Source organism: Diospyros lotus, chromosome 10, assembly GCF_014633365.1.
Source record: "Diospyros lotus cultivar Yz01 chromosome 10, ASM1463336v1, whole genome shotgun sequence".
Classification (NCBI taxonomy): domain Eukaryota; kingdom Viridiplantae; phylum Streptophyta; class Magnoliopsida; order Ericales; family Ebenaceae; genus Diospyros; species Diospyros lotus.
Genome location: NC_068347.1, coordinates 4,818,448 through 4,962,626, shown reverse-complemented (window position 1 = coordinate 4,962,626; position 144,179 = coordinate 4,818,448). Strand labels below are relative to the sequence as shown.

At 38.6% G+C, this 144,179-nt stretch overlaps 1 protein-coding gene across 3 annotated transcripts; it reads right to left on the bottom strand.

Annotated features, from left to right (window-relative positions):
- Positions 1-53,352: 53,352 nt before the first annotated feature.
- On the bottom strand, positions 53,353-136,069 carry LOC127811881 (diacylglycerol kinase 5-like). Of its 3 annotated transcripts, none has more exons than XM_052352076.1 (13): positions 135,877-136,069; positions 115,867-116,079; positions 115,649-115,786; positions 115,395-115,523; positions 114,545-114,630; positions 110,680-110,803; positions 98,017-98,065; positions 81,164-81,246; positions 78,488-78,555; positions 57,721-57,795; positions 55,407-55,494; positions 55,136-55,252; positions 53,353-53,936 (listed from the first exon to the last, which is right to left on the bottom strand). In XM_052352076.1, the coding sequence occupies exons 2-13, from the start codon at positions 116,065-116,067 to the stop codon at positions 53,649-53,651; spliced, it is 1,446 nt and encodes a 481-aa protein (XP_052208036.1). In that variant the 5' UTR covers positions 116,068-116,079; positions 135,877-136,069; the 3' UTR covers positions 53,353-53,648. The 3 variants fall into 3 exon arrangements, with proteins under 3 accessions (XP_052208036.1, XP_052208034.1, XP_052208037.1); XM_052352074.1 differs by lacking the exon at positions 135,877-136,069 and adding an exon at positions 134,386-134,574; XM_052352077.1 differs by lacking the exon at positions 135,877-136,069 and adding an exon at positions 134,008-134,108.
- Between the last annotated feature and the right edge of the window lie 8,110 nt (positions 136,070-144,179).

Here is a 144,179-nt window from a genome sequence, read left to right as displayed (position 1 = left end):
CCTATCAATTTTGTATGTATGTATATAGCATGCTTTTGTTGTGCTAGTGTATTATTCCTTTTGCATGTTGGTTTGCCAAGGATTTTTGGTGTCTTATCTTTCTCTTTTGAGACTCCTATTTGGAACTCACGGGCTTCTGGGATCTCCGGGTAGGGGTCCTTACAAAAACAAACCAAAAGATGTGTGTCAAAATAAGTAATCAAGAACGCAACAACATAATCGATCCTCAAATCAGAAGTAATTAAGCTAACAAAATTGTGAAAAAAATTATTTTGAGACACGATAAACAACTTGTGTAAGCTAATTTGAGCCAAGATTTTAAGCAAATAGGTGCAAATAAGAGCGAACCACTTCATGTCAATACTTTTGACAAATGGCATGGAATAGAACATGTCAATACTTTCGATAATTTTTTCCACAGATTGTGAGATCTCAAATCCAAAAATTTATGAAAGACAAAAAAGAAAAAGTTAAAAGAGTTGATGGATGATGAGAAAATAACTTAGCTAATTGATAAAAGTGATTAGGAAATGACTGGTGATGTAAGATTGTGACTAAGTGGTGACAAAGGTGTGAAATAGTCATTGGTGATAACAGATGTGACTAATAACTGACTAGATGTAGGGTTGCCAAAGTTTGCTTATAAATATGCTGATTTCCTTTAATTTTGAGGCCACAAGCAAAAGAAAAGGAAATTAAAAAGAAAAAAAGAGAGAAAAATCGAGGGTTTTGGGTTGTTAGAGAACAAGTTTGAGGACTTGGATATATTGCTAGAGAATATGAAAAGGCAATGTTGCTTCAACAATTAATTTTTAAAGTTTTCCAATGGTAAAGAGCGACAAATGATAGTTGGTGATAACATGGGAGTAGTTAGTAGAGGGTTTCAACGATGAATGTAGTAGTAGGGGGTGATTAGAGGCTCTCCAGTAGTGAAGAGGTTGATTAAGAAGAAAAGAGGAGGCACAAACAATTTCTTCAAAGTTTTGAAATTTTTCATGTGACACTTATACCCCAAAAGTTTTGGGTTATTGCACATGGATCTACCATTTTCAGTTTTTTTTTATATGACCTTTAATTTTGTTCAAATTGCACCAAAACCTTACAATTTACAATTTATTACTCATGAGACTATTTAATTGGCATAAATTGTAGTATATCATTAAATTTATGCATGAAGAAGGTTTACTATTATTGCATTACAACTCAATTTTTTGATAAACATGCATATACTGCCATGTCATTCCTATTATGATTTGGCAAATAAACATGAAGGATACATTTTCATCAAGGGGTAATTGGCGTTTCATCCCAAACCAAACGTTTAGGTTCGCTCGATAAATAATAAATAATAAATAATAAATAATCATTATTATCTTATTAATTTGTCATAATTGGGTGTAGGAAGTTTATGCATATCATATGTGATTATATGCATGAAAAACTATTTTTGAGGTGTCACTAGATGTTTCATCACCTAATTCAACATATTTAAATATGTTAACATGTGAATTTAGCACATCAAAAGGAAAAGAAAAGGTGGCTAAATAAAAGATTTTTTTGTATTATTTTTTATACCTTAATTTTTCTATGATTGTGGCAATCATGACCAACTTGGATATGTAATAATTTTATTTCAACATTTAAATTTCATTTATTACAAGTCGATTAGGTTCAATCTAAATCGCTTTTTTCGTGTATAGCTTTAATTAGTCTTTTTAATTATAGTTAAAAGGGCTAAAGGAAAATTCATGAAATAATATGAGGCATTATAGTTGGTATTAGAGTGAACTTAGAAAATGAAGAATTATCGTGGGGTGAAACCTTAGAGGTTGTATCATATAGGACACAAACAAATCCGATATTGAGAAATTTCATGTTGTTTAAGGAAACTTATTAAGTTAGGAACCTATGCTTAAAGGGATTGGTTGAGAAATGACGCAATTGAGTTGAACTCAAAAGAATTGGGAGAATCAAATTGAGGTATTTGAGAAATGACTTAATAAATAAAAAGTGAATCTCTTTGCATCTTTCAAAAATATTCTTCCCAATTTTTTATTGTCACAGACTGATGCTCTTGATCTCCAGTGTCCTCGTACAGAAAAAGCCAAATAAATTAATTGTAAGTTTTCATATGTATTTTCACAAATCAATCATTTAGGATTTTAGAAATAATTTTTCTTTTTGAAAAAAAAGGACAAAATGTCAAATTACGATTGAAAATTAAAATGAGTCAAATAAGTTATTAAACTTTTATTGATAGGCTATGTTAGCCAACCATTAATTGTGTATTGGGCTAGTTCTATTAGGCTATGCCTAACGATAGGCCCATAGCTTGATACTGGGTTCGGTCTCTAGGGTTTGTCCCATTAATATTAGCTCAGCAACATTCTTCATCTCATTAACATCAAGTTAACAACATCCTACATCCTAACAGCGCTATACCCAGATCACTCGTGCACACGGCAAACTTCAACTACCCCGAGATCCTCGACTCCTTACTCACCTTAGCCTTATCATCTTCCTTCCTATATAAGTTTGTCGGTCACTAGTTAAGGTATGTTCTCCAGTTTACAAAAACTCTGTTATTTTGAATTCTTACTTACTTAAGCGTCGGAGTGCTTGCAGGTGCCAACCACCCCCTACCGTATGAATCGTCGTTGCCTCGAGCACTTCGTCTAATCATCTTTTGGGCTGAAAGGAACATGTATAATGATATTAAAACGAAAAGATGATGATTGGTTAATGCAACCTTATTTGTAAAAGTTTAGTAATTTATTTATCTTATTGTAAAATTGAGTGACTAGTTTGACACTTTCAATCTACATAAAATATATACGTTAACCTCCTATACTATACTATTGTATAAAAAATCATTGACAATAGAGAAAATTTCAACAACTATTTTTAAGGTTTATTTTAATTATACATAATACCTCTTGTGTTTTGAAAATGACACTAACCTTCTATATTATTTAGAAATAAATAAAATGACCAAAATAAAATATTGAATAAGATTTTTTTTTTAAAAAAAAAACTTTATTTGATAGCGATTGGAAGTCGTAGGTTATTTGGTTTTGTAGACAAAATTTAATTAAAGATGAGGCATTGAGTATAATGGTAAAATAGGTTTATTTTGGGTTAGAGATCATGATCCCAAACTTGTTAATAAATTATTTTTTACTTTTAGTAATATTGAACCGTATTATTAGAATCTAAAAAACTTTGATAGGGCTTCAATATCTAGTAACATCAAATGTGGTATTTGCTTATATAATATAATATAATATAATATAATAGATATTTCTTATTTTCGTATTATATAATTAAATTTTTATTTGCAATTCAAGATAAAAATTGAAAAACTATCCATTTTTTTAATTCAAATTGAATATGTACGAGTGTTAAATGGATATTCATTACTTAGCATGCATAAGGATGGAAGAGTATAGATATTACCCTACAAGTATAGTGTAAACACAAACAATGGAATAAGAGTAAGGGAAAAAAGCATTGTTTTAAAAATTGGACTGGATAAGTCGGTCGGACTGGTTTAATCGGGAATTGGTGGCCTATTCGGTCCGGTTTGACTCAAAAAATTAAATTTCCTTCAACCCGATTAAAATCCGGTTGGACTGGTGAATCGAGAACCGGGTTGACCCCGATTTTTTTCACCCTCTCACTTATTTTTAAAATTTTAATTATTAATTAATTCTTTAATAATATATATAACAATTATATATAAAATATTAGTCGTATATTAGTTAATAATCGCATTTCTCATAATAATATATAGAATATTAGTATTTTAAATATTTATTAATATATATTTAATATATATTATTTAATTATAAAAAATATATATATGACATCATCTGGTCGGATCACTCCGGTCTAACCGGTCGGACCAAGTGACCCGTGACCCAATTAATAGACTAGTTGGTTCTCCGATCTGATTTTTAAAATATTAGAAAAAAGTATATCCAATTCTTTGTCATTCCTTCTTTCTTATATTTTGAATGAGAAACATGAAATCTTTATGCACTTTAAAAGTTAGACACACAAACGCCTTATACTTTAGATTAAAGTGTAAAAATGGTTAAAAACTTATTTTGAACTTGTTTCGATGGTAACAAAATGACCAAACTAATTTTAAAAAATCTAGACGGGTACAAATGTTTATAAGCATTCCCTCATATATATATATATATATGAAGGATGCTAGAATGTCTTAAATAGGGATTTGATTATTAAGAGAGAGGACGTAAGTTCGAAAGAGTTCGACCTCTATAAACTCTTTCCGTTTTTAATGTAGAAGAAAGTGGTCCAGACAAGAGTCCATAGAAGATGTTGTGTTGGTAGAGGTAGTTCTTGTGTTGGTAAATGATTTGAATTAGTTTCTAACTCTATTAAAAGTTAAGGGCTTTTATTTAGTAAAATCTCTAGGGTTTTTCTTGAAAAGAGAAGACTTAAACACGAAAGAGTCTGACTTCTATAAACCCTTTCCGTTTTTAATGAAGAAGAAAGTGGTCTAGACAAGAGTCCATAGAAGATGTTGTGTTGGTAGAGGTAGTTCTTGTGTTGGTAAATGATTTAAATTAGTTTCTAACTCTATTAAAAGTTAGGGGGCTTTTATTTAGTTAAATTTCTAATGTTTTTTTTGAAAAAGCTAGAGGACCTAAACTTGAAAGAGTCCGACCTCTATAAACTCTTTCCATTTCTAATTGTGCTTGCACTTCATTTTCATTTTTGAAAATCATAACAAAACCTTAAAATCTTTCTAATTTACAAGTTAAATCAAATTTTCCTAAAATCAAAAGGCGTCAATTTAACCCCTTCTTGACTTATCATTTGTGCAAAAAAAAAAATAATAATCATGAACAAGTTTGTTGTAACTATTTGCTGTCCTCTTTTCATGTGGGACGATATCCCTAATTGCTCTCACTAAATTTTATATATATTAATCTTACAAAAACATACTTCAACTTCTTTAACTTAACAGAAACTTACCTAACGTCTAAATTTTCATGAAGAAAAATTCCATGAAAATAGTCAATAGTGTTTCCAATGGTTAATGAATGTGTTGATAAAGTCAAAAGTTTAAAAAAAAAAAATCATCTAAAAGGTTTTAGGTACCTGAAATTCCTCAATTCAATTTTTGTCAACTTGTAATTTCACGAATATTTTTATCTACCTTTGAAAAGTGTATTAACTATTCTTTCAAAATTTTCTCGTAAAGATTTAGATCTTAGGTATGTTTCTCTTATATTAAAGTGGCTCGGGATAGTTTGTTTATTTATTTTGCTCCTACGAACATGGCTCAGTGTAAAGCATGTGCAGTTTTATGGGGAGTATCAAGAATTAAATTCTTGTGGTAGTATTTGTCCAATGTAAATATGTGAACTGAATGTTCTACTCTCTCTATGTATATATAGGCAATGATTGCGTTCAAGTTTACTCGATGGCCAAACTATGAGGGAAGACCACCCATTCTTAAGACTAGTAAGACAAAACTCGAAATCTGGATTATTAAAAAAAAATAAAAAAATAGTTCAGAGTATGAAACTATAAAGTTAAGAAGAAGTATAGTGAGAAGTGCGTATTGTACCGTTCTTAAGATTAGTCAAACAAAATTCGAAATTTGGGTTATTAAAAAAAAAAAAATGGTTCAAAGTATGAAACTATAAAGTTAAGAAGAAGTATAGTGAGAAGTGCATATTATACCAAATCTCAGGGATGTTTATGTAATTATACTTTAAATTTTTAATAAATTTGGTAAAATAATCAGACAAATTGATGCGGAAATTCCTCGTCTAGTTTAAATATGTTATGAGTTAAATTGATGCATGAAACATAAATAAGTGTAAATTTATCAGATTATTTCATGTTTTATTTTAAAATTAATTAAAAAATTATATGTCAACTTGTAAATACAAAAGGGCTTTTTATAAAAGTATGGAAAAATATTATTTCTATAGTCTTTTTTATTTAAACATAGCTACCCAACTTTAAAATATTCTCTCTTTTTTCTTAAAAACAAAATATTTAATGTAATCGTTAGTACTTGAATTTTGTATTTCATAATAAATAAGTTAATTTTTTTAATTTTTATTGACACAATCATTAAATTTTGATTTTTTTGATAAATTTTGTTAAAGAAATCTAATATAATATATATTAATATAAATTCTGAAAACTAACATAGCATATATTCATTTTTTATTAAATTATATTGACGAAAATTAATGTAATATATATTAATATAAACTTAAAATTAATTAATTATGTGGTTTATGTACATTTTAACATTAAATGATTTTTTATTTATATTAACACATCTCACGTTAGTTTTAATCAATAAATTTTTTTGATAAAAATAAAAAGAACTAAATTATAACAAAAATTAAAATCTAATGGTTGTGGTGACAAAATTAAAGTACATTGACCAATTTATTATAGTGTAAAGTTCATGAACTAATAATATAACTTATTCGATAAAACATATGATTAATACAACATCAACAAAATGATATGCACTATTATATTGAATATTTTCTTATCATTAGAGTTGTAGCCAGCATATCGTTAACTGGTAATGTCAGTTGGTGAGGGTTTTAGGGTTGATCATGACCCAATCCATGATAAAACTATGCCTTTTTTGGGTTTTTTTTTTTTTTTTTTCAGATTTTGAAGTTATTCAAATAATTCTTGAGCCGAACTCATTTGAAAAAGATCAGGTCTAATCTCTCGATAGATTCTCTAATGTTTAAGTTAATTATTATAATAAAAAATAATACAGTAGTAATGTGATAAATATATAATAAATATTATACATAGATCTTGAGATATTGTACATTTACATAGACAGACTAAAAAGATAGTATGGGTCGTAATGAGATCATTGGATGATCGTATTTGATTCTCTGAATGAACTAGACGAGCCAACTATATGTATAGGCTTTGACCTAGCTCTGCCTTGGTACCTATTTAAGTTGTCTTCGATCAACCTTTCAAGTAAGCCCAATCCTTCAAGTCTTCTTGAAAGTCAATCTTAAATTTGTGTTGCTTTAGATTTTTTTTCAAGAATTGGAAGACGTATTATCACTAATCTAATTTATTTATTAGTAAGGTAAGAAATTACACTTTAATTTACTTATTACTAAGGTAATATATAATCTTTTTTTACCATAAAAATCGTAAATGTTACTTTATTGTAGCTTTAGTCTTGTGACCGCAAAGGGATTGCACCCAGTACAATTTGATCTCTCGTTTGCTTTTGATTTTGATTGGATCCACAATATTGAATCCTTCGTTGTCCACCCTTCTTGATCCTTTGGTGAAATAATTTTCTTTTATATATTCTTTATTTTTTTATGACACAATAAGAGTTTCGTTCGCCTAATTTTGAAAAAAATCGGTCTTTCCCCTTAATTCGACTTATAGATAAATCGGATGCGATTGCAAACTTATATACTTTCAAACAAATATACAGTTAGTCCCCATTAAATATGATATTTTTTTTTGTACTAAGAGTTGATCCTCTATTATTCTTAAAAAAAACTTAGGAGTTTTATTACTTATATCATGTTCTGAAGACAATATTCTTTTATTATTTTGCTAAAGACTTATTCTATTCTATGCAATTTTCTTTTTTTTTTCTTTTTGATAAATAAAATTATACCATCCATTTTATCCTTTTTTATTTACAAGAATCTTTGTTAATTTTCTTCTCATCAAACTATTTCAATCGAGTATTTCGGATCTTATATTTAGTTAAATTGTTAACTCCATATTATGTATATATTTATTTATAATGACTATTAATTTTGCTTTTAATTCATAATATTTTAATCCTAATGATTGATATCACCCATGGGTGGGACCACTTTTTGTAATTTATAAGTAAAAAAGGGGACACTTTTCTCGTTTCTCAATGCATCAAAACAACATAACATGATTAAAAGGGATATATAATCATACTTTAATCTTATCTTAATTCTTAATTCTTTTGGGGTAAAAGCATTTCCATGATTGAAAGAGAAGTTGACTTAAAAAGATTAAGTACATGGAATTTAAGGAGAAACTATATGTAAATGCTAAATTTATTATTGTTTTGAATATGTAGTTCTAATATTGTTACTGTTGTGGGTAATTTTTGAATCATTTCTAATGGACTGAATTTGATGGAATAGGTAGTTTCTTGAAACCCAACGAGCCTAAGGTCGAAAACACATCAGCAATGTCACATGTCATTGAAGCCCGAGCTCAGACCACAGGAGTGAACAAGCTCTTAATAATGCCTTTAGCTCGTTGGATAAAAATGTCATGTAATAATCGGAGGCGGTGCCCACCTGCCTTATCAAAAGCAAACCCAATCTCTGATAATATAGAATTTATTCTCGATTTTATGGAATTGATAAAGACACTTTGTCTCTCACAACGTTACCCTACTACTTTGGACTTTATGTAAATGTAAATACCCCACACTATAAATATGGGTCACAAAGTCTTTGTAAAAAGGATGATCAATTACATACTGTTGTATGAAATATTTTCATCCTACTAAGAGAGATATAAGTAGAAAGATACCATAACTGATTTATTGTCTTTAAGTATGTGAAATATTAAATGATATGGCGCATTTTGGGCACCACATGAAATGATAAATGGTTATGATTTGTGCATTGAGTAGGGTATCATTTGCATTACTATTAGAGGACTATCTAGTAGATTCCCTAGTGACTCACAGTAGGAAAAAATCATGGTACTGTGAGGCTTGGCTTGCCAAGGTCATGAGAGACACGGATAGTATGTTTCAGCACTGCTATCACGTGGGCTATTATGGTATTATAATGTGATGATGATGTATGTGCCAGTATATGTAAGTACTTGTGTGCATGTGTGTATAGGCGTTAGGCCTATTTCTACTAGTGTGTCATCAGACTCGATGCATGCATCACATATAAAAATATAGGAGACTTAGATGGTTAGGTGAACAACTTATGGGGGTTGTCTTTAGGCACCTATTTTTCCTACACTATATTTTCCTTTAAACCTCAAATTATTTAAACTTATGGTACATATTCTCATTGTTCATATTACTATTATATTATTGTATCCATAATGTTCATCCTAACATTTTTATTACATACTCTCCTAGTGGGTTTGACATACCTTATACTCGCGAGTCCACAAGACTTACTTTTTTTTTAAAAAAAATATTTTCAAGAGATTCTTATTTTGAATATTGATCCAACAGATCTTCTGTTATGATGTCAGACCTCTTTTGATTCTTGATGTGATATAGGATGCTCTGTGGAGACGTACATGTACTGTTGAGTCTGTTCTTTTGTATTTTATTTTTGTGGTACATAATTGTGCCAAAGACCCGAGATATGGGACTGTATATGTAATTATGATAGTAAGATGATGGATATTCATATTTTTGTATAGCTGCTGTATATGAGATATTGAGATTTTTTGTGGAAGGTTGATATAGAGTTTTATTCCATGTCTTTATATTTTGTCAGTAGTATTAATGTTTTTAGCAAATCAAGCTAGAGAAGAGGCTTACTAATCCACGGTGGGGCCGCTGGCCCTAGGGATTAGTGTTGGTTATGACTTATTAGAAATTGGGTCGTGACAAATAGTAATGTGATAAATGCATAATAAATGTTGTACATAGATCTTGAGATATTATGCCTTTACATAGACAGACTGAAGAGATAGTATGTGTAATACCCCAAAAGCCCAGAGAATGGTAGTATATATCCTGGATAAGTAAGGAATGCAACAACACCAGCTGGATACCTTTTGGAATGAATGTAAACAAAGAACTCTCGGGTTAAGAGTGTTTGAGCTGGGGAAACTCAGGGATGGGTGACCCCCTAGGGAGTTCACATAGGCTCATTAGGATAAGTTGTTCTGATTCTTCCTATCGCTCAATACAGGATGTTATAGGTGATATCAGAGCTGACTCCCGAGCCTCTGAGTGCGATGGTGGGGAAAACCTCAGTGAGGACGTTGAGTCCCTAAGGGGGGTACGTGTAGGCAGCTTAGGCGAATCTTACATCGGCCATGCAAAGGGGGGAGATCTGGGACCGGTTGTAAGGCTGCATTACGAGGACGTCATGTGCTCAAGGGGGGAAAAATGTAATACCCCAAGAGCCCAAAGAATGGTAGTATATATCGAGGATATGTAAGGAATGAAACAATATCAGCTGGATACCTTTTGGGTTGAATGTAGGTAAAGAACTCTCGGGTTAAGCGTGTTTGATCTGGGGAAGCTCAGGGATAGGTGACCTCCTGAGAAGTTCGCGTAGACTCATCATGATAAGTTGTTCTGATCCTTCCTATCGCTCAATGTGGAATGTTACAGTATGGGTCATAATGAGATCACTGGATGATCATATTTGATTCTATGGATGAACTAGGCGAGCCAGCTATATGTATAAGTTTGGGCCTATGACTACCTTGGTACCTATTTAGGTTATCTTCAACCAACCTTTTAGATAAGCCCAACCCTTCAAGCCTTCTTGAACATCAATCTTAAATTTGTGTTGATTTGGGCTTTTCTTCAGGAATTGGAAGTCCTATTATCACTAATCTAATCTACTTATTAGTAAGGTAGGAAACTACACTTTAATTTACTTATTAGTAAGGTAATATAATCTTTTTTTACCATAAATGTAATGACTCGTTTATTATTGAATTAATGTAAACTTGTGTGCAAGGAATTAATTAGAAAAAAAATTGAAATTAATATATCTTTAGATCAGGGGAATTTAGCAATTATTCAAAAATATTGGAGTTTAATTGCAATTTTGGAAACTAGGGTTGAATCACCTTAAATATAAGTTATGCATAATATTAATTGAGGGAGCATAAAGGCCGGATGACACGTGTGCAAGAGAAGACCAGGGGTGGTCGCATGTTCGAATCGTAGGGTAGGCGCACGGTTGGGAAGAAAATGCTAATTTTTCAGCAAAGAATAGCCCTAAAACGATGTCATTTCGGGGTTGGGTCCACGCGTGTGACATGTGTGCGGCCTTGTAGCTCTATGCGGATGCCAGCCGCTGCCACTTGTCGCTTTCTGCCTGCCACATGTCCAAGCTATTTTTTTCACCAAAAATGATAACCTCTTACTGCTATAATGCTCTTACGATATTCTTGGCCTATAAATATGTGATGGGGAGGTTTGAGGAAATGGGAGAATTTTGGAGATAAATTAGGGAAAATTTTGGTGGCGTGGGCTTAAGTTGTGATGTTAGCAACCCTGGTACATTGCAAGGGTTAAAAAAAAATATCTAAGGCAAGTTTTCTTCCCAGTTTTGAAAGTTCTTTCATTTTCTCGCGAGTTCATGCTTCGTAACTTTTTATTTTGCAAGTTATCTTCATTTTCTAGTACATTATTGCAAGGTCTTAAATACTTTATTACCCTTGCTTCTATGATGCCTTGATTACTTAAGTTTGGAATAAGTAAACCCTCGATTGTGGAAAGAATGACTTGCAAATGGTCCGTGTGGTTATTCCGGTAACTTTTCATGGCTCTCATTTATAGCTATTGAATCTCAAATAGTATTTTGTATCACCCTATCTTTCTTTGAGAATGATACTTTTTTGAAGACATGCAAATGTTTGATGTTGCTTTGCATGAGTTGTGTTCTCTCATGTATGTTGCCTTGGGTAATCGTATGTTAGTTATATATGATAAGTTATTATAATATGTATAGTGTGATGATGCATAAAGCATGTATATAAAAATAGTTTTAAAATGTGCAAAGGCTTCATGATGTGCGCAACGAACGGGTTCTGCAAGATATATTCACAAAGAAAGCTTTGGATCAGAGATGGATTTCGATCCCATGGTTATGATATGGACTTCGATCCCATAGTTATGATATGGACTTCGGTCCCATGATAATGGTTTTGTAAATATTGCATAAAAGCATGAATGCATGTTTCATCATGTTATCATGAAAAATGGTGAAAAGATATGTGTGGTGTGAGTACCTTAAATATCATTCATGATTTAATTTGCCTTTCGATAACCATGATTCTTATGCCCATCTTCTTTCAATTATACTTTGTGGGCCTTGTGGCTCATATTTGCTTGCATCATTCTAAGTAAGAGTAAGGCTAAAGAGGTGGGCGAGTCAAGTGAAATTGGAGCTATGGTGTAGAAGTGTATACAAAGTTATCTCAATCGGAAGGTCTCAGGAGTGTGACGAGATGTGTAATACTAAGTTGCGTTTTGTTTATGTTCTAGGTTGTACTCTTAAGGGGATATGGTGGGTACGTTGACCCTAATATGTATATGTTTATGAGTAATAATGTATGAGTATAACCTCCATTGTTAATAGCAAGAAATATGCGTGACGCTTTTAATTTGGGTTTTGCATATACGCCATCTTTTCTGACGGATCCTTCTCGAATTCCTCAAGTGTAGGGTCTTCGATGATGGGACTCTATAATTATCAGAATTTGTCTATGATGTTCTATCCTTGTGTTTAGTTTCGATGATGAAAAACAATACCCTGTTTTATCCCTAAGTCATGAGTCAAGTATATGGTTTTCAACAAAAATCAATTTCAAGTGCTTTGTTAAAATGAAAACCAAAAAGATTTATGATTTTCTATATTAGTTGGAGATTTGCAAAGTCAAGTATTTAGTCTTAAAATAATCTCCTAAAATGATTTTCAAATTAGCTTTGAAGTCATTGGTCAACATAGAGCTAAAATTGTTCTAAGACAAAAGACCAACTTGAACATAAATGTGTTTGATGAAAATCCAATCTTAAGTATGAAAAATCATTTATGTTAATCTCATTCTTCAAAATAAGCTTTCATATTTTGAAGCATGCACGAAAGGTTTTGGTTTGAAACTTAATCGTATGAAAAATCCTTTAGTTCATGCATAATGTCTTGAAACTCGTTTTGATAACATTTTAATATTTTTTCTAAGTCTGAAAGACTAGCACCTTATAAGGAGACATATATGAAAATGTTTTCTTTTTAGAAAACTAACTCCCGGTAATTCAATAGCTAACATTCATTAGTGATAAAATGATTTTTATCGAATTTTTCAAGAAATAGAAAGTGTATATCTTGGAGGAGGTAAAATCGCAAAATCTTAAGTTCCTACTAAAATCCAAATTCTACTTTTTTATTGTAACACCCCAAATTCCTTGAGCGTGTTATAACTTAGGATTTTAGGAATATAAAATTTTTTCATATAACAATAGCTGTCATACATCACACAATATCCAAAAAATCCAAATTTACACCTTCTCAGCCTAACAAACCCAATAATCGAATAGCTAAGACAGGCATTAAAATCTTGAATGCGGAAGCTAGATCGAACCTGATATGGTTCACAACCATAATACTTTATTTATCATAAAATTGTTCAAGACGTTTACAAAATGAATTACATGGACATCATCTCTCGCAAGATATAACTGAACGTCTTAAACATATCCAAGACATACATAGGTTCGCATATAAATAAAAATATTCTAAACATGCTATAGACAGCAAATTAAACTTATTCTTCAGCTACCTCCTTTCCCTTAGAGCCGCTCGTCGAACTTGGAACGTTTGAATATTCCAGGGACATAGTCCAATTAGAAGATGAATCTTCTAGTGAGAAACTCCAAAAACAGTTTATATCGATGCATGATCAGGTATAAAATATATGAGAAAACAACGAGAACTACTCCGAAGTGCCTCGTGAACACGTTAGCCTTCTCCAACGAGAGCTTTCTCAATGGCGCACGCATAGCGCCTCTCGGGAGGTCCCTAACCATGTCACTTTGGCCCGACTTCATAGCACTCATGCAGGCACCACATCCGTTGTTCCTTAAGCTCACGGTCTTCCCCACGAGAGCTTTCTCGATGGCGCACGCATAGCGCCTCTCGGGGGATATCCGACTTTTACCCTCGGCCAACAATAGATAGGTACAACAGTATGGCCACATGAATTTTATAAATGCAACAGTTAAAAAGCCAATAGCATATAATTTTCAGAAAAATACATTTCGTATATGCATCATGATTTCACGTAAAAGAATAACAAGCGTTTATGTGTAAGAACTTCACGAAACACATCTCATGCAATAGAAGTCTCCCATAAGAGAATAAAAAATAGGATTTGGAGTATAGGAATATCACGGAGTCTCACCTTGTTGAGTTATCTCTTCGACGATATAATTTACAGCAAACGGCCTAGGTTTCTGCAGAAAATATGTGTTTTGGTAAATCTAACCTCAAATATTTTTACACAGAGTTGAAGGGTATTAAATTAGAGGCATAACTGGAAAATTTCATGTAAAAATGACCTCTCACGCGCCCTCACGTGCCCAAAGAAGGCTGGACACGCGCCCCCACGCGCAGCCATTATCCGGCGCGTGTAACTCACGCGCAGGCACCAGATTCCGAACAACAACGTGTCGGTTTGGTATTTCGGCCATATCTCCCTCGTTTTAACTCCGATTCGACCCCCGTTTGAACCTACGCGACCCTCTCTTCCCTCTCTACAAGATTATCAAAAAAAGGGCTTACCTCGCTTTTTTGCTGACTGATTTTGGCGAATTTCGGCGAAGACCCGCAACTCCGACGAGGCTCGTTCTCCGCCGCTTCTTCGCCGCTTTCTTCCCGCCTTCTTGCCGAACCTCATTCTCTCTCTCTAGAGTAAGCTCCTCCTCTTAGAGTGCTTCACTCTTCAAATTTGTTTGGAATGGTTTGAGAGCAACTCAAGGTGCCTATTTATAGAATCCTTCAACCAATGGTGTTATGCCACTTGTCACAATCTTAGCCATGGACTCCAAAGACTCAAAGCCATAATTGAGTGGCTTTTGAAATCCAAAACTAGAATTAATCCATCTTTTGAAATCCAAGCTAAAATCCTAAACTTCTTTCAAATAACACTTTGGCCCATATTTCAAGTTTTCAACTTTAACATTTCACCACCTAAGCTCATAATTTCATCATTCTTTCATTTGGATAATTTCTCTAATTAGAATTATACCCTCAAACATCAAATTTATCGAGATATTTAAAATCTCAGAATTATTAACTCAAAATTACTCAATATATACGATTTTTCGGAAGCCCCTTACCATCATTTGGTATTTTTAGGTTATAACTTAGCTTAACCGAAGACCATTTCTGATTTGATTTCTTTCAGTGCAATAAGTCTCACATCGAGACACTCGTTAAAATTATACATTTGTCCTTAGGTATCTAAGCTCTAGGGCACTCCCTGCGATTGATTCGGTCACTTGTTGCCATTTCAAACATATTTTTTGATATTTTAACTCACTTAAAATACGTGACAATTTCACGAAAATATAGGGTGTTATATTTATTCTTATGGATTTTGATTTTTTAGATATTTTTATTGAATCTAAATTAGGGGTACTTTCTTATTTACATTTATGTATTAAAGTAAATGGAAGGTAAAATATAAATTAAACAAAATGGGGACATTTACTTAAACTAAAGAAATGTAAATATGTGGTGATGTTTTGTATTAATCAAGTGTGCTTCTACATGTTATAGGTTAAGTTTCCAGATTTTCCAAGAAGATAGTCGACTATGTTGTTTAGTGTTGTCGACTATTGTGAAAGGATAGTCGACTATGCTATTTCATCTGTCGACTATGTTTGTTCATGAATTTCAAAATTTTCTTTGTAAATTTTGATCTGTTGACTATGTAAAAGGATCTGTCGACTATGGGATTTTTTGTGTTATAAGATAGTCGACTATGCTTTTTTGTCTGTCGATTATGGCTAGTTTTATTTGATAAAATAGTTGACTAACCTATTTTCTCTGTCGACTATGTGTTTCGCAGAAAGCTTCCAACGGCTATTTTTTCAAATCCCAACGGCTCCAAACAGCTATATTTCTCTTCAACTTTGTGGGACACTTATATATACATGTCATGGATGATCAAGAGAAGGCTAATGGACGGAAACGAGATGATCTAAATATTACAAATCATTTTATTTGTGCTTACAGTGTTCTCTGTGCTTTCATTGTTATATTTTTCTATGCAAGGCTTTGTTCTATCATTGTAAATCTATTCTTAAGCCTAGTTTTCATTGTAAGAGAACCTGTAATTAAGAGTGTTAACTCTTAGCTTCTCTCTTTCATTTGTATCGTTGTTATTTTCCTAACTTGTGTAGCTAGAGAGCCCATTTGAGTGGGAGGTTGTAATTCCTAGTCTCGGACTAGAGGACCTACTCGGGTTGGGTAGGGGCTTGATAGTGGATGGTTTGAAAAATCCTTAGTGAGGAGCTAAGGTAGTGGATTAGGCTTGGGTTAAGCCGAACTACTATAAATCTTTGTGTTCTCTCTTGCTTATGTTTCTTTTTATTTGTTTATCACTGCTAGCATTTCATTATCCTCACGTGCATTGAGTTATTTATTTTCAATCAAAAGAATTTCAAAATTCTATCAATTAATTTTTTTTTTAAAATAACTAATTCACCTCCTCTTGGTGTGTGTCATAGAACCTACTGTTCTAACAGTCTAAACTAGAAATTGAGAGAAATTAAGGCATCACAATAAACATTGTAAATGCTACTTTATTGTAGCTTTAGTTATGTGACATCAAATGGATTGCAACCAGTACAATTTGATGTCTCGTTTGCTTTTGATTTTGATTGGATCCACAATATTGAATCCCTCGTTGTTTGCCTACTTGATCCTATGGTGAAACAATTTTCTTTTATATTCTTTTATTTTGTTTTTACTAAAGACTTATTCCATTCTATATGTAGTTTTCACTCTTTTTCTTTTCCATGAGTAAAATTATACCATCCATTTTATTCTTTTTTTTTATTTACAAGAATCTTTGTTAGTTTTCTTCTCATCAAACTATTTTAATCAAGTATTTCGGATCTTATATTTAGTTAAATTGTTAACTCCATATTATCTATATATTTATTTATAATGACTATTAATTTTGCTTTCAATTCATAATATTTTAGTCCTAATGATTGATATCACCCATGGGTGGGACACTTTTCTAGTTTCTTAATGCATCAAAACAAAATAACATGATTAAAAGGGACATATAATCATACTTTAATTTTATCTTAATTCTTTTGGGGGTAAAAGCATTTCCATGAATCAAAGATCTTTAGGATGAGAGAAGTTGACTTAAAAAGGATTAAGTATATGGAATTCAAGGAGAAACTATATGTAAATGCTAAATTTATTAGTGTTTAATTAGAATATGTAGTTCTAATATTGTTACACTATCCTAAAATCCTTAATATTTAATCTCTTAATATTTATTAAACAAAAAAATATAGAAAAGAATTAAATTTATTTATTAATTAAATTTAATTTGATTGTTAATTTCTCTTGAGATTTGACCTAGGTTGAGTTACACTTATAAATAATAAAGGTAAATAACATTATTAGTCTTTTAATTTTTTATTTTCTAACAAATTAGTTCTTGTACTTTGATTTGTCTCATAATAATTATTAAATTTTTAATTTTAATATAATTTAGTCCCTCTTTAAAAATTTTGTTGATTCTGCCAAAAATTTATGATGTTATAATTATATAAAATAAAATACAAAGAAACTAGAGTTGTCAATGGCCTTTGTGTAACACTTTGAAACTGACCCTAGAAATATCTAAAAAGAAAGACACTGACCTAGAAATATCTAAGTATGATCATTAATATATTTGGTTGGAGAGCATGGTGACAGAATTGCACAATTGATAGAATTTCAAGTTAATGAACCTACAAAACAAGGATCGTGAGGGCTACTTCGGGGCTTGCGGGGGAAGCCATTTCAATGTCTAAGTGAGATGTGGAGCAATAGCAAAGAATTTTAGTCATATTAGGATTAATATTAATGACTAGATTTTAGGAAGTAATCCAAAATTATAATTGAGCTTATCCTTGATTCTAGTTAAGAATTTTAGTCATATTAAATAGTTCAAACATGAGTAAACTTGGTTTATTGTTGGGTCTTTGAAAGATCCCTTGTTGGACTAAGCCAGACCAAAGTAAAACATTGAGGCTAACAGTGGCCTAATTAATCGAATCGAGGCTGAATATAATGCATATGTCAATTAAGCTAAATCTTAAGTATCATCAAATAACTAAAATAAAGACACCACCCTAGAAATGTCTATGTAAGACCATACTCGTGGTGAATTTTAATTTTTGTTTTTTTTTTTTTTTTTGGGGGGGGGGGGGGGTAAGTTCATTTTAATAATCTTTATAAGTTTTTTTTGATGTGGCTAAAGGTGAAACTTAAGTTTAAACTTATGAATATTTTTGAAAAATTTGTTTATAAATTTTGGCAAGAGTGTTTGATATAATAATATTAAAAGTTATTTATTAAAGAGTTTTTGACTTTTGGAGAAGGCAAATGTTTATTTTCAAGTGTTGCGAGCTTTCAATAATAGAAACAAATAAAAGCTCATACCTAATATACCTTTTGTAATATCTCAAAATTTTGAGAGATGAATAATAATTATTAATTTTGATATTTGAAATGATTATTGAATAATTATGTATTTAAGAAAAAATATTAATTTATATTATTTTGAGGAAGTGGATAAATACTCGATAAAATCAAGGTATAAGTGCAATTATTAAGCATGGGTGTATGTGCTAGATTATAAAAATTTTGGGGTCTAGGTAAGAATTTCAAAAAGGGTTGAAAATCACCTTAAAATTAATTATGCGTGCTATTTGGTTGAGGAAGGCAGCTAGCGCAGGTGGCACGCAAGTGAAGGAGCTGGGGGGAATTTTGCTGATTTTTTTCAACAGGAGGGCGCCCAAAATGACGCCTTTTCAAAGGGGTCGTGCGGCAACCACTGGAGGCGCCACGTGGCACACGCTGGGCCGCCTATTTGCCTTAACTTTCAAGCTGCTCGGTTTTGCTTCATTTTTAAGCCAATTTTGGCTATTCTAGTGGTCGAATTTTCCCCCAAATAGCCCACAAAATTAGTGAATGATGTGGAAGGAAGAAGAAGGAGTTGGGCGTGGGTGGTAGCTCAAGAAGAGAGAATTGGAGGGGAAATTGGAAAGAAAATATATAATGGGAGATTAAAATAGCCAAGTAAGTAAGAAAAAATTATTAGAAATTCGGTATAGTTAAATTACAAATTTTACACAGTTAAATTAAATTATTTTGGGTCGTAGTTTCATTATTTTCTATAAAATGTATTACTTTGAAGCAGGAATGTGGAAAAGACGAGAATCAACTGTTTAAAGGCAAATTTCTAACCCTCTCTTCATTCTTTTTGATCTTTATGCAAGTCCCTATCGTTTTACATATTTTATTCTCTTTCTTACCATAATTCAATTCCACACATTAACTATGTAAATACGCGTGACAACTATTTTATGACTTGTGTGTTATTGATGTGTCTATTAATGGTCGTTTAGGTTAAATAAATGACCCTCCATGATATTTCTTGCTAACCAACATAGGGCTTTGTTTCGCCTCATTTTCTTGGGAATTATGCCGTACCTAGTTGGGTTAGATTCCATATGGGTGAGCGTGTAACAGTTGTGGGTCTTGGATCTCTTGAATGCAAATTTAATATTTATTTAATTACAATCTGATGTTGACAGTGTGTGTCGGGATTTGGGGAATTGCATCAATTGGGAGGCCATATCCTATGAGTTTTTGAGCACGAGTATCCTAGGGTGTGTCTCACACAAGCATTGCACTGAATGTGTATTACTATGTGGGTGAAGCATGGCCTGATGCCTGGCTTATGGGGGCCTTGTATCACGTTTATGCTAACTATGCCATCGCATTCCTATTTGTGCATTGCATGGTCCTAATGCGCGTGGTTATAATTATCACTATTACCACTTTCATGTCGGGCGAGAGTACCATGCGTGGCCTGGTGACGGAAGTATCAACTCGAGGGAGCTTCGGCTTAGTTTTTAGACTAGCTCGAAGAAGCTTGATGGAAGACTTGACTTTAGATTAGCTCAGGAAGGGCTTGAGGGAAGACTTGTTTGGATCTAAGGATCTATGTACATGATTCATAGGCGAAGGGACCGACCTAGGGAGGCTTTGGATTTGACGCTAGAGCACAGAGTGTTTGTGCTCGCCAGTTCATGGCAGCAACAGGTTTGTTAGGGACTTAGGTGTCGGTGTCTTCTATATGGACCCCAAGTATCATTATGTGCATGTTTATTTATGCGATTTTTCTTTGTCTTATGGTTTATGTTGTCGATGTGTGTGTCTTGGGTGCGTGGTGTCCGAGTTGTACTAGGATCTTCTTTCTAAGCCTTACCAGCCTTTGTTTTTGTTTATATTTGTTGAATTTTGTAACTCACCCTTGCTTTTTATCATTCCAAGTAAGAGAGATGCTTGAGTTGGAAGGTTCGTTCGGTGGCGTTGGGATCAGTCTTTTGAGTCATAGTATCATGTGCAAAGCTCTCCAAAAGATAGGGTCCTGGGTGTAGTTTTGTTTTTGTCAGGTTAATACACTTTTGTTTTGGGATTGATGCATGTTATGTAGTCTCGGACTGTTATATGTTGTGTGTGGTTACGTAAGACCCCGATTTGAGTAGTCATGTGGCTAGCTATGTAAGGGTGGTTATGAAATGTCATGTGATGTAGTTTATCTTGCTAGATGCTTGGTGAGAATTGTTCTATATCATCCAAATAATGACCCTATCACATATCATTTATGTTAGCGGGGGCTTCGGGAAGCCGGTTGTTACACCTTTAATACTCTTTTAGGGACCATCATTGGCAACATTATTAATTCCACTTAACTTCTGTATATAATCAATACAAAAATAAAAATCATATGAAGAATATTGAATGAGTTTGAGTCATTCATGACTCGGTATTCTTTGTTACAAAAGACAACCATACATCTAGGATGCTTTCCATATTCCTTTTCGTATGTTGATATATATATATTTTTGTGAGTGTAACTATGTATTGCTATTGAGATGTGTTTATTTGTGCAGCTTATCGCTAGCCACGTGAAAGATATGGCTACCTCTACCCTTAGCTTCTATGGCGTAAGGCATTCCACAAGATAAAAAACTAGGGTCGTGACAAGAAGTATCAAAGAAGTGCTCCGTGATAGCATGATGGGCATAGACTAGTCTTGGGCTCAAGCGTGGACAACTTGTTTTCAAGCAATTAAGACTAAATATAGATATGAAGCTAAAAATTCATAATCTTAAGTTACTTAACAAAGTAAATTACACTTGACACCTTTAAGGTTTAGCAAAACACGCAACACTCCATATTAGAAAGAAAAAATTACATGTGATACCCCTGAGATATAATTACAAAAACTACCCTCAACGTTTAAGAAAATACAAGTACCCCTAAGGTTTGATACTATGTTACAATTTTTCCTACTCTTAGTTAACTCTAGTTAAATATTCATAAATAAACAAAATGCCTTTATATTTAAAATGTTTTTTCCTTTCTCACTCTCTTTCTCCCCCTACTTATTTTTTAATGAATGAATCATTGTCACCATCAACCTCTGCTCTATTTTAGCTTTCTTCTTCACTTTCTTATTTTGTGCAAATCCATCTCTGTGCAATTGTTTCATCCATGAAGGTCATGGTTGACTACCTCTACTTTATTCTAGTGTTTTTCTTTTTCTTTTGTGCCAATCGTCCTTACGTAATGCAACATCCATAATGGTAGTCACAAACTAACTCTACTTTATTTTAGCATTATTCTTCTTTAGTGTGTGAATTATTTTTGTGCAACTATTGCATCCATGAAGACTGGACCACATTTTTGCAACGACCAACACTATGTTCATCACCATCAATCACTTGTGCTTTCATCTCGCATTAGGTAACTCATTCTCTTTCTCTCTCACTTTCTCTTTCTCTTTCTTACCCTAAATCAAACCCTACTAGTGTTCAATCAACCCTTTCTTACCTTGGGAACCTAAACGAAAGGGTTTGAATTGAACCCCCTACATTTGGATTCAAACCCAAATGAAACCCTTATTTATTTATCTATCTATCTCTCTTTCCCTTTTTTTTTTTTTTTCCTTATCAATAGATCTACGATAAACCTTTACTACAAAACACTAATATGCAATGAATTACATATGCAAATTTACGATGAAGGTTTATTGTAATATCCCGTTTGAGCTATAGAAAGGACTAGAATAACATACCCTGATGGGCCTACGCGAACTTCCCAGGGGGGTCACCCATCCTTGGATTACCCCAGGTTAAGCACGCTTAACTTGGGAGTTCTTTGCCAACATTCAGCCCAAAAGGTATCTAACTGGTGTTGTTTCCTTTCTTACACTATCCTCGATATATACTAACTTCTCTAAGCTCTCAGGGTATTACATTCTCCCCCCTTAAGCACATGACGTCCTCATCATGCGACCTTACAACAGATCCCAGATCTCTCCCCTCGCATAGCCGATGTGGGATTCGCCTAAGGTGCCTACACGCACCCCCTTTAGGGGCCTACACATACCCCCATCGGGACTTAGCCTCCTCGCTGAGGTTTGCCCCACCATCACTTTCAGAGGCTCGGGGGTTGGCTTTGATACCACCTGTAACATCTCGTTCGAGCGATAGAAAGGACCGGAACAACATACCCTGATGGGCTTACGCGAACTTTCCAGGGGGGTCACTCATCCTTGGATTACCCCAGGTTAAACACGCTTAACTTGGGAGTTCTTTACCAACATTCAGCTCAAAAGGTATCCAGCTAGTGTTGTTTCATTTCTTATACTATCCTCGATATATACTAACTTCTCTGGGCTCTCGGGGTATTACATTTATCGCAACAATAAACCTCATCTGGGGTTCATTCCCCCATTCAATGGTGGCTGCTAGCAATTACTAGTTTTTTGTTTTTTTGTTTGTTTTAATTAGGAGAGAAAGAAGAAAGAATGAAGGGTAAACTAGTTTTTTTTGTCATTTTATTTAACAATAGGTGATTTTTGTAATTTTATGAAATTTTAGAGGTGTTCTTTGTAATTACCCTATTAAAAATGATATAAACCTTCTTTGAGGTTAACGTGCATCATTTGCCCCTATTGTGAAAAAATGATTGTTAATTTTTTATAAAACCATAAAATGCCCTTTTATTTTTTTGTAATTTTGTTTTTTACGGGGATTAGGAAATTTTGAGATTCCTATATCATTTAGGGATAAGAAATTTTGGGGTGTTAAATTTTAGGGTTAGTTGGATGTGTTGTTTATGAGAAGCACCAAAAGTAGGATGTGGCCAAAGTTTGAACCCATTAGTGGGTTTAAAGGTCATTGTTAACCACCTAGCTGCTAAACCTAGGTGGTCGATGATGGCCATCAATAACTAGTGAAGATGTACCCTAATGACGAAGTTAGAGATAGAGAAAGAGAGAGAATTGTCTTTTGTGATAAGTATTATCATGAACTCTATGATTGATAAAAATGAGATATAAAGAAAGATAGGTTCATATGTATCCAATGGCTGAATGAGAAAGAAATAGAGTAAAGAAAATTTGAAACGAAAAAAGAAGAGAGAAAAAAGAGTTTAAAAATAGAGAAAAATAGTTAATTCGTCTACCTAAGGCAGGGGAGGCCTTGTCGTTTTCAATAAGTTAGGGGTGTTTGTTTAATTTTGTTAAAAATTAAGGGTGTCGTTTTCATTAATCTATTTTTTTTATTTTATATATTACTTCCCTCTAACTTTCCTTCCCTGTAACTTTCCAACGTCTGCCAAAGGGGAACTCGGGGCTTGCAGTGTCGTATAAGAGAAGATAAAAGAAAAGTACAAAGATAAAGAATTGTCTTGAATAGGAGCATCCTTGTCCTAATAGTGGATGAAATTAATGTTTATAAAGTATATATTGACTTTTTAAAATTATATTTTTATATCAATTTAATTCAAAAAAACTTATAAAGAGCTAGAATTTTAATTACTTTTTGTAATATTTTAATGAGTGGGTCAATTATAAATTTTCATTTTTAAAAATTGATTTTTCCAAATCTCTAAATTTATATATAAATAAAACTTAAAAAAAATCATTTTAAAAGTTCAAACCCACATTTTCTAATTCTCCATTTTTTATTTGAATTTTTTTTGTATTCAAATAAATTTTCTAGTTTTTCAAATTTATATAAAGTAATTTTCTAACAAACGATAGTTATTTTCTACAACTAAACAATTCTTAAATTTTCGCTTATACTTCACAATAAAAAGAAAACTTTTAATGTTAATAAAAACACTTTTTAATCAAATAGAGATAAACGTGACAATAAACTCATAAAAACCCTTTTATTAAAAGAAATATTTTCCTAACTTCTTATGGCACGACCAAATATGTTATTGATGTGGTTAATAAAGTAGGTCCAAACCCAAGACAAGTAGAGAGGAAGAAGTTCAAAGAAGGAGATCTACTCCACAAAGCAATTCTTGAGAGATCCTACTCGGCCTCTCTCGAGTATTTTTTGACAAACTTTCTTGGGAGGCTCTCTTAAGTCCTAGAAATACAATTTATAGAGGACCTTTTAGATTATGGCCGATCAAGAATACATCAACTTTCCTTTAAGATTTCTATTTAGAGGTAAGGAACAAAAAACTTAGAAAGGCCCATATGCTCTTTCACGTGCCAATCTAACTTCTATAAATAGAAAATCATCTATTTGATCAAGGTACACAAGAACTCCTATATAAATTATTTAAATACTTCTCTATTTTTTGGTAGAAACTAATTTAAGTATCAGAGGACTTGCACGAAGATACCTCGTTCCCTTAACTGTTTTCTATTTAAGAGTTTATAATTCTTAGATAAGTCTAAGAGTACACCAAAATTATTATATCTATTCATTTATATTTATACTATTATATAAGTAAATATTATATTATATTTTGGTTATATAAAATATTGTCGATAAAATATTTTTTCAAAATATCTTTTATGTATCTTGGTTAAGAAATAAAAATTAGATATATTAATGAGATTTAAATTCATAATCTTTAAATAATAATTAATTTCTCAAACAACCTTACCAACTCTAAGACTCATTTTGTTTAGATTTTACCTTTTTATTTATTTATTTTTTTATATTTTCACCCTCTAAGTACATATAATCATCACAAAATTCACAACATTTTTTATTAAACATAATTTTTATTTTTTATTTTTAAAATTTAAAAAAATAAAATATTGTCAAAGACAAGTTTAAATTTTAGTTTTTAATGAAAACTAAAAAAGATATAAAATAAATAAATAAATACAAATACTGAAAATAAACACATTAAAATTAATATTAAAATCAAAGAACCCATCCTAACATATAATAACATTAAGCTGACTATGGCTCTCAGAGTGCAGGTCAAGTGATTTGGTTACGATAAGTTGAGATTCGCATCATTAGATCGTGAGTTCGATTCCTTATTTGCATAGTGAGAAAAAATTTTCATCTGCGATTTATCTTTTTTGAAAAAATTGAAAACACAAACGACAAAAGATTGCGCAAGAACAATAATTTTAACATTATACCCACTATGATAATATTAATATTATTAAAGCATCATAAAGGTGTGTCCATAGCCAGTACAAGATCGTGGTTAAATAGATGAATTTAGAAAGGGAGAACAATGATCACATGAAGTGCTCCTTATAATTTCCAATTTTTAGAGGTCTGAAAGTACAAGTCATCCTATAGTTTTTATTATAATTTTTGTTATTGAATGGTTGGATCATCTTCATGATGGCAGGGGCAGGTTAAAGCAAGTCTATGCCATGCATAATCATTTCATCCTTCATGCCTACACTATTCTCCCTTATTTTAATTTTTGTCATCCTAGTTTCTAAATTTTAATTTTTTTATTGATAAAAATTAATTTTCATTAATACAAAAATAAAAATTATTTAATATTAAAAAGAACAAATATCCCATAATCGATGATTTTAAATCCTAGAAAATGGGTTGAATATGAAAATAAGCTCAATAGGAAAAAACCCAAGTATGGGAGCTTGAGAGACCTCAACAGAATAGTTCTCGAAATACTCTTTTGGAGGCCACTCTCAGGTATCCCTGAGAGACTTTCTCGGGGGTCTCTCTCAAATCGAAGAATATGTCAACACACATTCGATGTCTCTTTTTAAAAATTCAAAATAAATAATTTTAAAAGATGTTGATACTCTTTTATCTGTTAATTTTAATCTCTATAAATAAGGAGTGATTCCTTAGATCATAGTATGAGTAGAACACTACTCAAACTATATTTTTTTGGATCTCAAATACTTTTATGTAAATACTAACTTAAACATCAAATGTCATGCGCAAGAGACACTTAGTGCCCCTAATTATCTCATGTTTGACGGGTCTTCTGAATATTAGAGGTTGAAGATGAACACTCTTCTACAATTATAAATTTATTGTTGTATGTTAATAATAACAATATACAACAATATTAATATACACTTTGTTAGTTTTTATTAATAGAATTTGATAAAAAATACTAATTATAATAAAAATTAAAAGTTAATAACTATGATAACAAAATTAAAATATAATATTTACTTTATTATAAAGTATAAACTTCAAAAAGTAATAATATAATTTACGTTATATATATATTATTATAAATTAAAAACAATAAATTCATAACATATAAATAATTTTTAATTTGACACATTGAATATCCAAAATATATAAAAAAAATCTCCCCGTGTGAGCGAGCCATCATCATCATCATCATTATTATTATTTTCTAAATTCATAATTATTTTTACTTTAATTCAATCATAATTTAATTTTCGTGCATTTAATTTCGATTCCATAAGTATAAAGGTGGACAGCCTTCATCATTTGAAACCAACTTGACACCTAAGCTTTAATCTTTAGAATCAATAAAAAAAATTAATTAAAGCATGCTTTATTGCTTGGTGTCGACCTCATCGCTTACTTAGAATTGAAGGAATTATATATATGTCTATTTTAATCTCAATTACATCATCACTCGTGATTATAATCATTAAAGTATATAATATTATTATTAAATTCTAATTTAAATATAATTTAATTAAAGGTAACAGTACTCTTAGAAAAAGCAACAATAAGTTGAAACAAAAAATTCAAAAAAGAATTAATAAAAATCAAACCCCAAACATCTAAATTTTTACTTTTACCATTAGACCAAAGTTTTATTAGTGTTAGCAAGCATGCTTATTTGGTGGCAACATGCATAATAAGCTCCTAAAAGTGCAAGATCTATCTTCCAAACAATCTCATTTTGGTGTTTTCAAAATATTTCTTAATTTGAAATGATAAGAAATATATATCAAAAACAATTTTTGGGCCATTTTCATAATTTTTGAAATATTTCAGGATCGTTGTGCAGTATTAGAAACATATTTCTTATTTTGACGATCACGTTAGAGATAAAAATAATTTTATATATGATTAAAAAAATTTAATCCTAATATGTTCTTTCTTCTTTTTTCTTCATTTTGTGAAAAGATGAAAATTCCTGAGTTCTTTTTATTGCTTCTGTCATCATTGTCTTTCCATTTTCTTAATCTTGTTATGGTTCCGCCATTCTATCATTTTGTTTGTCATCGCCGTCCTTCCATATTCTTGGTCTCATCTTGGTTCCACTAATCCATCCGTTGCCATCATCCTCCCATCTTTCGATCTCATCGTGATTCTGTTGTTCCATCCATTTTTTATCAACGACCACAACTCTAAGCTCTTCAACTAGTGATCGTCCATCTTCTCATTTGTATGTATGTCTATATATTGTTGTTACTAACTTTTTCTCAAGTAGAATGTGAATGTATTATGCATATATACTGTGAATGTATAAAAGTATATATATAACTTTGATTCTGTGAATATCTCTGTATATATATATATATATATATGCAGAGAAAAAGAACGATGATAAAATGGAGGAATTTTCATAAATTGTATTAAGTTTGATTATTTTTTTGAATTTATTGTTTGTTTTTAATTATTATGTCATAGAACATGAATAATAGAACTTGTATTTATCTTAATTTGAATGGATGATAGAATTTATGTTTATATTTGATTGAATAACTTTTTTTATTAAAAATTATATTTACGAAAAACTCTATCTTTTTGTATTTAAATGTTTCTCCTATTTCGTTTTCTATTTTTTTTAAAAGTGTCGTTTTCTCGTTTTTATATCATATCATATTTGTTTTTTTATTTATATTTTGTGCAACTTAAAAATGCATCATACCCTTTGATATGAATATGCTTGACCACAGTTTTGAAATTGGCGATTTCGGTTCCGCTTGTTGGAAAGTAGAATTGAAATTGAATTATCTATAGATGGCTCCGCTTTAGATTTCTTGACAGTTCAATTTCAATTCAGTTTCAAATTGATTTAATAAAAAGAAAAAAAAGAGTGTTAAATTTAATTTATATAAATCAAGTTGACTATTTATTTTTTTTTGAGTTTAAAGGAATCAAAACCTATTTAGTTCACTTACCATTTAAATTTATAATCCCCTTATCTTAATCGAAATTATTTTTAGAAGTATCAATTATTATGCATTGTATTATATATTTTATATTTATTTAATTTATTTTTTAATGGTCACACATGAAACATTTAAAATTTTTCTAATAAAAATAATTATATTTTAAAAGGACGACATTACCAAAGAGGCCCTTCAGCCCACTTTAAGCCCTTAATCATTTTAAGCCCAACAAATTTCAACCAAAAAAGCACTCGATTCAGGCACCTAAATGGGGGTAGATTCAGCCCAATATTAACCTCTACATTACAGCTTAATTTGTAGGAATATTAAAGCATACTTTACACTTCAAATAAACTCTATAGCCACAATTCTTAAAAAAAAAAAAAAAGACTTATTATTATTAATTAATTTCTTAGACCCAATCAATTAATTCAAATTTCTTGAATTAATTAATAACCACATACAATTGTTCCCTATGACTTGATATTATTATTAAGATCTTATTTTTGATTCATATAGTAATTGCTTTAGTCATATGTTAATGCTTAATTATTTTGAGCTATACAATGACTCGAGTGGACTACATAAATCACACATGGAGATTATTAATATCCAATAGGGTATACATCACTTCTATACTAAGTGATAATATTTGAGAGTAACGGGAGACCGCGCAAGGATGGTAATCTCAAGAGGCAATATTTGACCAAATATTTGAGAAATTATTTTTCAATTATATTATATATTATTATTTTATTTTATTTATTTTGATAATTGTTTAATAATCCAATACGAGACACACATGTACAACTGAGCAATGCAATATTATTCGAACACTACTAATTTAATAAAATTCCTACAAGCTCTTCATTTGTCGGATTTATCTTAGAAAAAAATTTATAAATTTTTGTGGAGATTTCGTGAAGGCATTTCGTGTGAAACTTAGGAGGGTCTTGCATTTATGAGACCTATGAGGTTGCCACACTTTATAACCTCTTAGGATAGCACAGACAATTTGTCACACGCATTCGAGAGCTTGAGATGCTGTGAGATTGCGTGTTTAATTCTGTCTCCATGTTGATCTGTGTAATTGCGTATTCAGACTTTGGCTTGTAACAAATTTATCCATACACCTTAGTTGAGTTTAGATAAATTATAAATTTTAAAAAGAATGGAATAATCCGGAACAAAAACTATTTATATACGAAAGACTCTTATATGAAAAGCCACAAGAAACTAACCATTATGCTAGGCGAATTTTCTTTTCTTAATTCCAAGCCATCATGTTTTATCAGCATGATGTGAAAGCATAATTAGATGTCCTATGGGTTCACATTCTTTTAGTTAATTGATACTCTATTTGTCATTAAACATCCCTTCAAATAGGAGCATATCATTGGGAGTAAAATTAAAGCAATGCATAAGATGACATCCACATATATATCCTTATGCACATAACATACATCTCTTTACACATCCAAGCCTTGCTACTATATCTACATGCAAGGGGATATTACAAAGAGGTTTTAACCCTGATTATCATACATGCATGCCATATATGTATGAGTTAAGCACATATATATATATACAAACATGATGTGCATCAAAGTCCTGCAAAAGAAAAGTCTACATCTTTGTTGCTTTCTTCAAAACAAGTCATCAATTGGTGTCAATTTCATTCTTCGGTCACCTACTTTTGAATACACAATAAGTCTGTTAGCTTAGTGAGAAATCATTTAATGCAAATACACACACAATGTGAGAAATCAATATAGAATTGGGGGAACTTAGAACGTAGTTTTATTTATCATGGTTAATGCAAGTAAATCGAGAGTAATAATTAACAAACAAATATAACAAAATAATTGGCACCACTCATAGTAGGTGTACATAGGAGACAGTTGTTAGCTGTAAATACTTCACAGTATATATATTGAATGCACATATCAAATAAAACACTGATATCAATAAAGAAGAAGAATATCTCTATGCTCCATAACAGCAATAAAAAATCTTGATCGCAATGGTGAGCACAAATGCACTGCACCAAACCAGATCTTCCTCTTCTTCTTTACTGTAATGCCTTAACCTTTTCTAAATGGGAAGAAAATTGTGTAACAGGTTGATTAGAGAGAAGAGGGGACCTAGCCTTATATATATAGAGTCAATAGGGTTTTACCATCATAAAACCCTATTGGGCCTACACTTATTCCACAAATCATATATATATATATATATATATATATATACAAATAGGCCCAAGCCCATTAAGGTGCACCAAGCCCAATGTCTAATTATGATCACATATAATCCATTTGGGCCTCCAGGCATTGTTAAGCTATAGCCCAACTAGCTTTTTTTCTTAAAACAAGATCCAATTAATATTGCACACATAATGGAAAAATTTTAACATTCTCCCACTTGTGCAATATTAGTTGATGTCAATTTTTTTTTTTTTTTTTTTTGAAATTGACTCTCCAGTTGGACAACAAGTATTTGAAAACTTGAGTGGCCACTATTTTGAAAGTATAGCTTAACAGATGTATTTATTCCGTTCGACCTAATTACCAAAATTAGATCATAGTCGTCAAAATGTATTTATTTCCATAAATTCGCACTATGGTCATAACTTTGGCAATTAAATTAACATGAACACAATATGATTTGAAAGTGTAGTACAGACAATAGTATATACCTTATATGATCTTCATGCCAAGTCTATATCAGTCCTTTAACTATCACTATCCATGAAAGCTGAATCTGAATGCCTTCAATAGTGATAAAAGAAACAAGCATAACAGCTCCAAAACATACAGTGATATCACCAATCTAATATCATGAAAAGATACATCAGCATGCATATGACTTTAAAATTTAACATGGATCCATGGAACAAAATAATTGAGCTCATTACATAATAGTGATTGGGAGTAACAATTCAATAAAATAACAACTCCCGCTAATCAAGCACATCAAAAGACTCTAAAATCCCCATATTAACAACGTGCCTTTTAAAATCAATAGGTCGAAGTCCTTTGGTTAATGGATCAGCAACCATAACTTGAGTATTTATGTGTTCTACAATAATATCACCTTTCTTGACCATGTCTCTGACTGAAAGATACTTGATCTCTATATGTTTAGAACCATTAGAACTTTTATTGTTTTTAGTGAAGAAAACTGCAGCACTATTGTCACAATAAATTTTGATTGGCCTTGAGATGGAATCAACAATCAAAAGCCCAGAAATGAAGTTCTTCAACCACATAGCCTGTGATGCCCCTCCATAACATGCTACAAACTCTGCTTGCATAGTAGATGAAGCTACAAGTGTTTGTTTTGCACTTTTCCATGAAATTGCCCCACCAGCTAACATGAAAACATATCCAGAAATGGATTTTCTTTCATCAGGACACCCTGCAAAATTTGCATCTGTGTACCCAACCACTTTAAGGTGATCAACTTTTCTATACACTAGCATAAAATCCTTTGTTCTTTGCAGGTATCTCATAACTTTCTTTGCCAACACCCAATGCTTAGGCCCAGGATTAGAAGAAAATCTCCCCAACACACTAACTGCAAAAGCAATATCGGGCCTAGTACAAACTTGAGCATACATCAAACTTCCAACAGCACTAGCATAAGGCACATTTTCCATCTATTGTTGCTCTATTATATTTTTGGGATAATTTTTCTTACTAGGCAATTCTCCCTTAGCTATAGGCACTTCCCCAACTCTACAGTTTTGCATATTAAAGCGATTGAGAACACGATCTATATATGATCTCTGAGAGAGTCCCAACAAACCCCGAATCCTGTCCCTGTTAATTTGAATACAAAGAACAAATGATGCTTCACTAAGATCTTTCATGTCAAAAGTCTTGGAAAGCATTTGCTTAGTATCATGAAGTAGGTTCAAATCATTACTCGCAAGGAGAATATCATCAACATATAGCATAAGAAGAACAAATCTGCTCCCACTAATCTTGAGATATATGCATTGGTCTATCTTATTTTCAGCAAATCCAAAGGAAGTAATTATGTAACAGCCCGCCTTCTTGGGCATGTTATGCCTTAGGAAATTTGATTTGAATTTTTTTTTTTAAACGTTATTTTAAAATTCCCTAAGACCATATCTAATGCCAGATGAGATATCTAGACTAGAAATAAATGTAAAGCGGAAGCTGAATCGAACCTGCTCATGCATAATTTAATAATCGTACATGGCATTTAATACAAGTTAATACATAAAGCGTTTGATGATGGAACAATATACATAAATCTTAAACTAATCATGGTACATTCACTTGCATTTTGATGTCTCGCGTCACTACACATCACCACTCTCTGAATCATCTCTGCAAGTCCCGGCTGGAACGTTGAATGTTCCAGGGGCGAACCCAAGTTAGATGATGAATCATCTAAGTGAGAATACCAAATGCAATGCTATGAGTGTATGCAATGTCTTTCATCGTAGGTGTCAACTACACCCCTCATGCTGCCTATCATTTTAGCGGCCACTTCTTCGAAGCCGGGGTGTATGGGTGCACCCTTGATAGGCCAGCGGTGTCAGTTCGTACTCCCTACGGCCTCATATGCATGTGACCAACAGTATCATTGTGCATGTATGCATTTCATAGTCATATCATTGATGCAATCTACATGATGATTTCATATCATAGCATGCCAATATGTTAAAAGCTTTTACGTTTATAACTGTATTAAACTCAGGCAGTATACTTACAGTTAATTTGTCTCGATCTACGTGCCAAGCGGCTACCCCTTAATTTCCTTGCTCACGAGGGCCCCTACATAATAGATTATTTTTAGAATACCAATTGCTAATTTTTCATAATTTCTTCCTTTTTATTTTATTCCTAAGCTTTATTTCTTCCAAAATTACATAATAATTATCTAGGCTTCATAAAAATTTACTTTCTTTTTACCAATGTTCCTTAAATAATATTCTTAGTATTCTGGAATTTTTCTTGAAATTTTTTTGAATTAAATTCCTATTTTCCCTTATATCCATAATAGAAAAACTATTTAAATAAATAGTTAAATTAACATTTTCCAGAAATATTTCTCACCAAATATGCCATAAATAAAATTTCCGATTTACTAAAATTTTTACAAAATTTTATTTCTCCTATTTCTATTTTTTTTCTTCATTTCTTTCCTTTTCTTTTCTTTTTCTTTTCTTTTCTTTTCTTTTTCTTTTCTTATTTTTTCTTTGGCGAGCACTTGGACCGCACGTGCCTCTGCCTCAATCCCGGGCGCGTGCCCCCACGCGCCCGACCCCTCCCCCTCGCGGTCATCTTCTCCGGCGGCTCTAACGCCGCCGGCGATGCTACCAGAGCCCGGAGCTTCGAAAGAAGCCTCATCCCCCCTTAAACTCGACCCCCAGAACTCGATTATGGCATTAAATTTTTGAAAAAATGACCGGACATACCTCGATTTTGCGATTGAAAGCTCGGCTCCGGCGAATCGCGATTTTCCGGCGAAGGCTTGAATCTTCTCCCCCACTGCTCCGTTGGTCACCAAAAGCTCCAGAAATGTCGCCCACACCTCGAGGACCAGTACCCCACTCACGAAAACTCTCAAACACTGCCCAAGTGCCCGATTAAGGCCTCGAAATTTTTGGATGAATGGGGCATGCGCGATCTCGGCTATTTATAGCCAAAGCTCCGCCGCGAACGTCCCATCGAGACACCCACGTGGCCGGGAGGCCACTCCGACGTCACCTCGGCCATTAATGCCCCCCCCACTCCCTGAGCGCCGATTGCAGGCGCGGCCGTGCGCCTGCTCCAGATTTCCTGCGATTTTTTTTTTTTTTTTTAGATATACGGATATATATATATTATGTATATATACAAATTTTCATACATATTTATACAGCAAGCTATTATACATATACATACATACATATCAAATTATGCACGGCAAACTATATACATTCTTATTTTCATTTTTCTACTTATATATCTACCTATATATTTTACATACTTACACATGTTTACACACTAAGCATACTTTAATAATTGAATTTCATATCATATTAAACTAAGCAATTATACTATAATTTAATTAAATAAAAGCATAACTAATATTAAATTTATTCATAATGACTTAGGGCATTACAAATTACCTCATAAAACTTCAAATACCATTGTCGAGAGGCTTGTCTTAAATCATAAAGGGATTTCTTTAATCTGCATACCAAATGTTCTTTGCCATTTTCTTTGAAGCCTTCAAGCTACTGCATATACACTTCTTCATGCAAGTGTCCATTTAAAAATGCTGTTTTAACATCAATCTGATGAAGTTCAAGATCAAAGTGTGCCACTAGTGCCATAATAATTCTAAAGGAATCCTTTGAGGAAACAGGGGAAAACATTTCATTATAATCAACTCCTTCTTTCTGAGTAAAGCCCTTAGCCACTAATCTCGCCTTGTACCTTTCAATATTGCCTTTTGAATCTTTATTAGTTTTGAACACCCATTTGCAACTTATAGGCTTAACTCGTTTAGGCTGTTCAACTAGTTCCTACACATCGTTGTGTGCCATAGATTTCATTTCATCCTCCATTGCTTCCAACCATTTATCAGAATAATTACTTGAAACAGCCTGGTTATATGAGATCGGATCTATAACATGTCTAACATCGTAGTCATTTTCACCAAGGTATACCACATAATCATCTGATATAGCAGATCTTCTTTCTCTCTGAGGGCGCCTATCATGAATTTCAGGATGTGAAATATGTACTAGAACATCTTCCTGGTGGGATACTTCTTCTGTTTGATTTGGTTGAAACACCATCCTTTCATGTACAACCGGTACTGGCATTATCATAATTTCCTCTTCCACATTAACATCCCTTACACGAGAATAAGAGCATTCACTTGTATCATTCTCCAAAAATTTTGCAGTGATAGAATCCACAATCTTTGTGCCTCGACTAGGGCAATAAAATCTGTATCCCTTAGAATTGTCAGGATAACCAACAAAGAAACAACGTGTAGTCTTAGGATCCAATTTACTCTTATAAGGATTGTAGATTCTTACCTCAGCAGGACAACCCTAAACTCGAAAATGATTTAGGCTCGGCTTACGACCAACCCAAAGTTCAAAAGGAGTCAGAGGCACTGATTTACTGGGAACTCTATTCAAGATGTACATTGCAGTCTTTATGGCTTCACCCCAAAGAGACATGGGTAGATTACATCTACTCATCATCGTCCTCATCATATCTTTTAGTGTGTGATTTCTCCTTTCAGCTACTCCATTTTGATTTGGTGTGCCAGGCATGGTATATTGAGCAACTATCCCACAATCTTGTAGATACATGGCAAACGGACCCATACATTGTCCGCTAGGCCCATGCCTGCCATAGTATTCTCCACCTCTATCAGATCTCACAACCTTTATACTTTTCTCTCGCTGCTTCTCAACCTTAGTTTTGAATATCTTAAACTTTTCGAGTGCTTGAGATTTATCCGCAATAAGATATACATATCCATAGCGAGAAAAGTCATCAATAAATATGAGAAAATATTTGTTCCCACATAATGTAGAGACATAAGGTCCACTTATATCAGTGTGGATAATTTCCAGAAGCTCATTACTACGAGTTGCACCCCTTTTCTTGGTTTTGGTGAGCTTTCCCTTTATGCAATCAACACAAGTCCCAAAATCATTGAAGTCAACAGCAGGCAAAATACCACTTTTAACAAGTCTTTCCATCATTTCCTTGAAAATATGACCCAACCGTTTATGCCATAAGGTTGAAAAGTTTTCTTTAATCAAGGTTCTTTTAACACCAACATTCTCAACGTTCAAGGAAGTAGTCATGGAAGAAAAATTTAACTTATATAACCCATCACACAAGAGTGCAGTGCCAACAATAACTGAATTAAAAATCAAATTTAAAATTCCATTACCAATACCAAAATGATATCCCTCACAATCCATCTTAGAAATGGAGATCAAATTCCGCCTAAAAGACGGTACAAAAGCAACATCATTCAAAACAAGGGTATATCCAGTTTCTAATCTAAACTCTACTACTCCCATATCTTCAACTTGTACTCGAATGCCATTTCCAACCACCAGCGTTCTCTCATGATCATTTGGCTTTCGCTTGCTCTTGAACCCCTGCAAGGTATTGGCCACATGAATGGTTGCCTCGGAATCAAACCACCAAGTATTCAATGGAACATCTATTAAATTGGATTCAAAACAAACAAAAGCAAGTGGTTTACCTCCACTTTTGTTCTTTGCCAACCAGTTCTTATACTTGTGACCCTTTTTCTTACAGAACCAGCAACTGATCTCTTTCTTGATAGCAGGTTTGGGGCCATTGCTCTTCTGATTTTTGATCTTGTTGCCACCTTTGTTATTTTTGCGATAATTGTGGCTTGAGGAATGCCCTTTCACGTTTGGTTGACTCACAAAACTCACACTATCACCAGAACCTCTAAGGATCCTCTTTTCTTCTTGGTCACATATAGAGATTAGCTCATTGATATTTCACTTATTCTTCTGAGTGTTATAAGAAGTCTTCAATTGGTCAAATTGTGAAGGCAAAGAATTAAGAGCATGATGAACAAGGAATGACTCAGTAATGGGGATCTCAAGCTCGGTCAGTCTAGTAGTTATATCAACCATCTTCATAATATATTCTCTAACACTACTCACCCCATCATACTTCATTCCTGTCAACCTATCCATAAGTTCTCTAGCATTTGCTTTTTCAAACGATTTGTATTTTTCAACTATATCATCAAAGAATTTCTTAGCATTTTTTGTCTTAGATATGGCACCAATGAGAGTATGGGAAATAGACCTTTTCATTATCATCAAACTTAAACGATTTGCCCTTCCCTATTTTTCAGACCTAGCTTTCTCTTCAATGGAACTCCTCGCAGTTGGCTTAGGAGGCTCATTCTCATGTAAGGTCATGTCAAGATCCATCAAACCCAGTTGAATTTCAATAGAGAAGAAGAGGAAGATCTGGTTTGGTATAGTGCATTTGTGCTCACCATTGCGATCAAGATTTTTTATTGTTGTTATGGAGCATAGAGGTATTCTTCTTCTTTATTGATATCCGTGTTTTATATGATATGTGCATTCAATATATATACTATGAAGTATTTACAGCTAACATGTGGTATCAGAGCCAACACATATTCATATAGAATCTGATTGCACGTACTATTGAGTTTTCAATACATATATTTTAAATTTTTTTGTGTAATCTCCACATGTCGTAAACTCCATGAATGCTTATTTATATATGTAAGTACATATATACATACAAGATATATATTATATATCTGCCATTCCCTTTCTTCTCTAAGCTCTCTACAACTAAACAAAACATATATATATATATAGAAGATATATATCTTCCATTGCCCTGTCTTTTCTATTGGAGTTGGCGAATACTTCGGGGACCCTTGTTTCTCACACCGGGTACGCCCACGTGAGCTTAGGGGGACTGAAGTGTTACCCAACTAAATGTGACCCCTACGCGCGGGATACGAGGGTTCGGGGGCAGAAGAAGGCGAGGCGGCCGGTGAAGCAAAGAGAAAGAAGAGGCGGCGGCAGTGGGGCACAGTGAGGAAGGGAGAGGCTGTGGAGGCGGTGGGTTTGAGAAGAAACCCTAGGAAGAAGATGGGGTTTATGAGAAGTTGGGCCAGATTTTGAGTCGGATCTGGGTGTTTGACCCGATTTGTTAAGATCCATTAATGGATCTGTTCCAGTAGATCCAAAGTTTATTTTTATTGGGCCTGGGCTTGGGCAATCCTTTTAGCAAGTGGGCTAATTTTAATTATTGGGCCTGTTTTGTTATGGGTTTTAATTTGATTATTTGAGCCTGTTTTATTAACTTAGCCCATATGTTTATTGGTATATATATATATATATATTTGTTATGGACTTTATTCATTTAATTATTTAAACTATATTTTTGGGTCTGAAATTAAAATTTTATTTTGAGCCCAAAAATTAATAATTAAATGATAAATCCATTACTCAAAAAAAAAAAAAAAAAGGGAAGGAAATTTAAGTTGATTGTTTTCACTTAATTATTTTGGGATATTTGTTGTTTGAATTGAAGTGCATAATTTTCTGCCCAAAGGTGTTAATTGTGTATTTTAATTTAGATAGCATGATGTAAATGTGAAAACACATTGTGACTTGAAACTTTTATCCCAAAGGAGATTGTTTCCGAGTTATTTGTTTTTCATATTTGAGAATTTAACTTGTATATTATATTTTCTGCCCAAATGTGATTTTATAATATGCACTTTAAATTCTTGAGAGAATAATGCCATAAAGGTTTAAGGCTTATTCTTGTTTATCATTTGCCCTTAATTTCTTAGTTGAGAATTTAACTTATATATTATATTTTCTGCCCAAAGGTAATTTTATAATATGCACTTTAAATTCTTGTGAGAATAATGCCATAAAAGTTTCAGGCTTATTCTTGTTTATCTTTTGCCTATATTCACTTGCGATATTTTTTTTTATATACAGCCGCTTGTGCTTTCAATGTCGATAATTAGACTTCAACCATTGAGACTCTGATTGGAACCAATTTTAAGAGATGGAAAGAAGAATACCTCTATGCTCCATAACAGCAATAAAAAATCTTGATCGCAATGGTGAGCACAAATGCACTGCACCAAACCAGATCTTCCTCTTCTTCTCTACTATAATGCCTTAACCTTTTCTTAATGGGAAGAAAATTGTGTAACAAGTTAATTAGAGAGAAGGGGAGACCTAGCCTTATATATATAGAGCCAATAGGGTTTTACCCATCATAAAATCCTATTGGGCCTACACTTATTCCACAAATCATATATATATACAAATAGGCCTAAGCCCATTAAGGTGCACCAAGCCCAATGTCTAATTATGATCACATATAATCCATTTGGGCCTCCAGGCATTATTAAGCTATAGCCCAACTGGATTTTTTTTAAAACAAGATCCAATTAATATTGCACACATAATGAAAAAATTCTAACAACAGTTTCCACACATCAAAATGTATCAAATCAAATCAAATGGAGCAGCTGTAGTAGAACTACTTTTATCGAAAGACAAGAAATATTGTTTGGTTAATTGACATGCATGGAACATATAGTTAAAAAGGGCCATACTCAAAGAAGAAGACTTTCAATTCTAGTTGAAACGTGAATTAATGCCACAAATGCATAGAAGTAGTAGTGGAGGCAACAGGGTGTTGGTTAAAATTAAGACAATGAGGAGAAATATGCTTATTTTTTTTTTATTTTTTTTATGGCCTGGGTGTTTGAGTTTCGTTCGAATAATTCTAGAGAGAGTGACCTCCCCCCCTAGTTTGCTCTTCGGATAAATTGAGATGCGGTCATAGTCTATTCACACCCAAAGTGGACTTTCAAGAAACGACTATCCTTTATGTGGACCCCACATTTACATTGTGCAAACGGGACCCTCGGATGAGCGACGGAGCGCGCCATGACCCTGCTTCCACGTGGATGACTTGCCTTCCAGTCTTATTGTTGCCTTCCAACAATAATTCTGCCTTCTAAGATGCCACAAGAATTCGAACTTCCAATGTCTGAAAGTAAAGCAAGATTGCTATGAGGTAAACAGCGTAGTTCAAAATTTTGAACTTACCCCGATCCCAGCGATTGGATCAACGTCGAAATTAAATCATTCACAAACAAATAAATAAATCTAACCTTTAGATTATCGAGTCGTTCGCGGATTCGAGCCGTCCAAGCGTTCGGCCTCTAACTCGTGATACGCGGCACGTGTCCGTTAGCAAGGAGAGCGGAATAGGAGTGCTAGCTCCTTCTCCTTTACGCGGCTTGTGTATGGACGGTAAAAGAACGCCGTCGTTTCGTATTGATGCCAAAAGAAACGGGGAAGAGTGAACGGCAATATGTTTTTCAACTCTTGAAAAACGACACCAAAAACTCCTTAATTTTGGGCAACCCATAAAGGGATATTTATAAGGAAATATCCTAGGGTTTCTAAAACCCTAATGGATTGGGCTAGCCCATTAATTTTAATTTAATTAGAATCTTAAGTGGGCTTATTCTAGTCCAACTAGAAATATAATTAAATGGCCCAATCCTTTTATAAGTTAAATAAAATATTATGGCCCAAATCTAATTCAAGCCCAAATATATTTTATTTAATATTTGGCCCAAATCTAATTTGGTCCAAATAAAATATTTAATATTTGGCCCAAATCTAATTTAGTCCAAATATAATATTTATTTTAATATTTGGCCCAAATCTAATTTAGTTCAAATATAATATTTAATTTAATATTTGGCCCAAATCTAATTTAGTCCAAATATAATATTTATTTTAATATTTGGCCCAAATCTAATTTAGTCCAAATATAATATTTAATTTAATATTTGGCCCAAATCTAATTTAGTCCAAATATTAACTTAAGCCCAAAAATATTTTATTTCCTATTTGCCACCCCAACAAATAGAAAATTATTAAATTAGAAACTCTTTCCTAATTTAATCAATTGCCATTTTTAGGAAACTCTTTCCATTATGACGACTCCTCGTCATATCGACGTCATTACGTCTATTTGTTCTTTTTCCGTGAGAACCTACGATGGCAAAACTTCTTGCCGAAGTGTCCCACTTAACCATGCGTCCACTTTCCTGATTTAAACCAGGGACCGTGCCTATTGCGTATGACTCATTAGGCTTCCGAATATGCTGGCAATGTGTCGATACGAACACATAAGACAAGATTGGCCTCTAGCAAGGCATCATGCCTACCCAATTATTCAGAAGGATTCATAATCCGCAAATAACCTTTCACGAGCATGGTTACCGTGTAATTCAATCCTCTCGTCAATGTATCTTGTGTGATCTCAAGTATGGCGATGTGTTGCTTGATAATGATCACATGAGTTTTCTTCGGTCTTCTGGATATCTTCACTTAATAGAAAGTAAATCAATAACTCCTTATTGATCTCTTTTACCATGGCCATGGATTTAAAGTGAATATCCACCGAAGGCGCCTTAGATACATCATCCTCTATCAAGGGATAGACGAGTCCCATCTTGGTTATGCACCCATGTAATATCCCAAAATTTGAAAATAAATAATAATTATTCAAACCGGTGTTTGAGGATATTATTGAATATTTGAGGAATTAAGAAAAATGATGAATTATGTAATTTTGAGGAAATAGGAAATTTATGTTTAATTAATTTAATTGGTGTTAATAGTAATTATTAGTAATTTGGAAGTATTTATGGAAATAAGAAAATAAATTAAATTAGTGAAATTTCTGGGATGTTTGGAGTATAAGTGTAATAAGGGAAAATAGGTATTAGGGTGTGTGTGTAATTAAATGAACTTGTGGGTGTTAAAATGTAATTTCCGGAGCTGCCGTGGGATCACTTTAAAACTAATTTAGTGTGCATATAGGTTGAAGAGTGCAAGCAGCGCGGGCGGTCGCGCGCGCGTATGGCCAGGCAAGGGACGCGGGATCGAGCTGGGCTGGGAGCATGCGCGCGCTGGAAGAATTTTGTTGGATTTTATTAAGCCTCAAGCGCCCAAAACGGCGTCGTTTTGAGGCTAGGCGGTGGCACCAGCTGGCTGCCACGCGGCAGCGTCTGGTGACTCTTCTTTTGCCTTTTTAAAGGCCAATTTCAGCAAAGTTTCGTCCCAATTTTGAACCAGCAAACAGAAAGGGAAAGAGGAAGAAGAAGAAGCAGCGCGCAGGGTTATTTTTGTGGGAGAAATCTCAGATTAAAAGAAGTTTAATCGCAGTTTAATTATTTCGGTAAGTAAATAAATGTGTATAAATCATTTTGTACGGTTGGAATTTAATTTTGGGCTCAATTTTGTTAATTTTGGGAGTTTAATCTAATTTACAGCGTGTATTAATCTGGTGATGTTTAAGCGTGGAAACGCTGTAATTAACTGAACGAGGCAAGTTCTCCTCTACCCTTGCGATCTATTTCCATTTGGTGAACCCCTTGTCTTCTCTTAATTCGGTTTGGTTTTACGTATTAATTATACGAATTAGGGATGTTTTGGACATGATTTAATTTAAAAGAAATATGAGATTTATTGGGATTTTATTTACGAGGTGCCTATGTAGAATTTAGATGGCTAAATTAATTATATTATACGGTTAGATTTAATTAATGTGAGTCACGAGTTTTATTAATAGTTATTAAACGTTTTACTTCGCAGCGGGAGTGCAAGAAAGGGAAGAAACGGCCGTGTAAAGGCAAGTTCTTAACCCTCTCTTCTTGATCTTTAATTCCCATGAAACACCCCGTGATTTCCTGTACTTTATTCTCTCCCTTACTTTAATTCGGCTCCTAACCTTATTTGTTAAATTATTATTCATTTGTTCTAATTTAAATTAAATTCGAGGCTTCTATAATTTTATCCGTTGTGAGCCTACGGGGGTTTGTACCGCCCCCACTCCTTTCGGGAATGATGCTGAACCAGTTTGGGGACTAGGTTCCTAGACATGAGGGTTTATTTACGATTTTATTGGGTTTACTTACAGTTTTTCTCAGATTTATTTATGGTTCGGTTAGAGCTATCGAGCAGTGGGGCAGGGGTCGGTTGTTGGTGACGTTGGGGTAGACTATGGTACGGCCCTGATGTGGACCGTCGGGTGGACACCCCTAGTCACTGGCCGTTGACCGGTGCCGGGCACTGTTGACTAGCTCTGCCGGTATGTGATTTACTGCATGATTAGATACATTGTATTACTGTTCATGATTTGATATGCACATGGGTACGGGATGCATGTTGGGATATTCATTTATTGAGTATGCTTGGACACGGACATTCTAGTTTGGTTAGGTTGCATCCACCGCGAGCATATGCATGGCGTGTGGTTTACTATGTGGGCGGAGCATGGCCTGATGCCTGGATGTATGGGCGCCTTGTATCACGTTGATGCTCACTACGCCATTGCATTTCTATGTGCATTGCATGGATACTGGTAGTTTTTAGTTCTCGGACGGGAGTACCGTTCCGAGGGAGCCTTCGGCTCGGTTGTCGGGAGTACCGACGGATACAGGTGACGGGAGTACCGGCCTGGGACAGCGCGCGCAGGTTTGTGGAGACATTTGTTGCCTTTCAGGGCAGCGACAGGTTGGTATGGGACTTGGGTGCCAAGTGTCTTATGTGGGCCCCAAGGACCGGTATGTGCTTTTATTTTGTTATGCTATTGAGCTGTTGTGTTGTAGCGTCTCATGGCTTGTGTGTACCTGGGGGTTTATTTTGGGAAGAGTTTTTTGGTTATACTCATCCTACAGCCTTTCTTTTCCTTATGCTTGCTGAGTCTCTCGACTCACCTTGCTTTCCATCATTCCAGGTAGTGGCGGCGTGGGCCATAGCAAGGGAGTCAGCTTTAACGGCAGAGTCGGTGTGGTGTACAGGCAGTCTCGTCAATCCCTGCCAACTCTGATGATTGTGTAGGGTCTACTCTATTATTTTCTACTGTGCCAGGTGTTTTCTCGAGTCTTGTGTATTTCGGCACAGGAGTTTGTGTTTGTTTATTTATCTTGTGACCGCTGTGTTAGCGGGGTACCCATAGTGCATGCATGTGTTTTTCTTCGCTTCCGTTGCTCTCATCTTTGAGTATGCATGCTGGGGTGGTTTTTGTCTGGTGTCTCATTCTTTTCTCCTCCTGTAGGCGCTCCCGTTCGGGTAGTCCGGGTGCTTGGGATATCCGGGCGGGGGTGCTTACATTGTTGGTATCAGAGCGTAGTTTGAGTCAGTTTTCGGAGACGAGTTCCTGTACACCAAGGTTGTCGGTTAGAGTTAGGGAGGTCTAGCAAGGTGAATCGAGGAGGGTCAGGCTGCGTCAAGTTGAGTTTTGTTGATTCGTGTGAGAGATTGTGTCCCAATTTATATTCGTGCAGGGGTGATAAGTGCACGTAGGGATGGGACCATGAGATCTCATAAATGGGATTTATTTAGGACACGTGCCTGCCCCTAGGTGTTTGGGTAAGATGGTGGTTTCGCCTTAATATAGCTGCCTGATGTTTGGTGATGTATACAGATTTTGAGTTTTCCCAATAGGACCCGAAGGCCTAGATTCCCAATATACCCTTACCCAATTCGGATGCCTTCCCAGCATTGGATTGTTAATGGTGTCAGTGGCAACAGGAGTTTGCTTCTGGATGGGGAGGCGGGCAAGACGAAGAGGAGTACCTAGTGAGTTATGTGTATCGGCTTGACGAGTTGTCTCAAGAGATGATCCACGAGATCTTTTTGGGGACTGTCAGAGAGACAAGTCATGTTCGCCCGCGAGCACATGAAGGACATGTGGAGGCGACTGACTAAAGTAGTGATGAATGATGGGAGCCTTACTAGGGATTGATACAGAGTGTGCCCAGGATTGGAACACTACCTGACACTCAGTCAGTCTGAGCCACTGTGAGGGTGTCGTCATAACCACCGGAGGGACTTGTTGGACTTAGCTTACTTGGTAGATGATTTGCCGGGCTAACTCTGAGGTGTTTTCTAAAGAGGTCTGGAGTTCCTTGGTCTCACCAGGTGTTGTCGACGCCCTATTAAGGCTTGCGTCAATTTTATGAGAGATGAGGTCGTGGTAGAAGGTGAACTAGAGGCCCATGATTGGATTTTGCGAGGAATGGCACGGAAAGGTCCCATTATGTGGGAATGTGCTATGGGAGTCCGATGGTAAACAGTAGATCCGTAGGCACCGAGATGTGTGCCTGGTGTGAATGTATTTACGATAAGCCTAGGGTCGATCTTATCCCAAGAGAGATCTGTGATGGGAATTCACTGGAGGGATTATTATGGACTTATGAACTTGGAGTTTACAGTGGTTATGTTATTTGGAGATTTAGCATCACGACCTAAATAGGGTATAGGTGTTTAGTTCTCACAGGTGAAGCGGAGTTCAGGTGACGCCGCGATTGGCGTGGCAAATGACTAAGGTTGTGAGGTTCTATAATAAATATGATTAAGCAAATGTGGTAATAGACGTTTTGCACTGCCGTAGAACATTGGTGATAAAGTGAATTAGGAATAAGAAAATTCCCTCTAAGATTATTGTTGTGAGAGATACCCAGGTGTATGGCCAAGGCCGAAATTGGATACAGGTCTAAGTAACTGTTGGGTTCTACTGCAAGGATAGTAGTTGCTAAGAGTACGCGCGGTGCTAATCACGGACCACATGCCCTAGGGTCGGTTATTGACAGAGTGAGGAGATGAGACTTCTCGGAGTGCTGGTCAAGTGGTACATCGGCAGAAACATGAGATGGCTTGTTATGCCAGTCAGAGGAATGCTTAACCCACATCTTTAAGTCACTTCTCCCCAAAAGCGAGACCTATGAGATGTTGTGGGGGTTTGAACAGTTGCGGATATGGTGAGGTGCTTTTAGTCGAGCCGACTACCAAGCAGATAACACCGGTACTAAAGATCGAGTCCTAGCTACCGTATAAAGTCTTGAGGAGGTCACGGTTAATAATTAATAATCAAGACGAGGTACGACCCAATTAGCTATTGGGAGTTAAGATCAGTAGCAAGGACACGATTAAGGGTTGGTGATCACCGAATGAGTTATAATACGAAGCCTTAATTGGATGTGCCGATTCCTTTAAGGAGGGGAGATTATCGGGTGACATCTTAGACCTCGAGATGTATTGAGTGGAGAACATCTATTTTTGATAGTCCTGATTAAATGGATACCCCTATTTATTGACAGGACCCCGAGCATTTGCGGTAAATTGTGGGAGAAAGTACTGCCGAGAAAATGATGTGTATCTGGTTAAGAATCAGTTGGCAAAAGTCAGACTAAAGGATATTGCTGCTGAATCCTTGATTGAGGATGTCGTATCGTTTCCGTGTTCCAGTGCGTCGTAAGTACGTGGTAGGTTTAGGTCACGTTACTGAGTATTAGCATTTCGTCCTATTTGAGGATGGTTCCACTCCAATCACTACCGGTTGCACTTGATGTAGGTGTATTTGCATTGAGCCTTGGGTTGTGGATCGGTTTATTATTAGGATTGAATGTCGTTGAATTTTGAGTTGCCTTTAGGTTGATATGTGGTCGAGATAGCTTTGGGGAACGGCTGAGTTATGATGTGGTAATAGGAGAACATTGTGGTTGTATGTAATATATGATTGATGACGTTCCTTAAGCTAGTTAAGGTATTGGCGATTATATCGTGGCCCTATTGAGGTGATGGATTGTGAAGTTGTGCTAGTGTGTTAAGTCAATGGGAACTGGAAAATGATGATATGGAATGTTCAAGAAATGTTGATGAGTAATATCATGAGAATTGCGAACGTGTTTTGAGCAGATGGATTGAGCGCGAATTTCGAGGACGAAATTCTAATAAGGAGGGGAGAATTGTAATATCCCAAAATTTGAAAATAAATAATGATTATTCAAACCGGTGTTTGAGGATATTATTGAATATTTGAGGAATTAAGAAAAATGATGAATTATGTAATTTTGAGGAAATAGGAAATTTATGTTTAATTAATTTAATTGGTGTTAATAGTAATTATTAGTAATTTGGAAGTATTTATGGAAATAAGAAAATAAATTAAATTAGTGAAATTTCTGGGATGTTTGGAGTATAAGTGTAATAAGGGAAAATAGGTATTAGGGTGTGTGTGTAATTAAATGAACTTGTGGGTGTTAAAATGTAATTTCCGGAGCTGCCGTGGGATCACTTTAAAACTAATTTAGTGTGCATATAGGTTGAAGAGTGCAAGCAGCGCGGGCGGTCGCGCGCGCGTATGGCCAGGCAAGGGACGCGGGATCGAGCTGGGCTGGGAGCATGCGCGCGCTGGAAGAATTTTGTTGGATTTTATTAAGCCTCAAGCGCCCAAAACGGCGTCGTTTTGAGGCTAGGCGGTGGCACCAGCTGGCTGCCACGCGGCAGCGTCTGGTGACTCTTCTTTTGCCTTTTTAAAGGCCAATTTCAGCAAAGTTTCGTCCCAATTTTGAACCAGCAAACAGAAAGGGAAAGAGGAAGAAGAAGAAGCAGCGCGCAGGGTTATTTTTGTGGGAGAAATCTCAGATTAAAAGAAGTTTAATCGCAGTTTAATTATTTCGGTAAGTAAATAAATGTGTATAAATCATTTTGTACGGTTGGAATTTAATTTTGGGCTCAATTTTGTTAATTTTGGGAGTTTAATCTAATTTACAGCGTGTATTAATCTGGTGATGTTTAAGCGTGGAAACGCTGTAATTAACTGAACGAGGCAAGTTCTCCTCTACCCTTGCGATCTATTTCCATTTGGTGAACCCCTTGTCTTCTCTTAATTCGGTTTGGTTTTACGTATTAATTATACGAATTGGGGATGTTTTGGACATGATTTAATTTAAAAGAAATATGAGATTTATTGGGATTTTATTTACGAGGTGCCTATGTAGAATTTAGATGGCTAAATTAATTATATTATACGGTTAGATTTAATTAATGTGAGTCACGAGTTTTATTAATAGTTATTAAACGTTTTACTTCGCAGCGGGAGTGCAAGAAAGGGAAGAAACGGCCGTGTAAAGGCAAGTTCTTAACCCTCTCTTCTTGATCTTTAATTCCCATGAAACACCCCGTGATTTCCTGTACTTTATTCTCTCCCTTACTTTAATTCGGCTCCTAACCTTATTTGTTAAATTATTATTCATTTGTTCTAATTTAAATTAAATTCGAGGCTTCTATAATTTTATCCGTTGTGAGCCTACGGGGGTTTGTACCGCCCCCACTCCTTTCGGGAATGATGCTGAACCAGTTTGGGGACTAGGTTCCTAGACATGAGGGTTTATTTACGATTTTATTGGGTTTACTTACAGTTTTTCTCAGATTTATTTATGGTTCGGTTAGAGCTATCGAGCAGTGGGGCAGGGGTCGGTTGTTGGTGACGTTGGGGTAGACTATGGTACGGCCCTGATGTGGACCGTCGGGTGGACACCCCTAGTCACTGGCCGTTGACCGGTGCCGGGCACTGTTGACTAGCTCTGCCGGTATGTGATTTACTGCATGATTAGATACATTGTATTACTGTTCATGATTTGATATGCACATGGGTACGGGATGCATGTTGGGATATTCATTTATTGAGTATGCTTGGACACGGACATTCTAGTTTGGTTAGGTTGCATCCACCGCGAGCATATGCATGGCGTGTGGTTTACTATGTGGGCGGAGCATGGCCTGATGCCTGGATGTATGGGCGCCTTGTATCACGTTGATGCTCACTACGCCATTGCATTTCTATGTGCATTGCATGGATACTGGTAGTTTTTAGTTCTCGGACGGGAGTACCGTTCCGAGGGAGCCTTCGGCTCGGTTGTCGGGAGTACCGACGGATACAGGTGACGGGAGTACCGGCCTGGGACAGCGCGCGCAGGTTTGTGGAGACATTTGTTGCCTTTCAGGGCAGCGACAGGTTGGTATGGGACTTGGGTGCCAAGTGTCTTATGTGGGCCCCAAGGACCGGTATGTGCTTTTATTTTGTTATGCTATTGAGCTGTTGTGTTGTAGCGTCTCATGGCTTGTGTGTACCTGGGGGTTTATTTTGGGAAGAGTTTTTTGGTTATACTCATCCTACAGCCTTTCTTTTCCTTATGCTTGCTGAGTCTCTCGACTCACCTTGCTTTCCATCATTCCAGGTAGTGGCGGCGTGGGCCATAGCAAGGGAGTCAGCTTTAACGGCAGAGTCGGTGTGGTGTACAGGCAGTCTCGTCAATCCCTGCCAACTCTGATGATTGTGTAGGGTCTACTCTATTATTTTCTACTGTGCCAGGTGTTTTCTCGAGTCTTGTGTATTTCGGCACAGGAGTTTGTGTTTGTTTATTTATCTTGTGACCGCTGTGTTAGCGGGGTACCCATAGTGCATGCATGTGTTTTTCTTCGCTTCCGTTGCTCTCATCTTTGAGTATGCATGCTGGGGTGGTTTTTGTCTGGTGTCTCATTCTTTTCTCCTCCTGTAGTCGCTCCCGTTCGGGTAGTCCGGGTGCTTGGGATATCCGGGCGGGGGTGCTTACAACCCATCTCCATAAGCCTCACGATATACCCAACGATCGCCCACGTGCAGCCTTTGTCTAGACCCATCGAAACGATGTCAAAGCATATCGGTCTTCTTATGAGATGACCGTGACAACCTCAGGTCCAAGGATTAGTTACACCGATCTCGTATGAGAATTCCATCAACATACAACCAAAATGGATTCTCATGGCGAGTCATGTCCAGTGACACGTTCTCCAACATTGGTCACCTATGTACTTGTCTAGGCATCCCCATGCCTATGGGTGTGAGACCCCCATTGCTATCACATAGCAAAAACATAGCACATACAAGTCTTACCGCAATTGTCAATGTCTATTCTTGACATTGCTACGACTTGGGACGTTTAATGTGTCTAGAAACTGTGATGCATCATCTCACATCTTAATAGATTAATCATAGTATACATCATATGGACTTCTATCTAGTTTCATTCGGTTATTACAATAATAACAAGAAACTAATAGAATGACTTCTTGTGAATTTGAATAACTCCTTATTCAAACAATAAACATGATTATAATTGTCAGTGTACAACAAGCCCAATCTGATTGGGTCTAGAGCACCTACACTAACAGTTCTTGCTATCCTCCCTGTGCTTTACTGCCGCGCCATGCTCGTGGGGGCTAAAATATGCCATTTTTATTTACAAGTAAAGTAGGCATACTAGCAATCAATGTGTCACCATATTTATGACGAAAAATGCTACTTGTACATAATAGATTATCGAAAGATGCCAAAATAACAAAAATGCCCTTACTTGCAATTGCTTTCCATTCTCTTCCCATGGCTACCTCATTTCTCCTCTCTTATTTCTTTTCCCTTCCCATGGGCACCTCAAGCAACTGCCGACAGTCGCTGCCTTACGCCGACTGTCACACCGTCGTCACCCCTACCACTGTCAACCACCTTTGCATTCTTTCGTCGCCTCACCGAGAGGATCGCATCAACCGTCGTACCACTGTTGCCCCCGCCACTGCCGACAGTCGTTCCATCCTTTCGTTGCCTCGCCTTGCACTGACAACCGCATCACCCCTGCCACTAAGCCATCGATTATATTTGCTGCCAAGTTCGCATACATACTCTCCCCCGATGAAGTCCGATCTCGGGCTTCATCCATGGTCGCAAAAATTGTTTGATCCACAATCGAGAAGTGCCCAGAAATGTCAGTGGCGGTGGTGGGTGGGGGTGACAGTAGGTGCAATTGGCTGCTGTGGCCGGTGGGTGGAGGTGATAGCGGTGTGAGTTGGGGTGTGGATAGGGGTGATGGTTGTGCAAGCTGGGGTGTGGGTAGGGGCGACGGCGATGGTGGGTTTCTCAAGACTGGAGAGTTTCATGGAAGTGATTTGAGAGAGGGGTATTTTCGTTATTTTATCATGTGCGTGTAAGATTATGTAAATCTCTATGTACAAGTAACATTCTCCATTTATGACATTGAGGAACAAATTTCTGGAAAGACTTGGACCGAGAAGAGTTGGTTGTGAAGAGTGAGAACTTCAGTACTTTGTGGGGGTTGGTTTGGGCAAATCCAAGATGAGTTTATTCAGATAATATCTCAAAAACAACATGCTCAAACTATAGTTAGTGGATTTCATTGAAGAAGATATATAGGCTTGAACTGCAGATTCAAAGTCATGAGAGCTAATTAAAGACAACAAAATAAAATTGAATGAGACGCATGAATTTGATCATGATGGAGCAAGCAATATATATAATTCACATCGTAATTGTAATTGTTGCACTTTCCAACTAGGATATATAGGAAAGAGCAATTTGATCCCAAATATAATGCATTTGGATAAGATATATAGGCTTACTTTCTTCTTGTTAGCCTATGGAGCTTACCCCGAAGTTGATATTAGTGTGCAAGATCGATAGTGGTGCAACGACTGGGTGGTAAATACCCATCCTCTTTAGTAGTATCAAAGTTATAGATGATAGAGAGAACATAGGTATTTTTGAATCAAGTTATGATTTGATGTCTTTACAATTAGGATTCAGCCAAAGGAAACAACAAATACAGCGACCAACGCATGATCCGTTGCAACTAATGCAATTTTTGCAATGGAATTCAGAAGCCACAATTTGCAACGAATTTTAGGATGGAAAATGTTGTTGTAAAAATTTGTGACCAATTTTGTGACTGAAAATCAAATTTTAGATTTTACGACATATTTGCTAACAAGCAGATAGTCAATCGTAATTGGTGACGATTACGACAAGCAACTTTTTGTCACAAATTTGTGACTCACTGCTTTAACCACCCTAAGCGAAAGTCCCAACAATGGAATGGGAGTGCCCGCCCTAGATCTTTGAACAGGGCCAACCCATGGCCTAGCCTATGCTAGGGCCCCCAAAAATTTGGAGCCCCCAAAAAATACAGCCCCCTCTCAAAGAAAAATATAGTAGCCACTTGAGAGAACAAAGCACTCCTTCCCACCCCTCCCAAAAAATTTGGCCCCAACCTCCCCCCTCAAAAAAAAAAAAAAAAAAAAAAAAAATTAGGGGCCTCCAAAAAATACAGCACCCCACCCTCCTCTCAAAAAATTTATTATCGCTTAGGGCTCGCTGAGCCTCGGGCCGACCTTGTCTTTGAATAACACCAAGCCACCACATAGAGTTCCTAGCTTTCGTCGCAAAGTATTGACCACCTTTGGAAAGGAAGCTAACTATCACAATTTTTTTTTTAATTATTTAATCAAACTTGTGATGGATTTTATTACAAGCTCCTTTCCATAGCAAATTTCTCACTGTTTTTGTGATGGAAGCAACTGTTTAAAAATAGCAAAATTATTAATTATTTAATCAAATTTACAACGGAAGAATTGTAAATTTGCGAAAGATTTTTGAAGAGACACCTTTCTATTGTAAATTTGCAACTGAATTTGTGATAGAAGCCGATACAAGATAAAAAGAAAAAAAAAAAGAAGAGAAAATTGCAATAGTCGCCCTAGAGATTTGGCTTAATTGTAAGAATTACCCATATTTCAAAAATAGTAATAACCTCCCATTTTGTTAAACAAAGGAATAAAATGACTATTTTACGCTTCATTCTCTCTCATATTTTCTCTTCTCTCTCATTTGATTTTGAAAAATAAAAAATATCTATTGAAGCTAATTCTAAATTTGGGTTTGACAACCTAGGTTCATCTAGGGTTGCAATCGAACTGAGCTGAGATTCGCTCGAGCCAATTTTTAGGCTTGAGCTCGAGTTTGAACTTTAAACCTCAGCTCAAACTGACTCCTCAAAAGGTTGACAAGTTGAGCTTGAGCGGCTGTTTGCGAGCCTTGGGCGGTGGCATCGGTAGAGGCAAGATAGAGGGGGGGTGTGGTGGCGGTGAGCCATAGTAGGGAGGAAAGTGTGCAACGATGAACGTTAATAATGGATAGTGTTTCAGAGAGGCGATGACGAGTAGTAGTAGGCGAAGATAGAGGGTGTGTGGCAGAAAACGACGACAATGGTAGGGGGTGACAACGAGCGACAACAACACAGCAAGGGTGTGTGTGGCGGTGATGGCAGACGAAGATAACACACAATGGGCAATGATAAATCAGCAGAAGACAGTGTGTGATGGGGAGCGATGGTGGCAGAAGACGACAATTGGTGGTCGGGTTCAGCTTCAGATAGAGGCTTGCAATGGCAGTGAGAGGTGTTGACCATGGGCGATGTTTGTGCTTGGCTCAACCTCAACTCGTTTACCTTAATGAATGAACTCAAATGAGCTTTTGTTGAGCTGAACACCGAATTACTTGCGAATGGTTTAGCTTATTTGTGACCTTAGATTTCGTCAAACCTAGGACACTATAAACATAAACTCTCCAGAATATTCAAAGTCTCAGGGGTACCCCAGTATTTATCCAAACAACAATAATAGTTTTTACAATTATTATAAACCATGAGCAAACTCATACCTAGATTATCCACATTGAGCTGAAACCATGCATGCAGGGTGAAATACAATTAGGAACAACGATGATTGGATGTGTTGCACCAGCAATAATAAGTATTAATATTCCAACATTCAGCCCACAGATGAAGACTGGTTCCCTGTTCATGGCCACAGAAATAACATTGAAGATTGATTTACCAATTGAAACGTTTTAACAATCTTAAACCCCCTTTCCTTTATGTTAGCAATGCATTGACTCTGCTGCCCCAAACTTCCAATATTCTGGATCAACAGGGTCGGTCCCAGTGCTATCTTCTTCATCAGCACTATAACTGGCATGTGTTGAACCTTTCACACTCTTGGATCTGCAGTCATTGGTGACAAGCATCTTCACTGGGCCATAGTGTGAGATTTCAACCACGACAGTCTCATCAACACATGGAAGGGGTTGCTTCCAAGGTTCCCCATCCATCCTCATATATGTGTAACGAGATGCACCCTTGTGAAATTCAAACCGGATCCTGTGTGCCTAAATGAAAAAAAAGAAGAGCCGAAAATCATAAGAAAATCACATGTAAGAAACTGTTTGCGGGGCATTAATAAAAAGCTCATAATATCACTGCCAAATCTGCTACATTTTTTCTCCTGAACTTTTGTGTAGTATGCACCATAGTTACTAGGAGCGTGGTATTTTCCAGGCTGTGGTACGGGAACAAGTACAGGGTACGTTAGTATACTAATTTTGTGGTATGGGAAGTGTAGGCTTATTGGTTCGTTATTTCAAGTTGTGGTACGTTATATAGTTGTACTCGAGTCGGAATTAATAAGATTGGTATTTTACTATTGGTTTGGTTTGGTTTGAGTTCTTTTCTAGTTCTTGCACAACTTACGGAGGTGAAGAATCTTATGCAAACGAAGTTAGGCTTGAATAAAAATGCAATAGAATATGCAAGAAAGTGAGAAAGGCAAGCATTCTTTTCTCTAATTTTCTTTGAAAATTTTTCCAAGATAGGGATCCAAATTGTGTTCCTTGCAATCCCAAGACACAAAAAAACCATGATCTAGAACGTGTGATCCAGATTATGGTTCCAGGAGGTAGGAGAGAACCCGATAACTATGGTATGCACCCAGAGATGCATTGCAGTCTCTTCGATCCTTCTTTTCCAAATAAAAACAGTCCATAATAAAACAAAACTACTTGATAGTTACAAGATTGTAGAAGTCAATGACACCACTCAAACCACGTAATATTTGCTTCTGCTTAAAGTAATTAACATAACCATCTGACAAATTACTAAGAGGAAATAAGTCATTTCTGGAGGTAAGCCAAATGATTAAGCTATAGTCAAAATGATTTATTAATCCTGACACGTGCTGAAAGAAAAGTCTAACAAATGAAGCCTCAGACTGGAAACAGCACACATTTTCCAGTCCAAATCATTGACAAGTTCAGATGCAGTTAATAGGCATGTTTCCGTTAAGTGTGTGCATTCTCTGCCATAGTTCTTTGATAGGTCAATGAGCATATTTTACCTCATCATGCCTTGAATAGTTGCTTATAATGGGAATGCCAAGGTTTTGCAGTGAATTAAACAAACTATTATGTACCAAAAAAGAAAAAAACTATTCATTGGAAATTATATGATCTCTCAATCATGTGCTCTTGTGCATTTCCGCTCAAGACATCCCTAAATTTTCTGGTTCATTAATAGGTATTTGATCTCTAACCTGAGCAAGGCGAATACCATGTCCATTTGGAGTAAGCAAAGCAAGTCCATGCCAAGCATCTTTAAAACCAACAATCTCAAGAAGGCCATCATCTACAAATGGTGGAGTCAGATCTCTCTGCATACCATGTTCCAGCAAGGTACATTCATCAGAGATGTGGAAAGGAAAATAAAGTTTTGGTATTAATTGCGGGTATAAAACAACAGAGTAAAAAAAAAAAAAAAAAAAGGGAAAGAGAAAGATGAAAAAAATGAGAAAGAAAAGTACTAACATTATGCATTTTCTTTGCATTAGGGGTTCCCCAAGGATCTAGTCCACCAGAGAAGCTAGGCAAGTTAAGGCATAGAATTGACCTGATACTGAACATGTTAAAGAAACAAATATTCAGCAAAATAAATCACACGGTATCTCATCCATCTATAGATCAGATTCAAGAACTATAAAATGAAATGGAAAAATCATTCTCTCAATTTATAACGAGTTAACAAAAGCAATAGTTGATCAAACAAAATTGGAAGAAGAGCAATAACATTGAAAAAGCTGGAGGCAATGGAAGAGATAAGGAATGAGATTTTGATATTCCCAATGACTATGCAAGACCTCAAAAAAGAAATTGACAGTTTCTAATCAAGAAAAGAAACCCCCCCCCCAAAAAAAAAAAGGAAGGAAAGTAATGCTTTTAGTGGAAAATGCCTGGAATTTGCAAAAGAACTTAAGAGTTATGGTTTTGTTAGAAAAATAACTCCAAGCTTTGCTATTCACCTCTTTGGCCAGTTGAATACTGATAAGATACAGAACTTCTTTCCTTCATTCTTCTTTTAACAAAAACATTATGGAATTTTTGCAAACAACATAATGCTGAAATTTGTATAATTTAAGATTTTTAACTCTGTTGAAAGGTGAATAATTCAACCACATTCAAAGTTTTTACTATTTTTTCACTTTGAAAGAGATTTTTTTTAGTGGAGCACACTGGAATCCCTTGGGGATAACCCTCAATATTTATAGTGTTGAAAGTATTACTCCTAATGCAGTTGCATTCAATCTCAAGCCTCAATACAATATTATTTCATTGGGGTATAAAACTCATAGCAACGTGTGAAGTGGGTAAGGGTTAGGGTTGCTGCATTCGATGCTCAGATGTAGTGCTAAATTTGTGAGGCCTGGAGATAGGATTATCAACATTAATGTTGTCATAAACTAAGAGAGTGAATGTTGTTGGCAGATACGCACCAAAAGTGGATTGCAAGAAGAGACAGGCAAAAATTTCAAAAAGATATAGATGGGTTCTGGAAATGAATTCCTAAAGCAGAGAAGAGAGGAAGGAGAGGAGAAGAAAATACTAAGTTCAAGATCAGCAGCAAAGAGTGGAGTGTTGCTGCAGCAGCAGGAGCAGAGGAGAGCTTGAGGCTTTAAAGGTTAGGGAGATTGCTTCAAGATGAAAGGTAATTGAAAGGGATATGTCCTATTTTTAATTGTTTCCTATTTTGATTTAGAAATTAGCTTCAGGTTAGGATTTATCTTATTATTTTGTTATGTTTTCATTTTTATTAGATAATTATAGTAATAATAGTATTTGGATTCCCAGTTATCATTAGACTTGGATTCATAATTCTATTATAGTTAGGATTAGATTTGGCCTATAAAAAAGGTTCATGACGTAATTTTTCAGTCAGCTTGATTGATTGAATAATATGATTTCATCTTCGCTGTGTTTTTCTCCCTGGCCTTTTCTCTTTTCTTCTCCCTAGGCTTTTCTCTTCTCCTTCCTTCTCAAGCTTCTTGTTCTTCTTCCTAATATCTTCTCTTTCTTCTCAACTTTCTGCAATCTTATTGCTGTCCCGCATCAGCAATAAGAGAGGAGTGTCAAAACACTAGGATTCAGCCAAAGAAAGATGTTTTAAGAGGAAGATATGTATGGTTTCCACTTTCCATGTTAATATATATGCACAGTCAAGTTGTTATTATTGTTTTTTTTTTCTTTTCTTTTTCTCAAATAAATAATTTGTAGGTCTAGTTGTAAATTTCATGTCTTCTGGTGCTGTGATCTGTTATTTGACAAGAAAATATGTTTATGTTGGTCCACACCAAGTATGCTAAGGCACAATAGTGCTAACAAGGCAGACTAGGTAGTGTTGAGATATAAGACCTGTGGCCCTTAGTGTCAGATTTGATGTAAATCCTTGGTTCCAGACATGGTAAAGCCCTGGTACCTGACATGGGGCAAATCCTTGGTACTGGACATGAGAGAGTAGGTCTTGGACATGGGGGGACCTAGGTCCTACAACAACAATTTTGTTCATCTGAGCCATAATATATTGATATGCTGCATATCTTCAAAACAATTACCAACCAACTCTTCCCCAGTTATTACTGCCACCAGAGTTCCAATATTCCTCATAACAACGGGAAACCATATGATTTCCTAAAAGCAATTAAGTAGATGCAGAAAATGAAGGAGTTAACTGGTTAAATGTCAAGTGCAATCAAGGGGAAAGAAAATGAAGTTTGAGTACTGAGCTGCATTAAATATCCTACAGTGAAGTTCAACTGCAGAACAACAAAAAGACAACCAAATAATGTACCTATGAGATATGTGGAGATCCTTCCATTCATCATGTTTTTTCATGATCTTAACCTTTGCCAGTTGAGCTATATTCCTGCATAGAATATGAAATAACTTTATTTGGTGAAAGAAAGTAAACTAATTTGATAAAATGATCTCAATAACTTCCACTGACAGTAATAACCAGCTTATTGTTTTCAAGAACAATACTCAACAGAAAGTATTCCCAACCATTAGATAACAAGGCCGCTTGGCCAACTCTACTCTTTTTAAACATCCATTCCATCATACTAAACAAAGCAAAGAAGTAACTTGTTGGAGACAACACATTGGCGTACATATAGATTTATACAAGGGTGTAACAATCTGACGGCACTTTTTCATCATTTATAATTATTCATGCTAAGCATATAATTGTTTATAATTATTATGTCCTCAACTTTCTGAAGGAACATTTTTCAGTCCTCAACCTGCATTGCTAGCCATTTACGTATACAAGTTCTGTAGGGATCCCCATTTCGGCAACCCTTAAGCCAGGGAAGCCGAGGTGAGGTCCCTAGAGAAGAGAAAAAGACATACAAAAACACTGCGGAAGCATAACATCCGTAGACAAGCTATCAAGTACGGAGAAGATTATACACAACAAGAACCACTAGCCACTCACTAGGGTACTACCATACATAACAACAAAAGAACAAAACGACATCCTCCCCCATCCAAGAACAACAACCACTCTCTCAAAGGTCTTCGGCTAGGAATTCCCTGTACACACCCTATCTTGTTGGATCAGACACTACCATCGATCTTCGCTTTTCCCCTACCTAGAATGATGGAGAGTAAGAATGAGTCACAAGACTAGAAACTCCCTTACCCGCATTCCGCACACAAACCATGCCATGAACCACAACTCAAGCTACACAATTACACAAGTGTTGTGCCACAAAAATGGAAAAAAAGGAAAAAGAAGAATCTTTTTTTCTGAAAAGGAAGGCTGGCTGCAAGGGCCAGCCCCACCAGGCAAATGCTCGCGGCACTCTGCCGCGAGGTGCATGCAACAAGATGGCCGCGAGGTTGGCTGGCCGCGAGAGCCAACCTCGTGGCCAGCAGGCGCTCGCAACAAGCTGGCCGCAAGGGCCAGCCTCGCGGCACCTTGCTGCGAGGCGGTCGCGGCCAGCAACTGCTTGCGGCAAGCTAGCCGCAAGGGCTAGCCTGACGACACCCTGCCGCAAGGTGCATGAAGCAAGCTGGCTGCGAGAGCCAACCTTGCGGCCAGTAGCCGCGAGCTAAGGCCGCGGTCAGCCTTGCGGCCAAGATGGCTGCAAGGGCAGGCTTGCGGCAGCCTGCCGCAAGCCAAGGTTGGCCGCGAGGGCCAGCCTCGTGGCCACCTCCCCCCATTCTTTTTTGGCTTGGCTTTGACCCATTCAACAACTGCCACGTGTCGACACCAGCCACCCTTGAGAATCGTGCCCTATAAATACCTAGCTACAGGACATTAATGAGGACTTCCAAGTTTGGTAAAATCTGGACACTTTGAATATACTTTTTTCGTAAATAGTCATTGGGATTCGGGACTGACTTTGGCATCGGAGGGTCTTCGCGGGGGAAGATTCTCGTGAGCCTTCTAACCCATTTTCTCAGCATTAACAGGGTCGAATCCTTGCGACGAACCTAACGGTGAAGGTAAAGTCTTGTGGCGAACCTAGCGGCGAAGGTAAAGTCTTGCGGCGAACCTAACGGCGAAGGCCAAGTCTTGTGGTGAACCTAGCGGCGAAGCTCGTGGCGAAACCTTGTGGCAAGAGCTAGTGGCGAGAGCTTGTGGCAAGAGCTAATGGAAAGAACTAGTGGCAAGAGCTTGTGGCAAATCTAGTGGCAAGAGCTAGTGGCAAAAGCTAATGGCGAATCCTTGCAGCGAGCATTGTAACGGCAATCTCCCTCAATGCGACATCTCCTACGGCAACCTAACTTCACCCGACACCAAGCTCGAGTGGACCCCACATCACAAATTTTAATTGTTGTATTTTGGCAACAACAATTTGGCGCCGTCTGTGGGAAACATAACAAAAAGCCAATCTTAGCACAAGATGCCGAGAGGGACAAGATCAGCCGGTTGGGCGAGCCCGCCTGACCCCACTCGAAGGAGCGCTCATAACAGGGCAGGAGTCACGAAAGGCCCCCACTCAGTGTACTCTACAGTACCAGGATTTTCGGTAGATCACCCTAGCAACGAAGTACGTTCTGAGAATTTTCCTGTGCTCGAATGCAACCATACCACCGGACTGGGGGGCATGGAGCATTCGGAGCAAGAAGAAGCACATGTAGTTGGATTGAGGAGATACGCGATAGGGCGGGGGGAACAAGTCCCACATGCAGCGCCCGCTAACCAGGAACAACATTCATCTGGACAGTCTTCAATTCCAAATAGAAACCTCGTGGGAACTTCAAGAATAGCTCCACTCACAGTCTTACTCTCGGATTATGAACTATTGCGGAAGAACTTTGAAGAGCTGAAACAACAGAATAATGAACTCAAGGTGAACAATGAGGAGAATATGAGAAGACTACAGGAAGTCATTGCTTTGTTATGTGAACTAAGGCCGGACATTCACATTCCCTACATGGGACAAATTGATACAAGGGTAGAACATCGGAGATCCCAAGACAACCCTTCCAGAACCCCTCGACAGGGGACAAGAATCAGAACTCCAGGGTTGAATGGTCAAGTCCCAAAAGTAACGGACTCAAGAAGGAAAATAGAAGAAGGGCAAGAAAAGCTCCCACGTATAGAGAGACAGCAGAAAACACCTATTCGGGAGTGCCTTACGACCCATCTCTTTGCCAAAATGAAAGGAAGCAGGAAACACTCAGTGTGTCTGACATTAAACGCCTCATAGAAGAGGTGCTAGAACAGAAGCAGGTAATGATGATACCAAAGGTAACTCCCTCGAAAGGGTTCCCTCTATCTGAGGAACTCCAAAGGCGACCAGTGCAACCAGAGTTCGAACTGCCGCACCTTTCGATATACTCGGGAAGGGAAGACCTCGAGAAGCATTTACAACATTTTGTCGCAGTAGCTGTGCTATATGGATGGAATGAGGTCACGAGGTGCAGGGCTTTCCCAGCCACTCTCCCTGACAGGACAAGATCAACAATGGTTCACCGAATTACCAACAGGACATATACGATCATTCGAACAGTTGAAGAAAGAATTCCTAAATACGTTCTCCGTCTATCTCCCGGAGAAGGAGAATGTAATATATCTAATGAGCTTACAGCAGAAGCCGAATGAATCCCTGAAGCAATACATCGAGCGATTCAGAGCCACGGCGCAGGAAGTAAGGGATCTCCCAGTCGGGTTAGCGGTGTCAGCCCTACTAAACGGAACTACATACGCCCCGCTTAAAAGATCATTAGCTTTCTCCGAGCCAAATTCTGTGACTGATTTGTTTGACCGAGCAGAACAGTTTGTCACCCAAATAGAAATTTTGGACGCAGGGGAAGGTAATAGAAGGGGAAGGGAAATCCAGCCCGAAGTGCGAAGGATCTTACAAAATTCATAAGATGATAGACCCCAACAGGTGCACACTACCGACACCACAAAGTGAGGCGATAGGAAAAGCTTGGAACACTGTGCACCTCAAGAGGTACTTTCCGGCTTTAGCCCCAAGGGAAGGGACGAAGCACAAGACGTAGAGTCAAGCCTGTCATCAGAAGCGTTACTCGACCCGGTTAGAGGCCGGAATTGTCTTTAAATTTTCCATTGTAATAACATCCCCCAATAAATAAAAGAATATATCCCATGTATTCCCGTGGAATAGGCAAAACTATAAGCCGAACCACGTAAAATCTGCATGAGCCCAGATTATTTGTATGTGTCATGCAGGTATGACGGCTCAAGCATAGCTCGCTTCCAATAGGTCAAGTCGCACCAGATTGCCACTAGGCGACTTGACCTATTGGGTGCCGATGACTACGAGCTGGCCTGGGATCACCAGAGGATCCGATGCTTATGCCCGTAGACTCACCCGGATCCCTAGTTTGAGTTCGGTGCTATGCCTTTTTGGCTAGACCCGACTCCTTGATTGATCTGGCACCTAGATCTCCTGGCAAACTCGGATGCCTGGTAGGAATACCGCGCCGGACCACTGGCCAAACCCAGATCCCCTGAGGTAGTCTGGCCCAAGGAAGGCATGAAAAGACAACAACCCTATGACAACTCTGCCATGACCCCCCTTATCGGAGTTGAGTCATCCAGTTGCAATCTGGTGCCTATGACCACGAGTTGGCCCGGGATTACCAGAACATCCGATGCCTATGCCCACAGACTCACCCGAATCCTTCGTTTGAGTTCGGTGCTATGCCTTTTTGGCTAGACTCGACTCCTTGGTTGATCCGGTGCCTAGGTCTCCCGGCAAACTCGGATATCTGGTAGGAATCCCGTGTTGGACCACTGGCCAAACCCAGATTCCCTGAGATAGGCTAACCCCGAAAGACGGACATGGAGAACATAATAGCCAGAGCATTATAATCCATCATAGGATCACCGGATGCTCCGGAGTCTGTGCCCGTAGGCTCGTCGGGATCCATTGACTGAGTCCGGTGCTATGCTCCCGAGCTAGACCCGACTCCTTAGCTGATCCGGCGCCTAGACCTCCCGACAAGTTTGAACAGCCGGCAAGAATTCCGCAGTGAAGTCTATCTATCAAGGGTATGGTTGCCCAGAGATAGTTTGGTACTCCAGCCCCTGGTCGAAGTAAGATCTTTTTGGGCATTCTGAAACACTTGGTTGAGTCAAGGTGCTAGACCTGGCTCTTTGGCTGATATTCTACTCTTCCATTTCGTCTAAAGACAAAATAGAAGAGTGGGGGGCAATTGTTGTGCCACAAAAATGAAAAAAAAGGAAAAAGAAAAATCTTTTTTTCTGAAAAGGAAGGCTGATCGCAAGGGCCAGCCCCACCAGGAAAATGCCCGCGGCAAGCTAGTCGCAAAGGCTAACCTCGCGGCACTCTACCGCGAGGTGCATGCAACAAGCTGGCCGCGAGAGCCAGCCTCGCGGCCAGCAGGCACTCGCCGCAAGGGCCAGCCTCGCGGCACCTTGCCGCGAGGCGGTCGCGGCTAGCAACTGCCCGCGGCAAGCTAGCCGCAAGGGTTAGCCTCGCGACACCCTGCCGCGAGGTGCACGCGACAAGCTGGCCGTGAGAGCCAGCCTTGCGGCCAGCAGCCGCGAGCTAAGGCCGCAGTCAGCCTTGCAACCAAGATGGCCGCAAGGGCAGGCTTGCAGAAGGCTACCAAGGCTGTCCACGAGGGCCAGCCTTGTGGCCACCTCCCCCCATTCTTTTTTGGCTTGGCTTTGACTCATTCAACAACCGCCACGTGTCGACACCAGCCGCCCTTGAGAATCGTGCCCTATAAATACCCAACTACAGGACATTAATGAGGACTTCCAATTTTGGTAAAATTTGGACACTTTGAATACACTTTTTTCGTGAATAGTCATTGGGATTCGGGACTGACTTTGGCATCGGAGGGTCTTCGTGGGGGAAGATTCCCGCCAGCCTTCTAACCCATTTTCTCAGAATTAACAGGGTCGAATCCTTGCGGCGAACCGAACGGCGAAGGTAAAGTCTTGCGGCGAACCTAGCGGCGAAGGTAAAGTCTTGTGGCGAACCTAGCGGCAAAGGTAAAGTCTTGCGGCGAACCTAGCGGCGAAGGCCAAGTCTTGTGGCGAACCTAGCGGCGAAGCTCGTGACGAAACCTTGTGGCAAGAGCTAGTGGCGAGAGCTTGTGGCAAGAGCTAGTGGCGAGAGCTTGTGGCAAGAGCTAATGGCAAGAGCTAGTGGTAAGAGCTTGTGGCGAATCTAGTGGCAAGAGCTAGTGGCAAAAGCTAGTGGCGAATCCTTGCAGCGAGCATCCTAACGGCAATCTCCCTCAAGGCGACATCTCCTACGGCAACCTAACTTCACCAGACACCAAGCTCGAGTGGACCCCACATCACAAATTTTAATTGTTGTATTTTGGCAACAACAACAAGCAACAATGCTCAAATAATGAACTAAGGGCCCACAGATAAGACATAGACCGATACCCAAGGTTCCTATTGAAGAAATAAAATAAGACCAGGCCGGCCTTGAAGATTCCAAGAGACTCATCTATTATCATCTTTCTATTTATTTTGTTATTTTGCTTTGTATTATTTTTAGATATTTCTTAAATTATCTTTGTATTATCTTGTAGTGTTGTAATCTAGTAGAATAACATCTAATCCTAGATAATAGGGTTGTAATGTAGTCTTAAATCTTAGGAGAATTCTTAGGAAGATTATTAGGAAACTTCTTGTATAAATATTTCTAATTCACATCAATAAAGTGTGTGGGAATACCGCTTCCCTTTCTCCCTTTCTACATGGTATTAGAGTCTTGTTAATAGGCTGGTACAGTAAACCCTAGTGCCTTCATTGCACTATCGCTTCAATCTGTTCAAGTGCCTTTATTGCACCATCACTATCGAAGTCGGAACTCCACTGTCTGGCCACTGCCTACCAGCACCGCCACCACCGTTGGGTTCGTCGTCATCAGATCGGTTGGCCACTGGAGTCTTCACACGCCCCACGCACTGCCACCAGTTTGCCTCTGACCCCACGTGATTGCGCGTGAAGGCGTGTTCGCTGACCTTTCACCTCCAGTTGCTCCAGATTGGCCCTCTAACGTCTATTTAGCCCACTCCTGGTGTCAAAATCCTTCGTGTTCGTGCCTTCCAGTCATGTTCGTGTTCGATTATCAGCCAGTCCTCTTTGCTTTCCCTTCGGCTTTAGTTGCCATCATTATGCTCCCTCACGTGAATATACTAGAGGCTTCAGTGTGACTACTGATGTGACTGCCAGTGTAAGTACTAGCATTGGATCAGTAGGAAGCGAGTTACCGGGGATACTACTTTCCTACTGATTGGACGGTAGGAACTATCTTCAATGGGCACAGGTAGTCTAGACCTTTCTCGAGGGGCGAGGAAAGCTCAACCACCTTGCTTCCTTTCCACTGGCAACAACAAATCCTACTTTTTAGATACGGGATGTAGAAGATTCCCCCATTATGTCATGGCTATGGAATGCCATACAATTTGAGGTAAGTAGGAATTATATGTTTTTAAGTTCAACTAAGGAGATTTGGGAGGTAGTTAAGCAAACCTATTCTAAAGTGCAAGATGCATCAGTTATATATGAAGTAAAAACCAAACTAAGTAGTACTAAATAAAGGGGGATGACAGTCACCGAGTACTACAATTATATGAATAGTTTATGGCTGGAATTGGATCAATATCAAAAGATTAAGATGGGGTGCAGTGCTGATGCTGCAACTCTTAATCACATTATGGAAAGGGATAGAATTGTTGAATTTTTGGCTAGTCTTAACTCTATTTTTGATCGAGTAAGGGTGCAGATTCTCAATCGAGAGAGATTACCATCATTAAATGAGGTATTTGCCATGGTACGTAGTGAAGAAAACAAACGGGAAGTGATGCTTCAAGGTTCTTACACTGATGGGTCTACCATGATATCAAATAAAGGGGAAGTATCTCGCTCGAAATCTGGAAAAACAAGTGCTCAAGGACAGTTGAATAACAGAGAAGGGCTTTGGTGTACATATTTCAAGAAACCTCGGCATACCCGAGAAACTTGCTTTAGGCTTCACGGGAAAGATGCAGTCCTCAGCAAAATTAGCGGACTTCCAAGTACAACCACTAGTCCCTGCACTCAATCATATTTATCTCAAAAGTGACAGGAAGAGGATAGAAATCTGATGAAATCAAAAGAAAATTTCAGTCTAGACCTCAATCTCCTCAACATTGAAGAGATCACCAAACTGAAATCCTTCTTGAAGACCATACAAGATGATGGTGGTTGTTCCTTGGCACATCAAGAGACTTCTGGTAAGACCTCAAGTAATGACTCTCATTCTGTATTTTTTTCAGTCATAAACATTGCTAGGAATGATACTTGGATCTTAGATTCCGGAGGTACTGACCACATGACACCTAACTCTGATGTGTTTACCACCTATCAACCCCTGAAGACCTCTAAACAAATCCAAATTGCCAATGGTACATCAGTTTCCATAATTGGATATGGGAATGTTTATCTAAGCCCTAACATCACCATTAACCATGTTCTCCATGTTCCCCAACTATCGGCCAACCTTTTGTCCATCCATCAGCTCACCAAAGAATTACACTACCATGCTGTTTTTTCTACTAATCTGTGTGAGTTTCAGGCAATGAGGACTGGGAAGAATAGGATTGGGGTTGCTAGAGGAACAAATGGGCTGTATTGCTTCATAAGGAAGGCTCATAAAAACCAGTTGTCAGTAGCATGCTCTTCTCAGGTGACTACCAATCATCACCAAATCTGGTTGCATCACTATCGATTGGGACACCCTCCATTCACCTTGTTAAAAACTACGTTTCCTACTTTATTTCATTCTTTGGACCCTAGTATTTTTCATTACAATGTATGTGTTATTTCTAAACAACATCGAGTGTTTTACCCAATTAGTAATAAACTCCATCCTATTCCATTTGCATTAATTCATTCTGATGTGTGGGGCCCTTGCAAAATTCCAAACTATTATGGAGCTCGTTGGTTTATATCCTTTATTGATAATTGTACACGCATGACATGGTTTTTTTTGTTAAAAGATAAGGCAGCCATCCAAATAGTCCTACCCAACTTTTGTAGAACGATAACTACCCAATTTGGAACCCCCATAAAGAAATTTTGTACTGATAATGCTCGAGATTATTTCAATACTCATTTGCATCAATTCTTCCAACAAGAAGGGATTGTCCATGAATCTTCGTGTGTTGACACTCCACAACAAAATGGAGTGGCTGAATGGAAGATGAGACATCTCCTCAATGTGGCTCGGGCCCTACTTCATTATCATAGGGTCCCTAAAACTTTCTGAGGGGAGGCTGTCCTCACTACGACTTTTCTCATAAATCGCATGCCTACTAAATTTCTAAACCAACAAAACCCTCTAACTTGCCTCACCACTCACTATCCCGAATCTAACTTCCACACCTCTCTTCCCCTTAGAGTATTTGGGTGTGTTTCCTTTGTTTATATTTTCAAACACTCTCGAGATAAGCTTGGTCCAAGGGTTGTTAAGTGTGTCTTCCTAGGGTATTCTCCCACACAAAAGGGATATAAATGCTATAATCCTCTCACCCGCAAACTCCATGTTTCTAAAGATGTTACTTTCTGTGAGAAAATAATTATGAGAGAAAAACCTAAGAAATTAGCCTATTTTAGTTTGTTATTTATAGTAGGCATAACAGACTTTAAACACCTACGAGCATAACCTATGGGCTTAATCTAATTACAAATAAAACACACACATACAATAATTACAATATATACAATTATACTAATAATTCTAACACTCCCCCTTAAAGTAGAGCATAGATATAATATGCACCAACCTTGATACAAATATATTTTATTAGAGGACCCTTTAGAGACTGGGTGAAGACATTTACAAGTTGATCATTGGAGTTAACAAACTCTAACAAAACACCTTCAACCAGCTTTTCTCTAATAAAGTGACAGTCGATTTCAATATGCTTAGTCCACTCATAGAACACTGGATTGAAAGCAATGTGTAAGGTAACCTGATTATCACAAACAAGCTTCATAGGGGATACTTCACGAAACGTGAGTTCCTGCAGGAGTTGTTTAAGCCAAATAAGCTCACAAGTTGTATTAGCCATAGCCCGATACTCTGCCTCTGCACTAGATCTAGCTACTACATTATGTTTCTTACTTTTCCAAGAAACCAGATTTCCTCCCACAAGAACACAATACCTTGAGGTTGATCGATGATCAAAAGGAGATCTTGCCCAATTTGCATTTGCATAATAACAAATATCTATGTGTCCCTTATCCTCATAGAATAGCCCTTTACCTGACGCTCTTTTGATATCTCAGAATCCGGATAACAGCATCCTAGTGAGAATGACATGGAGAATTGAGGAACTGACTAACTACACTCACAGCAAAAGCAATGTTAGGATGAGTGACTGTGAGATAGTTTAACTTGCCTACCAGTCTCTTATACCTTCCAGGATTTGAATAAAGCTCCCCTATTCCGGCAAGAGTCGGACATTTGGATCTATTAGGGTGTCAACTAGTTTGCAGTTCACCATACCAGTTTCTTCTAAGATGTCAAGGGCATACTTCCTCTAAGAAATTGAGATACCATCTCCTGATTGAGCAACTTCAATACCTAAGAAATGCCGAAGTTGGCCTAGGTCTTTGGTCTGAAAGTGCTGATGTAGATGTTCCTTTAGCTTCTGCATTCCAACTTGATCACTCCCTGTGATAACAATGTCATCTACATAAATAATAAGGTAGATACATAAGGAAGATGAATGGCGATAGAAAACCGAATGATCAGCTTCACTTCAAGTGAGACCAAAGGCTTGAACCACAGTGCCGAACTTGCCAAACCATGCCTGTGGAGATTGTTTCAGACCATAGAAAGACTTTTTGAGTTCGTAGACTACATTGGACCCCCCCTGAGCAACAAAACCAGGTGGTTGCTCCATAAATATCTCTTCCTGCAAATCACCATGAAGAAGGACATTTTAAATATCGAGCTGATAGAGTGGCCAATGATGCGTGGCATCCAGAGAGAGAAAAAGGCGAATAGAGGCCATTTTCACAATAGGAAAGAAGGTATCATTGTAATCCAGTCCATAGATTTGTGTAAAGCCTTTGGTAACCAAGCAGGCCTTAAGACGTTCCACCTGTCCATCAGGACCCACTTTGGGAGTGAATACCCACCGGCAACCAACAAGAGTCTTTCCTGGTGGTAAAGGCACCAAATCCCAAATACCATTCAAATGTAAGGCGTCAATCTCATCCAACATAGCTTGGCGCCAACCAGGATGGGACAAACCTTCACCTGTGGTTTTAGGAATAGAAACAGAGGAAAGACTCGAAACAAAGACACTATAAGAAGGAGACAAATGGTCATAGCATAAAAAGTTATAAATAGGATGGGGATTACGAGTAGACCGTGTACCTTTGCGAAGAGCAACAGGGAGGTTATTGGGCTCAGGATCCGGGGCAAGAGGGACCACAGACGCAGAGAGCGAGTTAGGAGAGTCCTAGCTAGAGGAATGTTGGCACCGGTAGCAGGATGAGGATGACGGTGATATGTAAGAAGTGGAGGAGCCGTGGAAGGTGGATCAGAAAATGGTAGGGTAGGCGCCACAAAGGAGACAGATGGAACCGATAAGGATAGTGGAAGAAAAGAAAAAGGAATAGGCAAAACTTGGTGAAGACTTTGTGAATCAGGTTGAGCAACCGAAAAGAAAGACTATTGTTCAAAGAATGTGACATCAACAGACAAAAGATAGCAGTTCAACTCATGAGAGTAACACTTATAGCCTTTGCAATCGGGAATAACCAAGGAAGATACACTTGAGAGATTTTGCAGCAAGCTTATCCTGTTTAGGTGAAAAAGAATGCATAGAACAGATACATCCAAAAACACAAAGAGGAACATAATAAAGCAGCTATGTAGGGAACAAAAGGGAATGAGAAATATGGTCTTGTAACGCTGAAGATGACATGCAATTGATTAGATAACATGCAGTTAGAACAACATCTTCCCAAAATTTAGTGGGAAGATTGGCATGTAAAAGGAGTATCTGTGCAGTCTCAATAAGATAACGATTCTTATGCTCAGCAACACCATTTTGTTGAGGTGTGTAAGGATAAGGGGATTGATGCAGGATGCCATTAGCAGTCATAAAGGTAGTAAATTGAGAAGAAAAATACTCAAGGGCATTATCACTATGTAAGGCAAATATAGAAACTCCAAACTGTGTTTTTATTTCAGCAGTAAATGTCTGAAAGATAGAAAACAACTTAGACTGACTCTTTATAAGAAACAACCAAGTGCAATGAGAAAAATTATTAATGAAAGTAACGAAATATGAAAAACCAAGAGTAGAATTGACGCGATTTGGCCTCCATACATTAGAGTGCATAAGGAAAAAGGGAGCCTCAGCCCTATTATTGACCTGATGAGAAAAAGAATTACGAGCATGTTTACCACGCTGACACGACTCACAATTAAACAGGGACAATAACGACAAACTAGGAACTAATTTCTTTAGTTTGGAGAAGTTGGGATGACCGAGACGATAGTGGAGAAGATTTGGGGAAGCGGCACTAGTGCAAGCTACCGACGAACTAGGCACAACAAGATAATAGTGACCCTGTGACTCACGCTTGACGCCAATCATCTGCCCCATACCCTAGTCCTGAACACAAAACAGAGGTAGGAATAAAGATAACAGAACAGTTAAGGGTTTTGGTGAGTTAGCTAACTGAAATCAAATTAAAAGGACTATCAGGAACATATAAAACATAATTTAATGAGAAAGATGAGGTGGGTGTGATTTGGCTGATCCCTTTAACTTCAATTTTAGTACCATCGACCAGGGTAATAGTAGGCTAGGTATCAGAATAGGTAACTGAGGAGAAAAGAAGTTCATTACCACACATATGGTTAGTGGCACCGTAATCTATAATCCAATGACCAACAGATGAGCCTTGAGCAACACAAGCAACATGATTACTAGGATGAGACTGTTGGGTGGCCTGGAACTTTAGGAAGGTATCATACTCAGTTGCAGACATAGGTACCAATTGTGAACCTGGTGGAGATTGAGCAGGACTAGGATCGCTTTGAAATACATGAACTGTATTGGTAGATAATGCTGGTGGAACAGCTGGCCAAACCATATTTCTTCCAGCATTTGTCCTCAAGATGACCCAGTTTCTTACAAAAGGTACACTATGGACGTGGGAGACTATTATTGCGTCCTCTATTTCCTCCTACAGTGGAAGCCTAAGACACAAGAGTTGAAGATTCAACTAGATGAACAACATAAGAAAAAGAGGACATACCATGCACACCTATCATATTCAACAACCTTTTAAAAGAGTCCTTCATGGTAGGACTACTGGAGCTGGTCAAGATTTGATGCCTGATGGCGTCAAACTCTGGTTTCAGGCCGGAGAGAGCAATAATCATAAAAAACTTCTCTCGTTGAGCAATCTATTCGGTATGGGTTGTAGTAAGAGGAAGAAGAGTATCAAATTCTTACATGAGAGCCTGAACCTGACCCATATAAGATTCCATGGACGACTCTTGCTTGAGATTCTTGATATTAGAGATCATAGTGTACAAATGTTAGATGTCGTTAGTATAACACTCTTCAGCTTCCTTCCACACATCAACACAAGTTTCAATGGGGCGAAAAAGCTACATGATGGACAGATCAATAGAATGCCATAGGAGGCTACATAACTGGGCATCAACTTGTTCTCATCTAGCTCGATTAGCTTCTGGCACACTTTCAGCCTGTGGTAAGATGATCTGCTTGGCCTTGCCCTTTGAACCACATTTTGACAGAGGCTGCCCATAAGAGATAATTGGTAGACCCTATCAACTCGACAGTGGTAATATTGGTTATCTCAAGATTGGAGACAGTAAAGGATTGAGAGGCAGTAGCGTAACAGATGCTGGAGCGAGAGTAGCACTGGTAGAAACCACATTACTGAGATCAGATATGGCGAGGAATTTGACACCGAAAATAGCTTGAGGGGATGTCGAAGATCAAATCTAGAGAAGCTGGAGAGAATTCAATGGCGGACGCACCGTTATGCTGTGGCGGGTAGAGGTGGCGGTGGCACGTGGGGGGTCCGGCAGTGGCAAGTCTTTGGCGGTCGGCCGATCTGATGGTGGCAAACCCTAGGGTGGTGGTGTTAGCAAGTGGTGGCCGGACAATGGGGTTCTGGTATGGGTAGTGACGATGATGGTTAGGGTTTGAAGGTCGCTGGAAAAAGTTACACAGCGACGGTTAGGGTTTTTCTCATCGGTGACTCTGATACCATGTGAGAAAATAATTATGAGAGAAAAATCTAAGAGATTAACCTCTCTTACCTTATTATTTATAATAGGCATAATGGGCCTTAAACATCTACGGGCTTAACCTATGGGTTTAATCTAATTACAAATAAAACACACACATACAATGATTACAATATATACAATTATACTAATAATTCTAACACATTCATTGAAAACGCACCCTTCTTTGGCTGATCTCCAGCTAGTCACCAAGGGGAGACTTCTTATAGTGACTAGCCACCCAATCAGCCTAGTGACACCTTCCTTCCTTTACCTTACCACCAACCTCATTAGGACTCTAATCCTACCAATCAATCTAGCCCCCTTTCCCCTCAAACAGCAAGTGAACTAGCTATTGAGCCTCCACCAAACAGCCATAATCACTGGAATGATTCGGCCTCACTTGATGAGTAAGTAGTCTCCCAAAGGAATGTAACTCCAGTAAGATACAAGGGGTCTCCTTATGTGTACAAACGAAAACAACCTATCCTAGAGCATGCTCCATTCTCAACCCCTACTCAAAGTTTGGATCATATGCAGTTCATGCCTTCAGCATTTGTTAATCCCATTGTTGATGATACAAACCTACCTATTGCCCTTCGAAAAGGAGTGGGAAGTTGTACTCAACACCCAATAACCAATTACCTATCCTATCATCGCCTCTCCCAAAACCACAAGAGCTTTCTAACATCTCTAGATTCAATTATCATTCCAAAGTCAGTAACTGAGGCTCTAAGGAATCAGAATTGAAAACAAGCTATGCTAGAGGAAATGAGGGCTTTACATAAGAATCATACATGGGATCTTGTGGACATGCCTACAGGAGTTAATCCAGTTGGGTGTAGGTGGATTTTTAATGTCAAATATAAGGCCGATGGGACACTTGAGAGGTATAAAGCAAGGCTGGTAGCTAAAGGATACACCTAAACATATGAGATAGATTATTTGGAGACATTTGCTCTAGTAGCAAAAATGACTATAGTTCGAATTCTCCTAACATTGGCAGCTTCTTTTGGGTGGCATCTTCAACAACTAGATGTAAAAAATGCATTTCTCCATGGGGACTTACAGGAGGAGATCTTCATGGAATTACCACCAGGGTTTCAAAAAGGACATGAAGGGAAGGTTTTTTGGCTGAATAAGGCCCCATATGGACTCAAGCAATGTCCAAGAGCTTGGTTTGGGAGGTTATCCAAAGCTATGCACACTATAGGTTACAACCAAAGTAGGGGAGACTATACTTTGTTTATTAAACATTCAAAAGAAGGAAAATTGATAGTACTATTGATATATGTGGATGACATGATAGTGACTGGCAATGATGAGGGAGAACATAAAAGACTAAAAGAAAGGCTAGCTAAAGTGTTTAAGATCAAAGACTTGGGAACACTCAAGTATTTTTTGGGAATTGAAGTGGCATATGCCAAAGTGAGTATTTTTCTATCCCAATGAAAATATATACTTGATTTATTGTTTGAAACAGGATTGATCGGAGGGAAAGGGTAAAAAATCCCCATTGAACCGAATAGCAAGCTATGGAACAATCCTAATAGCAAATTAATAGACAAAGGAAATATTAGCAGCTGGTTGGAAGACTCATATACTTATCACATACTAGGCCAGACATTGCCTTTGCTGTCATCTTGGTGAGTTAGTTCATGCACAGCTCTACTGAGGAATATATGCTAGCTATCAAAAAAAATCTTATGTTATCTAAAAGCCACTCTAGGTAAGGGAATTCTATTTAAGGCAGGAAATAAGTTGAACATTAGAGGCTTCTCAGATGTAGATTATGCAGGGAGTGTAACTGATAGAAGATCTACAAGTGGCTATTGTGTGTTCCTAGGAGGAAATCTTGTGTCCTAGAGAAGTAAGAAGCAAAGTGTCGTGGTGAGATCAAGTGTAGAGGCAGAGTTTAGGACTATGGCTATTAGCCTATGCAAAATCTTATGGCTGAAAATTATCCTCAAAGATCTAAGGGTTTCGATCCAAGGCACAATTGAGTTATGGTGTGATAACCAATCTGCAATCAGTTTAGCCCATAATCCAATTCAACATGACTGAACCAAGCATGTTGAGATAAACTAACACTTCATAAAGGAAAAGTTGGAAGCAGGTCTCATTCATCTACCATATGTTCCATCTGAGGGACAAATTGCAAACATATTGACCAAGGGACTGCTGGTAAGAAGATTTGAAGATCTAGTAGGCAAGCTAGGAATGTGGGACATACATTCTCCAGCTTGAGGGGGAGTGTTGAAGAAATAAAATAAGACCGGGCCGGGCCTTGAAGATTCCAAAAGACTCATCCATGATCATCTTTCCATTTATTTTGTTATTTTGCTTTGTATTATTTCTTAGATATTTCTTAAAAGATGGTGTTGAAACTTCATTTCATCATTACTCCGCCAGGGGATATTATCCACTGCCGGTCCCAAGCCCGGATAAAGGAGGAGGGTTGTGTTAGGTAGCCGACAGCCAGCGTAAAACCTAATCGGATCCAAATATGAATTCTAGACAAACTATCTGTTGGGAAATAACCCACATAGAAGTCTAAAATTCATGTAACCAACCCCACATAGTGGGATAACAGCTGAATATGTTGTTGTTTTATCTTTTAGTGTTGTAATCTAGTAGAATAACATCTAATCCTATATAATAGGGTTGTAATCTAGTCCTAAATCTTAGGAGAATTCTTAGGAGGATTCTTAGGAAACTTCTTGTATAAATATTTCTGATTCATATCAATAAAGTGTGTGGGAATACCACTTCCCTTTCTCCCTTTCTATAGTTCCATACCAACTTACATGTAGTCACGAACTAGCTAGCAAATCTTGAGCCAAATGCACCTGAGCCCAAAGCTCCCTCAGGACGGTCCTCTTGTCACCCAAGCCTGTGGATGTACATCCCGTGCGCAATAGTAACCATGTAATGCAGTATATAAGGATGCAAGACTATTACAACATTGACGATGATACATAACTCCCATAAGTCAAGCATCAAGCCATGCTACGCCCCACATAAGAATACGAATGCCATGCAGATGCTTTCTAAATGCACACTCACGACACACTAGCAAGATCATGCCCTTGCATATTCAACACATGAACCCCCAAATGCTAACCACCCATAACCATGCAACAATAAAATAAAACTGTAAAGCATACAAACACCACCCCAAATACCATCTAAGAACCTATTCCCGCATGGTTAGGCATCATTCCACAAAAGAATTATAGAGCGATCCAAACTCTATAAAATTAAGCAAGTGTCCAAGGATAAGGATTTTTAAGCGTAAATCACGAACCAACTAGGAACCAATTGACCAAAGAATCAAAAAGTATAAGAACTCACATGGAAAGAAAGAGAAAAACTTGCACAAAAAGGATAAAGAATTGGCCAAAAGGAAAGAGAGTGATAGGAACTTGCCTTAGATTTCCGCTTTTAAATTTCTCACAGTACTAAGGCTGTCACCGGCTCAGCTCAAGCCTTTTCTTAATAAAATTATGCTTTGAAAGACAACAGAAATATTTAAATTAAATATTACCGAGATTACCTTCTATTTAATTTTAGTTAATTTTGCATTTACCTTAACCACGTTGTTCGAATTTCCCACTTAGCTGGCTGCTTTCCTCCCCATTCTCAAATTCCTTAAGTTATTTCATAGCCTATTTGAAGCCTGGGGGGGTTTATATAGGGGAGAAAGTGTAGGGAAGGTGGAAAAATGGCAAGGTAGCGATTTGGACATGTGGCAGCACGTGGGTGCGCCAAGTGGCGTTGCAGCATGGCCATATCTGGCAGCTGTTGCGCGTGGCAGCAGCAGCAAGGTGCGGCCAGTGTGTGCATGGCACGGCATTGCGGCCTGCCCGGATGGCACCCGTGTGGTGCTTGAAACGACGCTGTTTTGGGAGTCTGATGGCTGGCAAAAATCCAGCCATTTTTCCTCCCTGCTAGCGTGCGGATTCAAACTTGAGACCTCCGCCCTCACGCATGTGCGTGTGACTGCCCGACCTACAGCCTTCCTCACTTATTAATATGCATATTTTATATTTAAGATGATCCAGCTACCAGTTTTCGAAATTACACTTAAACCTCAAAATTTTCGAATATTTGCTAATACTCCCTCAATCAAAAATACTTCAATTTTAATATCTTCTACCTAATACCTCACACCCATAAATTGACATTAAATCATAGATAAATGGCTCATTACACACCATATCTCCTAGTTATAGCTCTCTAACATTTAAAGAGATAATGTTTATAAACAATTCAACACCTTTTTAGCATAAGTTGCTGTTTGTTGGAAAGACTAAAATAGATGATCAGGTTTATCTCTTATGGCCGAAAATAAGGAGATAAAAGAGAGAAGAGAAATTCAAGGAGATAAGTGATAAGGTTGATTAGAGGATAAAGAGATAAAGCAGTGTGAAGAAGATAACTCCAGCAAATCTCTCAATTCAAACTTGTAAATCTGTTCCTATAGTTTAGGAGATAATTAGTCCTATTTTTCTGGAGATATTTTGTGTTGTAGTGTGTATAAATACATCTCATTGTCACAGAAATATATCAGAGAGCTTCTTTCCATCGAGTAATCTCTCGTTGATACTCGAATAAGCTCAGTTCATATGATTAAGATGACACTTATATTCACAAATTAGCGTGGTACTACAATTATTTTTGTAAACTTCATATAGAATGAGAGAATACTGGACTAGCTCTGCCTTTATTTTGTATTTATGTCAAAATAGAACACGTCATATGTTACAAAACTTGTGACAGAAAAAACTCATTGTCCCTCCCCCAAAAGCTTTTGCAGCCAACCTCCGCGGTGCACAAGGCCCTCCACTTTGCAGGGATCATATTTGTATGCACCTGCTCCCTTGCTCTTTTTTTTTTTTTTTCAGGTCACAAAGGAGCAACTTTACCGCTGCTACCAAACTTTTGTAAACAAATCTACAAATTAATCTTCAACTTCATGCAGGTTGTCTTGATGACATTTTTGTAAAGAACTTGTTGAAGAATTTGAATACCGAGAATGAAAAATGAGGATTCAAAAGTCTAAGATGATGATCTCGTATCCTATGGCGGAAATTAAGAGATTAGGATAAAGTGATAAGAAGGAGATTAGAATAAAGAGATAAGAATCAAGACATAAAGTTAGTTGGACATTAGAATCAAGTGATAAACCCTGTTGTAACTGATGTACCCTATCTTCTTCTTTTTAAAAAAAATTCTTTCCTATCTTTTAGGAGATGTTGTAGGATATTTCTTGTATAAATACCCCATTCGAGAGATCAATAAATCAAACTTCAAGCTTCCCTTCATCAAGTAGGTCTCTTCCTAATTGAGTAAACTAATTCTAAGTTACTCGAATAATGTTTTTTTCCTGTTTGTTCAGAATTTTTATTAAAATAAGGTGGGAAATGACCTCAATGTGTTTTTTTTGTTCCATTGAACATGTATCAGAAGCAATGTAGGCTGACCCTTGATTACTACGCTAATTCCATAAACAATGAATGTTGAAATCCAAGTTCTTTGAGACTATGTGTTAACCATAATAAGCCACAAGTCCTGTAACTCCATTCTATCTGAGGTCTAGCAATATACTGAGCTATGTTACCTCCAACGAACTTACTATACCCCATGGTAAACTTTTTGTTGGATGGAGAACTTGACAAGCATGCATTTGAATATTTCATAAATCAGTGTACGACCATGATATTGACACAGTACATCACATTTTGGGGCACCCTTAAGATACCTCAAAATTCAGATTATTGCATCCCAATCACTTGAACATTGAGAATCTAAAAATTGACTGACAACTTCTGGTAGAAAATCTATCAACCTGGTAACAGGCAAATAATTCAATAGGAAGAGAAGCTTGTCTGATAACTTGATAGTATGGGAACTTGGAGTAATCTTCCTTATATGTGGTCAGCATCTTGGGTTCCTCACCACCAAAAGAAGAGACAATTGGAAACTTATAAAAACATACAGGGTTGCCTACCAATCAAATCCTTTTTTGATAAGTCCTATTTTTTGGTTTTAATCAATCTCTGTGTGTTGTGCCTTACCGTAATGAGTAAGCCTCTCATTTGATCTCCTAACATGGCCATATTGACCACCACCAGTTTGCTGATTATCATGGCTTCCATGAAAGCCATTACCACCACAAAATGCAGAGGGGTCTGATGATAACTATGATAATGATTGACTGACTAAAAAGTATCTATTGGCCAAAGTCTGTCTCCCTAGAAGGAGAATCCCTACATGTGGCACATAGAATCAAGCGTAGGTTGAATAGGAAGCAAGTACTGCTCCCCAAGAATTTGAGATTTCATAGGCTCAAACTTAGGTTTCAACCTGAGTAAAACTGAAGAAACACATTTCCCCCTGCTCTTTCTGCATCTCTCAAGTATCTGCCTAACAGCACGAAACATATTTAAATGATCATAGACAGGTTTAAGGCCAGCAAAATATTTTGTGAGATTGAACTTCCACTTGCAGCTAAAAGTACTCTAGAAAGAGATCATACATAGAGATCAAATTGTTTGAGACTTGCAAATGAATACACACCATTTTGCCTTATATGTGTCTAGTAAGTGAAAATGTTTACAATATAGATGCTCAGTCAAATTCCATAAAAAATTGACTGTACATGTGTCTACCTAATCCAAGCTTGATCCTTTCTTGGAGATTCTTAGTTCAAACTTGCCCCTTAAGTGGATGTGAAGAACTTTTTTTCCAACTTCTTTTCCAAGAATAGATAATAGAGCATAGTGCATATAAACAATACCTCACCTTGAAGAAGGATGCAGAAGTGAAGCACAAAACCATCCCTGTTTACATCCAATCTTCGCATATATACTCTAATAAACACAAAAGAACAGTTAGCACCTTTTGGCTACAATGACTAGACAACTACTATTTTCTTAAGAAAGACCATGCTTATAATTATATGAAAACATGAGCGTAAGAGACAAACTGAAATGTCTACATTATTAAAAAAGTAGGATGTGTAAACCAACAAAATATACTGATTTTTATGTTTGCATGTAGAATGATATTTCCCAATATATTTACTTCAATGCCCTCTATCACTTTGTTTCACATTTATTTCAAGCAATAAGCATAATGAATTAAGTACTAATGATACTCATATACCAACCCCTCAATAAATATGATGAATCTTGTGTTGATTGATAGCTATAATGTTGTGAAGATTGATAACTATATTATGATGGTTGATAGCTATAATTTTGCTATGATCTTTCCTTACAATCTTGTTAGAATCCTAATATAATATTTCCTTGTACGAGATTTTAAATAGTTAAATACAAGTATAGCATTGGAGATAAATCATACAACTACTATTATTTTTCTCGTCCTACAATAATTTCTTTATTACTCTTATCTTCTTTCCAATTGGAAAAGTAGCACTTTTTTCCTTCCAGTTTTATGAATGTGAGGACAATAACATGAACAGCGGTGCTATGTTAATGTTAGCATAACAACGCTTTATCAGCAAACAAATTGAGCACACCAACTAGTGTGCCTCCTCTAGACTAAAATAAAGAAAGACTGAAGAAGAAGAAATTATAATTAATCAAAAGCATTCAAAATAAATCAAAACCGTTATTTCTGATTACCTCTTTAGCCTATTTATATGCTCAAATCCAATCCTAACTAAAACATTATTAATCTAACTACAATTTTCTTAATATAACAAATTGCAGATAATCTAAAGAAAAACTCTAAACATATAAAACCTAAAAAATATAAATTCTAAAATTCAAATAAAACCTAAATCCCATTATCATACTTTAAAACTTAATAATCTTAATTTCCCATCATTCTCCCCTTGTTAAAAAAAACTCATCCTCCAGTTTTGTGCAGACTCGTGGTGCTAGTAGTCAAGGATCGTCACCAATACCAACTTGCTCAAAATGAGAAGAATTTGTTACTGCCATGGAACTTTCTTGAAGTCCTTTAACGATAATGATTTTGGAATCTGCTGTTAATGAATATGATGAAATCTGTTGTTGATGAAAGATGTTACAGTGATGTCAAGGTTGACCTTCAATGAGGGTTCTTGATGATTTTTCTGTGTTATAATTGTTGATGGCTTGTGAGAGAGTTGTAGCTACACCTAATTACTATGCTAAAGTTTAGTATATAACAATTGCAGAGACAATTGAGACTTTATGAGAATTATTGACTTGTGAAAGAGATTATAGAGGCAACTAGTCTGAGCACATATATAAATAGAATATGCTTATAACTAAATTTGGTAAAACATGCAGTTGGAACTTGAAAAGTATGTTTAAGCAAGGATAGATTGTATATAGCACAAAATAGACAAAAGACTTACTTATACCACTAGCAACAAGACTTGGAAATTTGATATTGCAGTCCACGTGTTCCTTCGAGTTTTTATGATAAAGAGTGATGACACTCAAAAGGAAATGAAATATCAGTTTGAGACATAATAGACCCCTTGAGATTCTAAAAAGAGTTTGGAGCATTAAATGTTAGGCTCAAGCACACAACCTGTGATTTTGATGATAACAACACACTGGGTATTTGATTATCTACTTGAGTGATGAATAGGAGGAACAAAGAGGGTTATGCAAAAATTTCAAGACTCAAGTGGACAAGTTGAAGAGCCTAGGGAGTGTTCAAGTAAGATTCAAAGTGCCGGATCAATTCAATTTGGGCTTAATATTTACGAGATTAAACAAAAAAATGGTATTATTTCATTAAGGTTACTTTTCAAAAGAAAGCCAAAATATTCTAAACAAATTACTTCAAAAGAATTATCTCCAAAATAAGTATAAAATAAGTAAAAGGATAAATAAAATAAGTATAAAAGAATATATTTCCAAAATAAGTATAAAGAACCATAGTGGTGAGGATTAAGTTTGAATATACAAGTTTGAAGCTTAAAGAATAAATTTTTCAAGGATAAAACTTAGAAGGCACTCAGCATACTGAGAACAATGTCTCAGTCAACTGAAACTCGACAGAAACCTTCTTTTCAGAAAAATGCAGCATTTAGCCAACTGAGGCTTTCGACTCAGTCAACAGAGAGAAGGCATAATTTGTTAGACAAAGCTACAGGTTGATTTCAGTCCATTGAGAGGATCTTTCACCAGATTGAAAGGTCAACTCAGTTTACTGAGTGTAAAAGAATATGCAAGAAAGTGAGGTAAGGAAGCTTTCTTTTCTCTAATTTTCTTCAAAATTTATTCGAACTTTAAGTTTCCCTAGTTTTAAAATGTTTTAACTGAATTCATGCACTGCTTGGGATACCCATTCTAGAGAAGCCAGTTTGTGTTCCTTGCGATCCAAGGATGCAAAAAGAACATGATCCGGAATGCGCAATCTGGATACAATTTTAAGGGGGAGGAGCAAGCTCAGTAACAATTGTCCAATATCTTTGTATAAATGAAGACAATGTACTCAACAATGCAATACCTGATTAACCAGTTGGTTTTTGAATTTTTCTGGGTGTAACTTCCGCTGACAATGGAAGTCATAAGATACATGAGCATCCATACCTGCAAAATGAAAGAATTTGATTAGACCTTGAAATAGAAACAATAGGAGGGAAAACATGATATGAAGGGTACCCAACATGTTGCGGAATAAACTAATGGAGAAAAAAAAAACAAATAAATACGAAAAAAAGGAAAAAATTGAGACAGAATTCCACCTTTCACTGAGCACTAGTGATGTGAGACAACAAGAAAGATTGCGGAAAATCGGGGGGGAGGGAATTCGAGGAAGAAGAAGAAGAGAGGGAAAGGGAGACCTAGGAGAGAATTCAGCTAAAGGAAGAAAGCATAATTGTATTCCAAATCAACCACTTTCTAATTACATTAATGATGTCAATTGATAGGATAAAGTTTAACTAAAACAATTGTTAAATAAGATAAGAAGATATTAGTGTAATTAATTAATACGTGTATGTATATATATACACTTGTACTATACACTTGTGGGAAATATACACAGTTTATTTTATTCACATAACATGGTATCAGAGCCCTCCAAACCCTAACCTAACCCTAGCCGTTGCTGCTGCCATCAACCGCCACCATCACCGCCGGTCACTTCATCTGCCTTTGCCTTCTCGATCAACGGCCCTAGCTCACCCAGATCCAGTGGCTCCCAACCTTAGATCTACCGCCGCCTGTAGTTCGGGGCCCCCGATTTGCCTTTAGCTGTCGCGCCCTTCAAATTTGGCTGCGGATTGCTTAGATTCGGTCGCCATCGCTCAGTTGCTACTGCTTCTCCATATCTCCGGCGTGCGTCCTCTCTTTCTAGCAGCGACCGCCTTCTCCCTTAGCTTGTAACTGCCGGCTGGCTCAGCTCCTAGGTGTGTCCCTTCCAAATCTGGCCGTTGCCATTGCGACTGTCGATTGTCTAGATCCGGCCATCCTCAAGCGACCCCAGATCTGGCCGTTAGTCTTTAGATCAGCCCAGATCGGGCCACCATGAAATTCACCCTACTCCAGATCCAATTTGCTCTAGATTTGCTGTTTTTTCCGCATCATGTCTTCATCTTGAGCTCACTCTTCATCCACAAGCCACTCCACCATGTCCACACCTGTAACCATTCCCCATTTTTCGGCACACCAGTTATTACCACAAAGAAGTTGAGTGGATAGAATTATTTTGCTTGGTCATCTGCAGTTGAAATTTGGTTTCTTGGCCATGGCCTTGAGAATCATTAATCAAAGACTATTTCAACTGTTCCTAAGGGCGATCAACCTCTTTGGTGGAAGGAGGATGCTCAGTTATTGAGTTTATTGTGGTAGACCATTGAACCAACCTTGATGTCGATATTTCAACCTCTTGGGCTCGTGAGCTGTATACTAATGACATCACTCATTTATGATGTGATTGGTGCTTTATTCAATTTACGACAGGCCGATTTGGATATGACCACGTATTTGGGTAAGCTTCAAGCTTCTATTATCGATTTTAACAAGTTGATGCCCTTTGATACCAATATCAAGAAACAACAGCAATAGCGTGATCAAATGTTTACTATCCTCTGTTTTCATGGAATTCGACCGAAGCTTGAATTAGTTAAGACACGGATTCTTGACAGTGCTTCTCTCACTCCTTTGACAGAGGTAGTTTCCAAGCTACTTAGAGCCTCTTTTATTACTGTTGATTGTGGCATGTCCATACCTGGAGATCACTTTGCCCTTATTACGACATCGTGGTCATCGGGGTGGTGGTCATCCTCGGCCCCAATATTCCTATTGTAGTTGTCTTGGTCACATTAGAGAGACTCGCTATCGCCTACATGGTCGTCCACCTCACGCAACCAATACTAATAACATGGTTGTGGGCGCTTTGGAGGGTCAGGCATCTATCACACCCAATGATTCCTCACCAATGACTATCTCTGAGGAGGAGTATACTTAGTTTCTTTAGTTTCAGGCGGCACAACAGGCTACGTCACTTGTCACATCCCTTGCTAACACTGGTAACCCTACTGCCTGCTTTACTAAATCTTCCTCTTTTCTTGGCCAATGGATCTTCGACTCCGGTGCCACTAATCACATGTCTAGTAATCGTTCTCTCCTATCTCATATTCAAACTTTACAGTCTCTACCTCTTGTTACATCGGTTGATGGCTCTCAAGCCTCAATCACGGGTATTGGCACCGCATCACCTCTTCCTACTTTACCATTTTCATCTGTTTTACATTTACCACAATGTACCTTTAATTTGTTTTGTCAGTCAACTCACTCATAGTCTTAATTGCTCTATAACCTTTTTGTCTGATTTTATTCTTGTGCAAGATCGGAGGATCAGACAGACGATTGACACGGGGCTTGAGTCTAATGGTCTCTACTATCTGTCTCTCCCTGCTTCTTCAATGGCATGCATGATGACAACTTCTCCACTACAAGTCCATTGTCAGTTGGGGCACCCATCTCTTCTTAATCTCAGGAAGATAGTTCCCAGTTTCTCTAGTATTTATTCCTTAGAATGTGAGTCTTGTCAACTTAGGAAACATAGTCGTAGTTCTTTCCCAAGTAGAGTTAATAAACATGCTAGTTCTCCTTATTCAGTAGTCCATTCAGATGTATGGGGTCCCATTCGTGTTAGTTCCAAAGACGGTTTTCGTTATTTTGTAACATTTATTCATGATTTCTCTCGAACTACACGATTATATTTAATGAAAACGCGTTCAGAGTTATTTTCAGTTTTCACTACATTTTGTGTTAAAATTAGAACACAATTTAATTTGCCTATCCGTGTTCTTCGTAGTGATAATGCTCTTGAATATTTGTCTCTCCCCTTTAGATCTTATATGACATCTAATGGGATTCTGCACCAAACTTCATGTCTTGGAACCCCACAACAAAATGGGGTGGCTGAATGCAAGAATCGTCATTTAATTGAGACAGCCCGCACGCTTCTTCTTCATATGCATGTTCCGCTTCAATACTGGGGTGATGTTGTCTTAATTGTATGTTACTTAATTAACCGCATGCCATCTTCTATCTTTAATGACCAGATTCCTCATTCCATTCTTTTTCCTCAGGTTGAATTATATTCTCTTCCCCCTCGTATCTTTGGGAGTACGTGCTTTGTTCACCACTTTGCCCCAGGTCATGATAAGTTATCCGCTCGTTCCGTCAAATGTGTTTTTCTGGGTTATTCCCACCTTCAGAAAGGGTATCATTGTTACCCTCCTCAATTAACTCGATATTTTGTTTCAGCGGATGTTACTTTCTTTGAGTCATCTCCTTATTTCCCTTGTTCTTCTGAGGTCTCCAAGTCTATGTCTGCTGGGTTACCTTTGCTTGTCCCTTTTCCTGACCTTACATCATCTCCATCTCCACCATCCTTTTCCTCTCGCCTTGATCGCCCCGATCTTCAGGTCTATCAACGGCATCCACAACTCGTGGCCCAACCAGCACCGCCTGTCGTCGCTAGTCCGAGGGAGCCGTCTCTTGACTCATCCTCTATGCCGATTAGTTCTTCCTCCTCTGGTCTGTCGCCTCCGACTTCTGATCTTGACTTACCTATTGCTCTTCGTAAAGGTATTCGTCATTGCACCACCTTCCATCCCATTTTGCTAGCTATGATTCTTTGTCCCCTGGATATTCTGTTTTTATTTCTTCTTTATCTTCTGTTCCTTTTCCTAAATCTGTTCCTGGAGCTCTTTCCCATCCAAGGTGACGGGCTGCTATGGTCGAAGAAATGTCTGCCTTACATTCTACTGGGACTTGGTACCTCTTCCCAAGGGTAAGTCTATTGTTGGTTGTCGCTAGGTTTACACTGTTAAAGTTGGCCCTGATGGCCAGATTGATCGTCTTAAGGCTCACCTTGTTGCCAAAGGATATACTCAGGTAATCAAATTTTAAAAAAAATCTTACTTAAACAAAATCTCAAATCTAAATTCCACATTTTAAATAAAACCTAAATCCCAATAACTAAAATTAAATTTACTAATTCAAATTTCTCATCATTCTACCCTTGTCAAAAGAAAAAAAAAAAAAACCATGACCTCTAGTTTTATAGACTCCCATTACTCAACCACCTAACCTTAAGGTAATCGGTAGAATGGCCTTCTATCATCATCTTCCACGTACTTGTGTTACCAATGGTCAAGCACTATCATCGATACTCATTCAAAATGGGAAGATCTTGCTACCACCATGGGAGTATCCCTATTAACTCTTGTATAACTCCAGATAAACCAAAACATTGCCAAGTCTGCCATATACAAGCTTACAACTCACATATCCAAATGCCAGAATCTTCAACGAAATGTTTTCCTCAACAGAGAAAAAGGAGTACCCAAGGCTTCAACAAAAAGATGACCAAACTCAGGGTGATGTTAGAGATAACGACAATATTTGATTATCTTAAATTGGCTGTATGATGAGCATTATATCATCCCACTGATTGGGGAAGAATATAACCTTGATTATACAATTATCATTTACCACTTAAGTTCACACAATATCCACCATTGCTGGGTACCCAATGAAGAGAATGACTAATAGACGAGCATTGCACGAGGAAGGAGAAAATGTTACATGAGAGTAAGGGGAGAGTGAGAAACCAAAGGCATGGCAGAGGAGATCATTTCAACGTTCTTCAGGGAACCTGTTTCATCACTGGGAGAGTCTAAGAAGTTTTCAAGGTCTCTCAAGGGCTTGTGAGAAGCTTAGATGGAATTCTTGGGGCCATGATTGAGGTTCTAAGCAATGTATATCCCAAGTTTTGAATTACAGGGGTAACATGTTTAGCAATAAGGCTTCTAGTGCATCGAATGCTGTCTTTGTTGATTTACTTCACCTGGTGGTTAGTAGACAAGAATTATATAGCACTTTTGCAAAATGTAAAAGGGTGGAGGATATTGATATTCCAAAAAGGACTAGATTAAGGAATAAGCTTAAGTTTGCTTTCATTCCATTTGCATCAGTGGATGAGGCTGGAGTTGCAATTAACAGGCTCAATGGCTGCATGCTGTATGGAAGAGAGATTTTTTGTTAGATGGTCTAGGAAGAATGAAACTAAAAAGGAGCTCGGGAACAAATCACTTGAGAAGCAGGGATATTAGGTGGAGGTTGGCAAGAATAAAGGTTATTCACAGAAAATCTGCAGAAGTGATCACAGTTCACCTGTTATTTGCAAATCCTTTGTGGAGGTTGTCAAGTCTCAGGTACCCAAGCTTATCTATCATCTGTCAGTCGAAGACTGCTCTTGGTCAAGTTGTTGTGCAGTGGGATATGTAAAGGAGTTATCAATAATTCCTAGACTGCAAGATATCTTTACTCAGGAAGGTGTTAATTCATGTCAGTTTAAGTCTATGGGAGGTAAAATGATGCTATTGCTATTTGATAATAATAGTGTTAGAAGAACCATGCTGGAGCAGGGTGCTCCATGGTTGTCTCAATGGTTTGAATCAGTGAGAGAATGGGTCCCTGAGGTTGTTAGTTTTGAAAGCTTCATTTGGTTGCAGTATGAGAAGGTATTCTCTTGACTGCATGGAATTCTAACTTCTTCAATGTGATTACTGCTCAGTCGGGGAAGCTTATCTATGCTATCCTGACGCTCTGGGTAGAAGAAGACTTGATGTGGCATGATTACTGATTTTCACGACCTTTTGAACAAATATCAGTAACTTATTGCAGTGTAAGATGGACGGCTGAGTTTTTTATATCAGAATTTCAGAAGAACCCATCTTTCCTTCACATCAATTTTCATGTTCTCGAAATTTTCATGTGTCTTTCCTTGAAACTCAACCCTACTTTCCCAAAAATCATCTTCAGGGGGAGCATATTGAGAAAGAAGATAATTTTTTGAATTCTAATGTTGAAGAGGATAATTCCTTAAAACTCTATGATTCTCGTCCTACCATGATTGGTACTCCCCTCCACTCTGATAAACAACTCAAGGATATAAATGTTCCAAACATTGTGGAACAGGGTGTGTTTGGTTCACAGGTGCCTAGCGTGATGGGATTGGAACCAGGGGGAGAATTACCACAAACGGATCAAAATATTCCAAAACCGGGGCTTCAATTTTATACAAGAAGGCAAACCCTGAAGAATACTATCAATCCGAATATTCCTCTAACAATTGAACAATCAACGTCTTTGAATGATGGGCCTTTCGATAGTACTTCTTCTTCTCATAGTAACTCTAAACTCACTCCTTCAAATTATTCTTCATTTGACTTATCCAATCTTGATGTCCCTATTGCTACTAGGAAAGGAGTGAAATTTTGTACCAAACACCCAATTGCTAAATACCTGCCATACCAAAAATTGTCTAATTATCATAAGGTCTTTCTTTCAAATATTTCTAACCTACATGTCCCAAGAACAATTCAGGATGCCCTTAGTGACCCAGATTGGAAGTTAGCAGTCCAAGAGGAAATGAGTGCTCTTAAAAAGAATGCAACTTGGGAGATTGTGAACAAACCAGAAGGCAAAACAACGGTAGGTTATAAGTGGGTATTTACTATAAAATGTAAAGCAAATGGAAGTATAGAAAGATACAAAGTAAGGCTGGTTGCTAAGGGATTCACCCAAACATACAGCATCGACTATCAAGAAACATTTGCTCCAGTAGCTAAAATAAACTGTATTCGAGTTCTTCTCTCCCTTGCAGTGAATTTTGATTAGCCACTCCACCAATTTGATGTAAAGAATGCCTTCCTAAATGGTGATTTAGAAGAAAAAGTGTTTATGGATCTTCCACTAGGTTTTGAGAAGAGCCTCGGTACAAACAAGGTATGTCGTTTAAAAAAATCCTTGTATGGTCTAAAACAGTCTCTGAGAGTATGGTTTGAAAGATTTGAGAAGGCGATGAAAAGCTGTGGTTACATTCAGAGCCAACCAGATCACATACTGTTCTTCAATCATGCTAGTGACGGTAAGAAAACAATCTTAATTGTCTATGTGGATGATATAATAATGACTGGTGATGACAAGGGAGAGATTGAAGAGCTTAAGAGGAGATTAACTCATGAGTTCGAGATCAAGGACTTGGGTCCTCTAAAGTGCTTTCTTGGGATGGAATTTGCAAGATCTAAGGACGGGATCTTTGTCAACCAACATAAGTATATTCTGGATTTACTCAGTGAAACAGGAATGCTTCGGTGTAAGGTTGTTGAAACTCCCATTGAATCCAACTTAAAACTTCAACCTGCCGAGGCCAAGAAAGTGGTAGAAAGGGAGAAATATCAAAGACTTATGGGTAGACTTATCTATCTATTCCATACTCGACTAGACATAGCTGTCACGGACAAGGGCGAGGGCGTCTGTTATTCGAAGGGTAATGTAGTAATAATGGGAGTAGGCGGTTGGAGCTTAGAAGTGTGTAAAAGCTAGTAGTCAGATGATTGTAATTCAAATGTTGGCGCCTCCTTGAGGAGGGTATATAAGCCAGTTCATTGCCCCTTTAGCGGGCATCTGAAAATACAATTGAATCACATTTCCCTCACCTATCTCTCTCTCAATTCTCTCTCTTTCTAATTCTCTATCTCTCTCCCTCAAATTCCACTACCTGTGGGTATCCCTTTTGCGCGCAATTCAGCCCGAATTGCAGCGGAAGCTATTGCCAAATCTAAGATCTAACAATTTGGTATCAGAGCACGTTCGTGGGCGATCGAGAGGGCCATGGCAGACGGCACTCGAATGAAGCATATGGAAGCGCAGCTCCAGCAGGTGACTGCGTCGGTTTCGGAGATGCAGAATCAGATGGATACGTTTGAAAGTTCGATGGAAAGAAAGATCGATGGAGCGGTGAATGTTTGGCGGGAGGAGAGTCGATCACAGATGGCTCGGTTGGAGGAGCAAATGAGAGAACAGAACCAAACGCCCTGGGATCACATGCATCAATTTATGCTGATGTTGTCATGCCAAACTCAGGTACGAATCTCTCCAGAGTTTCCTCTGAGGGAGCATTTGGAACCGATCCTCAACGATCTAGGGGGTAATGGTAGATCGGAGGGATCTGCGGAGTTGGACGCAGAACAACCAATGATGGAGGAAATCGTGGGCGTCAGGAGATCAGGCGTAGCACAAGGATCGAACCAGAGCGGGACGTTGATGCCACGTATGGAGATTCCTTTATTTGATGGCCAGAATCTGCGATGGTGGGTGAGGCGTTGTGAGAGAGTGTTTCGTCTCTACAACGTGGCCGAGCAACTGAAGGTAGCAACTGCGGCAGCCTACCTTAACGATGTGGGGGATGCGTGGTACCAGGGGTGGATGGGAGTGAAAGACGAGTGTTCTTGGGAAGAATTTGTGGAAGGGATGTGTGGAAGATTTAGGGAGAAAGGAATGTTAGACGTAGTAGAAGAATTTAATAAACTGAAACAAGGAGGATCTGTGCAAGTCTACCAACATAAGTTTGAAGAATTGAAGGCACTCATGTTAATTTCCAATCCCACACTCACCGAAGGCTACTTCGTGTCAAGCTTCATCAGCAGCTTGAGCGAAGAAATCAGCCCCATAGTGAAAATGTTTCAACCAAAAACTGTACAGTAGGCTACTGAGTGTGCTAAGCTGCAAGAACTAGCGGTAGAGGCCTTATCGAAGAAGCAGAGAGAGGTTAGTAGAGGTTGGAAGGTGCCTAATCAACAGAGTAACAGGGGGTGGAATAAGGAAGGACGAACAGGGGGATCCAACGGGAAGGCGTTAGCTCTACCAGCTCCATCCCCATCATTTGGGAACAATTTGAGAGAATAGAGAAGGTTAGCTGGGCTTTGTTTCAGGTGTGGAGACAAATATAAGCCAAGCCATCAATGCAAACGCCAATCGTTGTTGTTAGAAGGTACCGAGGATGGGGAAGAAGAAGTTGAGGACACCGAGAACCAAGAGAACGAAGAGAAAATGGAGATTTCTCTCCATGCACTAAGGGAAGTATCCACAAGTAAAATCATAAAAGTAGACGATAAGGCACAGGAGGATGACCTGTCTATACTCATTGACAGCGGAAGCACACATAGCTTCTTGGATGAAAGGGTGGCTAAGAGGCTCCATTGTCGACTTACTAGGACACTACCATTGTCTGTTACGGTGGCTAACGGACAAAAGGTGATCTGTAAGTCTGCTTGCATGGGATTCTGTTGGCAAATGCAGGGGGAGAACTTCGAAGCTGACCTAAGACTTCTCTGGTTAGGAGGCTGCGATATGGTCTTACGCATGGATTGGATGCGGGAAGTAAGCCCCATTTGCCTTGATTTTAAGAAGATGGAAGTCACTTTTGACAAAGGGGAAAAACGAATGACTATCACTGGCGGTGCAGAGGCGGGTACTTGTAAACTCATTTCAGGCAAAAGACTACATAAGCTATTCAAACGCAAGTGGACACAGGTGGCTCAATTGTTCTCGATACAAACAATTGAGCAGGAGGAGGACGAGTTGGATCTTGGGGGCAAAATCAAGGTGGAAGCAACGAAGCAGGGCTCCATTCCTTGGGAGGTAACTCAACTGGACTTACTTGATGAACTCTTAGATGAATTTAAGGATTTGTTTGAGGAACCGAAAGCTCTACCTCCTCCCAGACCAATTGACCACACCATAACCCTAAAACCCAATTCAGAGCCGGTTAACATTCGTTCCTACCGGTATCCCCCAAAATAAAAGGCTAAGATCGAACGCATGATCAAAGAAATGCTTCAACAATTAGTCATTCGACCCAGCCTTAGCCCATATGCCTCTCCTCTTCTCTTAGTTAAAAAGAAGGACGGCAGTTGGCGGCTTATAGACTACCGCCAACTCAACTCCCTTACCATAAAGAATAAGTTTCCCATCCCTATCATAGAAGACCTACTAGACAAGGTACATGGAGCTAAAGTTTTCTCCAAACTTGACCTCCGTTCCGGATATCACCAAATTCGTATGAATCCCCAAGATATCCACAAAACAGCCTTTAGGACCCACCAAGGACACTACGAATTCCTAGTTATGCCTTTCGGTTTAACTAACGCGCCAGCAATTTTCCAAGCCCTCATGAACCAGATATTCGAACGTTATCTCCGCCAATTCATTCTGGTTTTCTTTGATGATATCCTAATTTACAATCCCAGTTTCCCTAAACACATAGAGCATTTACGGTTAACCTTGCAAATCCTTAGATTCAATAAGTTGTTCATCAAGAAGTCCAAATGTGCCTTTGCACAAACCCAAGTGGAATATTTGGGCCATGTTATATCAGAGAAGGGGGTGAGCACTGACCCCCAAAAGATTACTGCTATGAATGACTGGCCACGGCCGGCCACTATGAAGAGTTTGCGGGGATTCTTGGGTCTCACGAGTTATTACAGGCGATTTGTTAAAAATTACAGCATCATCAACAAGCCACTCATGGTGTTGCTCAAAAAAGATGGATTTCATTGGGATGAAGCAGTGGAAACCGCCTTTGATCTACTCAAAAAGGCCATGTGTGAGATTCCTACATTGACCCTCCCCGATTTTAATCAACCGTTTGTTCTGGAAACCGATGCTAGCAACTATGGAGTAGGAGCAGTGTTGGCTCAGGGAGGGAGGCCTATAGCCTTCATCAGCCAGGCTTTAGCTCCAAAGCACCTCGGTCTTAGTGTGTACGAGAAGGAACTCCTGGCGGCGTTGATAGCCGTCGACAAATGGCGGCATTATTTCGAAGGGAGTAAGATAGTTATTCGCACTGACCATGAAAGCTTGAAATTCCTATTGCAACAGAAGTTACACACACACCTCCAACGGAAAGGTATGTCTAAACTCATGGGGCTTGATTACACTATTCAATACAAGAAGGGTGTAACGCCCCGCTTTTCCGAGCGTTAAATAACTTAGGAATTTCAGGAATATATATATATTTTTTTATAAACCATTCCCGACAACCCCTTTTATCTTCCCAACATACTAAACAAGAACCGATAAGCCAAGACAGATAATCATCATAAATGCGGAACTTAAAATCGAAACTTGATATGGTACAGAATCGTAATCCACTTTAATCATAAAATAAGAATTTGGACCATTACATCTTTAAATACTTAATTACATGGAGACTCATCATCAAGAGATAACAACTGAGTACCTCATTTGATACAATCCTAAAAATACCTCACAATTACATTAAACCATAACAATTATACATGATCACCAATATAATAATATATCCAGACTACTCATGAGAAAACAAATACAGGGACAACTTGCCAAACTCATCGGTTACGTCATCACGTGCCGTTACGTCTCAATCACATCCCTGCCATATCTGCAAGTCCTATCTGGAACATGGAATGTTCCAAGGGCATAACCCATTAGAAGATGAAACTTCTAGTGAGAGTTTAAAAACATGATACGTGAATGCATAATGCAAATACGTGAACAAACACTTGCCCTAGTGTAACTTCCCAGGCCCGGCTCGGCACAGAACCCTAGACAAAATCCCGAACCTCTACAGGATAAGCCTAACGTTGTTCCATCGTTGCCCTTGGGGAATTACGGCTACACTCTGAGGGTGACATCCCATTCCCATGCACAAATATCAGTATGACAATAATATCGTGCCATGCAAATATCACGACTTTCCATGCAATATGACAAAATGAATCATATCTTTCGTAAATATCATGCATATATAAGCAATCACATCTTTCATAAATATCATGCATAATAAACAATCATATCATATAGGATAGGAAAAACTCACATTTAGCACGAAGTTCGAACTTCCTCGAAAAACGCGCATCGCTTCGATATGTGTGCCTGACCTCGATTCTCGTGCCAACTCTCAAAAGTTGCACCAATCACATCATCTCGATCACCTTAATCATCAAAATGATATTTAATTACTAAATATCCTCAATATTCTATTTATTTCATTTTTCCTTCATTTTCTCTCATTTTTCCTTTCCAAAAATTTCAATAAATACCTCGGGACTATTTTCTCAAATCTAATTTCACAACAATTTATTATAGGCTATGAACTTCAAGGGAAAAATACTAAACTTACCCAGATGTTGCGTTTTCACGCAAAACGAGGTTCTTTTGTGCTAAAACCGAGACATTGGGAACCCGAACTTCAAAACTTTTTGCACCGACTTCCATAAAATATTTTTCTCCAATTTTTCCAGAAGCCCACGCGCCTAGGGCGAGTGGCGTGCGTGAAGCACCAGCGCGTAACCTGCACGCGCCGATTGTCTTCTCCTGCCATCTTTTTCCGGCGATGGCCGATTGTTCCACCCCTCGAAAGCCCTCCTTAAGTCGATCAAGATGGCATGTTTTTGGGTTTGAAAGAAGACTCGGAGATGCTCCGATTGGCTGTTTACAGGCTCGGCTTTGTCGCCCGCCTGGTTTTTCCGATGAAGCCTCGAAAACCCCTCAAACCTATACGAAAATGCCCCAAATTCTCCAGATAGCTTCTACACTTCATGGGCTTCAAAAGCCCCTTATTTTGGATGGCCAATTCGTTCGATTTCGTGGCCGATTTGAAGCCTTAATCTTCCCAACTTTCGGCCACTTTGAATGCCTATTTATAGGCATTTTCAATCCTTAAAATGCTCGATTTCGACCAACCCCAGTCTCTTAGAGCCTCTACCTCCCCCAAGTCGGTCCAAAAACCCACCGAAATGCTCCATTTTTCGCGATCAAAGTGGGCAAACTTTCGGCCGAAAGTTAGCTCGATTCTGATGCAATTTTGGCCACTTGTTAGCCAAAAATCTCATCTTGGCCTTGCCCCCAAGGTCCCCCAGCCATTTCCTCATGTCTCCCATGGCTGAATTCGGCGACAGGATGGCTGGTCGGCCATGGTTGCTTGGAATTTTCTTGAAATTGCATTATAGCCCCTTACATTTTGGCTTTCTCACTTTAACCCATTTTCACAAGGCCCTTCAACTTTGCATAATTGTATTTACGACCCTCAAGCCTAAAAACATCTATTTGACTCCTGAAAATTCCGAAAAAACATTGTTTCGGCCTCCCTCTGGCAATTTTGAAAAACTGCACTTTGGCCCGAATATTTATTTTGGCCATAAACCTCTTTGTTTCTTCCTGAAACCACTGAAGGGTTGTTTCTTATGAAAAATCGAAGCCCCCTCAAGCTTCCGTTAACTTCCCGAAAATCGTTTATAAAAATTCGGTATTGCAACCTTAATTGGTAGCTGCATTTTAGCTGTATCGAAAACCGTTCCCGATCCGATTTCTTTTGGCACCATAAATCCTATCTCGAGACGCTCGTTAATGCCACGTAATTTTTCTTTGGCATCTTGGCTCCAGAGCACTCCCTGCAGTCAATTCGGTCAATTTTTCGGGCTATTCAAATACCAATCTTCTCTGAAATCCCATTTTTCTAATAAATTGCTTATTCCAAATTTCTCGGGTATTACAAAGGGACACGAGAATAAGGCAGCTGATGCCCTTTCCCGCTGTATGGAGGAAGGAACAGCCGCAGCCATGACTTTTGTCATACCAGAATGGCACCTAGAGGTCGCAGCCAGTTACGCGCACACAGAGTGGACCAGGAATCTAATGGAGCAACTGACATTAGACCCCATGAGCAAACCGGGTTATTCACTAAGGAATGGGTTGTTACGCTACAAAGAGAAGCTGGTGATCAAGGATGATGAGCTGCTACGACGAAAGATCCTAACCGCTTTGCACGACTCGCCCGTAAAAGGCCATTCGGGGGTCCAAAGCACGTATAACCGAGTACAACAATTATTTTATTGGCCGGGGTTGAAGAAGGCCGTGCAGAGTTATATTAAGAATTGTGACATTTGTAGCCGGTGTAAACATGAGAACATTCACCCTCCAGGGCTGCTGCAACCATTGCCTCAATCGGAGCAAGCGTGGGTTAGCATCAGTATGGACTTCGTGGAAGGATTACCCAAGTCAGAGGGCAAAGATTGCATATTAGTAATCGTGGACAGACTCACCAAATACAGCCATTTCCTAAGTCTCACTCATCCCTTCACAGCCCAAGAAGTGGCTCAAGTGTTCCTTGATCAGGTTGGAAAATTACACGGTTTACCTCGCGTCATTGTATCTGATCGCGACGAAGTCTTTACCAGCTTACTATGGAAGGAGCTTATGAAATCACTGGGAACCTAGCTCCACATGTCCTTGGCCTATCATCCGGAAACGGATGGACAGACGGAACGTGCAAATCAATGCCTGGAGACCTACCTTAGGTGTGTGTGCTTGGTGCAGTCTGCCGGGTGGCACAAGTGGCTGCCCTTGGCACAATGGTGGTACAACACAAACTACCACTCGTCCTTGAAAATGACCTCGTTTGAGGCTTTATTCGGTTACAAACCACCACTGCTTCCGGTTAGTGGTGGCCCCAACTTGGTAGCCACAGTGGATGATTATCTCACTCAGCGGCAACAAGTGATGCAGACATTAAAGCGGGAATGGGCGAACGCCCAAAATCGCATGAAGCAATACGCTGACAAAAAGTAAAGTGAACGACAATTTTCAGTTGGGGACCGAGTTTATCTTAAACTGCGGCATGCCTAATTGAAGACTCTTTCACCAGCGGCCGTCTCCAAACTGAGTCCTAAATTCTATGGGTCGTATGAAGTCTTAGCTCGGGTGGGCAAAACGGCCTACCGAGTACAACTTCCCGTAGAGACTTCTATTCATCCTGTTTTCCACGTCTCTCTCCTCAAACCATCTCGTGGTAATAACCTGGTGAGCGCATCTCTGCCCCCGGCTGTTCTCGCATCGCAACAGACAGCTGAACCGGTCGCTATCGTGGATCGTTATATACAAACAAAATCTTCCCCTCACTCAGGTGCTCGTCCGTCGGTCCACCCTCCATCAAGAAAACAACACCTGAGAGTATCTCCCAGACCTACTCCAGCAATTTCCAAGGGCAGTCGAACTCCTATAAACTCTTCTTGAGGACAAGAAGAATCTTAAGGGGTGGGGAATTGTCACGGACAGGGGCGAGGGCATCTGTTATTCGAAGGGTAATGTAGTAATAATGGGAGTAGGCGGTTGGAGCTTAGAAGTGTGTAAAAGCTGGTAGTTAGATGATTGTAATTCAAATGTTGGCGCCTCCTTGAGGAGGGTATATAAGCCAGCTCATTGCCCCTTTAGTGGGCATTTGAAAATATAATTGAACACATTTCCCTCACCTATCTCTCTCTCGATTCTCTTTCTTTCTAATTCTCTATCTCTCTCCCTCAAATTCCACTACCTTCGGGTATCCCTTTCGCGCGCAATTTCGCCCGAATTGCAATTGCCAGATCCAAGATCTAACAATAGCCTTTGCTGTAAGTGTTGTAAGTCAATTTATGCACTCACCCGGTTCACAACATTTTGAAGCTACCTACAGAATTCTACGGTACCTAAAGGAACCCCTTGGAAAGGTCTACTTTTTAGAAAACGTGGACATCTTCATATAGAGGCTTATACAGATGCAGACAGGGCAGGGAGTATAACTGACAGAAGATCTACATCAGGGTGTTGCACCTTTGTGGGAGGCAATCTTGTTACTTGAAGGAGTAAGAAACAAAATGTGGTGGCTAGAAGCAGTGTTGAAGCCGAATTTCGTGCAGTTGCCCATGATATTTGTGAGGTCATGTGGATAAAGAGGCTTCTATTAGACTTGAGGGTTTCCACTTCCCTACCAGCTAAAGTTTACTGTGATAATAAAGCTGCAATCTCTATTACTAATAATCCAGTTCTCCATGACAAGACGAAGCATGTAGAGGTGGATAAACACTTTATTAAGGAAAAAATTGATAATGGAGTAATTTGTATGCCCTATATTCCAACAGTTGACCAAGTGGCTGATATTCTTACAAAATGATTACACAAAACTCAGTTTGAGAAACTTGTGAGCAAGCTTGCCATGGAAGATATCTTCAAGCCAACTCGTGGGAGAGTGTAGAAATAGAAGTATTTTGAATATAGAATATTCTTTGTATATCTTAGAAGCTATGTATATTCTGTGTATATTCCTCTTTCCTTTTTGTCATTTTCCTTTTGTATTATTCTCTTCCTCTATAAAGAGAAAAGGAGAATCAATGTATAATCTTAAGAAATAGAGAAATATATTTTCTCAACCTTGTTTGGAGCTTCTAATCTTGTGTTTCACAAGAGAACCAAGCATATTGAAATTGATTGCTACTTTGTTAGAGAAAATGTGCTCTCTAGGGATATAGTTACAACATATGTGGGTTCCAACAATCAATTGGCCGATTTACTCACCAAGTTGCTTAGAGGTTCTCGTGTGAATTATATTTGTACCAAACTAGGCATGCTCAATATATATGCTCCAGCCTAAGGGGGAGTGTCAAATAAAATAAGTAAGGGGTATTAGTGTAATTAACTCTAAATACTTGTATGTTTATATATACTCTTGTATTGTACATTTGGAGAATATACATAAATTATTTCATTCACATAACAAGGTATAAGACAATTCACAAGTTCTTGTTAGTAAAACTACAATCCACCAGTTAACTCTTTGAACCTATTACAAATAGGCCATGAATGACACAATTCATTAAATCTCTAAAAACAACATTTTTAAGACTTCATCAATGATTAATTCACTAAAAACTGTATAAGAGGCAGCGAATTGGATCTAATTGAATCCAACTATTCTATGACCTTATTATCTTTCACATCCAAAATTGATGTATTTTTAGTGTTTGCTATGCTTGATCCCTGAGCAACAAACAGCACATACACAATTTGACAATAATATACTAGAAGTTTTAGTTTTGTAATCCCAGAGGCTGATCCTTATATGGTGCATATAAGATGATTGCTGCAAATAAACAGTACCTAGTGGACTAGCAGTGGGTTATTCAATGGTGAAAATACACTTACCCATGCTGAAGTAATTCCAGAACCCTCCACGAAAAGTGTGATAACCTTCCTGAGAAGGAATCAAATAATAACTATGTGAAAGCATGGATCCTTAAAATTTAATCATAAGTGGACAAATATCACGATAGAGAAGTCAATAAGTACAAATCATGTAATCAAGTAAGTCAATGGCTTAAATCAGTTTTCCTGGAAACTTCTCAATAGTGGATTTTTATCTTCTTTATGAGCTTGGAAAATCAAGTTTAAAGGGGTTCCTTGCAAGGAGCAACCAAGAATCAGAACCTCTTGAGGTCCCTTGTTTGTCTTGGTCAATGGGCACTAAAGATCTTGTTTTGATGAATGATGAATGATCTTGCAGAGAAATATAGTTCAAAAGCTTTTTCATCTGAAAAGATTAAAGGAAAGGGCTGCCAGATATACTTTAGCAAAATTAAAATGACAAAGTTTCTTCTTTCATGTACTATTGTTTTTTTGTTTTGTTTATGATGTGATTGCTTTAATCAATTCAAGATCATTATCCAAAGCTTCTGAGAACTAAATATAAGCTTAAACTTGAGCATTTGCAGGCCAAGATTTGTAACATCCATTTAGTGGCTTTAATGTAAGTTAATGGTAGCGTTCCTTTTGTTGTGTGGATTTGTCTAGGGGAGAAAAGAATGTAAGTGGTAAAGGAAGCAAGGAGAGAGAAATTTCAGGTGACAGAGCATTCTACCAGTCGACAGAATGCTGAAGGTTGTCGACTGATCGCCTCTTAGCATTTTGTCAGTCGACAGATTCTAAAGAAACTGTCGACCGATTTGGCCGCGAAAGGCCATTTTTCGCACGGAGGAGAACCGTCCACCTCTCAAATCTTCTACCACCTCCCATGCACGTGCAAGACAGTTGATTAAGGGGATTAATAGGGTGCAAACCATGCATAAAAATCTAAGTTATAGGCAAGTTTAAATATCAACTTTCCTAACAAGCTAGAAGAAGAGCAATTGAGGCGGTGGAATTGAGAGAAGCTCTCCAGCTGCTAGGGTTCTTTTCTCCTCCATTCCTCTTCATTTTGTGGCTTCCAAGGCTTCTAGAGAAGGATTATAATTGGTAGAAAACACACCTTCTAGCTCTCTTTAGATTAGAATCCTGTTTTCCTCTGTTTTATGGCTAAAAAGATATGTAAATCTCTATATGTGGCAGCCTATAGGTGGTGTTGAAGGTAAAGAGGAGTTAGAGATTGATAAAGAAGGAAGCTAAGGCAAGTTCCTATCTTTTCCAATGGCTATAAGTCTGGAATTTCAGCTTTTGAGATGGTTTTTACAAAACTCTCTGTTTTGAGAGCAAAGTTGTTACATGATTGTAATTTACTTCCTTCTTCTTGTTTAATTTCCTTGTTAATGTTTCCAAAGGGACTTGTTCTCCCTATTTTTCTTGGGAATGATGCCTCTTTTGTTAGGATGAAGATTTGGCAAGGTTTGAAGCCACTTTGCCAAGGTTCAAGTGTGAGAGGCAGCAGATCGAGGGGTTTTGGCCTCTGCCAGTCGACAGATTAAGGGCAATATGTTGACAGATTACCTTCCAGAGAGCAATCTGTTAATAGATGCCAATGCATCTATCGACCGATTTCCCCCTATTTTGGCCCAAATGCCTCCTACAAGCTTAAATACCCATTTTCTCCCTTTCGAATCATGTTTCCCTATTCTCAAGTGTGTCCCATGCATTTCAAACATGGTTAAATGATTATGCTTAGTATTGTGCATGCTGATATAAGAGGTTCTATGTGTGAGAAAACAATCATGAGAGAAAAACCTAAGAGATTAGTCTCTTAGTGTGTTATTTATAATAGGCACAATGGGCCTAATAACCTACTGGCTTAGTCTATGAGCTTAGCCTAATTACACATAGTTATAACAAATAAATAAATAAAACTCATACAACAATATGCAATATATCTAATTATACTAATAATTCTAATACTCCCCCTCAAGCTGGAGCATAAATATCATATGCACCAAGCTTGTTACAGATATATTCTATCCGATGACCGTTTAGAGACTTGGTGAAGACATCGGCAAGTTGATCACTGGATTTAACAAATTCTGTAACAATAATACCTTCAATCAGCTTTTCTCTAATAAAGTGACAGTCAATTTCAATATGCTTAGTCCGCTCATGGAACACTGGATTGGAAGCAATGTGCAAGGCAACCTAATTATCACAAACAAGCTTCATAGGGGACACTTCACAAAACTTGAGTTCATCCAAGAGTTGTTTAAGCCAAATGCGCTCACAAGTTGCATTAGCCATAGCCCAATACTCTGCCTCTGCACTAGATCTAGCTACTATATTCTGTTTCTTACTTTTCCAAGAAATCAGATTTCCTCCCACAAGAACACAATATCCAGAGGTCGACCGACGATCAGAAGGAGAGCCAGCCCAATCTGCATCTGCATAACAACAAATATCTGTGTGCCCCTTATCCTCATAGAGTAGCCCTTTACCCAATGCTCGTTTGATATATCTCAGAATCCGGATAACAGCATCCTAGTGAGAATCACATGGAGAATTGAGAAACTGACTCACCACAATCACAGCAAAAGCAATGTCGGGATGAGTGACTGTGAGATAGTTCAGTTTGCCTACCAATCTTCTATACCTTCCAGGATCTGAGTAAGACTCCCCCTATCCCAGCAAGAGTTTGACATTTGGGTCCATTAGGGTGTCAAACGGTTTGCAGTTCACCATACCAATTTCTTCTAAGATGTCAAGTGCATACTTCCTCTGAGAGATTGAGATCCCATCTCTTGATTGAGCAACTTCAATACCCAAGAAATATCGAAGTTTGCTTAGGTCTTTAGTCTGAAAGTGCTGATGGAGATGTTCCTTCAGATTTTGTAAACCAACTTGATCGTTCCCTGTGATAACAATGTCATCTACATAAACAACGTGGTAGATACATAAAGAAGAAGAATATCGATAGAAAACTGAATGATCAGCTTCGCTTCGAGTGAGACCAAAAGCTTGAACCACAATGCTGAACCTGCCGAACCACGCTCGTAGAGATTGTTTCAGGCCATAGAGAGACTTCTTGAGTTTGCAGACTACATTGGACTCTCCCTAAGCAGCAAAACCAGGTGATTGCTCCATATAAACCTCCTCTTGCAAATCACTGTGAAGACATGCATTCTTAATGTCCAATTGATAGAGTGGCCAATGACGCGTGGCAACCATAGAGAGAAATAGGCGAACAGAGGCCATTTTAGCAACTGGAGAGAAGGTATCACTGTAATCCAACCCATAGATCTGTGTAAAGCCTTTGGCAATCAAGTGGGCTTTAAGACGTTCCACCTGTCCGTCGGGGCCCACTTTAGGGGTGAACACCCATCGACAACCAACGGGAGTCTTTCCTGGTGGCAAAGGCACCAAATCCCAAGTGTCAGTAGAATTCAAGACACCCATCTCATCTAACATAGCTTGGCGCCAACCAAGATGGGACATGGCTTCACCAGTGGTTTTAGGAATAGAAATAGAAGAAAGGCTCGAAACAAAAGCACTATAAGCAGGTGACAAACGGTCATAACACAAAAAATTCTAAAGAGGATGTGGATTGCAAGTAGACCATGTACCTTTGCGGAGTGCAATAGGAAGGCTGTCGAGCTGAGGATCCATGGCAGGAGTGAACACTGACGGAGAGAGTGAGTCAGGAGAGTCGCAGTCAAGATGAATGCCGGTGCCAGGAGCAGGATGAGGACGACGGTGATAAGTAAGAAGTGGAGGAGTCAGGGAGTGTGGACCGGAAGATGGAAGTGAAAGGTCCACCAAGGAGGAGATAGACGAATCTGATAAGGGCAATGAAAGAGAAGGAATAGGCAATACTTGGTCAAGACGCCGTGAATCAGGCTGAACAACAGAGAAGAAAGACTGTTGTTCAAAGAATGTGACATCAGCAGACATAAGATAGCAGTTCAACTCAGAAGAGTAACACTTATAGCCTTTCTGCAACCGGGAGTAACCGAGGAAAATACACTTTAGGGATTTGGCAACAAGTTTATCTTGTCCCGGTGAAAAGGAATGTACAAAACAGATACATCCAAATACACGAAGATGAACAGAATAAAGGGGCTGGGAGGGGAACAAAAGAGCGTGAGGAATGTTGTCCTTTAACACTGAAGATGGCATGAGATTGATCAGATAACACGCAGTAAGAACAGCATCTCCCCAGAATTTGGTGGGAAGCTTGGCATGTAAAAGTAGTGTTCGTGCAGTTTCAATGAGATGGCAATTTTTATGCTCGACAACACCATTTTGTTAAGGTGTATAAGGACAAGAAGATTGATGCAGAATGCCACGAGTAGTCATAAAAGTAGTAAATTGAGAAGAAAAATACTCAGGGGCATTATCACTACGTAAAGCACATATAGAAACTCCAAACTGTGTTTTTATTTCAGCAGTGAATGTCTGAAAGACAGAAAATAACTCAGACCGACTCTTCAAGAGAAACAACCAAGTGCAGCAAGAAAAGTCATCAATGAAAGTAACAAAATATGAGAAACCAAGAGTAGAATTGACATGACTAGGCCCCCATACATTAGAGTGCACAAGAGAAAATGGAGCCTCAGCCCTATTATTGACACGACTGGAAAAAGAACTACATGCGTGTTTACCACGCTGACATGACTCACAATGAAAAATAGACAACGATGACAAACTAGGAACTAATTTCTTCAATTTGGAGAGGCTGAGATGACCAAGACAAGAGTGGATAAGATCTGGGAAAGTAGCACTCATGCAAGCCATCGGCATAGCAAGATGATAGTGACCCTGTGACTCACGCTCGACGCCAATCGTCCGCCCCGTACCTTGGTCCTATACACAAACAGAGGTAGGAGTGAAAGTGACTAAGCAGTTAAGGGTTTTAGTAAGCTGGCTAACTGAAATCAAATTGAAAGGACTGCCAGGGACATATAAAACCGAATTTAAAGATAAAGATGAAGTGGGTGTGGTTTGGCCTATCCCTTTAACTGCAGTTTTGGTGCCATCAGCTAGAGTAACTGTAGGCAAGGTATCAGAATAAGTAAGTGAAGAGAAAATAAGTTCATTACCACACATATGATCAGTGGTGCTAGAATCTATAATCCAAGGACCAAGAGATGGGCTTTTAGCAACGCAAGCAACGGGATTAACAGGATGAGACTACTAGGTGGCCTGAAACTTCAAAATGACATCATACTCAGCTGCAGACATAGGTATCAACTGTGAACCCGGTGCAGATTGGACAAAACTAGGATCACTCTGGAATACATGAGGTGTACTCGTAGATAATGTAGGCGGAGCAGCGGGCCGACCATGTTTCTTCCAACACCTGTCCTTAAGATGACCCAATTTCTTACAAAAGGTACACTGTGGACATTTCCGATTATTATTACGGCCTCTATTTCCTCCTGAGTGAGAAGCTTAAGACACGAGGGCTGAAGATTTGGCTGGAGGAACAATATGAGAAGAAGAGGACATACCATGTGCACCGGTCATATTCAGCAACCTTTTAAAAGAGTCCTTCATAGTAGGATTAGTGGAGCTAGTCAAGATTTCATGCCTAATGGCGTCAAATTCTGATTTTAGACTTGAAAGAACAATAACCATAAAAAACTTCTCTCTTTGAGCAACCTGTTCAATCTTGGTCGTAGTAATGGGGAGAAGAGCATCAAATTCTTGCATGAGAGCTCGAACCTGTCCCAAATAAGATTCCTTAGACGACTCTTGTGTCAGATTCTTGATATTAGAGACCACAATGTACAAACGTTGGATATCATTCGTATAACATTCTTTAGCTTCCTTCCACACGTCAACACAAATTTCAAATGGCCGAAAGAGCTGCATGATGGATGGATCAATGGACTGCCATAGGAGACTGCATAACTAGGCATCAACTTGTTCCCATCTAACCCGATTGGCTTCCAGCACACTTTCAGCTTTTGTGGTAAGATGATCGGCTTGGCCTTGCCCTTTGAACCACATTTTGACAGAGGCTGCCCATGAGAGATAATTGGCAGACCCTATCAACTTGATAGTGGTAATATTGGTTGTTCCGATATTGGAGACAGTAAAGGACTGAGAGGCAGCAGGGGCAACAGTTGCGGTTGCGGGAGTAGCATCAACAGAAATTGCGTCACTGAGGTTAGACATAACGAGGATTTGACACCGAGAATAGGCCTAGGGCAGGGAGGCGAGCTAATCTAGAGAAGCCGGGAGAAAACGGCTTGTGGACGCGCCTTCACGCGCCGACGCGTGGGGGCAGACGGCTGCGCATGGCGGAGCATGGGAGCTCCGATGGCTGCAATTTTCCGCCGGCAACTCGGCCTGAAGGCAGTGAACCCTAGGGTGGGGTCGGTTCCAGCAAAAGATGGCCGGGCAATGATGTTTGGCGTGAACAGTGACGAATAGAAAGAAAACTAGATTTTTTTTTTTTTCTACGTGAACAATGACGATGAAGAAAAAAAATTAGGTTTTTAGGCCACTGGAAAAAGATACACAGCAATGGCTAGGGTTTTTCTCACAGGTGACTCTGATACCATGTGAGAAAACAATTATGAGAGAAAAACCTAAGAGATTAGTCTCTTAGTGTGTTATTTATAATAGGCACAACGGACCTAATAACCTACGGGCTTAGTTATGGGCTTAGCCTAATTACACATAGTTATAACAAATAAATAAATAAAACTCATACAACAATATGCAATATATCTAATTATACTAATAATTCTAATACTATGCATGGGTTTTGTGAAACATGACGTTTATGTTTATGCATGGCATGGTTTTAGGGATTATATATGATATATGATGCACGTTCCGAACAGGATCCGTTGGGATATCCCTTACGATGCTAAACCGAAAGCTCAGGTGGGCTAAAATGTTGGACTCGTGTCAAGCTCAAGTGGGCTTTAATGTCAGACTTGTGTGGGACTTAGATCCCTTGAAATGGTTATGCTATAGTGATGTTATGGGAGCATGCACCTTATTCTCTACACTTGTCTATTTGTGGCTTGATGCTAGCATAACATGGGTGCATGTTGTTGCATGTTCATGACGCTTGTGGCTTAGCTCCTCTTCCATATGAGCATGAGTGGGGTATATGCTTTTCATCTATGGTTCAGACCCTAGTTCTCCTACTATCTTTTATTTTATATTACTTGCTGGGCTTTGTAGCTCACTTGTGCTTGCATCATTCCAGGTAGAGGCAAGTCTAAGGAAAATGAGGAGCCTAGCAATGCGGGGTCCAGTGTCTAGACGTGTACAGAGTTGCTCCAAATAAAAGGTCTTGGGAGGATGTTGGCATGGTGCCTGTTTATGGATGTTTAGCTTTTGAGGGCCCTGTATTCCTTTGTTTTGCAATGCTATGAATGTGTGGCCAATTGTATATGTCAGTACATGATGTACAATTTTATATATGTACAACCTTGATGTCAGTTTTATATATACAACCTTGTTGATGGCTATAAGATGATTGTGGTGTGCACTCCAGCAGGTACCATTCCTTCTTGACACTTCTCCCTTAGTTTCCTTGGCCGAGACTACTAAGGGTGGGGTCGTCATAAGATTGTCTGTTTATATAATAGTAATTGTTTTCCTACTATATGTCATTACTCTATACATGGGAACATTAATAAAAGGTTTCACATTCACATATAATGAAGTTGATTCCTTTAAGATTTTTAGAAAAGTGAACACTGGCAAACCTTTGACTTTATTAAGTTGGAAAACATTGAAAAATAAATTAAAATGGAGCACTAGCAAGAGAAGATAATCAGGAAGCATTCTTCTCTGATGACCAAATATGATGATTTCCAAGAAATAGAAGATTTTACAAAAAGACAAGGTACAAATGAAGGATAAATCAACTCCTTTTAGCTTTTATGCGGCTCTTTGTCTTCTTCAAGCATTGCTTCAGTGCTTCTTCTGAATTGATTAAATAAATGTTAACCTCTAGGTCACAATAGGACTACAAGGGGGAAGAGGGCTCATTTCCCTCACCCTCCAAAAATTTTCTCTGATTTATGCAATATCTTGCTCAGCCTGATTATTAGAGTTCTTTCCCTATCCACCAGAGAAGGGAAAAAGCTTCTACCATTTTCATTAAGCATGATTAATGGAAAAAAAAAAAAGCTTGCACAGCACAATTTTTCTCCACCATTTGCTTTTTGTGTGTAACAAAAATTAATGTAGCTGACTTTTTTCTAACCATGCTATATTATGTTGTTCAGTAAGAAGCACCATAATAGATATAGTTACACAAACATACATGGGATTGGATGATTTTAGAAAATAAGGATACAGATGACAGGGATGCAGCACGCACATATATATTATTAGTAATAATAATCAATAAAATGGCCAAAAAGGACTAAAAATATTGAAAAAGAACCAGTAATTCAATATGAAAATACCATTCAATTTATAATAACAATAATATACAAAATGATTCAAGAAAACTAATAGTCCACATAAAGATACTACTAAATCCACAAGAATGATAATATAAATGTCATACAGCATAAAGAAAATGAAAGGGAAAAGTTAAATATTCTATCAAAGTTGTAATTTGGTTCAATTTTACTTTCTATTTTTTACTGGGAAAACTTATTGTATTTGTAGACTATCCCAAAAATGTTCTAAACCCATTTAAAGCCCTGTTGTATCTGGCATGTCCACTGTGTCCAACCTACAGGCATGTGCGTTCATTGTGTCTTAACTGTGTGCAAACATAGAAGCAACAATAAAAATAAGGACAAGCCATTTGGTGAGTACAACACAGGTCTCAGTTTGTCCAAAGAGTATGTAAAGCACAGGTACAACACCCGAAAGACTAAATTGTTAACACAGTGTACTAGAGTTGCATCTTCATGTTCCAATGAATTGAACAATTTCTATTTAGGAATTTTATTATTCTTGAAGGAGAAGATTTTCTGAAATATGCAGATTTATTGTTGTTTCAATCACTTGACAATCGCAAGGTTAGTCTTAGTTTGGTTAAACTGCATAGTTTGTAATGACCCGAATTTAATTAATTAATGTTGTGTCATGTTTTGAGGATTGAGTGATTAGCCTTGATGTTTAATATGTTGTTTTTAGTAATAATTAATTAAGTGTTGGGTCTAAGTTGGAAGATCTGAATGTGTATAAAGTTATCTTGAAATTGTAGTTTAGATATTCGAATGGGGTAGTGATGAATTCGGATGAGGCATGTGACATTCGAATGTGTTTTGTGATATTCGGATGTGGATGTGTGTGTTTTGGGCCTCATTCAGATGGCATTTGAAGCACTAGGATGTGTTATAGGTTCTCCATTCGAATGGCAGGATTTTGAGTGTTTCATTCGAATGACTTCCTATAACATTTGAATGACCCACGTTCTAGAAAATCACTTTCAGCTTGCAACCTGATATTATTGACTATGATTAAGCCTGAATCTCAAAAAACTCAAAACATGAAAGTTGTAGATATTTCTCTTATCTTTCCATAGCATATTGAATCACCTCAATCGGAGCTCGAACGAGAGAGTTATGTCAAAAATTCGAAAGGGCGTCGAATCTGACCAAAATGTCCATTTTCACTGCATTCCTCTCATTTGAATTAGTTACTGTTGCATTCGAATGGGTCCTTTTGAGACTGAGATACCAGAACACTTTCTCAATTCAAAAGTTGCTTTTTAGGAAGGCATGTTGGGAATTTATCCTCCTTTCTTGACACGTATATTCTCCCACTTCCAAATGTCTTTTATATATATATATATATATATATATATATTGAGTATTGAAAGAAGAGAGAATTAAAATTAATTTCAGAGAGGTGTTCGTGCGTGAACAATGAAGAAGTGCAAAGAAGAAGAAGGAAGTGCAGGCAAGCTCTCATTCTCCTTTTTGTTTCCCTTCAAATTCCTTTTGGTGGTTAGCTAGTTGGTGTGTGTCCTTGGATCTTAGCTTGCACGGATGAGTGAGTTAGTCTCTGCCATGCATATGTGTATATATATATTTGTATATATATGGCCGAGAAGCATATATATGAGGTGAGTTAAGTGGCAAAGGGGTGGGTCATATATATATATATATATATATATATATATATATATATAGCCGAGACTTAATTATTATGGCAAGGGATGTAAAAATTTTGTAGATATGGTTGAGACCCTGTGTACGGCCGAGTCTCCATGGCTTTTAATTCATTGTATATATATATATATATATATATATATGCATGCATGGCTAGTAAGGAGTCGACTGAGGCGTTAATGGGTTCTTAAAGGGATTATTTTGGTTGGATGTTATAAGGGAAGGCATAGGCTTGTCTTGGTTGTGTCTAGTGAGCAATTCCTACTATTTTGTACATCTAAAGAAAGCTTGTAATTTCTCTCAGTACCCGATCTGGTGGGTCTTATTTATATGGCTATGGAGAGTTCTTTCCCTCTCCAATTTATTGCGGAATGAAGATAGGATCTCATAAGTTAGAGCCAGGGGGTTGATTTGTGGCTAAGAGTCTTTGCATGTATTTTATTTTATTTTATTTTCCATTATTATGTCATTTAAATGCATGCAGGGACTTGGAATTATTCATATAGGGGTTTACACATGAGTCTGTGCTTGGTCACGAGCATGGCAATGATTTAAATATTTTTGTTGTTAGACACAAGCATTACGTTCGACATGTGACTTCCTATGTGGGAGAGGCTTGACAGGATACTTGGCTTATGGGGGCTTCGTATCCTGTCCGGTCTACTACATCACCCTTTATATGTTGCATTGCATGGTCTTGGCGCCAGTTCTGAGATACAGTTGTATGATGTCGGGTTTCCCGAGCTGAGTTTATATATTAGGGATGCTTTGGCGTGCCCCGGTTTATATTATGGACGTTTATGTATGCCCCAGTAGGTGTTGGTCGCTCCCACCTGAGCAAGCTTCGACTCTAGTTACAGGTACAGCTTGCCTTCAGGGCAGCAACAGGTTTGTGATATGGACTTGGGTGCCAATGCAGTTTTCTTTGGACCTCAAGATCCGGTATGTGCATATTTTTGTTATGCAGTTGGTGCTTGAACTTCATATATGATTGGTCGGCATGCTTTGCATGAGTTTTGCACTTGGGTGCAAGTTATTCTTAGCCTCCTTATTCTTGTCATCCTTTCATTTCTTATATGCTTGCTAGCTCTTGTGACTCACTCTTGCTTCTCTTCATTCCAGGTAAGGGCAAGGCCAAAGTTGAGGGTGAGTCTAGTGGTGCTGGACCTACCTAAGTAAACGGTGTATAAGGCAGTTCAGGTTGACCTCACCATGGAGCGGAGTTGTATGATAGGGTTGTTGTCTCTTTTGAGTTGTTCTTTTTAGTTTGGTTTGTATGTATGTGAACCCTATAGTCCTATGGGCCAGTTGTGTTTTGAGATGCATGCTTGGATTGTGGTTATGCTTCCACTGTCAGATTTATTCTCAGTTAAATGTGAATCAAGGTGTGGATGCATGGTAGATCTATCATTCCCTTTATTTTCTTCTTTTCCCCTCGGGACCACCCGTTAGGGTTCTTTGGCTTGGCTGGGGGATCCGGGTGGGGGGTCCCACTATCAAATTGTCAAGATAGAAAGGAGCATTTCTTTTGTTTTTGAATATCCTCAAGGAAAATAATGGTATCCATCCCATCCCAAGTAGATAGATACTCATAAAAAATAGTAATTTAAATAATTATGTCAACTTAATTTAAGGTAGGAGATCTCAATATAGCAACTATGCCACAATGTTTATTCATTTTTTAAATCATGCACATTGGTAAGCCAGATTTATGATTTTTTATATTCTACACTATTTTAATCTTACATTTATACATCTATGCTCCCATCTATATTGTTACTTGGAAGGGCATCCCCATTTCATAAGGCTCCTCATTTTGGGAGGGTTGGGGGAGAGTCGTTTTTTGTTCACAAGCTTACTTTGCAAGAGGCTGTTTCCACCATTGAACTCAAGACCTTCCAATCACAGAGGGACAACCTTACCCTTACTACTAAGGCTTGCCCTCCATGCTTCTTGTTACTTAGAAGAATAAAAAGGAAACAAAAAAAACTCCAAACATGACTAGCATCAGAAGATTAAATATTTGCAATAGGAAAATTATTAATTGTTGATATATTCAGAATTTTTTGAATTAAAAATTTCAAAATAAAATAGAAGAAAAGGCCAATTCAGCACATGAACAAATTGATTTTTGGTCAATTTAGCAAACTTTTTTTGGGCTGAAATTCACACCTTAATATCTCAAATGGTTTGATTCAAAGGTGATTTTTTTTTTTTGGGGGGGGGGGGGGGGGGGGCGCGGGTGGGGGGGAGGGATGGGTAAGCATTTCAGGAAAAGTTCAGGACTGAATTTGAGACAAAAAAAAATTATTCAAGGGCTAAAAAGTTGAGGGGCCTAATTCAAATTCATTTCAAATGCTATTTAGGAGCCGTAACATATGTGAAGAACAGAAATTATTATGAAGGAAGGTTATAAAGTTCAGATGCTTGAAAAAGTAGTACTCGGATGGAACAACATTATTCCTATTAACATTTGTTTTACACAAAGTTAAATTCCTTGATCTATGAACTTTTTCTATATAACATACATGGGTACTTTAGTTCTCTTATCACTAGGTAAAGTTGACTATCTTACCTTTCTGTGGGGGTCTGTTGAAGAGACACGACGGAATGCATGCAAAGAATATGGTAACTCATTACTGGAAACTGGATCACAAGGACATTCGAATGAATCTCTCATCCTCATCAAAACATGCCAGCTGGATTATGATCAAAATTTGGAAGAGCAGCCACAAAATTAGAAAATAAAACATGCAATAATAAATGACCATTACTGTCTTAATATCCCGTAGTTCCAGAATGCACAAATTCATATCAATTTTTTGGTTAAGAAGAAAACTGTGATGTGAACACACAGTGATGAATGTCCTTGTGACAATCTGGACTAAAGGAACAAGAGTCAGCCATGGTTTGATTAATATGATGTTCATGACATGGGACCAATTTTGCAAAGCATCATGAGCTAGAGAAAACTGAAAACCAGTGGCAATCAAGATATTACAAATCAAAAAATTACCATTCTGAATTTCAAGGTTGGCTTAATTATATGTAAACAATAAATTCAGGAAAGGGGATGGCAAAGAGTAGAAATCATGATCAAAGAACATTAGGGGCCAATGGAGGAAGCTCAATTCGGAACATGTGATCTGGATCATGGATCCAGGGGGCAAGAAGGAACCTGGTAACTATCAATAAGTGCAAAAAAATAAATAAACAGTTTTGGCATTTTTTTTATGACAAGTCAGAAATAAACAGTGACTAGTAGTAATACAACAATAACGTTGTAGGGACTTGATTCATTTCATATCTAAAAATTCAAATTACATGGTAATAAGCATCGTTGTTCACTATCATGCAAACACAAAGAAATTAGTTGTCTTCTCTTCATTCATTATCATGTATTCATTGAAAACACAAGCAATTTAGTGCAACAAGTTGTAACACACTAATAAATGTTGTAAACCTTTCATTATGAATAGAGATGTTGAAAACTGCTATAAGGGTGGTAAAAGAAGTGGATAAAAAGAAGAAAATATGGACAAAGGGAAAAGGAGAGATAAATATATCAGTGGACACTGCTGGAGAGCAGAAAATTTTCTGCAACTTAGGAACCATAAACTAATGTCAATTATTGGGATATTCTTCAGGGTGTCTCAGATCTATAGTTTTCTCTGCAATCAAAAAGATTTCTGTCTTTTATCCTTTAATGTAGGCAAGTAGTGCCAAACCACATAAATACTCTAGTGCATTTTTCTATTTGGTGTGTGCACGTGTTTATTTTGTGGGTTTTGCATCCTCTAGACCAAATATTTTTCTTAGAAAATCTAAATAGTTGGTACTAGTTTGATTCAAAGTCCATAAATGTTGTTTTTTCTTTTACCAAACATTAAGACTTACTTGGAGAGGTTAAACAAACCTTGATTGTTTTTAGGGTAAATTCCACATGGCACCCCTACGGTTTAACAAAAAGGCACCTACAACTCATGTCTTTTAAAATAACACCAACATCCCTCATGTTAACAGAGCAAGGAAAGTGACCATTTTGCCCTTATATTTAAACTGCCTCCTCCCATTTTCTCTCTCCTCTCTACTCTCTTTTTCTCGTCTTTGAACTCTTTCTGAATTTGCAATGGCTCATCACTAAACCAATTGTCACCCTCTCTACTCTCTCTCTCCATGCCCCTCCCCTCACCTCCTCTCCTCTCCCTCTTTCTCCTTTGATGATGGCTTCAGCCGTCACCAAACTGATGGCAGAAACCCCCATTGAATTGTGATGAGATTTCAAAAACCCCATCATAATTTGATGGTATTTTGTGGATTTACAAAAAATTAACTATCGTTTCTAAATGGCGGGGGAACTAATATGTGGGTACAAAAGTCAAGGGAGGTGGGTGTCAACACAAGGGTGGTTGATGCCCTTTTTACCAAACCTCAAGGGTGTCATGTGGAATTTTCCCTTGTTTAATATACAATAACATGTCAAGCCTTTATCCCAATAAATGGGATCATCTACATAAATCCTAGCTCGCTGGCCTTTTATATCTTTGACCTTATCTTTTGTGAAGCTCTTATAATCTATTTGTTGTTTGAGTCTCTATTTACGATAATAACAAAGTATCAAGCCTTAAAACCACTAGGTAAGGTCAGTTACACGAATTCTCGCACGTCAACCATATCATGCCTAAGAGTCCCACCAAGTTTTTCTTGATCTTCTTTTACCTCTTCTGCTAGAGACTTGTTCCATCAATCCACTCTCCTCACAAGAGCCTCTATTAGTCTTCTTTTCACATGACCAAACCATCTTAATCATGTCTCTCGCATCTTATCTTCAATAGAAACCATTCCAACCTTATTACGAATGACCTTATTTCTAATTTTATCTTTTCTTATATGGCTGCACAATCCATCATAAGATTATTATCTTTGTTACATTCATATCTTGTACATGTTAATATGACATGAAACCCCACATATGCTTCTCTATTGTAACCATTTTTCCTTAATTCTATGGGTAACATCTTCACTAATTTCTCCATCTTCTTGGATGATTGATCTAAGATATCTAAATTAATATGTTCTTGGGATGACTTGATCTTAAAGTTTTACCCTAAGATCATCTACACTTGTATTTTTACTAACCTTACATTTCATATATTCTGTTTCCAATCTACTTAACTTAAACCTCTAGATTCTAAAGTGTTCCTCTAGATTCCATATCGCTAGCACGCAACCAAGCTTCAACCCACACCCATTGTGTGGTCAATTGGTTAAAGCAATAAATAACATTGATAGCCAAGAAGATATGAGGCCAACCACTATCCCGCAAACAAATGAAGGTTATCTCAACTAACTAGAGATTTGGTTTGATCTCATCTAATTTGATTTTCAATCAGAAGATATTCTTGCAAAATCAGGGATCATCCCCTATGGAGATATGGAGGTCCAACAGTTGTAGAGTCCTTAACCTTTAAATACCAACCCCTTGCCACTTACAAGGGTAATCCAATCTTGTCAAACCTATACACACCCATACTCTCTTATTTCCTTGTTGTTCTGCCCCCTCAGCCCTTATTTTCTTTAAGCATCATTTTTTGACTTAATTAGCATCAAAGGGCCTTTCTAGGGTCGGCCCAAAGCAGTCCTAACAATTGTGGTTGCAGATACCAGTCTGGATTAAGATCGAGCTTCATGGACGTAGAAGGCTTTGCCATTGGTCCAAATAATCAACAAACTTATTGGTGATTTTTCGCATCATCATAATTAGTGGAACAAAAACAAGGATTACTTATTCCATTCTAATTAAGTCTTTTTACTCCAAAGGAAGAGACTGTGCTTGTTGTATGAATTACCCATACAAGTTAAAACAGACCTAGAACTCCCAACACTCTATTATCAAAACATATACTGTTGAAGTATTGCCATGACTTACTCGGCAACAAATGACAAAGCTTATTGGACATGCTTTTTGTTTTTTTTTTAGGTTGAGATTTATATCTCTATTTTACACATTGGAAATGTGTTTGACAGAAATAACAACTGGAAAAGGTATGAAGATCATCATTCGTCAGTTTTGATTGGGGTAATAGGTTACTTGCATGATCCTCCTGATACAATCTGGTTAAGTCACCATTTCCATTAAAAACAGTTTCATATAGTCATCCCCGGACCAAAGGAAAATGCTGGGGAGAGGGAACTTGATTAAGTTAAATGGCTCTTAGCTAGTAGAAGAATAGAGAGGGATTTCTACAATCTCCAAGTATCAATACAAAAAGTAAACTTATAAAGTCCATCTCAAATATATGAAAAAATAAACCCAAGATGTTAAATAATATTCTAGAGAAATATGCAAGCAAATAATTCAAGATAATTAGAATCAACAAACAAACCGTGGCTGCTTATTTATCATATGTAAAAGGAGATGTATTATTGAACTGCCTAACCTGTCTATTTTCATTTCTTTGGCATTGATTACTTGACCCAAGAATGACTCCACAGCAGCACGATCTGTTCCAGGATTCTTCTTCCCCTGCAAATGATTGAAATCTATGTTATTCATTGCCCTTAATATATATATATATATATAAATACTTTGAACATTGTAATGCCTAGACCAGGTAACAATATGGCAGATGAAAGAGAGGACCATATTCAAAACCATACCCATCCAAGTTCAAATTTTTAAATAAACTTGATGGCTTATGACTAGTTAACATATTGATTTCTTCTGGTTCTCAATTTTAATCATCAGAAGCTAGTATGTAGACTGAAGACTATAACTGCCTGTGGTACTCATTGGGGTTTCCAGGTAAAAACACATTAACTTGTTTTATTGCACAAATAAATATATAGGAATTCCATGAAGTGCACTGTTATTAAAGTTCGATTTCGATCAACTGTTAATATAGACTAGGATACAGGGAAATGGGTTAGTAAAAAATAATTGTTATAGAATCTCAATTATAGAACACTATTACTAGATCTTTTAAACCACAAGATCAGGATTTAATGAGAAAAAACAAGATTAGGAGATGTGATATGATATTAGCTGGTTTATCTTGATTTATCATACTTTGCTTAGGTTTTAGAGTCATTTTTTTGTTTAGTTAGTTTTATGTTTTATATATTTTCTTGAGACAATCATAGTTAGCTTAATTATATTTTAGTAAGGATTGGATTTCTGCCTATTAGCTTGGAAGAAAATATCAGGTCACATATACATGATATGGCACATCAGCCCATCAGTTAATACACTTCCAAGATTAAGAACCATCAAATATAGGCTTATCCTACCCAACCAAAAGCAAATGGAAGATTATTTCCAGTCCCCAGAGGAACTGTAGCAATCGCCGGTGGATGAGATAATTTGAGATCACAAATAACTGCAAGAAGCCAGCTAGCTGTTCCATCTCCACCTGCAACCTAGTAGATGTGTCCTTGTCAGAAATGTAGAAACAAGGATGGATAAAGTGTCAGGCTTCCCGCATTTGGAAGTAGAAGCCACATAAGGAAGTCAACTTTCAAATGTAATTTTTAATTCAACTTACAATGATCTTCAGTCTCTGCTGAATTTCATGAGCCAATTTGTCACCATTATGCTTGAGCTTTTCTAGATTGCAATACAGCCCATTCAACACTTCGCCAGGTTCTACATTGCTATGTGCCTCCTCCAGCAAATCAAAAACCTAAGATGGTAAATTAAGTTCAATGCATACCAGGATTAAAAACCCTTAAAATCAAGCATATTTGACTGAAGAGAAAATACCTGATTTTTGTTAAGGAGAGAACGATATGTCTGAAGAAGATCCACCCCTAGCTGACCACCACTTTTTGAGTTGATGAACACTAACACTGGACACCTTGGTACATTTGAAAGATTCTCATACTCTGAATCGGGCTTAAGTATGTAATTAGGGATGTAGAATTCTTTCAAGATGTCATCGGATTCTCGATCATAATCAGCCATCACTGGCTTAAACTGCATTAAAGTTGATCAATCAGATTTGAGGAACAACCATTTATAAGCTTTAATTAATATATCTCATCATGTAACATACAGGACTAACTTGCTACCTTTATTGCATGCAAATATATTATTACCATATCCTAAAAACTAGGGATGAAAGGAAGAAGAAATAACTGCAAGCCATTAACATATTGAGCATCTGAAATAACATGATAGTGAAATAAAATATGAATTTATGCCAGAGATGGATGCAAAAGTTTTCCAAGTAAATTCATAATATAGATGAGTTACTGGCTTGTCAGGTTCTATATCTAAAAGGTTGAAAATGCAACTTACCTATGCCACTATTGTCTGAAACAAATGAATACAATTTGAGAAACAGTATGCAGAACTGAGAGGGAAAAGAGAGATTGGAGGAAAAACTAACCTGCCGTAACTGCTATGAATAAATCAGCTAAGCTAGGTACAACTACCATATACAACTAGTAGGGGTGTTCATTCAATCCAGACCAGACTGGCCCTAGACCGAACCAAACCAGGACCAGGATTCCTAAGAATCCCAGACCGATAATCGAACCGGTTAGGGTCAAAACCAGACTGGACCTAAGCAGTCCTGAATATTTTTTTTCTTCTTTTTTTTCAGCATAAAATTTTAAAAATATATGCATACACATATATATATTTATATATATCATTCAAACAAAAAATTTAATAAAAAAATCTAAACAAGAATCAACTAGTTTACAATTTAATAATATATTATATTATTATTTATTCTTAATAAATTATATTTTTTAAACCAATTATCAATCTTGGACTGGTCTGTTAGATACCTAGGGTTAAGCTAGGGCTTAGAAAGGAATTTCAAGGGAGAGAGAACAAATTGATCGTTGTGGATTCACAATCACTCAGATCTGCTTCCAACCGGCGCCATCTTAATCGCCTCAATCTTAGTCCAATGGCCGAGGACCACCAGCTTTGATACCAATTATCAAATACCTAGGGTTTAGAAAGGAATTTCGAGAGAGAGAACAGATTGGTGGGAGAAACAGAACAGAAAGAGAGAGAACAGAGGGAACTAGGGTAAAACAGAGTAGATCATGAGAGAGAATTGTAGGAAGAAATGACTGAAGGTAGATTATCATTCTACAATAATGTCCATTCTCTAACGACTATAACCTATTTATAAGTTGTCTAGGCTTTCAGTTCTTAGAACAACTGAAAGGTAAAAACAAGTAAAGCAGCAAGTACAACCACAAACTAATACATGTAACTTACTATGACTAATATACCCTTGGGGTCGTGACATGGTCTTAGACCAGACTAGACCGAAAATCGGTTGAAGTAAAAATGTGGATCGAGGACCAAACCAAATTTTGGTCAATCCAAGATTGGACTAGTTTTCTGATTTGAACCAGAATTTGAACACCCCTAGCTAGGTACAACTACAATAGACAACACCTAAGCTAGTACAATAATATGGATTCTCAACACCCCCCCCCCCCCCCCCCACCCCTCAAGCAAGCTTATACATATCATATGTGCCTAGTTTAGTACAAATATAGTTAATCCTTGAACCTTGAGGTGCTTTAGTGAACAGGTCAGTCAACTGGTCATTGGTACCCACAAAACCAATGGTAATCTGTTAGGACTCCCATTAGTCTTACCTATCAAAGACGTAAAAGGAGAGAAGCGATAAGGGCAGCCAAGGAAATTGGGTTAGGGGCAAAAGAGTCAGAAGTTGGTTAGAGGAGAATATTATTTTACGTGGCTGAAACAGAATAGGGGAAAGATATAAAAGGGGAGAGTGGAGGAGAGAGAAGGGGTGGAAAAATTGTTGAAGAAATCGTTGGAGAGTGAGGCCCTCTCGAATAGGCCTAATTCTTGTTGTTTTCTTTCTTGATCTTTGCTACTTTTGCATTACTATAAGCTACTGTAAGAGCTAAATTCAATCAAACAAGAAAAGGTTCTATCAATCTGGTATCAAAGCAGCGATCCATGGGGGTGACCGTCTCAGAGAGAGTGGGGGATCTGGAGGGAAGGATGGAGAATTATCAACAGCAAATTGAAGGGAAGATGGAGGGACTACAGTTGGGATTAGAATCCATGAAAAAAGAATTCCAGAGGGTGCAGAACATTGAGAAAAACATGGCGACGATGATGGAACAATTTGGCTTGCTAATGGAGAGATGGGAGGACCAGGAGAAAGGGAGGAAGGGGAAACAGTCGGGCGAACCGGTGGGTTCGACACTCACTAGGGAGGCCACGCCGGAGCTGGGAAATCGGCAAAGGGAAGCTGGCGATGAGTTCAATCCATATGGGAGGTCTGATGGAAGGGTCCGACGCCTGGAGATGCCAGTATTTGAGGGTGACGACCCAGATGGTTGGGTGTTTCGGGCTGAGCGGTACTTCGCCGTGAATCAGCTATCAGATGCGAAGAAGTTGGACTCCGCTACTCTTTGCTTTGAAGGAGTAACTCTTGCTTGGTTCCAGTGGGAACAGCGAAGGCGACGGGTGAGAAGCTGGGATGAGCTTAAGGCGATGATGAGAAACAGGTTCAGGCCCACGCAGGAAGGCATGGTGGAGGAACGATTCCTGGCGCTTCGGCAGTGGGGGTCCGTCAAGGATTATCGCCTCCGTTTCGAGACCTTGGCTGCTCCTCTCGAGGACATGCCAGAGGCGCTACTGGAAGGCCATTTTATAAATGGATTGAAGGCCGACATAAGGGCGGAGATGAGAGTTTTGAGGCCAATTGGGCTGGAGGAGATGATGGACCTAGCCCAACGAATTGAGGAAAGAAATCTGGTGGTGCGAGGGGGCCATTCCAGTCCAGGTGCAGCCCGGTCACAGGCCCCTGCAATTCCAGTCGCCAACCACCAACGAGTGTTGCTCTCTCCTTCCCCAGCGACGTCACCCCGATCGACTACCACCATTCCCGGTTCCTCTCACCGGCCACTTAATACTAGTAAGTGGAACAATTCCCCATTTAAACAGTTAAGTGAGAGTGAACTACAAGCTAAACGAGCTAAGGGGTTGTGTTTCCGTTGTGACGAGAAATATATGATTGGGCACAAATGTAAGAACAAGGAGCTGCAGGTGATGGTAATTCAAGAGGGGGAAGAGGAAGAGGAAGATATAGGTGAAGTTGAAACAGGGGAGAGTTTAGGGGAGGAAGGTGAAATTGTCAAAACAGGAGAGGTAGTGGAGCTGTCCATCAACTCGGTAGTTGGTTTAACCCCTCCACAAACCATGAAGATCAAGGGAAAAATAGGAGGCCAGGAGGTGGTGGTTCTCATTGACAGTGGGGCTTCTCATAACTTTATAGCGTCAGATTTGGTGCAGAAACTAGGACTGCTCAGGTCGCAAACGAGAGGTTATGGCGTGATCATGGGGTCGGGCATAGCTGTTCAGGGGGCTGGAGTGTGTAGAGGGGTAGTCTTAACGTTGCAAAATGTGGAAGTAGTGGAAGATTTCCTGCCATTGGAGCTAGGGAGCTCAGACGTTATCCTTGGAATGAAGTGGTTGGCCACTCTCGAGGAAACACAAGTGGATTGGGGCTCATTAGTCATGAAGTTTAAAGCAAGGGGGACTACTATCACACTGTATGGGGATCCTAGCCTTAGCAAAACTTTGGTAACATTGAAGTCAATGATCAGGGCATTTAGAAAGGGTGGAGAAGGGGTGCTGTTGGAATTGGGGAGTTTAACTACTCAAGAGGAAGTTGTTGGTTGGGCAGTTCCTGGCAGCTTGCAGGAGCTTTTAGCAAAATTCGGGCATGTCTTTGAGGAACCGTGTGGGCTTCCCCCACACTGGAGGCTGGATCACATGATTACATTGCAGTCGGGAGCGTCACCTGTGAATGTGCGGCCCTACTGGTACCCTCATCTTCAAAAAAACGAAATTGAAAGGCTGGTTCGGGAAATGTTGATAGTTGGACTAATTCGACCAAGTGTGAGTTCGTTTTCCAGCCCGGTGTTGCTGGTCAGGAAGAAAGATGGTGGCTGGAGATTTTGTGTTGACTAAAGAGTTTTAAACAAGGTAACTGTTCCCGGTAGATTTTCAATTCCAGTTATTAAAGAACTTTTGGATGAGTTGAATGGGGCTGCTATTTTTTCCAAGTTGGATTTGAAATCAGGATATCATCAAATCCGAGTAGCACCTAATGACGTTCCTAAGACTGCATTCCGCACACATGAGGGGCATTATGAATTTTTGGTTATGCCGTTTGGGCTAACGAACGCCCCCGCTACGTTCCAATCGTTGATGAACGAGGTCTTTAAGGAGCATTTAAGAAGCTTCGTGTTAGTATTTTTTGACGACATTCTGATTTACAATAAGGATATGGCTGAACATAAGAAACACTTGAGATGTGTGTTGGGGCTCCTAATAGTCCACCGGTTGTACGCCAATGCGAAGAAGTGTCAGTTTGGGCAACGGGAGATTGAGTATTTGGGGCACGTCATCACTCAAGATGGGGTGGCTGCAGATAGCTCTAAGGTTAAGGCGGTGATGGAATGGCCCAGCCCCAAATCTTTACGTGAGCTTCGAGGATTCTTGGGTCTTACGGGGTATTATCGGAGATTTGTGAAGGATTATGGGAAGGTGGCACGGCCATTGACCGACCACCTCCGAAAGGGTAATTTTTTTTGGGATGAAGTGGCGGAGCAAGCTTTTCAATCCCTCAAATGGGCAATGACCAATCTGCCCGTGTTGGCTTTGCCAGATTTTTCAAAAGAATTCATGGTTGAAACTGATGCATCAGGGCAGGGATTTGGGGCAGTGTTGATGCAGCAGCAGCGCCCAATTGCTTTTTTCAGTCATTCCCTAAGCCCCACGGGTCGAGTGAGATCGGTGTATGAGTGGGAATTGATGGCAATAATATTTGTAGTGAGAAAATGGCGACATTACCTACTTGGGCGCAGGTTTGTTATCAGAACGGATCAGCGAAGCCTTAAATTTCTTATGGAGCAGCGGATGGTTAGCCCGGAGTGTCAAAAATGGGTCATGAAGCTGATGGAGTACAACTTTGAGATTCAATATCGTTCCAGATTGGAGAATCGAGCAGCCGATGCTCTCTCACGCCTCCCTTCTTCTGCCACCTTGATGGCCCTTTCCATTCCCCAAATAGTGCAGCTAGACCAACTCAAAGAGGAGGTGAAAGGAGATGCTACACTCCAACAGATTGTTAGAGAGCTGCAGGAAAATCCTTCCAGCAAAACCCACTATGCGCTGGTTGATGGCCATCTGCTATTCAAGGGCAGATTGTATCTTCCTAAAGGGTCAGAATTAATTCCGTTAATGCTGAAGGAAGGCCATGATAGACTGGTTGGGGGTCATTCCGGCTTCCTCAAGACTTATAAGAGGGTAGCCGCCAATGTGTATTGGTTGGGCATGAAGAGAGACATTCAACAATATGTTCAGCAGTGTCAAGTGTGCCAACAGCATAAATATGAGGCTCTATCACCTAGTGGATTGTTGCAGCCACTTCCGGTTCCTAGTCGAGTTTGGGAAGATGTGTCCATGGATTTCGTTGAAGGGTTGCCTAAGTCAGCTGGGATGGATACTATCCTGGTGGTTGTGGACCGCCTAGGTAAGTACGGACACTTTATTGCCTTGAAACACCCTTTTACAACAGCTAGTGTAGCTGGGATTTTTGTGAAGGAGATAGTCCGATTACATGGGGTTCCAAGTTCTTTAGTTTCCGATAGAGATAAAATTTTTGTTAGCCATTTTTGGGAGGAGTTATTCAGGTTGCAAGGCACTAAATTGAGAAGAAGTACAGCCTACCACCCGCAGTCCGATGGCCAAACGGAGGTCCTAAATCGCACTTTGGAGACCTACCTTCGATGCTTTTCCTCCTCCAAGCCCAAGGCATGGTGCAGCTGGCTACCATGGGCGGAATATTGGTATAACACTTCTTTCCATGTCTCATCGAAATTGACCCCATTCCAGATAATTTATGGGCGTGAACCTCCCCTACTTTTGAGGTTCGAGAAAGGCACCACAGCTGTGTCGATGATTGAAAAGCAATTGATGGAACAAGATTATGTTTTGGAGGAGCTGCAGTCCCAACTATTGCGCGCACAAGCGAGGATGAAGGAGACAGCCGATAAAAAAAGGAGGGATGTGGAATTCAAGGTGGGTGACTGATAGATTACTGAAGATAATCTACCCGGATTTACTATAAAATGAAGAGAATTACACTAAAAAAAATAGGAAAATGGACTTTTGAGAGGTCCAATCTCTCCCAATATCTTCCTTCCTTCCGAATGCCTCTCTATTCTACTCTCTTCCTTATTTATATGTTGCTCCAGCTATGCTCCTCTAACAGAATTTGTTATGCACACATGCCACCAGCCTGCTCTCCCAATATTGCCCCTTTAACCGTTTTTGTTTCTTTCCTCCTCTCCCTTATCCCTATCCTACCCCTGCTTCTTCTGTCTATGGTAACGGAACTATATGGGTCTTATGGGTCTTCTATCAATGCCTCCCCCCATAGAACTCACCTTGTCCGCAAGGTGGAAGTCAGGAAATTGTTGCTGGAGCATGTCATAGGGTTCCCAGGTGGCTTCCAAGGGTGGCAGCCCTTTCCACTGAATGAGTACATCCAAGCCTCTTAAGTCCTTACCCATTCCCGGCCTTACTCCAATAATAGCTTCCGGTTCTACTAACATCTCAAGTTCTTCATTGAGCTGGCTAGGTATATCCGTTATGGTAGTGAGCATACCATTGGCCTTGCGTAATTGGGAAACATGGAAGATGGGATGAATGCTGCAAGTCGCAGGCAAGGACAGCTTGTAGGTGACTTGCCCAACCTTTTTCTCCACAGCGAATGGGCCATAAAATCGAGGTGCCAGCTTCTCATTAGGACGCGCAGCCAACGACTTGCGACGGTAGGGTCTGATCTTCAAATAAACCATGTCTCCGACTTCAAACTGCACATCCCACCTTTTCCCATCTGCCCTTGCTTTCATCTGAGCTTGAGCCCGCTGTAATTGAGCCTTTAATTCATCCAGCATCTGATCCCTCGCAACCAGCTGCTACTCCACCGCCGATACCGGGGTGGACCCCCTTTCGAACCGCAATAACCCCGGTGGCTCCCGTCCATAAACCACCTGGAAGGGAGTAAGTTTGGAAGCTGTGTGGTAAGAAGTGTTGTACCATAACTCCGCCCATGGTAGCCAGCTGAACCAAGCCTTGGGTCTTCTTGACACAAAGCATCGTAGATAGGTCTCTAGTGTCCGGTTTAAAACTTCCGTCTGCCCATCCGATTGGGGGTGGTAAGCTGTACTTCTACATAGCTTTGTGCCTTGGAGGCGAAATAATTCTGCCCAAAAATGGCTCATGAAGACTTTGTCCCTATCCGACACAATGGATCGAGGCACCCCGTGTAGGCGTATCACTTCCTTTACAAAAATCGCAGCCACACTGCTAGCCGTAAAAGGGTGTCTAAGCCCTATGAAATGTCCATATTTACTCAACCTATCCATCACGACCAATATGCTGTCCATATTTCCGGATCTAGGCAAGCCTTCAATAAAATCCATAGCTATATCTTCCCATACCTGACTGGGAATTGGGAGTGGCTGCAGAAGGCCCCCAGGTGATAAAGCTTGGTATTTGTGTTGTTGGCAGATGGCACATTGGTTCACAAAGCGATGGATATCCCCCTTCATTCCAACCCAGTATACATTCGCTGCTATGCGCTTGTATGTCTTCAAGAAGCCTGAATGCCCACCCAAACTCCCATCGTGCCCCTCTTGGAGCAATGTAGGAATCAAAGTCGATCCCTTAGGCAAGTATAATCTGCCCTTGAAGAAGAGTTGATTATTGGCCCACTAATAGTTGGGTTTGGCCGACGGATCCAGCTGGATTTCCTTGATTAATTTCTGCAATTCCACATCTGCCTCCACTTCTTTAGCCAGCTGTTCAAGTTGAATAACCATAGGAACTGTTATTGCAAAAGGACTAGCTGGGTGATTGATTCTAGAGAGGGCATCAGCTGCCTTGTTCTCCCACCCGGGCCGATATTGGATCTCAAACTGAAAGCCCATCAGTTTTAGCAACCATTTTTGGTGTTCGAGACTCACCAATCTTTGCTCCATGAGAAACTTCAAGCTCCTCTGATCGGTGCGTATGATAAACTTCTGGCCCAATAAATAGTGCCTCCATTTTTGGACAGCGAACACTATTGCCATCAACTCCCGCTCATACACTGACTTATTGCGACCATTAGGATTAAGGGCATGGCTGTAGAAAGCAATGGGGCGATGCTCTTGTATCAACACAGCCCCTAAACCTGATCCAGACGCATCCGTTTCCACCTTAAACCGTTTAGTGAAATCAGGTAATGCCAACACTGGTAAGGAGGTCATTGTTTTCTTCAACTGCTGGAAAGATTTTTCTGCTGATTCATCCCAACCGAACCCGTTCTTTCTGAGTTTTTCAGTGAGAGGCCAAGCTAACTTCTCATAATCTTTCACAAACCGTCTATAGTACCCTGTCAACCCCAAAAACCCCCGTAACTCTTTTATCGATCCCGGCCTTGGCCACTCAAGCATGGCCTTAACCTTGGACTGGTCAACAGCCACCCCTTCGCATGAGATGACATGGCCCAAATATTCCACTTCCCGCTGCCCAAATTGGCACTTTTTTCTGTTGGCGTAGAGCTGGTTTGCAGCCAACACTTGCAGCACCTCCTTTAAATGCTACTCATGTGCCCCCAAGTCCTTGCTAAATACCAAAATATCATCAAAAAAACCAACACAGATCGTCTCAACTGACCTTTGAAGATCTCGTTCATGAGGGACTGAAATGTTGCCGGCACATTGGTCAGCCCGAAGGGCATGACCAAGAACTCGTAGTGCCCCTCGTGAGTACGGAACGCCGTCTTCGGCACATCTTCTTCCTTAACTCGAATCTGGTGGTATCCGGCCTTCAAGTCCAGCTTTGAAAACACCGTGGCCCCATGCAATTCATCTAACAACTCATCAATCACTGGGATAGGAAATTTATCCGGCACCGTTACTTTATTCAAGGCTTGGTAATCTACACAAAACCTCCATCCCCCATCCTTTTTTTTAACTAACAAAACAGGGCTGGAGAATGGACTAATACTAGGTCTAATAATCCCTGCAGCAAGCATTTCCCGTACTAGCCTCTCAATTTCATTTTTTTGAACAACGATAGGGCCTCACGCTTACCGAAGAAGCTCCTGGTTGTAAGTTGATAGCATGTTCTCGTGTCCTCCTTGGTGGCAGCCCTTCTGGATCATTGAATATGTCACCAAACTCAGCCAACACTTGCTGGATACCTCTTTGTGTGACAGCAGTGAATTCCCCACAATCTGCCGAGAGACCCACAATCTACCGAGAGACACCCTAATTCAAGAAGCACTCCCTCCCCACTGTCCTTAAGTGCTTTCATCATGGCCTTCAAGGTGACAAGGGTTTTGCTTAAGCTGGGATCCCCTTGCAACGTGACCATCACCCCTCCTGCATTGAATCTCATAGTTAGGGACTTCCAATCAACCTGTACCTTACCCAAAGTTGCCAACCATTTCACTCCAAGGATGACATCCAAACTGCCCAGCTCCAAGGGAAGGAAGTCCTCAGTTATCTCCAAATTTTGAAGAGAAATAAGCACCCCCTTACAGATTCCGGCGCCCTGCACAGCAATCCCCGTTCCCATGATCACTCCATAACCCGCCGTCTCCGACCTTGGCAGTCCCAATGTCTGTACCAGCTCAGCTGAAATGAAATTATGCGTAGCGCCACTGTCTACAAGTACTACCACCTCATGGCCAGCAACCTGCCCTCTCACCTTCATGGTTTGGGGCGGGGTAAGCCCCACCACAGAATTCATGGACAATTCTATCACCTCTCCCTTAGCCTCTTGCACCTCCTGTTCACCCCCTCCATCCGTCTCCTCTTCTACCCCCAGCTCATCCTTCTCTTCATCATAAATTACCATGACTTGTAACTCCCTGTTTTTGCAGCGATGCCCAATAAAGTACTTCTCATCACATCTAAAGCATAGGCCCTTCTCCCGTTTGGCCTTCAATTCTGCCTCACTCGGTCTCTTGAAAGGTGGATTACTCCCTTTACCGGCAACCGGATTCCGGTGCAGCACAACCGCATTGGTCGTTGCTGGCTTTGGCGATGCTGGTGGAGCCATTATGCTCATCGATCGGTGCTGGTTCAGAATTGGGTTGTAGTGAGTTGTTCCCTTGTTTTGACCACCTCCGAACGAACCTCCTCTAATTACCATGTTTCTTTCCTCAATTCGTTGGGCCACTTCCATGAGCTAATCCAATCCATTCGGCCCTAGCATTCGCAGTTCCGCTCTGATTTCTGGCTTCAACCCATTGATGAATTGGCCCTCCAACAAGGCCTCCGGCAAGCCTTCGAGAGGTGAAGCCAATGTCTCAAAACAAAGGCGGTACTCTCTAACTGATCCCCATTGCTTAAAGGCAAGGAATCTCTCCTCCAAGGTCCCCTCATGTGTGGACCTAAATCGGTTCCTTAGCATCACCTTCAATTCTTCCCAACTCCGTATCCTCCTCCACCTTTGTTCCCATTGGAACCAAGCGAGCACTGGCCCATCAAAACAGAGAGCTGCGGATTCCAACTTCTCCAGCGCCGACAGCTGATTAACGATGAAATACCTTTCCGCCCTGAAAATCCAACCATCTGGATCTTCTCCCTCGAAAACCGGCATTTCCAGGCGCCTCCCCTTGTAATCGGACCTTCCTATCCCTTCGATTCCATCATCCCCCTCGCCTCTGCCCATTCTCACTTCTGGTGTTCCCTCCATGAACGAAGAGGAACCCTGCGGCATTTATGTTCCCTCCCGCTTCCCTTTTCTCCCTCGTTCCTGTTCATCCCAATGCGCCATCAGTAGTGCGAACTGATCCATTAGAGTGGCCATGTTTTTCTCAATTCCACTCACCTTCTGCACTTCCGATTTCAGCGACTCCAACCCACTGTACAACCCATCTATCCGCCCTTCCAAGTCCCCTACTCGGTCACTAAGGTTCACCATGGCGATCGATTTTGCTGCTCTGATACCAAAATGATAGATTACTGAAGATAATCTATCTGGATTTACTATAAAATGAAGAGAATTACACTGAAAAAAATAGGAAAATGGACTTTTGAGAGGTCCAATCTCTCCCAATATCTTCCTTCCTTCTGAATGCCTCTCTATTCTACTCTCTTCCTTATTTATATGTTGCTCCAGCTATGCTCCTCTAATAGAATTTGTTGTGCGCACATGCCACCAGCCTGCTCTCCCCATATTGCCCCTTTAACCGTTTTTGTTTCTTTCCTCCTCTCCCTTATCCCTATTCTACCCCTGCTTCTTCCGTCAATGGTAACGAAACTGTATGGGTCTTATGGGTCTTCTATCAGTGACCTGGTTTATGTTAAACTTCGTCCCTACTGGCAGAAGACCTTGGCTATTCGGATGAATGAGAAGCTGTCTCCTAAGTTCTACAGGCCTTACATAGTAGAGAAAAGGATCGGGAAGGTGGCCTACAAGCTGTCCTTACCACCTTCGTGTGTCATCCATCCGGTATTCCATGTCTCCCAGCTTCGCAAAGCGGAGGGAGCAGTGTAGGAAATAGCTGACTTTCCCGACCAGCTAACAGCTGAGTTGGAATTGAAGGTACAACCAGAATTCTTGTTGGGGTAAGGCCAGGCCGGGGAAAAAATCTACGGAGCCTTGAGGTTCTGATACAATGGAAGGGGTTGCCACCCCTAGAGGCCACTTGGGAACCCTATCAGTAGATCCTACATCAATTTCCAGAATTTCACCTTAAGGACAAGGTGAAACTTGTGGGCGGGAGTATTGTTAGGACTCCCATTAGTCTTACCTATCAAAGACGTAAAAGGAGAGAAGCGATAAGGGCAGCCAAGGAAATTGGGTTAGGGGCAAAAGAGTCAGAAGTTAGTTAGAGGAGAATATTATTTTACGTGGCTGAAACAGAATAGGGGAAAGATATAAAAGGGGAGAGTGGAGGAGAGAGAAGGGGTGGAAATTTTGTTGAAGAAATCGTTGGAGAGTGAGGCCCTCTCGAATAGGCCTGATTCTTGTTGTTTTCTTTCTTGATCTTTGCTATTTTTGCATTACTGTAAGCTACTGTAAGAGCTGAATTCAATCAAACAAGAAAAGGTTCTATCATAATCTCACCAGAAACCAGTTTTTTTATGCACAAAATAACAGTCTATTTCAGTATGTTTGGTCCTCTCAAGAAAAACTAGGTTAGAGGAAAAATATGACGAGCAACTTGATTGTCACATGTGAGCTGCATTAGACTCAGAATCTCCAAAGTACAGCTCCTTAAGAAGCTGTTTAATCAAAACCAGTTCACATGTAGCCCAAGAAATAAAATTGCCTCCAATCATTACACAATAACCTGAAGTAGAGCATCTATCAAAAGGACAACCAGCCCAATCAGCATTAGCATAACCTTTAACTTGTGAATGACCATTATCCTAAAAGAACAAACCTCTACCAGGTGAGCTCTTGATATGTTGCAAGATGCACACCAAAGTATGCCAATGATTCTCACAAGGTGAGTCCAAAAATTGACTAACCATACTAACGGCAAAAGCAAGGTCAGGTCTGGTTGTTGTAGTTCTGTAAATTTATTTATTTATTTATTTTATTTATAGAATAGCTATGTACAGATAGGAAATTGTGTATTTACTAAATGGCAAATTTTTAGGAATTGATAGAGGTGGAATCTCCTTAATTAGGACCATTGTGTATAAATATGTTTGAACAATTTAGAGAATCAAAACTCTAATTGAGAAGTGATCCGAAGTACAAAAAACTCTATCATATTCTATGGTACACGACTGTATTAAATACAGCAATACAACTTATCTCCTAGCTAAAAAATAGGATATTCAAATTACAAAAAAAATAACAACTTATTTAAATAATTAAGTTCCTAATTTTTTGGATATAAAGAAGCTTTATCTTTTTATCTTCTTATCTCGCCTTAGCTTCAAATCTTCAAGATATAATTCGGCTTTATCTTTTTCAAGATTATCTTCAACACTCTCCCTCAAACTGGAGAATAGATATCTTTCATTCCCAACTTGCCTCTTATCATTTCAAAGCCTTGTTTGTTCATTGCCTTGGTAAAGATGTCAGCTTCTTGTAGGCCAATAGGGATATACATCAGGTTTATTCCACCATCTTCAATCTCTTGCTTGATGAAATGCCTATCAATTCTCACATGCTTCATCAATTGCTACGTACAGCTACAAAATTGTATATTACTATTTAGATTTGTGGAGAAAAATAAAATCTTTCTCACCATGTCAACTAAGTGAAGGAACACAACTATATCAATTGTCTTCATTCACCACCATCTCATGAAATTTCTCCGTATGAAGATGGTGTTGAAACTTCATTTCATCATTACTCCACCAGAGGATATTGTCCACTGCTGGTCCCAAGCCCAGATAAAGGAGGAGGGTTGCATTAGGTAGCCGACAGCTAGCGCAAAACCTAGTTGGATCCAAATATGAATTCTAGACAAACTATCTGTTGGGATGTAACCCACATAGAAGTCTAGAATTCATGTAGCCAACCCCACATAGTGGGATAACAGCTGGATATGTTGTTGTTGTATGTTGTTGTTGTTTTATAATTTGAATGTGCTGTACACAGACCATATTTATACACAAAGGTCTACCTAATTAAAGAGATTCCACCTCTCTATCAATTCCTAAAAGTAATCCAACTACAAACCACCATCATTTTCTCTCTTCCTACCATATTTTCCTTCTTGTTAATGTTCTCTTCTTCTCAACTTGGTATCAAAGCATAGATTTCTCTTCTTTAATGGTTTTCTGGATTAACACAGTAACATGAATGGTGATGTTTGCATGGCGTCACCTTACCAACAGACCATCTAACTGTAGAACCCCAAGATCAAGCACTTACCACCAGGTCAAAAGCTTAAGCTAGCCGAAAGCAGCGGGCCCCACCCCACTTCACAAGAATCACTCAGAGTCCATCACTAACATCTTAGTTCGCAATCCCCATTCCCAAGATTCAAACCTGAGACCTACTTCTCTCCTGAGCCTTGTCCTTCATGGTTGTGCCATATCAACCAACAAGCTTAAGCTGTTAGCCGAGGCACAACTTTATTTCCTTAAAGTCTGCCAGCCAAAACCCACACTAAGCGACGGGTGGACATGAGGGGCTACACCCTTTGGGTGCCAATGGTTCGGGATGTTAAGCCTTGGGGAGTTACCAATTACCACAAACGCATAGAAGGAATGCTGAGGCCCTATAATCCCAACAATCCCCCCCCCCCCCCTAAATTGCTTTTGGGGCGACTCGAACACATGACCTCGCTCTGATACCAGTAGAACCCTAGGATCAAGCGCTTACCACCAGGCCAAAAGCTTAAGCTAGCCGGAAGCAGCGGGCCCCAACCCACTTCACAAGAATCACCTAGATTCCATCGCTAGCATCTTAGTTCACAATCCCTATTCCCAGGATTCAAACCTGAGACCTACTTCTCTCTTAAGCCTTGTCCTTCATGGTTGTGCCATATCAACCAACAAGCTTAAGCTGTTAGCTGAGGCACAACTTTATTTCCTTAAAGTCTGCTAGTCCAGAACCCCATACTAAGCAACGGGTAGACATAAGGGGTTGCACCCTTTGGGTGCCAACGGGTTGAGATGTTAAGCCCCGGGGAGTTACTAATTACTGCAAGTGCACAGAAGGAATGTTGAGGCCCCATAACCCCAACACTAACAACACAAATTAGTATGCCTCCTCCAAGGTACCAAAACCCCTCAAATCTTGCCTTCATCTGATGTTGTTTGACCTTCCAATTGACATATTCAGGCATTCAACTACCAACCAATACACAAGACTCTTTGGCACTTTCAATCAAAATGGACACCCATTAACATATTTTAAGCATGCTAATTACCAAAGATTGAGAGCCTCCTAATAACTTATCTAATATTAGAGGAATAAACTAAGTTCTTAGTTTGCATTTCACATGTCCTTCGTTCAACAACTGTTTTACCTTACTGTTTCGACTTATCTTCTACTTTCTTTACCTAGAGTAGGCCTTATTTTTATCTCGTGATCTATATCTTATACTCTCAGCTTGTCTCAAACTTGTGGTCTTTTTGGCCATGTGTGAGCTCAGTTCTAATTAGTACTCTTCCCCACCCCTCCCCCACCCCAAAACCACTAGGAGCAATGGAATTAGGGCTAGTATTCTGGAGGTAATCCAACCCTCTAAATTAGCCATGTAAAATTAGATGTAGCAATTTTAACCACCCATAATATTTTCCCTTACTTCTAGGTATTTAATTTGTATATTTTTGTGGATAATCCAACTTAATTGTAATTATGTATGGGATTAAGGCAACTGAACACAATGGAGCTTGGATTATGAATAGTAAATCTGGGAGTCAACTATTGAATTGACTTGAGTTGGGAGTGTCATCAATCAACCAAGGTTCAATTGTCTGGTCAACTATAGAGAAGGAATACCTTGACCAAGGACACAATCGACTGGTTAGTCCAAAATAGTGTGGGAGGATGGTCAACTACAACATCAACATTAGACTACGGAGTCTACTATCCAAAATAGAATGCAAAACACATCAATTGCAAGGAGAGACAATAGCGATGTGAAGCAACAATTTACTTGTCACAAGCTTAATCATCCAACACTCATGCAGCACTTAAGCTTCTCAATTCCTCCACAAGAGAAAGCCTAAGTTCAGCCTTACTCCTCCAAAATGTAGTGTTAGATCAAAAGAATATAGAAGAGAATGACAATAGAAACACTCAAGGGTGTTTAGGAAAGGGCTCTTGTATTACACTCCAAAATAGTACACCTTTCTTGAATGCCTTAACAAATGAAGCCTTCCCCTATTTATAGGCATCCATGGGAAGAATGTGTGGCTAGGGTTGTGCCACATGTCACTCATCTAATTTACATGTGAAGATATTTGCACAACTTACTAGGAATGTCTATACAATATCTTACTCTTCTTTAGAATTTTCTAGGGACGCTAGAATCTTCTAGAGAACTCCAGTAATCTCAAGAATTTCTAGAAAATTCTAGTACCATCTAGACCTAGATATTCTGGAATGTTCCAGACTATTCTGGAAGCATCTAGAATTCTCTAGAACTTTCTAGATATCTCTAGAAAATTCCACATGCTTCTAGCTACTCCTACACTTTAGGGCGATCTCTAATATCAACAGCTATTTATTTGACTCATGACACTACTAGTGGGTCGACGGGAGGGGACTAAAAGGCTAAAACAAAGATCTAACCAAGGGGAAAAAAGTGATAAACCCCATTGGGACTAAACCCCACCTAGTAAAATAAGAAATAGCATGCTAACTCACCCAAGTAAACACCCAAGCTTATTGTGAGTATGCATCAACGACCCAACAGTAGGGTACAATGGCTTCCCACTAGGTTTTCCACTATGCCATCATCCATGAAGGATGATATCCAACCAAGATATGATGATGAGAAATTGGGTTCAAGAAGTTATGATATAAGAGGATAATGAAGATATTAAAGGAAAATTTTTCAGCCTTGTATTTTCACTAAATCATTACATAATAATGGGTTTGATTAAGGACAATTAAGGTGTCAACCTTACAACAACTACCTTCCCTAGCCACATTTCTATTTGTGGTGTATCAAGGCTCAAGGACTACATGAGCATATCATGGGGAAAGAAGAAGAAACTAGTTGTTGATGATCCACCATTTTGCTATGGGACTTCGACAACTCACTTGTTATGTCCTGACTTATGAACTCCATGCAACCATACATTGCTCATAGCTATCTAAAGAGCTACAGTACGAAAGTTTGGGAAAGAGTGATTTAGCAAAGATTTAGAAGAGAAACCAAGGTGTCTAAAAACCAATTTTAGTTTCATGCTAGGTAGCTCAATAACAAAAGCTATATACTTGTTAAGGCACCTAATAGAAAGGTATAGAGATAAACAAAATAAGGTACATATGGTGTTTATTAATATAAAGAAAAATCCTCAAAAAGTCTTATGGAAGGTTTTAAAGAAAAAAGGGGTCTGAATTGCTTATATATAGGTTATAAAAGACATATCATGGAGCAGAAACACATGTTAGAACATATGGAGGAGATACTGAAACTTTCCTAATTACAAATTAGATTACATCAAGGGACTGCTCTAAGCCCTTACTTATCTGTCCTATTAACAAATGAACTCACTACACATATCCAGTTAGAGATGGCTTGGTGTATGCTATTTGCATATTAGATTATGTTGGTAGCTGAGACAAAAATAAGGCATGAAATACTAAACTCAAGATATGGAGAAACACTTTAAAATCTAGAGAGTTTAAGCAAAGTAAATTAAAAATCAAATATATAGAATGTAAATTGAGTAAAAATATAAGCAATTTGGATGATGTTATGGAAAAACTAAAAGATAAAGTCATATGAAAAAAAAAAAAATCAGTTCAAATACTTTGGATCAATTATCCAAAAGGATGGAGAGATTGATAGGATGTTACCCATAGAATTAAAGTAAGATGATTAAAATGGAAAAAGTGAATCTGACATCTTATGTGATGGTAAGATTTCGTTAAGGTTAAAAAAAATATTAGATGGTTATAAGACCAATTTTGTTGGATGGCATATAATGTTAGATAGTAAAGCATCAACATGTTGAAAATATGGGCAGTGAGGCCTTATGAGAAGAGACACTTTAGGTATAATATAAGTCATAAATGTCTTATAGAAGATAAAGTTGAAGAAAAAAATGACTACCGAACTTAAGTCGTCCATTCTTTTTCAATACTGTATCTATAATATGTAATACAGGTATAATAATATAAGGCTCAAAAGTACCAAGGAAAGAGAATTTCAATTGCTTAACATACAAGGGCTCCCAGTGGGACCTTCACTCAAACATTTGATATGCACTTCTCCAGAACCTCAAGCAATATCGTAACTTCCACAATTTGCAAAATTCCAAATCCTAGACAACAAGTAAACGTCCAACCTCGGCATATACATAACATAAACCAACTCCAACGAAATTAGACTAAGCAAATTGAAGAAAGAGACAAAAAAGATCAAATAAGCCACAACGCAAAACAATGCACGAACAAATCGGGCAAAACCAGAGACTGAAAAATCACCATCACATTCTAGGCATTCAGATTCAGTATAACGAACTGAACATCAACGATCAATTGGAAAGCGAAAGAAAATTCCTTAACTAGTCGGGAAAATTTGGCTAAAGAGTGAAAATTCACCTCAAAATACATTTCCAGAATTTTCTATGGCAGGTAAGATTGAAGCGAATGGCGAGGAAGAGAAAAACGAGCAGATCATGTGAATCTTTGAATTCCTTAACTAGCGGATGCATTTTTGCAGGCATGCAGAAACGTTGAGCGGTAAGCTTTGTAAGATGCTTGGCTTAGTCTCAAAAGTTAGTTAATAGCAGCTCTAAAAGTCATGGATTTAAATACCAGCTTTAAGGGTTTTTTTTGTTCTGTAACTGAAAACATATAAAGTAAAAAAAGAAAAATTGTACTCAAACAACGTTGAAGCATACCCCAGGCACAACAAAGCTGACTCACAACTAGACTTAAAAAATTAGGCTTCCATGACACAGAGACCCATACCTATCACCTAAAGAACTCTACTAAAAGCATTTCGAAAAGAGGCATCAAATGTGAACCAAATCCTACTCTTGGAGAAACTAAGAAAACTAGATAGTAGAAATACGATGTCAAACTGCAATCTAGATTAGATGTGCCATTTCAGATTCTGGACGCTTCTACCCACGAAAGCACCTATTGTGGCGCACAAGTCATAAGAAAATAAGAAAAATGCTATTTGTACAGAAGCATCCTTACAGAATGCTTACATGGATGATATATCGTGATATTTTGACATCAAAATATCGCGATATTTCGCGATTTATTTTGTTTATCCCCTTCTCCCTCTCTCCCCCCTTCCCTCGTCGCTGCAACTTCACATGCCGTCATTCTTCGTCTTCGCCTGCTTTCGCCGGCCCCTCACCTAGCCGCTGCAACCTTCGCCGCCTCGCCCCTTTGCCTCTGTCGCCTCATCGCGTCGCCTCAGCCGCTTTGCCGCCTCGTCTCGCTGCCTTGCCGCTGGGGCCGACGGTGTGAGAGGGAGAGCGAGAGAGAGACAGAGGGAGAAAGAGATGGTATTGGGCATTTGGATCATTTATTGCAGGGGCAAAATGGATATTTTGATTGCCTGTAAGTGTTTTTGTAACACATCTTCTATACAAATAGCATGACTCTAAGAAATAAACCAACATTTGTGGATAAGTGTTTTTTAAATAATTATTTTGTTGGTTGGATTTAAATAACTACAATGTTATCTAGCAAAACAGTCTTTGTACCATCATTTTTAAAAAGCTGTAGGGGTCAACACTGTTAATTTTGGTTGCTCAAAAATAGAAGAGATTTTACAAACAATGTTTTTATATTCTAACTTTTTCAAGGTTAGAACACACCATCAAACACAAATACATATCTTAATTCTCATCAACTGTGATCGAATATCAATTCTAAATCTCTATCTATCGTTACTTATAATCATATATTATGCAAAACCATTATGTTTAAGGAGTAAAAGGCAAATATCAAGAGATCTTCACACATAGGTGAGATCAGACTCAACTTTCGCTCCACTCATGAGATTAGGCTTTGCACAGAGCCTCCGATCACTATAGAAAACATTATCTATAGAGAATAGTTGGGACCAACCTGGTAAGATCAGGGTTGTGGTTTCTGAAATGATATGTGATCTTTGCCTTCTTGATGTTGGCCTTTAACTTGTTCTTGGCTGTCACAGATTAAGATTTAAAGAAAACATTCCAAAGAGGAGAAAATAACAGTTAATGGGAAGGTGTAGTTCCTAAGATATGCCTTAATTCGAAACCTTCCTTTTAGGGGATAGCACCATGTACGTATTCCTTAGATGATAGAGCCAGAAAAGGCAACTAAAGGGTCTGTTTGGTTTGAGGGCTACTTTTGTGATGTTCTTTAGTTTTTAATTTCTGTTTATGTATTATATGATAATAATGTCATTTAATAGTTATTTTTTTAATTCAGTTGGGTAATTTAACTTTCAAAATTATCTCAACTTATTATTTATCGTTATATCAATCGTTAGTAGTCGTAACTAATGATTCACTTACGACAGGCATAAAGTGGCCTTTTTTTATTTTTTAATTGTTCAAAAATTTGACTGCTATATCACTAAAAAAAAATTTACGAGATTAATTTTTTTTTTCATGATTAAGTATCGAGAACATTTTAAATTTAAATTACAGAAATATAAAACTAAACTTTAATTGAGAGGTGTGTAATATTCCAGAGGCTATCTGATATAAATAATAGATTAAATATATAATATTGAATGTATCTCATATTTAATATTATATATCAAATATTGAATGTATATCCAATACTATATTTTAAATTAAATATAACATACTTATCTAAAAAATTAAATATGAGATATATTATATAATTTACATGTTACGAATTTGAATAAAAAACAAACCACGAATAAACCATCAACCACACAAATGAACACAAAATTTAACTTAGAAAACTCAAATCAAAAAAAATCACATGCAAAAAGAATAAAATATCATTATGATAATATTGGTTAATAATAATAATATAGTTGTAACTAATTCCAAGGTATTGAACATCTATTTATAAATCTAAAACTTATCTATAGATGTACACAGGAAATTATATCTTAATCAGAATCAAATTTGACATCCTAATCATAATTAAATTCAAAGTTCTAATCACAGTTAAATTAGAAATCTTGAGTTTGGATTTTGAGTCACACCTATCACAAATCTCTACCTTGACTCAAAATTCAAATATGGAATTATCCATAATTCTTTCTTTCAACAATATCACAAAGAATTAATCTCTTTCACAAATACCAACCAAATTCACACCATGGGGAATACTAATCAAATCCACACAACACACACTATAGTGGATATCTTCAATCACGCTCAAAGCATAGGCATCAAGATCAGCTTCAGCATACCATTGAGGAGGTATGATATTTCTTTTGGAACTGTCCTTATCAATACAATAATAATTTGATGGACCGATACTTTTTTTTGAGCTTAACATGGGACTTGACTTAATTTGGGATGACGACGGCTCATATATTTGACTCTTGTCGATTTCAAGCTCCACCTGAATATTAGAACTCTGGTGACCTATAGGGTTAAATTCTTTTACAAATGAACCACGAAACATAACAATTTCATTAAAAATAACATCTCTCTTAATTACAACTTTAGATGTTTTTGGATCTCATAATTTGTAACACAAGATTTATAACCAAAGAAGAGACACCATTTAGACCTTAGTTCTAATTTTTCATTATCAACATGAACAAATGCAGGATATTCAAAAAAAATTAAATTAAAATAATTTGCAGAAGTACTTTACTATAACTCTTTTGAACTTTTCTTATCAATAACAAACGATGGAGATCAATTAACCAAAAAGTATGCCATGTTTACAGTCTCAACCCAAAATGACTTAGATAAACTAGAATTAGATAGCATACATCGTACGTTTTTCATCAAGGTTTTATTCATCCGCTCAACTTGTAAAACCCCAAGAGCCCAGAAAAGTTAGTATATATCGAGAATAGTGTAAGAAATGAAACAATACTAGCTGGATACCTTTTGAGCTGAATGTTGGCAAAGAACTCCGGGGTTAAGCGTGCTTGAGGTAGGGCAGCTCAAGGATGGGTGACCCCTTGGGAAGTTCGCGTAGGCCCATCAGCGTAAGTTGTTTCGGTCATTTCTATCGCTCGATGCGAGATGTTATAGGTGATATCAGAGCCGACCCCTAAGTCTCTAAGTGCGATGGTGGGGCAAACCTCAACAAGGATGCTGAGTCCCTAAGGAAGGATGCGTGTAGGCACCTTAGGCGAATCTCATATCAACCATGCAAAAGGAGGAGATCTGGGACCAGTTGTAAGGTCGCATGACGAGGACGTCATGTGCTCAAAGTGGGGAGAATGTAATACTCCAAGAGCTTAGAGAAGTTAGTATATATCGAGGATAGTGTAAGAAAGGAAACAATACCAGTTTGATACCTTTTGAGCTGAATGTTAGTAAAGAACTCCAAGGTTAAGCGTGCTTGAGCTAGGGTAGCTCAAGGATGGGTGACCCCCTGGGAAGTTCACATAGGCCCATTAGGATAAGTTGTTCTGATCTTTCTTATCACTCTATACGGGATGTTACACAACTATACTATTTTATTATGGTGTACCTGAAACTGTTAAATGTCTTAGAATTCATTCTTTTTTGAAAAAATTATTAAATTCATATGAACAAAATTATAAACCATTATCAGTGTAAAGACACTTAATTTGTCTTTTGAATTGTTTCTCAAGCATGGTCTTCCACTGTAATACCCCATGTTCGTATAAAGTTGCCACGTAATTTCGATGAGTTTAGGATACCGAAAAATTGATTTGATAGCAGTTATACGTACCGAATTGATTGTAAGGAATGCCTTGGAGTGAAATTATCTAAGGAAAATTATATAGTCTCGACGAGCGTATCGAGATAGAATTTATGGTATTGAAAGAAATCAAATTCGGAACGATTTTTGGTACAACTAAAATGCAACTGCTATTTAAGCTGTAAAACCAAATCGTCATATCAGACTCTCGAAAAATCAACGGAACCTTAGGGGGGCTCCGATTTTGGGTAATGAACAACCCTTCAGTGGTTTCAGGATGAAACGATAGCTAAGTGAGGACACTGAGACAAAATCGTCTATATCGAGTAAAATTTAAGTTATTAATAGTGGATTTTCGGTATTGTAATGCAAATTAATTTAAAATTTAAGGGCATAGTTGCAATTAAGGAATTGTGTAATAGGGATGAAATTTGAGATTTAATGTGTAATTTTTCTTAAATTAAAGTGTAATATATAATTTATATACACACATATATATACATGTGCGCGTGTGTGTGTGGCCAACTTCTGAGAAGCTTTAATGGGCACAATTTTGGGCTGCAAATTGGAAGATAATGGCAGTAGGATTTGAGGAAGATAGTGCAGCGGGATTTAAGGAGATTGGTAGCAAAATTTAAGGGGCTGAGCAATTAATGTGATATATATATATATACGCCCGTGGAGAGCTGCAATGGTTGCCTATAAATTGGCAGTGATAGAGGGCGAGAGATGCAAGGGCTGGGCAATCCGAGAAGCAAGGGAGAGAGAGGAAGAGAGAGAGAGAGATGTGTGTGTGTGTGTGTGTGTGCTGGAGCAGAGAAGGCCGAGTGGGAGGTAGTAGCTCGGGCAGAGGAGCGAGAGCCGCGGGCGTGGAACAGCTGGTCATGCGATGGCCGAGGCAGCAAGGTGCGGTGTAGAGGCGACCAGAGACTCGAGAAACGGCCCGAAGTAGTGGAGCCGTGGCCATGGCAGCCATGGCTGCGAGCTCCAGCAAGCTGGAGCGTTGTAGGAGGGCTGGCCACGGTGAAAGAGGGCGTGCGGGCGACGACTGCGAAGTCCGACGAGGTTAAGGCGGCCGGCGGAGGGCTGGGTGGAGATGGCGGAGGGGGAAGCGGCGGCGGCCGCAGGCGCTGGGGTGCAGGAAGTTGTAGGTCGCGCAGAGGAAGAAGAAGGGAGGAAGGAGAAGGGAAGAAAGAAAAAAAAAAGAAAGAAAAATAGAAAAAATTCTCGAAAAATAGTGTTTGGATATTTACTAATATTTTGGAGATTTTTGGCACAAAAAATTGTTCGAGCACGTGTTTCGAAATCAAGGCACGCATATCGGGAAAATCAGAGATGCTAAGTTAAGGTGAGTAAAATTCCCTAGAAAATTTCAGAAATTCAAGAATATTATTTTATGAATTTTCGTAGTGAAATATTCGAGAAAATATTTTAGAAATATTTAGTTTGGATTTATTGAGGAAAATTAGGAAGAAATAGAAAGAAAATTAAAGAAAATGCTAGAAATTATGGAAAAATAGGTTTTAATGTTTATTTAAATGCATAAATACATATTGATATCATTGATCACTCGCATTGAGGCCATAAGGAGTATGAACTGGCACCGCTGCTTTACCAAGAGTGCACCCATACACCTCAATTTCAAAAGAGGTGGCAGCAAAAATGGTGGGTAGCATGAGGGGTGCAGTTGACACCTACGAGAAAAGACATTGCATACACACACGATGTAACACTATGTACCCTTACTTAAATGGTTCATCATCTAACTTGGGTTTTGCCCTTAGAATATTCAAACGTTCCAGATAGAGATTGTAGCAGATATGAGGATAAATGAGGCATGAAATGACACTTAGCAGAGTATATGAAGAATGAAATGTTGTTGTGCAGCCCTTGTATTTAAGTTTTGCTACTTTAGATTCTGAACGTTTTGAGAAATGTTGATTTATATTCTTATGGTTAATGAAGATGTAAGAATTGATTTATGATTAATATTAAGATATCAGGTTTCGATCATTGCTTCCGCATTTGATGTGTTTAGTGATTCTCTTTCGAGATAAAATGTATGGAAATTGTGGGACGAATTCGAGGAATGATGTGGTTTAGCTTTAGTATTTGAAAGAAAAAATTATTGTCCCGGAATTGTCCCAAATTATAACGCGCCCGAGAAAGCGGGGCATTACATCCACTGCTTGAAAGTGAAAAAAAAAAAAAATCAATCTTCTGTTTCAAAAAAAATACCTAAGCTTTCATTGAAAAATCATTGATAAAAGCCAACATATATTTGGCACCACATTTAAAGAGTACTCTGGGAGGACCCCAAAGATCAGAATGTACATAATCTAGTATCCTTTTTATATTGTGAAAATCTTTATTAAATCTAATTCGTTTTTGCTTACCAAAGACGCAATGCTCACCAAAGACGCAATGCTCACATAACTCCACTTCTCCAATACTCTGCCCTTCAAGAAGTCATCTTTTGCTCAATTTAGACATACATATTTCACTCATATGTTCAAGATGCATATACCACAATTGAGTGATATCGGTATCAAATAAAAAAGAAGTAGAAATAAAAGTATCACCTATAATAGTAGAACCATGCAAAACATATAATTTACCATACCGCTTTGTGCCTTTCATCGCGACAAAAGCATCTTTATTGATCTTAATAACTCCACATTCACCAATGAATTTGAGATCAGGAACATGTCTGACATTAGTTAAAGTTCAAATAATACCATTAAATATCTTAATTTTAACTGTTCCAATACTAGCAATTTTACAAGAAAAATTATTTTCTATCAACACGTCACCAGAAGTCAAAGGCTTATATATCGAATGTAACCACCCCCGCGCGGATATCCCTAACCACCCGGACTACCCGAACGGAAGCGCCTACGGGAGGAGAAAAGTAATAAACACCAGACAAAAACCACCCCGGCATGCATACACGAAAATAAGAACAACGGAAGCAAAGTTAAACACATGCATGCACTATGGGTAACCCCGCTAACACAGCGGTCACAAGATAAATAAAAAAAAAATAAACTCCTGTGCCGACACACACGAGACTCGAGAAAACACCTGGCACAGTACGAAATAAGAGAATAAACCCTACACAACCATCAGAGTTGACAGAGATTGACGGGACTGCCTGTACACCATACCGACTTGGCCGTTAAAGCTGACTCCCTTGCCATGGCTCACGCCGCCACTACCTGGAATGATGGAAAGCAAGGTGAGTCGAGAGACTCAGCAAGCATACGGAAGAAAAGGCTGAAGGCTACACAAAACCAGAAATCTCACCCCAGAATAAACCCTCAGGTACACACAAGCCATGAGACGCTACAACACAATAGTGGAGCATAATAAAATAAAAGCACATACCGGTCCTTGGGGCCCACATAAGACACTAGCCACCCAAGTCTCATACCAACCTGCCGCTGCCCTGAAAGGCAACAAATATCTCCACAAATCTGTGCGCGCAATCCCGGGTCGGTACTCCCGTCACCCGTATCCGTCGGTACTCCCGACAACCGAGCCATAGGCTCCCTCGGAATGGTACTCCCGTCCGAGAACTAAATACTACCAGTATCCATGCAATGCACATAGAAATGCAATGGCGTAGTGAGCATCAACGTGATACAAGGCGCCCATACATCCAGGCATTAGGCCATGCTCCGCCCACATAGTAAACCACACGCCATGCATATGCCGCACTGGTGCAACCTAACCAAGCTAGAATGTCCGTGTCCAAGCATACTCAATAAATGAATATCCCAACATGCATCCCATACCCATGTGCATACCAAATCATGAACAGTAATACAATGCATCTACTCATGCAGTAAATCAAATACCGGCAGAGCTAGTCAGCAATGCCTGGCACCGGTCAACGGTCAGTGACGAGGAGTGTCTGCCCAACGGTCCTCTTCAGGGCCGTACCGTAGTTTAGCCCAACGTCACCAAACGGTTGACCCCTGCCCCACTGCTCAATAGCTCTAACCAAATCATAAGTAAATCCGAGAAACCTGTAAATAAAACCTGCACGACTAAGAACCTAGTTCCCCAACTGGGTTCGGCATCATTCCGAAAGGAATGGGGGCGGTACAAACCCCCGTAGGCTCACAACAAATAAAATTATAGAAGCCTCAGATTTAATTTAAATTAAAACAAATGAATAATAGTTCAACCAATAAGGCAAGGTGCCGAATTAAAGTAAGGGAGGTGATAAAATACAGTAAATCACAGGGTCTTACACGGGAATTAAAGAACACGAGGAGAGGGTGAGGAGCTTGCCTTTACACGGCCGTTTCTTCTCTTTCTTACACTCCCGCTGCGAAGTAAAACGTTTAATAGCGATTAATAAATCCATGGCTCGCATTAATTAAATCTAACCGCGTAATATAAATAATTTAACAGCCTAAAATCCCACGTAGGTGCACCACAATTAAAATCCCAACGAGTCTCGCATTTATTTTAAATTAATTCACGCTAATAAAATCCTCAAAGCCAGCTTAATAAATTAAATTTAAATCAAACGACTCCAAATTCCATAATTAATAAACGAGCCGAAACAGACGAAGGGAGGGTATAAAATACGAGAAATCACAGGGTTTCTCACGAGAATTAAAGATCAGGATATGAGAGTTGAGAACTTGCCTAAAATCAGCTAATTCCGACCTCCCTCGAGCTCCCGATGCAAATTAAATCATTTCCTAGCAAATAACACAATCGGGACCCAAATTAATTAATTTTAATTGCGTAAAATTTATAATTTAAACATATAATGCTTCTACTAATTTTTACCCACGTACCTGATCACTTCCCTTATCGAAAAATCCCAAAAATCCTATTATTTTTTTCTATTTTTCTTTTCTTTCCTTTCTTCTTTTTTCTTCTCATTTTCTTCTTCTTCTTCTTCTTCCCGCGCCCCTGCTCCTACGCGCTGCTTCTTCTCCCTTTCTTCTTTCTTTTCTTCTTCCTTCTTTCTTCTTCTTCTTCTTCTTCTTCTTCCTTTCTTCCTCCTCCCTACGCCTTCTTCCTCGCATGCACCAGTGACCACCGCCGCTGCCCAACCCCACCAACCGTCGCTGCCCCCTGCCAGCGGCTTCGCTGGCCACCTCGCTGCTAGCGCCGCCACCCACGGTCGCGCGCGCCACCGCGGCCCGTTGCTACTCCGTCGCTGCCCTACGTCGCCGTCGCTGCTTGCGTCGCCCATGGCTGCGATTTCTTCAAGCCGCAGCTGCTCCTCGTCGCTGCCATGGCCGAGCAAAGCTCAGCCAGCCTCCCATGGCCGCCACCTCCTTCTCTCTCCCTCGTTCGATCTCTCTTTCTCACTCTCTCGGTCTCGATCTCTCCCCCCTCAATCTCTCCCTCAGTCGAGCCCTCTCACTCCCTGCTCACTCTCTGCTCCCCCTGATCTCTATCTCTCACTCTCTGCTCCTCTGTTCTTCTCTGTTTTCCCTTTGACAAAATGGCCAGTTGCTTAACCCCTACGCACACGCGCACAACCACAAAATTTTTAAACAAATTAATCAATTTAATTA

Bases quoted from the DNA above. Each gene is read 5' to 3' on its own strand.
- LOC127811881 (XM_052352074.1), bottom strand. The intron at 114,631-115,394 runs GTAGGATAAGCC...AATCATTTGCAG, and splicing joins TTCCATTTGCTTTTGGTTGG to GGGAAGAAGAATCCTGGAAC. The intron at 55,495-57,720 runs GTACATTATTTG...TAACATGTTCAG, and splicing joins GATCTCCACATATCTCATAG to TATCAGGTCAATTCTATGCC.